The following is a 122,801-nucleotide window of genomic DNA, read 5'->3' as shown; positions in this document are numbered from 1 at the left end:
TAAAAAAGAATGTACATTCTTTTCAAGCCTACACAGAACATTTACAGAAATTGACCATATACTAAGACCTAGAGCAAGTTTAAACAAATTTAAAAGTATTCAAATTATATTAAATTTTTCTGACCGCTTTAACTTCTAAGCTAGCAGCAAATAACAAGAGGTGGGAAATCCTTACATATATATTTTTAAGTGTTCCTAAATAACCTGTGTGTCAACAAATCATAAGAAAAATTTTGACCTGAACTATAACAAAGTACCACATACCAAAACTTGTAAGATAAAGCTAAGTCAGTAGTTAGAAACATGTAGGCATGAGCGAGTGTGCACAGAAAGGAAAGGCTGGGAATGTACAGGGAGGTGCAGATAGGGTAGCAAAGGAAATCCCCCCCAAAGTTAAGGGCATGTAAAAGTAAGAGTAGGAGTTACTGAAATAGCACACACATAATAGATGTAATCACGAAAGCCAAAAATTGTGGTTCTAGCAAAATGAATGCAATTGACCAGCTTGTGGCGTGATTCCTCAATTAAAAAAGAAGGCAAGGCAACCAGTCTCAGGAATGAAGAAGGTGACATCACTGCAGATGCTGCCACAGACCACAGAAAGATTGAAAAGGTATTTTTCAAACTTTGCCAAAATTTGAAAACTCCAAATACACAACTACCACAAGAATGCAACATAGCAAAACAGACTCAAGAAGAAATAGAAAACCTGACTAGTCCCGTGCCATTGGGAAAATTGCATCAGCGACCAAACATCTTCCCACAAAGAAAACTGCAGACCCAGAAGGTTTCACTGGTAAGTTCTACCTCATTTAAGGAGAAAGTTATTTCGGTACTACACAAAGTATTCCAAAGAACGCGAAAATATAGACTACTCTGACTTATCTTGTGAGACTAGCAGAATCTTGAAACCAAAACTTGAGAAGAACAGTACAAGAGAAGAAAATCACAGGCTAATCTCAAAAAATGTTCATAGACACAAAATCCTAAACAGCATTACTGAACAATACAGCAATTTATAAAAAGAATGAAACGTCGCAACTGAGTTGGGTTTATTGCAGAGATTCAGAGGTGATTTTTTTTGGGGGGGGGTAGGAGGTAATTAGGTTTATTTATTTATTTAATGGAGGTACTGAGGATTGAACCCGGTACCTCATACATGCTGAGCACGTGCTCTACCACTGAGCTGTACCTTCCCCCGCACAGAGGGTTTTAACATGTGGAAATCACTCATGGTAAACCACTGTCATAATAAAGGAGAAAGATCATGTGAGCATTTCAATAGCTGCATAAAGATCATTTGATAAGGGCCAACACCTGTAAATATCTAAACTAGGATGAAAAAGAGACATTGTCAGTTGCTAAAGATTATCTAAAAAAAAACAACAAAAAAAAAAAACGCTTTTAGCAAGTATAGTTAATGGTGACACACTGAGGTGTTTCCACAGATCAGGAGCAAGAAAAGGAGGCCGACTTTGACAGTATAATACAGCACAGCAGTGGATGTTCTAGCCAGGGCCGTAAGCAGGGGAGATGAAGGTATGAGGAGCGGAAAAGGAACACAGGAGTTATTACTCACCCGTGCTTTGTCTATATACATAGACAATTGAAAGGAATTTATAAATAAACTATTAAGTTACTGAGAGTTTATAAGGCAACTGGGTAAAAGCCAATATATCAAAGTAAGTTGTATTTGCATATACCAACATGTGGCAGTTAGAAAAAAATTAAAATTTTCATTTCTGGTTACCAAAACTTTCAAATATCTAGGAATGAATCTACCAAAGATTTATATGGAGAAAACCATTGAGCACTTTTTATGATTTCCTTTATTTCTTATTCCTCACAACAGTGTACGCAGATGTAAATACTATTATTATCATTCTTATTTTAGAAATGAGAAACCTGAAGTACAGAGAGGTTAATGAACTTGCTCAAGGTCACACAGCCATGAAGGGATTGAGCTGCGCTTGTAGCTTGGGAAATCTGGCTTCAGAGCAAAGTGAGGCCCTAAAACATGCAGAACAGGAGTGCACTAAAAGCTAGCCCTTCGAGCTAAATTTGGAGGTGCCTGAGGCAATTCAAGGAGGAAGGAAATAAAGCTTATTTTTAAAACTACTAATCTGAAACATCTACTTGTACATTATTTGTTGAATGTCTTCTCCCCACCCCCAACTGTGAGCTCTATTAAAGAGGGCAGATATATGTGGTATCTCTGCACCAACACTGGGTCAGGGACAGAGTAGGGGCTCAACAAACCTGGACTGAATATCAGAAGAACACTTATTTGGCTTTGAGACACCAGAGAGCGAGGGTGTTGGAATGAAGTCACCAAAATTTTCCAAGAGTTTATAGAACCCTAGGATTCTGATTGAAACTATGAATTGATACCATCAACACCTGGGCTCGGTACTGTGTTTTCGTTTCTCCCCTGTTAACAGGCTGGTCACTCATGATCACTGGAAGTTAGAAACGGGTTCTTTCCTCATCCTGGAGCATCTGTGTCCACCCGGCATGGACCAGACCCTCCATCCTCTCCACTTAAGATGTTCTAAATGCTTCTTGCTTGGTGGCAATCTGGGCTTTAAGGCGATGAAGGACAAGACCCTAGAGCAGCAGACCTCATCCCTGGGTGCTCCTTGAGGTCTGGTTGGAGCCCACTTACACAGATTCTTTTGCACCGCTCTGGGAAACCTACATGAACAGAGTGCTTTGCAGAAGAGCCGCAGGCAGCCTCTAGGATCTAGGGGCCTCCACCCAACACCTTGCAGGGAACCGCAGGCCCCAGTGTGTAGCCGCGGGAAAGGCACCTGCCAACCTGGGTGAGTTCAGAGCAGATCCTTCCTGGCTGAGCCTTGGATGGGAATGCAGCTGCCTAATTCAGCCTGCGGATCCTGAACAGACAGCCCAGACTCCAGACCCACAGAAACTGTCAGATAACTGTGTTAATTGAAGCCACTTGGTGTATGGTTATCTGTCATGTAGCAGTTGATAACCAATGCATCTGCACAGCCAGCTTCATCTTCTTCTAGTATATTTACCTTCATTCCGATCATTTTTAAAAAGCCATAGAAAATATGGAAAAGGCAAAGGTGTAAAGAAGGAAATGAGGGGAGGAGGGTAGAGCTCAGTGGAAGAGTGCGTGCTTAGCATGCACGAGGTCCTGGGTTCAATCCCCGGTACCTCCATTAAGTAAACAAACAAACAAACAAATCTAATTATTTCCCCTCCCCTCCAAAGAAAAATTAAAAGAAAAACACCCCACAATATCTCACATTGTGAAGTGCTTACTCAGAGCCACACGCTCCAATGCCCTTTACCTAATTTAACCCTCCATCCACCCCCGAAGGTAACTGAAGCTTGGAGAGAGTAAAAGGCTTGACAGCAGCCACACAGCTAGTAAAAGTGGTGGATTCACAATAAAAACCACATTCTGCCAGGTTTATAGCCAGAGCATCTCACCGGCTTGATCTGGACTGTCCAAGTTTTTGTGTTCAAGGCACACTTTCAGACAGACTTTTGTCATCCACTGGAAAGGATTTTAAGATTTGAAACAACATTACACAAGTCTGGGGGGAAAAAAAACAACAGGTAATCACCATAACATTTTAACAATGTCTCCAAGAGGCCATAAAATCCTCCAGCTGTCACGCGATTTACTTAGTGGACTTGTCTCTCTGTGTTGCTGCTTCAATATAATGATTTCTAGCTGAGACCGTTTTCTAATTTAGACTGTATTTTCTGGGAACGTGTCTCTGGCGTTCACTTGATCTTTGGCTGCAGCAGTTACTTGTCACTCGCCGTGAACCGCCCCTGCTCTTTTCCATCACGGCGACAATGCTGGCCCCACTCAGCAGACACCTGCTCTATGCTGCTCAGTCAGGATGCTTGGGGAGGACCTAGGTTGGAAAGACTGGAGAATAGTTCTGCCCTGGATGCATTTTATAAAATAAGATATAATGTGCTTTTTCAATTAGTGTTAGCTAATTTTATACTCAGAATGTACCAGGCCCTGTGCTCTGTCATGTCTTTAGTCTGTACTATGTCCTTTCATCCAGTGAAGTGTCACTGGGTCCTCATTTTGCAGAGAGGAAATAGAAGCTTAGAACAGTGAGTCCCTTGCTCACCCAAGTGAGCAGAAGGACCACGTCGGTGCCAGGTGAGCTCCCCCGAAGGTGCCGTCTGACCCCCCTGCCAGACCCTAATTCCCAACCCCTCCCTTTTCCTTACAGTCTCAGATATCCTTCCCACATCTGAGTTGGTGCAGTATGCAACTTTATGTCACAATAAATGCAGGTCTAGAGTCCAGGCAGTGAAAACATTTATCATGTGTTTATCATGACCCACGAACTTTTCATCAAGAGACCCTTTCAGGCATCTCATTGTTCAGCATCGCCGCCCCAAATGTACTGCGTAGAGAATCACAGGCGTGCTCCTGGGCTGGCTCCCAGGCGCGCAGTCAGCCGGGACCTCTGGGCTATTTACAGAGCGCTGAGCCAGTGGAGGGGCAGGCCTGAGACCTCCCTGGGCTCCTCAAGCCTCCGGCCAAGGTCTCTGTCACTGTGAATCTCCCCGCAGAGCGAGGCCTCTCAGCAGGCACACCAGAGGGCCCACACTGTGGCTTCCGGTGTATCCATGTCCCCCTCCCACCCGAATTCAGCTCGACTCCAGCTACAAGAGAACTTTTACCAGGGTTTTTTCCTGCAGGAAGGATGACATGGAAACGGGGAGGTGGAACCGTCAGAGGGATGTTGTCCAGCACATCTCTGTCTGAGCACCTACAGCCAAGGCGTCTTAAACCAGGAACCTCGGATCTGGAAGAAACCAAACCCTGCAGGTCCTCCCCTCTCATGAGACCTAGAAGCACAGTGCAGAAGCAAATCAAAGCCTCTGCCACCCGTCCCCTTGCGGCAGCCCTTACATAATGGCCTAAGAAGATCAGTTTCCATTAAAGGATAATTTAGAGAGAATATGCACTATTTGCAAGGTTCACTCTCAGGGAGCCCAGTGGGTGAGAGACTCTGAGCTCCTCTGTCCTGTTCGCCTTTGCTTTGTTGTTTCTGTCTCTGGTTCCTGGCAGGGAGGGAGGAGAAATCGGAGCCTCTCAAAGAGCCCACTGGGAGCACAGACCAAGGACCTGCCTGCTGCTTGCCAGGTCCAGGGCTGCTCAGGTGTGACTGCCCACCTGGGCACAACCAGGAAAGGTGATGCTAAGAGGAGCAGACCAAAGCCTTGGCTGCTGTCTCACAGAGGACCACCCCGTCCCTCCAGTGCTCTGAGTTGTGAGCAGTGAGCCCAGCGAGAGGAGGCCAGGCCCCCACAGCAGTTCGGGGGTTGAGCAGACCCCAGCTGCTGTATCCTGGTCCTCCTCCTGACCATGCAAGCTCCTGTCCCCAGGGTCTTAATGAAAGTCTGCCTTATCATGTCCAGAACCTGACCTTCTGTTAGAGACAAAGTAGCTTCAAGGAGGAAACCGGGGTGGTTGTGTTCAGTCACTCAGTGTTGGAGTGACGGTTGCATGTCAGTGGAAATCTGGTCCAGTGGAGAAGGCGGATCTGACAGTGGGTTTGAATGTGATGATGGAAGAAAAAAGAAAATAAAGCTGCTTCTTGCTTGCCACCTAACCAGTTCAGCTCATTTAATGAACCAGTTCCATTTGCGAAAGGCAGGTCCCCATGGTGGCACTGGATGGGTCCTTGATTTTTCCCAGGTAGTCTCAAGTGTCTAAGGACCTCCTGGACTTCAAATAGACAATCCGAGTCTCTGGGCATCTCCCCTGTCCCGCTCAGCAGTGGTTCCCCAAACAGCCGCTTTCACGGAGCTATTGAAGGCTCAGAAGACTGTTCTCTAAACCCTGATGGGTGGTGACTAGCACGGGCCCCCGGAGGAGAGGGGAAGCCTGTGACCTTGACTGAGAATAGAAGGCGCGGGGTGAGCTGTCGCTGCTTTGTTTCCTCCCTGAAACGAAGCACAACAAAGCCAGATGAGACAGAGCAGTGTGCCTGCGGGGCCGGAGCTGAGAAATGAAAAGCCCCATAAGACGGTTCACGTGGACAGGAGGTGATTCATGGCCGCCATGGTACAGAGGCCCTGGGCTTTCTGGTTCCAACCCAGGGAGGCTCACGCAGGGGTGCACTCCGGCCTCCAGGACCAGTGAAGTGGGTGGGCTTCAGTCAGGACTCCGAGGCGGAGTTAGTCCTCTGGCCAATTTGGCTAATGACTCCTGATCTGGTCCCAGGCCCTTAGCTCACTGAGTCATGGGTCTGAACACCAGCCCCAAGCCTGCTGAACAGGAAGGGAGTTGCAGAGCTGGGGTGTTTCCTCTGGTCCCACAGCGGTTCCCAGATTGCCTTTAGGCACCTCCTGTGGCGGGTGCAGCCCAGGCCCAGGGTCACAAGGAGAACCAGACACCTGCCAGCAGGGCCTACCCTGGCGAAACCATGGATTCCAGCTTCCCTTCCCGCCTACCCTCAGTCCTGTGAGGATCTCTCTCCTTTTCCAGACCTCTGTTCTCTCATGTGCAGGATGAGAGGTTAATGTTTCAGAGAGCAGAGGTCTTTAGCCAGCTTCAGGGACCATGGAATCCATGGGTGGGCTCGGGGTTGGGGGACGAGGGCTCCAGGTACCTTCTGAAATGACATGCAAACTGTTGTTTCTGTGCACATTTTTCTGGGGGTGAATTTCAAATGTCTTAACAACGTGCTCTGTGGTCCACAGAAAGTTAGGATCCACTGGTCTAGAAAACTCCCAGGCCCCTCCAACACTGATAATCTTGCTTTCCCTTTCCGTACACTCTCCCAGGTGAGGCGTTGTCCTCCTCCAGGTCTGTGTGGCTGACTTCTCATCCCGTCTGTACAGAGGCTCTGGAGGAACCACAAATAAAGGCCACAGGTGACAAAGCGGCTGTTACCATGGGGGAGACGTAAATATGTCAGGTACACCAGACTTCCAACTCGGAGAGTTGCACCTGAGCAGTAAATTTAGCCTTAAGCATTCTGGCAGCTAAGGGGGAAAACGGATTGCTGAATATTTACTCTCTCTCTAGGATTTTTGGCTGCTACTGTGACTTAACCCAGACTCTGAAAAGGTGGATTCTAGGCACTAGGCTTCTAGCAGGGGGAGATGGGTGAGCCTTGCCAAGGCTCCTCTTCCAGCTGCCCAGTTCAGCGAGCACCCAGTGAGCATATGCAGGTGCGGGTCCGAGGAATCCAGACAGTAAACACAACACCCGCCCTGGAGCGGCCTCCCATCCCCCATTAGCCTGGGGAGATGAGGCCCTCACACCCATAACAGCTCAACCTCAGTTTCCTTCCTTGAGAAATGAGGATAATCAAAAGGGATCTCGGAGAATTAACTAAGAGCCTAGGTCACAACCTGCACTCAGTAAGTTCTTAGGTGTTTGGAAGCAGTGCAGGATGCCATCTGATGTGTCCTTGGGTACCTAAAAGAGGAGATCCCTGAGGCTGAGCCCTCAGGAAAGACCACCCTGAAGAGCGGGCCTCCAGCTGGTCTTGAAGAAGAGGTAGGAGTTAAAAGGGAAGTCAGAGTGGGTGGGCACTTCATGATGGGGAAACCAAGGGAAGGAAAGGGGGGAGGTAGGAAAGACTCAATAGGTTAGGGGGACAAAAGAAAGGTCACTTGGGGTCGGGGAGGGTTTGTACCCAGGATGTTTGGGAAATAAGTTAAACAGGTTTGTTGGAGCCAACTGTGAGGGCTTGGAATTAGGCCCCCAAACATTTACTGCATGCTGGCTGGGCCACGGGTGTCAGGCTGGATGCCAGGGAAGCTCTCGACCCCTGTGCTGATTAAAGATGCTTAAATTGTAGGAAATGAATGAAAGTTTCTAGGCTGGGGCATAACAAGCTAAAAGAAAGACCATCCTATCAGCTGGAGGATAAACTGGAAAGCGGGAGAAGCTGGAGCCCAGACTTGATAGGAGGCGGTATCAGGCTGGGTGATCCGCAGACCTGGGCTTGGGTGAACATGCAGTGAGGACCGCACGCTGTGGATGCGAAGGCCAGCATCCCGGAGGAAACGGAAACGACTCAAGGATCAGCTACTGGGAGACAGTTAGCCTCGCCCACCAAAATACAGCCCTTCTGGGAGCAAGCTGGGGCACGGGGTGGAGTTCCGGGGGCCCTGAAAGCACTCCAGGGAGATCTTGAGAGAGGAAAGCTCAGCAACGCCTCATCGTGAGGACTCCAGTGCCCTCTTCCTCTGAGAGCCCTGCTTCTCCCATACTTGTGAGGCCCCAGGACAGCACCCTGCAGTCTTTCCCTAAATAATTGCTCCCACGGAAGGACAGGATGTCACCCATTTGCAACAGACTGAACACCTATGACTGTGAAATATAGACTTGTCTCTGGTTAACAAAGTATCCATAAGGTAGAGTGGTCTGTTTCCCCAACCCAGGGGTGGGCACGGGTCTCCACCAGGCCCCTGGAATCACTTTCCTCCAGGAAGGCATCTGCCATGCTGTGACCACAGGCCATGTCCTACCACAACTCTGAGGAGGGTTCTTGAGTCTCATGGAGCAGAAAAAGATTTAACTCTTAGAGAATAATCCATCTTGCTTCAGTCTGCCTATCCTCTTTCTCCCAAATTGCTGTCCAGAAGCCCCCCCACCCAAGCTCAGCCCATCTCGCTGAACCCCCCTGCCCTTCAAACCCATTTACCCCTCAAGGCAGTGTCACCCACATGTGACTCCTCTATCTCTTGTCTCTCCACAAATAAATTCTAGAACAGGTGTACACACACACACACACACACACACACACACACACACACACACACACACACACAGAGTTTATGGAAACACTAAACAAAACAGTCACATTTGATGGAAGATAGCTCAGTTCTCAGCTGCTCCTACAGTCCTCAAAGTCAACTGTGCTTTTTCTTTATTTACAATCACGTCAAAGCTATTTTACTGTTATTGAAGTAAGAAAATAGACATTTAAAAAATCACTTGTAAAATAAAGGAACAGAAAAACAACATTTCTGTTAGTATCGTTAAGCGTTTTTGAATGCTCTGGTGCACCTCCAAAGCTAGTTTCTCAGCCTTCCACGTGGAAGGCCAGAGCTCTGGGGAACGCAAGTCCAGTCTGGTCAAAACCACACTGCCTGCGCCCCCTTCCCTCCTCAGTGAAGCCAGTCCACCCCTCCTCCCAACACCAGGAGCTTGCATTTCAGTCTCTCCTCCTCCAGCTTTGGCACAGTATCTCAGTGAATTTCCTTGCGATGGGTTTGACATGTGTCCCCAAAAGTGATGCTGGAGTCCTCACCCCAGTAACTGTGAATGTGACCTTATCTGGAAATCGGGTCTTTGCAGATGCAGTCGAGATGAGGTCACTGGGGAGGCCCTAATCCAACATGACTGCGTCCTTATAAGAAAAGAGGAGACAGAGACAGACAGACGCGCACACAGAGAGAGCAGGCCGGGGGCGGGAGGTGGGGCGCAGAGGCAGTGGTTAGACTGAAGAGGCTGTAGGTCAAGGAACAGCAAGGATTGCCCGCATCGCCAGACGGTGGGGGCGAGGCCTGGAACACATCCACCCCAGAACATTTGGAGGGAATGTGGCCCTGCCCACACCTTGATTTTGGACTTTTGACCTCCAGAACTGTGAGAAGGTAAATGTTGGCTGTTTTCTGCCCCTCAGTTTGTAGTGCTTTGTTCCAGGAGCCCTGAGAAATGAACACGGTGCATTTGGTGAAGGAGTCTGGGAGCACAGACCCGGCTTTTCAGCACCCTGAATCACCCTACCCGCCCCACCCCAGTCCAGCTCTGTGTGCGCAGCAGGGAGGCCAGCAGGGCAGGCGAGATAGACAGGCAAATTTCCAGACCCAGGGCCCTGGAGATGGGCTGGGCTGGGCAGTGTCACTAAAGCCTGTGCTGCAGGCTCTTACCCAGATTACAAGCCAGTCACAGCTGACAGCCACCCTTCCACACAGACCCCCATGCCCCCACCTCAGGGTTCTCCACAGCTCACAACCACTTCTGGAAAGGGCACATTTTACAACTGATACGTGAACTCGCTTTCAGTTGCTTCATGCTTTCTCTCAAGTGTCCGTTACCCAGAAATGTGGCTGGCTGCCTCAGGCACTAGGGCGGGAAGCCCCGTTCCTCTCCCAGGAGAGGTGAACGCAGTGGGTGAATGTAACCGCGGTGCCCGGCTGGCCAGGAGCCCAGTCTGAGCAGGTGTGGCCTCAGCAAGTCACCCCACCTCCTCGGAGACCACCCCCACCCTCAGGTGTACCTCATTGCTCCCAAAGCCTGTATCCTGAAGAACAGAATCTAACACCTGGGCCCATACCACCACGTGTGATGGTCTAAGGTGTTTTGTGAAACTCAAGCCTCACTCCCATCTATGATTTAGGCTTGTGAGTGTCTCAGAGCACCCAGCATTCCGGGCGCCAAAGTGACCAGCTGCTTTTCTTCTATTTGGACCGTAAATGCCATGAGGCCAACTCTTCTGTTTAGTTCCCTACAACGTTTGCTCCAGGCTGTGTCGACTTTAAAGCTCACCAGTCTTTATGTGCAGAGGGATCCAGTGCCAGTCTCCCTGCCTGCTGAGTTAGCCCAGCCTTGGGAACATCTGGAATCTTTCTGACTACAGATTTGTAAGGATGTCCAGCAGGTCACTCTGACCAACACTTCTCATCCAACCCTGCAGATGGAGAGGAAGGAGGCCACACGGAAAGTTCTTCGTCTTACTACTTCTGTGACAGGCAGACTTTATGAAAGCCTGGATCGTGTATCAGTCTCCCTACTCTGATTCCATCGCTGCCAAACACCCTCTTTATCGCTAACTTAGTTTCCCAAGCCTAGCGCTACCCAGATGGGAAATAGGAGCACTGGGAGCATCTGAATATTTTCTAACACAAAGCACACCGGCTATGGGGTCTGCACATACCCCCTGCCATCCGAAAGTTCTCTTTACATCACTTCGTTTTTATGAAGGACCTCCATGAGGACCTGCTTTCGCTACCTGAAAGGAATCTGAAGGAGACTTTTTGCTCTAGCACCCAGCATTTGTTTTGCCCTTATAGTGGCAGTGCACCCCCAAGCAGTGAGAGTGACACTGCAAAGCTCCTTCCTGGGAACCACACTCAGCATCTCAGCACCCAACCACCACAGCTTTGTACTCTGTGAGCGTCTGTCCTTCATCTCCATTTATTCTGTGCATCCATGAGCAAGCTGGGTCCTGAGGTGATTGCATCTTCATTTCCCGTCACTTTGGCTCATGAAAGGTTTCCTAGGAATGCTCTACTTTCAGATAGTGGGGAGAACCTGTATTTAAAGTACACCATGCTGGTTCCTTCACTGACCATTTCCCTTCCTCCTCAAAGTAGAAAGACAACAACAACTTAGGAATGGAGCGTGTGTGAGCTCTGGGTGCCAGTTTATTGGTGTTGGTGCTCGAAGGAGCCAGGTGAGTTGCGGGGATGGTCTTGAAGCCCCAAGCAGGCAAGAGGTGCTGTCCTCTGTTCACTGCTGTGCTCTGACTCAGGAGGGCAGCCTGGTTCTTCATCTTTCTCCACCTCCCCCAACACAATGGTCATCACCAGAATGGCTGTGGGACTGGGTTCCATCTAAGATTTCCCAGGTCTTGCACATTTAGACCAGTTGCAATTAGAAGACTGGGATAGAAGGGAGATGGGAGCCCAGGAAAAGGACCAGGAGGAGGGACTACTCACTTGGTATTTTCCCCCATCCTTCAGGGCTCACTTTGGAGGTGTCCTCATCCCACGAACCTCCTTTGACTTTCCCTGGATTTTGGATGCCACTCCAAGAGCCCCCTGTGCTCACCGTACCCTGCACTCCTCACGTTTCCTTCAAGCTCTGTGACAGTCCTGTCTGTCTTGCTTACAATTGTTGCCCAGTGCCCACTGCAGTGCTTGGCAATAGTAGGCACCCAAATAAGTATTTGCTAGGGTTATTTTTGGTGATAGTGACATTAGAATTGGAAAGGCCCTCAGCCATCATCAACATCAACAATCATATTGTAATGAGAAAGCAGAGGCCCAGGAACATGAGTGCTCTGCGCCAAGTCCTCCAAGAGGCCAAGGAAGGGTCAAATGTCAGACTTCTTACTTCAAGTCCAACATGTTCCCCATAATCTTATCCCTCCCTGTCCCTGCCAGCCTGCCTGCCTGCCTAGGCTGGGGAAGTACAGCTGCAGACATGTTTGGATCAAGCATCCATCATGCAGAGAGAACTTATCAGAAAGTGTGATGGGAGAACAACCTTCATCTGCCACTAACGTCCTTCCTCAGGCTGCCAGGCAGAGTGGTAGATGGGGCTGCTGTTCTGAGATCCCCTGGGGAGAGTACAAACAGAGACAGAGCATGAGAGCTCCAGAGCCCAGGGTGGCATGATGTCTCCATGGAAATGGCCAGGGGCACGCTCTCCCCTCTCTGCATCTCCTATAGTTCTAGCCTTCCACACCCGGCATGAGAAATGTATACTAATGTTTCCTCCTCATCAAGGCTGAGCTAGAAGCAGGGAGCAGGGTAGTGAGTTAGCAATTCGCTGTATTATATTTTGGTTTGGTAGAGCCCATTACCAGCTAAATTAAACTCATCCAGGATAGAAGGGAAGGGGGGTATCTGTGTGTGGGTTAAGGTGGGGAAATGGATGAGAAAAGTCAGGGGGTTCCATCCCTCAACTCCTTTAATAGCCCCAAGGCCTTCAGTTTTTAATTTTAATGAAACTTAAGTACACAGACTTTCCCTCCCCCTGTAGAGGTTCCTGACTTAGTCAGTCCTTGGCCGGGGTGGTCCAGGAAATGTCTGTCTTCTGATGGGGTCTCTTGGTGGTAGTTTTCCAAGGACTCAGGCTTGAACTGTTCCCACCAAGGGTTCACTTAGCATTTTTGTCACAGAATGTCCAAGCTGGTTATCCTTTCCAGAATTCTCCGCAGTAAGATGGAGAGGGAAAGATAATGGCCAGCAGGAGTCCAGACCATCTGCTCCCCCGCCCAGGAGATGTCGCCTATGGGATTGGGGAACCAGTGAGCTAAAGAAAGCAAAGGCAGGGTCCGGCGGAGAACGAGGCTCAGAAGAAGAGCGCGGGTGCTGCCACCTCGGTGGGAGTGGGCCAGGCTGGGGCCGAGAGGTCAGCATGAGAGGCCGGAAGGGCGGCTACGTCGTGGATGCGCTGGTGTCGCACCAGGTGGGTCTTGCGGCTGAAGCTCTTGCCGCAATGCGGGCAGGAGAAGGGGCGGGAGCCCGTGTGGATGGCCTGGTGGCGGACCAGGTTGGTTTTGGAGCTGAAGCTGCGGGCGCACACGGCGCAGGCGTGGGGGCGACTGCCGGTGTGCACCGCCTGGTGGCGGCCCAGGTGCGACTTGCGGCTGAAGCGGCGGCCGCACTGCGCACAGGCGAAAGGCCTGGCGCCACTGTGGGCCCGGGAGTGGGCCACCAAGTTGGGCCGCGAGCCGAAGCGGCGGCCACACTGCGCGCAGGCGAAGGGCCGATCACCTGTGTGCACCTGCCGGTGCCGCGCCAGGTGCTGCCCGTGGGCGAAGCCGCGCCCGCAGTCCGGGCAGAAGAAGGACCGCTCGCCTGCGGGAGCGCCCTGGGGCGCCGCTGTGCTTCGGGCCGCGCATGCCAAGGGCTCGGCGGCGGCGGGGTCCACGGTGGCGCCCAGCCTGCACTCATCGTACCCGAAAGGGCTCCCCTCGCTGCGGTGCAGACGCTGGTGCGTGGCGAGGTTCTTCTTCCAGCCGAAGCTCTGGCCGCAGTCAGAGCAGGCGAAAGGCTTGGGCCCGGGAGGGGACGGGGTAGGGGACGGGGCAGGGGAAGCGGGAGAGGCGGGCGGGTCGGGAGAGGCCGGGGCGCGTCCAGCCGCCTCGTGCACCCTCTGGTGCCGCACCAAGTGCTGCTTGTGCGTGAAGCTGCGTGCGCACTGCGCGCACTGGTAGGGCCTCTCGCCCGTGTGGATGCGCTGGTGGCGAATCAAGTGCGTCTTTTTACGAAAGCGCTTCTCGCACTCGGGGCAGGGGAAGGGCCGCTCGCCGGTGTGTGTCTTCTGGTGCGAGCCCAGGTGGATCTTCTGGCTGAAGCGCTTGCCGCACTCTGCGCACGGGTAGGGCCGCTCGCCCGTGTGCGTGCGCAGGTGGCGGGTCAGGTGGGCCTTCTTGCTGAAGCGCTTGTCGCACTCGGAGCACGGGAAAGGCCGCTCGCCGCGGTGGCTGCGCTGGTGCAGCAGCATGTGCGCGCGCTGCGTGAAGCTACGGCCGCAGTCCGGGCAGGCGCACGGGCCCTCGCCGCGGTGCAGTCTCTGGTGCAGCCGCAAGGTCAGCTGGTCCCGGAACCGCCGCTCGCACTCCCCGCAGCCATAGGGCTTCTCCGAAGCCGGGATCCACCCAGTCAGAGCGAGCCCGCCCAGAGCCCCTGGGGCCCCCGGCTCCAGCTTATATGCGGCGGCCAGGGGCCCCAGTTCAGGCGAGGGAAAAGGGCTGGGGAGTAATGATAGATGCTTGGGCCATTCCACCTCCTCTCCTGCCTCCTGCTCCTCCTCCTCCACCTTCACCTTCCGAATCATCCACTCGTCCCCTGAAATGTCAAAACAAGATGAGTCTGTTAGGCCCCACGTTTATTTATGCAACATTTATTTGCCAATACGACCACCACTTCCTGGAGTCTAGCTTATGCTTTTCCACTCTCCTGTAAAGTTTCTGGGAATGACCAGATTCACAGATCACTGCAAGTCCTCCTCCTTAGCTCTCTGCAGCTTTCTCCCGGGCTTGCCTGCCTGCTTAGCGCCATCCCTTTCTCTGTGGTAGGCACCCGCTTACTCTAGCTCAAGGTTCAATCCTCAGGTTTCACCCGGGGCTTCTATGCCTACATGGCAGCCCCAGATCTTACTGTCCAGCTTGCTCCTTCCTGGAACCACAGTCTCTCATCTCTAGTTGAGCAACTCCCCTTGGCGTCTTGCAAACAGGCTGCAGCTCATCAAGCTTATCACCAGACGCCTGACCTTCCAGATCTACCCTGCTGGCTTCAACATCAGGACTACAGACAGCCTCCTTCTCCCTGTGAGCTGGCCTTGGAACCTTGACGCTCACCTTTCCTGCCTCCCTTGCTCTCTCACTCCCCTCTAGTGGCCACAGAGAACCTTTGTATTCCTTTCTGTCATCTCTCAAAGGCTCCCCCTGCTCCTCTTCCCTTCATTGGTGCTTCTACAGCCATCTGGGATGGATGGCACCAGCCCCTGGAGAAGCAGGGAGGACCCTCTGGGGGAGTACGTTTGAGATGAGTTCCCCCCAGAGCTTTGCCCATCTTGGGGACCTTGATGGCTCAGACCGGGAGTGTCCACTTGGGTTCTCTTTTAGCACCAAGCAGCAGTGTGACCATCATGGTTGAGTCATTTACTCTCTTTGAACTAAGTTTGTTAGGTGTAAGGGTTGGACTAGTTCATTGTTCCTAAATCTGATGCCATATCATAATCTTCTGGGGAACTTGCACAAAATGCACCTATGGGAGTGGGGCCCATGAGTCTGTTCTCTTTCTTTCAAACTCCGAAAGTGATTCTTGTTTGAGAACCTTTGAACCAGATGACTGGAGTTCCTGTCTGGCTCTAAAAGCCTGTAATAGCCTGAGCCTTGGTTACATTACACATGGACTATCACAGCTAAGATTTACTCCCAGTTACTTTTATTGATACATCAGCTCCAAACAACCATTTATCATACTGTGGTATCACTTTTTTTCATTATGCCACCCTCCTGAAGAACCATCAATAGCTCCCTCTTATTTATAGCACAAAGTAAGTATTAGCTACACCTGAGGCTCACGCCAACCTAGTCCAACTGTCTGAATACTCCCAGGCATAAACCCTTCACTTCACGCAAACTGGTCTCCTTTAACCCGTGTCACATGTCAACTTCCCTACTTCAAAGTCTCTTCTTAGTCTAGGATGTTTTCCCATCCTCCTCCCCACCCTCATCAGAGCTGAAGTCTACACCTCACTCAATATGGGGCACAAATCAACAAAATGACTGACAAATCCAATGCATGAGGATTTCATAAAAACACTTAACTGTTGACACTTTCACACTTCCTTGTGACGTAGTTTTATTGTTATTTGTTCTTTTAATTCTTTATTCTAGCTCCTATAGGTGTCACCTCAACTAGATTTTAGCTTTTGGAGGGCAGGCATCTTGTGTTCTCTTTCTTTACGTGTCAAATAAAAATGAGAACCGCCAGGGGGCAAGGCATAGGGAGGGTATATCTCAGTGGTAGTGCTCATGCTTAGCATGCACAAGGGCCTGTGTTCAATCCCCAGTCCCTCCATATAAACAAACAAACAAACAAACAAACCTAATTATCTCCCCCCACCAAATAAACAGAAAACTGAGGATTGCTGCCATGTATTGTCAACTGGAGATGAAGTACTGGATATACACTCTGACAAACTCTCACAAACCTTCACAAAAACCCCTGCAAAGAACTTACTCTTATCCCTGTTGAACAAACTGAGTGAACAAATGGAGGCTCCTGGAGGCGAGGTAGCCTATCCAAGATCACTCAGCTAAAAAACATGGAGCAAGGATTCAAACCAGGACTGGGTCACTCCAGAGCTCATCTCTTGTGCTCTACCTACCATAGCCTAGACGTACTGGGCGCTAAATAAACCTGGTTGTAGTGGAAGGAGTGATGGGCTGGGTTGTGGAGAGATAATCAACTGTTCAGTCTCTTGGGTGTGTGGGAGATGAGTCAAATACAACAGATTTGGAACATCTGGGTAGTACTGAGGTCAGTGGAGATTTGGAGGAGGGAGCATGTCTGGGGAGAGACAATGAAAAGGTTGATTAATGCCATATGTCTTCATGGGAATCATAGTTCAAGTCATCAACAGCTATGTCCTTCAACTGGGGGAGACAGATATCTAGAGGATGCTGAGGTGAGAGTATGTTTCTCTTTGGTGACCAGCCTCTCTGATTCCCATTGTCTGTGGATGTAGAATTCCCTATGGGTACTGAAGCTCTACAGCAGAAGGGAGCCAGGGCCTCATTCATCTTGGGTTGGAAGGGCCTGGAGCGGCTGCCTCATCCCATAGCTGGCAGGCCCCTGCTCCCTCTGCCTGGCCCCTCTAGGAGGGTAGGAGATGGACAGAGAGATAGGAAGACTCACCTGGGCAGGAGCCCACGGGCTCAGGCTTCCAGGGTGTGCACACCCGGCCTCTGCAGGGAGCTTCGGCTTGCTCAGTGGGGACACCTTCCTCCGGGCTGGGGACCTCGTGCCCTGGCAGAGAATAGGCTACTTCAAGGATGCCACAGACATCAGAGACGGACAGAGGTCCACACTGGTGCTGGGAAACAGGGGCTTTTGAGATCCCAGTCCCAGCCCCACCGGCAGGATTTCATCCCCCATCATACCTGCAGGGGCTGATTTCCCAGTTGCCCCCAGGGCAGCAGCCTCAGGCTCCTTCAAGCAGGGCAGCTGCTAAGGCTGTGCGGGTTGCAAGAGCCACAACTGTGAGGAGTTTCTGGAATATGTGTGTGTAAGAGAGTGGAAGCAAGGAAAGGTCCCTGCCCAGAGGCTTATGTGAGGCTCCTTAAGAGGAGGGATGGGGACCTCCCAGCCACCAGATGGGCCCCAGTTCCAGGGCAAATCATTGGAGAAGATCCGGATGTCAGGAAGCCAGGTACACACCTTCTCCCCGTAAATGCTACGCCACCTCCCTCACCTCTTTCACGTCTTTCTTTCCCAATGAGGCCCACTCTTACCACCGTATTTAATCCTATGGCGAGCTCTACCCCTACCTACAGTGGTCTCAGGCCCGCTCACCAGGCTTTATCCCCTACGACGCACGTATCCTCTTCTAACATAGGTTATAAGTACACTTATTTTTACATCTGTTGTTTGTTGACTCTCTGCCTTCACTAGGATGAAACTCCTGGAAGGTCGGGATCTTTGTCTACTTGGTCAATGAAGTTTCCCAAATATCTAGAATAGCATGTGGTACTCAGCAGGTGCTCAAAAAATACTTGATGAACAAAGGAAGGAAGACTCCGTCCTGAGCCACTTTCCATGGTCCCCGCTTATTTACCTGAGCATGTGCCCAGCACTCTCTCTTCCTGGGGAGCCGACATCTGCTCCTGGGCATTATGAGACCCTTCCCCAGGCTCACTTTGGGGGGCCATCTCCGGCTGCCCCACAGAGAGTCCTGTTACAGGCAAAAGGATCAAAAGGATGGGTCCAAGTAAAGCATGCGGTACAGAGGAGATGATCAAAGGTGGCTTTTCTTGTCCAGCCCACCCAATGGGTTTTCCCCATGTGCTCAGGAAGGAAGGGTCTCTAACTAGCACGGACAAGGGATGGACAGGCTCCCCAGCAGCCTGGCCCGATATCAACCTCAGCCCCTTTTTGTTGAGTCAAGGACAGACGATGGAAGAAAGAGAGAAAATAGATTTAAACATCCCTGCTGCTCTGTTGAGTACGCATGTGCACCTGCAGTACAGGCCAGCACAACCTCCAACGTGGGCCAGGCATTCTTTCTGATGAAACCAGAAAGGATGCTGCTCTAAAGTCTCCCGGGTTCTCTGGGGTCTCACGGTTGCAGTCTCCTGAGGATGCTCTGCTGTCTGAATCAGGGAAGCAGCAGGCCTAGTATGCCCCTGAATCCTCCTACTCCACCCCCAAGTTCCTTTAGTCCAGCTGGCTCACCCAGGGAGCTGAGGGCCTCGAAGGTCTCTCTCATGGCAACCCAGGCTCCTCCTGGGATCGGGCCACAGACCCTAAGGAGAAAATACATTCTTGTTCAGATTCTTCTCAGATAGCTTCCACCTGGGCCTTGGCTCTGTCCAACCTCTCCCCATCAGCTCTCCCCAGGAGCTCCAAAGGGGATGTCCTCCCATACAGGTAAAGGAAATGAGGGAAAGGGGATTTTAGAAAGCAGAGACCTTTAAAGGTGGCTCAAGGAGAAGGCCTTGAAGCCATTTCTGCAAGATAAGCTCAGGTCAGCTCAGGATATCAGCCGCCCACCCTCTCCTGGCAGGTCTCTCAGAGCCAGCCCCAGCCCATCCACTTTCCCCAACCCCCAGTGCTCTTGCCTGGGGGTGTCAGGAATCAGCTGATCCTCTGGGGAGAGGGTGGAGGGTAGGGGGCCAGGATGGGGAGCGGGGAACTTCGTCCCCTAGGTTCTCCAGCTGTCACTTCAGGAGCTGGTGAAATAGGAGCCAGCTTAGGGGCGGAGATATCACTACTGGGTAACTGGTGGGGAGGCCCTCAGAGGAGAGTCCTCACTGAAGGCAGGAAATAGCTCTGGCTTCCTCTCCCCAAAACCCTACCTCAAAGCCATCGCCTCTCCCCCACGGGGCTTTCCCAGGCTTGGATACCCCGCCCTCGAGCCCCCTTCCAGGCTCCTCCCCCAGCGGGTTCGCTGCCCCTCCCCTAGTAGACTCCCCTCCCCCCCCCCCGCCTCTCTGGCAGCCTTCCCGCTCCCCCTCCCTTCTCCCGCTCCCTCTGCCTTCCGCCCTCTCTCCCCACAGAAGCTGGCTGGCTCCCCAGCTCCGCCCCCTGCCCCGCCCCTCAGGCTCCTCCCCCTGCCCACAGCCTGCAGGCCTACCCTCTCCGTCCCCTCCGGTCTGCCCTCCGCAGCCACCGCCCCCCGGACCCTCCGCTGGGGCAACCTTCGTGGCAGTGCTCCCCTCCTCCTCCCTAGTCTCTGGGCCGCCTATCCCTTCCCTCCTGGTTCTCCCCCGGCTCCTTCCCCCTCCACGGCTGCACACCCTCTCCCTTCCTTTCCCCCTCCTCTTTTCCTTCCTCTCCTACACCGCCCTCCTCCTCCCGGCTCTCCCCTCCCCCACCCTCTCCTCCCCCACTCTGGTTTCCCTTCCTTCTCCTTTCCTCTCTTCACCTCAATTCCCTCCTCCTCCCCTCTCCCCGGGCCTCCTCCCCCTCTCCCCACACCATTTTTCCTTCCCTCTCTCCCTCCCTCCTGCAGCTCTCCTTCCCCTCCGAGGCCCCGTCTCCCTTCCCCCTCTGCCTCCCCAGCAGGCTCTCGCTTCCCTTCCTTCCCGGTCCCCACTCCCCACAACTGCTCTTCCCCTCCCCCTTCCAGTCCTCTCCGCGAGCTCCCCCCAACCCCCCCGGCCCCGCAGGTCTCGGGGTCTGAGGCTTACCGCTCACTCCAGACCGTCTCACCGGCCCTGCCCCTCCCCACCTCTGCCTCCCAACACACCTCCGCGTCTCCTCCCCTCCCTCTCAGTGTCTCCTTCCCCATTTCTGCTCCCCGCTGACTTCTCACCCCTCCCAAGTTTTCCTGCCGGCCCACCTCCCCGCTTCGGTCTGTCCCCCGAGAGCCCCTCCGCCAGCACTTCACTCCACGTCCCGTCCCCTCCCGGCTCCGGGGCTCTCACCTGTCAGCGCCCTTCTCTCCGCCCCTCCCAAACGCCCGATCCCCGCGCCTCGGTTTCCTCCCCTTTCCCTCGGCCTCCTCCCACACTCCGTCTCACCTCTCCTAAGACGCCCCAGTCCCACCCCTCGGGAGCCTCCCACCGTTTCCCACCCGACTCCCACCCGGCCCCCTCTCTCCAGCCCCCTCCCATCCCTCCGGATCCCATCTCCCTGCTCTTCCCGAAGCCCTGACCCCCGCCCCCACCCCAAAAGCCAGGTCCTCCCTCAGCAGTCCCACCCCCTCCCTCCTCCAGCCCTAGGCCCTCCCCTGCCCTCTTCCCCCTCCAACCCCACCCCACCCCCTCCGTTGCTCTAGGCGCCGGCACCCCCGAGGCTGTCACCTGTGCGGCGCGGGCGGTGGCTGCAAGTGCGGGTGTGGCGGGGAAGCGGCGGAGCGCCGGCCCTGGGAATCTCTGCGGCCGGTACCCAGCGGACGGCCGGCCGGGTCTCCCCGCTGCTGCCCGGACCCGGGCGCCCGGGCCTCCCGCCCCAGCGGGCTCCGCTCTCGATGGCGCCCGCTGTCTGCAGCTCGGGTGCTGACTGCCCGAAGACTGACAGACTGACAGCCCCGAAACTTCGCGGGGAGGGGAAAGGAAAAGACGCGGAGGAAGCGGGAGCCGGGAAGCGGCACCCGGGAGGGGGAGGGGAGCAAGGAAGCGGGAGGAGAGCAGCGGGGCACCCGGTAGGGGAGGTCTGGGTCAGGGTGCCCTGGAGTGATGAGTGTGCCCAGCGGGGTTAGGCGGGCTGGTGACCGTCGGGAGGCACGACTGGACTGTAGTAGGTGATGGAAAGTGAGAGCTAAGGAACGGGGAGAGGGAAGAGGGGAAGAGAGGAGTGTGTGGGGGGGAAGGGGTGGGGGAGGGAGAGGAGGTAAGGAGGAAGGGCACTCGGGCTGCGAGGGAGGGTGCTGGCAGGAGCCGAGGGAGGAGCCAGGCGAAAGGTGGAGCGCGGGGCGTTGGGGGGCGGTGAGGACTTGGGGGGAAGGGGAGAGGGCGTGTTCAGGGGAGGGGAGCCAGTGTCTGCCCTGCTGTCTTTGAAACGCGAGTGCCCGCCAAGAGTGTGTCTGCGCCGCGCTCCCGCGGTGGCATGCGGATCAAGTCTCCCGACTGTCGGTCGGTGGGTTCGGTCTGAGAAATTGCGGCCCCGGCTCTCCATCCCGAACCCACCTGGATCCACCCAGACCCGCATCCGCCCCTGATTTGAGACCCGCCGCGGAAGCCAAGTCCCTTGGGGCCATAAGGAGAGCCCGAAGGAGACAAGGCTGGGCCCCAGTGCCTGCCAAGAACGTGTCCTTCGAAGGAGAAATTGGGATGGGGGGATTGAACCAGATCACCTGGAAGAAGGCAGGTCTGGAGAGGAGGCGTCGGGGACTGAGGCAGGAGTCGGGCCGAGTGAAGACTCCGAGGGCGGGTCGGGGAAGCCCGCAGCCGAGAGGGGAGAGTTCCCTGGGCGTGGTGGGGGCGGATCCTCCTACTGGGCTGGAAACCTCTGTTAGTCGGGTGTGGAGGGATGCCCTCAGCCCTCAGGTGTCCCTGCTCCGAGTTGTGATGTTTTTCTTCAGCTTTGCCACTTGGGCACCTCAATTCCTGAAGGCTCCCCATATCCTGTCCTCCTTCAGCTAAAATATGGGCGGGTTATTCCAGGTTCCCTGTCCCTAATTTCTTTCTCCAATCTCCCCTGGGTTCCAGCTTCCTCCCTCCTGTCCTCTTTAGAGGAAAGGACGGTTCTGACTTGTGTTTCTCTCCAATCCAAGTGCTGCTTTTTCAGCAGCGGCTGGAATCCAGAGCGGGGACATGTGGGAATGGCCTTTGGAGTGCAAGGCAAGCTCCCCTAGCTTCCACATACCATCACGAGGGGTCACGGGGACACAGAGAAGCGCGTCACACAGCAGGTGCCCATCAACATTTGCTGATGTTTAGGATGAGAGGCATGGGAACAGGTGGTCCTCGGAATCAGCTGCGAAGGGTGCTTCTACCTTCCAGATGGGCTGCTTCAGCCTCTCAGTGCTTGGCCTGCTCACTAGACTGCAGGGCAGCCCTCGGGGCAGAACGTGTCACTGTGTGCCCAGGTGGGGCGAAAGCACCTGTGTCTGGCCTTATAAGTTCTCCAGTGGGAGTGTAAGCATGTGAGGTGCTGTAGGGAGAGTGTCCAGGCGGGCATATGTGAGACTGGGAACAGCAGAGAGCCCATGGTGTAACCCTGGGCCTTTCCGAGGACCCCATCGGAGAGCTCCCTGAGGGACTCACTGCACCCTCACTTGGCTCAGGACCAATGGTGGGCCCAGAGAATGCCTGGCACAGCTCTGGTTCCTGGCGGCCTCCCCACCTCCCACACTTGGGGTGACCATGTGGGATGCTTGGAGGGACATCAGGTTTAGGGACTGGAGAGTTATGGGATCTGAGGCCCAGGCCACATTCCAGCCTGGGCGTCCTTGGAGCTGGTAACCAGGATGTAACCAGGATTCCCCTGGGGAGCCTACTGCTGCCCTCTTCCAACCGGATGCTCAGATTATCCCATCCGGCTGCCTTGCTCCCAGGTCTGGGGGAGCTAGCTCCAAGGCCCCTCTGTCTCCTGCCCCCAACACTTCCTCCCCCAGGCACTCCTCTCAGATGCTGGCTCTCACTCCCCTGCTTGGGCTTCCTGGTTCTGGGCCCCAAGGACCGTAGGAGACTCAGAAGGAGACCAAGGTGCACCCAGCCAGCCACACAATCACCCTCAGTGAGAAATGAGGCACACAGAGGGAAGGTTACATCATCCCTCTGTCCCTACACAGTCCAACCACCTGGGAACTCAGCTCCTTCTGCTCACTGACCCTCGTTTCTGGAGTGCCTGGTGGGAGAGGAGGCGGGAGGGGCAGGAAAGGGACAGGGGAGAGAATCATACAGTCAGGATTTTAGGGCTGGAAGTCTGCATCCATTATGTGGCCTTGTGACTCAACCATTTTGTGGGGTCATGGTCTCCCTTGCAAATCTAATAAAAGTTATGGAACTGTCCTCTGAAAAACACGCACACACACAATTTCAAAGTAGTTTCATGGAGCCCCTGTCCCACCTATGATTCCCTGGGAGGCCCCTGGGGTTTTTACTGGTAAGGAAGTTGAGGTCTAGAAAGAAAGTGTGACTTGCCCAGAGTCCACGTTAATTGGTGGTAGGGCCTGTTTGTGAAAATATCAGAGGCCCAGAGTGTCTTACTGTGGCTTGGGACACGTGCACCCCTTCCCATTTTATACACACACACACACACACACACAAACTCGTGCGCACACACAGGAAGGGGGCTGTTTCCAGGGAGAACTGGCCTCTGAGGGGATTGTACAGGCAGGTCCAATCCAGTTCCAGGCAGCTGGTGCTCCAGGGCACGGGGCTGAGATAAAGCCCCCGCAGCCCCATGGGCCTCGCTCTCGCTCTCGCTGTCGCAGGCTGCCTCGGACACAGGGACACCAGGCTGCAGCGGATAGCACTGTGGGGTGGGGGAGGCCAGCACTGGCCTCTCTGCTCACCTGCCACAGCACTGACTCCCCCAAAACCTCACAGTCCCCTAAAGGTGACCTGGGGGCGTCACCATGCTGCTCCCTGTCCTCCTCTTTAGGATGGCATGGGCACTAACTAATGGGTAAGCAGCCCACCCTGGGGCCCCTCCCACTGAGCTCCTTCTCCTGCCCCAGGACCAGGACCACCCTCTGAGGCAGCCAGACTCCCCTATCCCCCTTCTCTCTTCCAATCTCAGCCTCCTCCTCAGTTAATTAACTCTTTGCTGGGAGTGGGGTCACAGGATAGGGCCTCTCAGATGGAGGGGACAGTGGCCTTAGCTGTTAGTCCCCATCTGTGGCAGGCGGTGGTGCGAACGGACAGAGACCATCCTGGGGGAGGAGGAAGTAACCCCCCGTCAGGAGGACCTGGTGCCCTGCACCAGTCTCTACCATTATCAGCGCCAGGGCTGGCAGCTGGACCTGACCTGGAGTGGCCGTGCGGGGCTCTGTCCCATCTACAAGTGAGTGAGGTCGGAGCCTTGACTGGCTACTGAGCAGGAGAGAGCAGCGGGGTGACCTCCTAAGAGTGAGGGAGGATTGAGTGGTGACCTGGAGAAGCGGGCATTTGGGAAGCAGGTCCTAGGTGAGCTCAAGAAGGGCAGAGGGTGGGGGTAGGGGTGATGGATGAGTGGGCACTTCGGTGGGCAGCACAGGGAAAGTCACAATGCTCTACACTTCAGTCTGCCACCCCAAGACCACTCTCGCTTTGCACATGGGGAAATTAAGACCAAGAAGGGAAAATTGCACGATAAAGCCACTCAGAGTAGGTGACCAGATTGAATGTTCCAGGCCATTCCCAGGGGTAGGGCTGAACACTAACATCTTCTCCTTTCCCCCTGCTCGGTGGACCCAGGCCCCCAGAAACCCAGCCTGCTGCCTGGAACCGGACGGTGAGGGCATGCTGCCCAGGCTGGGGGGGCCCCCACTGCAACCTGGGTAAGCACCTGGGATTAGCCCAGATCCAGGGTTTCCTGGAGGTGGCAGGCTGCCCGGGGAGGGAAGCTGCCGGGTCCAGGCTGACTGTCCGGGTTTGCCCCATTCTCTCTCTCCCCACCACAGCCCTTGCAGAAGCCAGCCCTGAGGGCCACTGCTTTGCTACATGGCTGTGTCAACCACAGGCAGGCTCAGCTAATGCTTCTGCTGGAAGCCTGAAGGAGTGCTGTGCTCAGCCTTGGGGACACAGCTGGCGGGATGGCCACTCCCAGGCATGCCACAGCTGCTCCAGCCAACAACTCCCAGGTGGGTCCACAGACCCAGCCTGAGGGACAGGTGCAGCTCCGGCCATCACCTGTTACCCGCACAGGCGCTCCCACTTAGAATTGTTGAGCTCTGGGCCTCTCTGTGGGGCCCATGCCCACTCCCCTCTCCTCTCAGGTGAGTCCCCTCCCACCCCCACCCCCCCACCAGACTGGCCGTGCACTCTCTGCTAGCCTGGCATCCTCACCCTCCGCCCTCCTTCCCACATTCAGAAGCTCATGGTTGGTGTATCTCCCCCAGGAAACACACCCTCTCCAGCCCTCCTGCAGCCCCTGGCAGGGGCCGTGGCCCAGCTCTTGAGCCAGCGCCAGCGTCTCTCGGCCACCTGCTCCACCTGGTCTGGCTTCCACTATCGCACCTTTGACGGACGCCACTACCACTTCCTGGGCCGCTGCACCTACCTGCTGGCTGGCGCAGCTGATTCCACCTGGGCTGTCTACCTAGAGCCCAGGGGGCATTGCCCCCCGCATGGGCACTGTCAGTTGGTGAGGAGGGAGATGGGGACAAACCCAGGGAGGGAGCTGGATGCAGGAGGAGGAGAGCCGCTGATCACTCTGTGTCTCCCCCAAGGCCCGGGTGGTGATGGGACCAGAGGAGGTGCTGATCCAGGGTGGAAATGTCTCTGTGAATGGGCAGCTGGTACCTGAGGGCAAGTCTTGGCTGCTCCCCGGTAAGGGAACTGTGGGCAGCAGGAGATGGTCCAGGGCCCCATTTGCTCCTCTGGGAAAGTCCGCCTGCCCCCAGGAAGGGAGCCAGAGGTCAGCAGAAGTTGGGCAGTTGAGTGGAAGCCTGCAGCCTCCCCTACCCCTACTGCTGTTGGGAGGCAGCATTTGGAAATGAGGGAGTCCACTGAGGCACCAGGAGGTCATGAACCTTATCCTCCACCCCTGTAACCCACCCCCACTAACCTCCTCACAGTGTGACTTGGGGCAAGTCCCTCTGGTCAAACTCTCTGAGCCTCAGTTTCCCCACCTGCCTGCCTCCTGGAGTGCTGGGAGGAAAGTCTTTTGTGCTACTAGACAGGACACTCATATCAGAATTTTGTCTTGCTTGGGGTCCTTGGAGTGAGGTAGGGGTCGGGTTTCATGGGCACATGCATGTGGACGCATGCGTGCGCGCGCGTGCGGTGCACTGTGTTTTATGGTTTATCCTCAAGAGAGCGTCCAAAGCATTCACGAACTTCTCAAAGAGGTTCTGTGATGGGAAACCAATCACTTTGAAGGGCATAAAGTGCAGAGCTCTCTAGAATAGTGAAAAATCCTTTCCTTCTTTCCCCAGGCAGTCTAAACTCTGGTGTGACACTGGGAAGGGAGGGGAGTGTGACTCTGTCTTCCTTGCCCAGGGCTGAGCCTGCAGTGGCAAGGGGACTGGCTGGTGCTGTCGGGGGGCCTGGGGGTCGTTGTGAGGCTGGACAGGTCCAGTTCTGTCTCTATTTCCGTGGACCATGAGCTCCAGGGACAGACTCAAGGCCTCTGTGGAGTCTACAACGACCGGCCTGAGGGTAAGTGGAGTGAGACTTGGTTGGTGCTGTAGGAGGGGAGACAGGGGACCCCCGACACAGCACTTCTTCCTTGCCCTTGCCCTTCCCCAGATGACTTCTTGGAGCCGGGGAGGGGACTGGCTGGGTTAGCTGCCACCTTTGGGAATTCCTGGAGGCTCCCAGACTCAGAGGTGAGACTACAGTGCTGGGTTCCCTCACTCCCTGCCTGCCCACCTTGCTTCTCTGACACCTCTAAGCCTCTGTTCTGTCTCTGTCATCAACTGATGGAGAGGGGGCAGGCTCAGGGTCCCAGAGGAGCACAGTGTGAGGTGCTGCCCACAGACCCTACTGCCTACATGAAGTAACCATCCAGGAGATGCACTCACGGACCTGGTCACTAACAAGCTTTGGTAAACTAGCTAGTTATCTAACTTCCTGCCTGTGGGTAGAGTTACTCTGGCTCCCCTCTCCCCCACCACACCCACCTGGGCTTGTCTCTTCGCTGCCTCCTGCAGTCCCAGGATGCCTGGGCTTGTGGCCCTGACAGCTGGGCCTTGAAGAAGGTATGAGGGCAATAGCCAATTTCCTGATGTCCTGGTTAACGTCCCTCATCCTGGCCCCTTGGCTTTACTCCAACTATTCCCAGCCTGGGTGTCCAGATGCAGTGGAGGCAGCCCAGGGCTGTGAGGACCCCCTGAGGAGCCCAGAGGCAGGCATGGAGCCTGGCCAGCTTCGGGCTGAAGCCCAGGATGTGTGCCACCAGCTGCTGGACGGTCCATTCAGGGAATGCCATGCCCAGGTATGGGTCGGAATGGAGGTGGCATCAGACACTGCAGGGATGGGAAGGGGGAGTGCTGGGGAGGTGTCAGTGGGGCACCTGGTCCTGCCACTAAATTGCTCAGGGCTATCGGTCAAGGCACCCCCTCTCTGTCCTCGATTTTATCTCTGGGAAATGAGATGGCTCCTGTATATGCTCTCTAAGGTCCCTTTCAGAGTTCATCCCTTTGATTATAAACCAGGGTGTTTCCGAAGCTAGGGAAAGGAGGCGCTGGTGAGTATTGGAGAAGGCTGGCTGGCTGAGGGGCTGTCCTGTCTCCGCAGGTCCCCCCAGCTGAGTACCACGAGGCCTGCCTCTTTGCCTACTGTGCTGGGGCCCCAGCGGGCAGTGGGCGAGAGGAGCGGCTGGAGGCCGTGTGCGCCACCTTGGCCAGCTACGCCCAGGACTGTGCGGCGCGGCGCGTCCGCGTTCGCTGGAGGAAGCCCGGCTTCTGCGGTAGGGCTCCTGCCTGTCCCTCTCTGCACAGCTTCTAGCCTCCCCTCCCCGTGGAACTGGGAACTGATGGAGGCCCTCGTGTGGCTCCTGTTTCCACAGGGGTCCGCCACCCGCTGAGAGCCCTCTCTAGCGGGGGAGGGGAGGGGTGCCCCGGCCTCCCGGCTCTTCAGGGGCCGCGGGGTCTGGCTAGAGGAGAAAGCTTCTCGGGCCTCACAGCCACCCCTGTGCCCGCAGAGCGCCTGTGCCCGGGCGGCCAGCTGTACTCGGACTGCGCCTCGGCCTGCCCGCCCAGCTGTTCGGCAGTGGGCGAGGGAGGCGAGGTGTACTGCGGGGAACAGTGCGTGAGCGGCTGTGAGTGCCCGCCGGGCCTCTTCTGGGACGGCGCCCTGTGTGTGCCGGCCGCGCGCTGCCCCTGCTACCACCGACGCCGGCGCTATGACCCCGGCGACACCGTGCGCCAGCTGTGCAACCCGTGGTGGGTCTGCTGGCCTTGCTGGCCCTTTCGCTGGGGTTGGGGGCCACCTGGTCCCCTCTGATCCCTCCTTTATGCTATGTCCTCAACCTGCCTCCCTTCTAGGGCCTCCCTCACGAGTGACCTGTGGCCTCTTGTGGCATAATTGACGGCCCCTCTTAAAAACCGACTCGGTGACCTCCATTAGCTGACCTCCAGCCCTAACGGGGAGAAGGGAGCCGGGGGAGGGAGGGACCAGAGTGTTGCGGGGTGGGAGGGCGTGTCCAGCTCGGTCCCCGCCATGGGGCCGATCCAGAGCGCGACCTCACACCCCTTGCACCCACAGCGTGTGCCAGAACGGCCGCTGGCTCTGCGCGCAGGCGCCGTGCCCCGCCGAGTGCGCGGTGGGCGGGGACGGGCATTACCTCACCTTCGATGGGCGGAGCTTCTCCTTCCGCGGAAGCCCAGGTTGCCGCTCCAGCCTGGTGCAGGTGTGCAGAAGACCAACTCCGGGAGCGGGGCGCGTCTTGCCAGAGCAGGGGCCCTCGTAAGGATGCTGTGGGGGCAGAGGTGACTGTGAGGAAACCACTAAATGAATAAACAAAACAGACACATTCGTCCAAGGAAAAGCTGAGAGAGAACGGATTCTGGAGGAAAGATGGCAGCCGCAGACCTCCAAGCCTCCCTTTGGGTTCTCGCTTCCTCCTTAGCTTCCTGTGAAAGTCCCAATGTCATCGCCACCCCAGCTCAGGGCACAAAACAAAACCCATCCTTTCTCACAGACGGGACAGCTGGGCTTGTCACACGCTACTTCCTGATAAACAATCCCAGGGGAAATAAGGATTCTGCTTCCTCCCCAGCTCTCCTTCCCCCAATAAAGTTAGGTGGCTTCCCAAGTTCAGGCCACCTTCTTACACACATAGACACAAACAGGCGCTCAGATACGACACACTCATACGTGTGCTGATAGATTTAGCGCGTGCGTGTGCACGCACACAAACACACACACAGGAACATACATACCCACAGGGAGGAGAGAGAGGAGACATGTTGCCCGAACATGCACACACACACCTCCACATGCACACATTCACACATGCCAGCGTTTGGCAAGGGTTAAGTTCCTTACCTCACAAAGTCTGGCTGGCTGGGAGGTGGTCAGCACACATGCTGGATGGGAGCCGCTTCCAGGTGTGTGCTGTAGGTGTTCAGTAGGACAGGAGAAGGGGCAGAACAGTCCCTGTTCTTGGGGGTCTGCCCCACCCCCACCACATTTCTCACACTCTGCCCCAGGACTTTGCGAAGAAGCAGCTGTTGATCATCCTGGAGCACGGGGACTGCGAGTCTGGGAGCTGCCTCCATGCCATCTCTGTCTCCCTGGGGGACACCCGCATCCAGCTCAGAGACTCAGGTAGCCTCAGCTCTCAGAGTACCTACCTACCAGGCCTTCTGCTCCTGGCAACGCTCAAAAGTGTGGCTCAGGCCCCAGTGGCCTCCTGTCACCCCTCCTCTCCTTGCAGACTTGGACTCTGTCCAGCATCTTCCATCCACACTGCCCTATTTCTGAGCCCAAAATCTCCTCCCAGACTCCCATAACCAAACTCACTGCCTCAACTTCCCCTGAACTCTCTCATCTCTGAAACAGACATACAGTCCTGTGGAAATTTTCCAAGACATCTTCTGCCCTGTCCGTGGTGGGTTGGGTTGGGGGGAGTACAGTTCATATTGTTCTGAGGGATCCGAAAGGCCTTATGGCATAACCAGGCCAGGCAGGTCCCTCCCAGCTCTGGATCACCGGGGCCCCGTCCCTCCATCTCTCTTCCCCTGCGTCTGCTCCTGGCTGTGTCTGCCCAGCTCCTCCAGCATACTGACCCCAAAGACAAAGGCAAAGTGGGTGCTAAAAGTCTGATGGGGGGTGCTCAAGTGGGATGAGTGACCTCCTGGGGGTCACTCCAGTTCCCTTGGCTCAGGGTGGGCAGCCAACGGTGACCCAGGCCCTCCCACCTCCCACCCCAGGTCCTTCCTCTTCTCACAGCTCCATCCTGCAATGTGCCCTCCCTCCCCCTCATCAGCCCAGCCCAGCCCTTTAGGGGTGGCCCCCTCACTGGCCCCCGATTCCAGGAGCAGTACTGGTTGACGGGCAGGATGTGGTTTTGCCCTGGAGTGGTGCCCAGGGCCTCAGCATCTCCCGGGCCTCTTCCACCTTCCTGCTGCTGCGCTGGCCTGGGGCCCGTGTCCTCTGGGGAGTGTTCGATCCTGCAGCCTACATCACCCTGGACCCCCGCTATGCCCACCAGGTGTGTGGGGGATTTGGGTGAGTTGCTGGGTGAGGCCACAGTGGTCCTGGATTTGACTGTTTCATGTCCTGTGGCCCAGGTGCAGGGTCTGTGCGGCACCTTCACCTGGAACCAGCAGGATGACTTTCTGACAGCTGCTGGTGACGTGGAGACCAGTATTGCTGCCTTTGCTAGCAAGTTCCAGGTGGCAGGCAAGGGAAGGTGCCCCTTGGAGGACAGCACCCCACTCTCCCCCTGCAGCACCCACTCTCAGCGCCACATTTTTGCAGAGGCTACTTGTGCCATCCTGCACGGCCCAGACTTCCAGGTAGCTGGGTTGGGGGCGCTCCTCCTGTTTGCACCTGTAGGATGCAATACCTGTCCTGCCCTCCTCCTAGGCTGCTGGGAGGGCCCTTCTCCCTGCCATGGTGGGGCTGCTGAGCACCGGGATGTGGCAGTGGGGACCAGAGAAGATAGGGAACCCATGGGGGAGGAGCTGACCCATTTCCTCATCTCCCTCCAAGGAGTGCCACGGGCTGGTGGAGAGGGAGCCGTTCCACTTGCGCTGCCTAGCGGCTGTGTGTGGCTGTGCCCCCGGCAGGGACTGCCTGTGTCCCGTGCTCGCTGCCTATGCTCGGCACTGTGCCCAGGAGGGTGCCCTGCTTTCCTGGAGAAACCAGATGCTCTGCCGTGAGTCTGCTCAGCTGGCAAGCCCCACCCCCAGGCTCCTTCTCCCAGCACTTTCTAGGAGCAGTTTAGTGAGATCCCAGATCTTTACAGCAGAGGAGGGTCCCCAGAAGGACCTTGGCAGTTTGCTGGGTTTGCCTCCTTTCAGAGACATGAGGGGCATGGCGTCCAGAGGGGTTGGCAGAGCAGCAGTGGCTATGCCTCTGACCTGCATGCATCTCTGTGCCCAGCTGTCCTGTGTCCTGGTGGCCAGGAGTACCAGGAGTGTGCCCCAGCGTGTGGTCAGAACTGCGGGGAGCCGGAACACTGTGCGGAGCTAGGTGGCTGTGTGGCCGGTTGTAACTGCCCCTTGGGACTGCTATGGGACCCTGAGGGCCAGTGTGTGCCCCCCAGCTTGTGCTCTTGCCAACATGGGGCCCAACGCTATGCCCCTGGCAGTGCCACCCTGAAAGACTGCAACCGCTGGTGAGAGCAGAAACCTCTAGGGGGAGGCAAAGAGCTTGGGGCTGGGGAGATGAAGCTTAGAGGAAAGGGATGGGGAACGTAGCCCCGTGGGTTCCAGGCAGACAGTATGTACGTGGGATTACAGATCACTGATAACTTCCCCTCTGTGGTGGAGCACATTAGGACCTATAAAGCACTTTTTATGTTATTACCTCATTTAATCTTACTGAATTCTTAAAATAACTTGGTTAAGTAGGAAGTGGAAGAATTGTTCCCACTTTGAAAATGAGGAAACTGAGGCTCGAATAAGCTAAACGGCTTGCAGAATCAAGCAGCTTGTTAATGGTGAAGGACTAGAACCTAGATCTCTGAATTCCAGTTGAGGGTGGTCCAGAGGCATTTCCAAGGGTTAGGAAGTAAAGGCAAGTGAAGACCTATGGAGGCTGCGCCAGGGTCCAGGGCTTGGTGTGGGTGAGACTTCAGTGAAATCGCGTGCTGGGTATGGGGTTATTCAATATCTCTGCCCCTCCCTAGAGCCCAGACAATGGCCTCATTGGAGCTGGGGCAGGAAAGGGTGGTAGTGTCTACCCCAGGTATGGCTGGGTGCTGGGAGCAGCTCCACTTCCTGTGCTTGTAACACCCGGGGTTGGGAGTGAGATGCTCAGGTCTCCAGCATCAGAGCTGGGTTTTCCCTCAATGTTGGGGGCTCTGCACCCTTGGGATACTGAGGCTTTCCCAGGTCAGATCAGGGGCTTGGAAGTGAGTCCCCGTTTGGACCTGGCCCTTACCTCCCTCCCAACCTCCGGCAGTGTCTGCCAGGAGAGGGGCCTCTGGAATTGCACTGCTCATGGCTGTGCCCCTCCACGGGCATTCTGCCCTGGTGAGCTTGTCTATGCCCCCGGTGCCTGCCTCCTCACCTGTGACAGCGCTGGTGCCAACCGCTCCTGCCCCCCAGGCAGCGTGGGAGAATGTGTCTGTCCCCCAGGCACCGTGCTGCTGGTAAGTCCAGGAGGGGGCTGCGTGGGGCACTGAGGGGCCTGCCCTAACCAGCACACTGCCCTGCTCCCGGCTGTCTGAAACTGTTGGGAGGGGGTGGGCATCAGGCAGTCCTCCAAGGAGCCTCTCTGTTCCCGGCCTCTGCCCAGGACAAGCACTGTGTGCCTCCTGAGCTGTGTCCCTGCCGTCACAGTGGGCAGTGGTACCCACCCAATGCCACAATCCAGGAGGACTGCAACACTTGGTATGCCCAGCTCTGTGACTTAGTGACCCCTGGCGTGGGCTGGGGTGATGGATGGGGGTGTGACATCCAGACTGGCCTGCACAATGGGAGCCCCCAGTATCCCTCCAAGCTGAGGGTCTATCTAGAATTGCTTGGAATCTGGATCAGCTGGCACCCCCAGATACAGCTCCAAGTCCCTGTCTTTGTGACTCTGTTTCCCTCTTCCCACTGCCCACAGCGTGTGCCAGGGCCAGCAGTGGCACTGCACGGGCCAGCGGTGTGATGGACGGTGCCAGGCATCAGGTGCCCCTCACTATGTGACATTTGATGGGCTGGCCCTCACCTTCCCTGGGGCCTGCGAGTATCTGCTGGTGCAGGAGGCCAGTGGTCGGTTCACAGTCTCGGCCCAGAACCTGCCCTGCGGGGCCAGCGGCCTCACCTGCACCAAGGCGCTGACCGTGCGACTGCAGGGCACCGTTGTGCACATGCTCAGAGGTGGCTGCGACACTGAAGGGTGACATTGCCAGGGCAGGGCACCGTAGGTGGCAACACAGCTCCACATGGGTAGCAGAGGTCCTGGGCCCCCTGTGTCTCCCCACTGCTAGCCGTCAGTGCAGCGGGGCTGGTGCCCCTTCTCCTTGATTGAGAAACATAATTCTGGAAGGCTCCATGAAATTAAGGCCCAGAGATGTCTAATGACTTGCCCCAGGTCAGAGAGCTAGAGAAGCAAAGGAAGGGATGGAGGGGAGGCCGGGGGACCTCATGCGAATCTTGGAGCCCCTTTACCCCAGGGCTGAGCCTGAATGTCTCTCGTCCTCCACAGGCCGGGCAGTGACAGTGAATGGGGTGAGTGTAACGCCCCCCAGGGTCTACACGGGCCCCGGGCTGAGCCTGCGCCGAGCTGGCCTCTTCCTGCTGCTCACCACCCGCCTGGGCCTCACCCTGCTCTGGGATGGAGGTCAGCCCCCCACCCTTAGCCCTCTGACCCATGCCCCAAAGCTCCCCTTGAACTCTTCCTCCTCTGAACATGTGGTCGGAGTCTCCACATTATGTTTTCATAATTATGTTTTTCTTCATTATAAAAGTAATACCTCCTCAGCAAAGAAACATTTTAAAAATACCAAGTTTTAGAGAGAAAATATAAAAATAAATCTAACATCTCACTACTGGAACCCAAGCAGTTGGCGATTTAGAAGTAACTGTTACTGAGAAATTGAAGGAAATCAAAATAACCCCCCACACCCCTTGCGTGGGAGAAAGTCACCTGGTCAGCACAGCAGGGCTGCCCTCGGAGCCGCCAGCCACTGAGGCTTCTGAGGCTGGCGGTTGTCACAGTCCGTCCTGGAGTCTGGAGTCCAGCCTGCTGGGGAATTTCCCTACCCACTGACCTGGGTTTGGTTAGGAAAGTGGGCTCCCATTTCTTGCCCTTAGCCCCTAGACATAGGTCTTTTCTAGCACTGCCAATCATCCTCCCCAAAAGAGGGCGCCAGCGCCCCTAATGGGAGGAGGTGCCTCCGCAGGGTGGTCCTGCAAGCCCACATAATAGATGTCTTGGTCTTCTCTCCCCCAACCTCCCATCCCCCACCACTCACCCGCCACGGAAGTCCTGTAGGGTCATTTCTCCACAATTCTGCCCCTTGCTGCCCTCCCTGTCCAGGCACTCGGGTCCTGGTGCAGCTGTCCCCCCAGTTCCGTGGCCAGGTGGCTGGGCTGTGTGGAGACTTTGATGGAGATGCCAGTAATGACCTCCGGAGCCGCCAGGGAGTCCTGGAGCCCACAGCTGAACTGGCTGCCCACTCCTGGCGCCTCAATCCTCTCTGCCCGGAGCCAGGGGACCTGCTGCACCCCTGCACCGTGAGGACGGGGAGGAAAGGGGGAAGGGAGGAGGAGGCAGCTGCAGAAACCTGGGAGGCTGGGTGCTGCGGAGGGGTCTGGCTGGTCCATGGTGCTCTGCCTGCAGGTGAACGCCCACCGGGCTGGCTGGGCCCGTGCCCGCTGCGGGGTGATGCTGCAGCCACTCTTTGCCCGGTGCCATGCGGAGGTGCCCCCACAGCGGCACTACGAGTGGTGTGTGTATGACACCTGCGGGTGAGAGGGGCAGGCCTGGGGACAGGGGTGGGCGTGGGTGCGTGGGGGTGGAGGGGGTGCTGGGGCTGAATGCTCCCTCCTGCAGCTGTGATTCAGGGGGTGACTGTGAGTGTCTCTGCTCGGCCATCGCCACCTACGCAGATGAGTGTGCCCGGCATGGAGTTCACGTGCGCTGGCGCAGCCAGGAACTCTGCCGTAAGTGTGCCCTGCCCTTGGTCCTTGATACCCAATCCTGCCACTCGCTTGGCTCCTTCGAGGATACTTCCCCTGGCCCAAGAGCCAGCCATTCATCCATTCAAGGGCAGATATGTATGGAGTGCTTACCGTGTGCCACTGTCCTAGATGAACCAAACACCCTGGCGTTGCTGCCCTGTGTGACTTGCATGTTGCAGATAGCCTTAGGAGGGGCTCAGCAAGCGTCTACAACCTCCCACCCCTGCCCCGGGCCCTCCATGGGTGTTACCTTGGGCTGGCTCACTTGCTACAGTTGCTTCCTGGTGCCCTTCATCTCAGTGACTCAAGCCTCTCATCTCTCCACCCAGCTCTGCAGTGTGAAGGGGGCCAGGTGTACGAGGCCTGTGGGCCCACGTGTCCCCCCTCCTGCCACGACCACAGTTCTGAGCCTGGGTGGCACTGCCAGGCCATTGCCTGTGTGGAGGGATGTTTCTGCCCTGAGGGGACTCTGCTGCACGGTGCGTAGGTTCAGAGTGGGCAGAGGGATGGGGCACTGGGATGGGGAAGGGGACACAAGGCCAGTGTGGCAGGGCTTTTGCCAGAGCCCTGCCTTCTGTGATCTCAGGTGGAGTCTGCTTGGAGCCGGCTTCCTGCCCCTGTGAGTTGGGGGACAGCTTCTTCCCACCAGGGACTGTGCTGCAGAAGGACTGTGGGAACTGGTGAGTGGGGACTCGGAAAAAGCCCGGCGCCCTGGGCTGGCTGAGCCCGGTGTTGCGGCTGACCTCAGAACCCTGTGTCCTCAGCACCTGCCAGGAAAGTCAGTGGCTCTGTGGGGATGATGGTGCCCACTGCGAGGCGCTGGTGCCTGGCTGTGCGGACGGAGAGGCCCCGTGCCAGGAGAGCGGGCACTGTGTGCCCTCGGGGTGGCTTTGTGACAACCAGGATGACTGTGGCGACGGCTCAGATGAGGAGGGTGAGTGTCCTGGCCGGCGTGCGGCCATGGCTGAGTGGTGGGTCAGTCCTCATACATGTAACTGAAGCCCATGTCTGAGGGCGGTTTCCTAAACTGCTGTTCCCCTTGCCAGCAAGTCAAGGGTGTTCTGGTCTTTCTGGGGACGGGGGCTTCTCTGGGAATCTTTGTCAGCGTCCTGAGCCCACCTGCTCTCCCCACACCAGGCTGTGCCACCCCAGGCTGCACGGAGGGACAGATGTCTTGTGGCTCTGGCCACTGCCTGCCCCTGGCCCTGCGCTGCGATGGGCAGGACGACTGTGAAGACGGGACGGATGAGCAGGGCTGCCCCTGCCCCCAGGGCTCGCTGGCCTGTGCTAATGGGCACTGCCTTACCCCCGCCCTGCTCTGTGATGGGCACCCCGATTGTCCAGATGCTGCCGATGAGGAGTCCTGTCTGGGTAGGTGTTCCCCGCCCTGGACTCCAGCCCACCAGGCACCCCTTCTCTGCTGGCCTCCCCTCCTTCACCAATTCAGGTTCCTGCTGAGAGGCAGATGCCTGCGGGTGTGTGAGTGAGGGCACCCTGCACAGTGAGGATGAGGGGCGGTGCCCCAGCAGCAGTGCCTTTCTCTGGCTCCAGGGCAAGTGAACTGTACCCCTCTGGAGGTGTCCTGTGTCGACGGTACCTGCGTGGGGGCCATCCAGCTGTGTGATGGAGTCTGGGACTGCCCTGATGGAGCGGACGAGGGGCCTGGGCACTGCCCCCTCCCCTCTCTGCCCACTCCCCCTGCTGGTACCTTGCCCGGCCTTTCTGTGTCCCAGGAGACTCTACCGACTTCCCTGGCCAGTGCCACCCCTGGTGAGTCTCCTGGACGAAAAGGGGCAAGAAAGCTGGTGTCTGGAGGCCTGGGAGGGAGGGGACAGCGTCTCAGAGGGAAGCCTTGGGGCAGGTGCTGGGGGTGGTGGCGGGAAGGACCAGAGCATAGACCCAGCCTCGTGGAGACACCGAAATAAAGGAAGTGAAGAACATTTTAGGGAGACTGAAAAAGCCCCAGCCTTATTCCCTGAAGTTCAAGTCCCCCTCTAAACTGAGAGGCGTCTAATAGGAATTCTTGGATGAGGGGAAAGCTTCTGGAAAACCAACAGGGCAGCCGAACGCGGGAGCGAGCTGGACTTGGGGAGGGGCGGAAGGTGGGGAGAGAGCAGGGCTCGGGAAGGGGGCGGGAAGGGTCTGGGAGAGGGGCGGACTCGGGGGCGGTGGAAGGGCCCGGCCACCCAGTCCGCCCCACCGGGGCTCTAGCGTGGGTGCCCCCGCAGCGCCGCCCTGCGGCCCCTTGGACTTCGCGTGCGGCAGCGGCGAGTGCGCCCCGCGGGGCTGGCGCTGCGACCGCGAGGAGGACTGCGCCGACGGCAGCGACGAGCGCGGCTGCGGCTGGCCCTGCGCGCCGCACCTCGCGCCCTGCGCCCGCGGCCCGCACTGCGTGGCCCCCGCGCAGCTGTGCGACGGCGTTCCGCACTGCCCCGACGGCTCGGACGAGGACCCCGGCGCCTGCGGTGAGAGCCGGGTTCCCTCTCTTCCCACCCCGACCCGGCGGGCCTTCACCCCGGCGGCTCTGGCTGGCGCGCCGGCTGGAGTGACTTAGGTCTGGGGGCATCCGAGTCTGAGCGAGTTTTGTGCTCCTTGGATCTTTTCCATGAAACTCTTTTTGAAAACTTTTGCCCGCCCACCCAGCCCTGGGGAGAGAAGAAAGGGCTTTTGTCTTTGCCCACATTTGGGTAGGAGGGCTAGGAGGATGGGCAGTGAGCGACTCTGCGGTTTGGGGATGGGGGGAGTGGCTGTTTGGAGCCCCCCCCCCCCAGCTTCACCCCACCAGACCTGGGTGAAGTCAGCCCTTCGAGTCCTGGCCAAACGGGGTGGAGGGTAGGGAGGATGTCCACAGGCCCCAGTGGCCTGCCCCTCGGGGACCCCTCCCAGAGGGGTCTTGGAGACAGACTGGGTCCCTCTGGGCTCTGCCTCCTCTCCTGCTCCCCCCATGCCTTTGGCTGCGCTGCTCTCCTCTGCAGGGAGGGGGCGGGAGGGGCAGGAGGGGCAGGAGCCCAGCAGGACACTCTGCCCACTTCTGCGGGCTCCACCCAGCTGCCCACATGCGGCAGCCCCTTCCCTTGTGGTTTGGCTCCCCAGCTGTGCCTGAACCCTGAGCGGCTCTGCAACGGGATCTCCGACTGTCCCCAGGGCGAGGATGAGCTGGGCTGTGGTGGGCACATCATTCCCCCGATGGAGGCCAAGGCTGGCAGGGGCCCGGAAGATGGCAGTCCCTCCCACCTAGTTGTTTTCTCTCCTCTTCCCCTCAGAGGGGCTGCCAGCCCCAGGAGGCCCCAACAGGACAGGAGCTCCCTGCCCAGAATACACCTGCCCAGATGGCCTCTGCATCGATTTCCAGCTGGTGAGGGTGGGGAGCGGGGGTGGGGGGTTCTGGACGCAGAGCCATTGTGCCCGAAAAGTGAAAGGAACCCTGACCTCACCCCGTCCCCAGGTGTGCGACGGGCAGCCCCACTGTGAATTGGCGGGGGAGGCAGGGCCCTCCCCGGAAGAGCAGGGCTGTGGAACCTGGGGCCCTTGGAGCCCATGGGAGCCATGCAGCCAGACGTGTGGGCCTGGGGTTCAGGGCAGGAGCCGCCACTGCTCCCCTCCCAGTCTCCCGGTGCTGCAGCACTGCCCTGGCCCCGAGCACCAGACTCAGGCCTGCTTCCCTGCCGCCTGCCCAGGTGAGGGGCCTGGGGCACCCAGGAGGGCCAGTGGGGTGGGTGGAGCCTGGAGAGAGCAGGGGAGAGGGAGGCACTGGGTCCCAGCCCAGTCTCATGGTCCCCAGCACCGCCTGCCTGGCCCTTCCTCCTCACAGTGGATGGTGAATGGACCTCCTGGTCTCCCTGGTCCCCATGCTCGGAGCCATGCAGGGGCACCACGACCCGGCAGCGGCGGTGCCACCCACCCCAGAACGGGGGCCGGGCCTGCGCCATACTGCCCAGGGACCCTCACGGCACTCACCAGACCAGTGAGTGGAAGGGAGGAGGACATGGTGGAGGGAGCATGGAGGGGCTGCCTGCAGGGGACCCACCCTCCAGGACCTCCAGTTGGACTTTCTTTCAGGGCCCTGCTCTCAGGATGGCTGCCCCAATGTCACTTGCTCCGGGGAACTGGTGTTCCATCCTTGTGCCCCCTGCCCTTTGACTTGCGATGACATTTCTGGTCAGGCCGTGTGCCCCCGTGACCTGCCCTGCAGCAGCCCGGGTAAGGGGGCTCTGGACGTGGGGTATGGCGGGCCTGAGTGCTGCGGCCTGGCTTTCTGCAGAGAAGCCTCACCCTGGGCCTTCCCTAGGCTGCTGGTGCCCCACAGGCCAGGTGCTGAACCACGAGGGGCAGTGTGTGTGGCCCCGGCAGTGCCCCTGCCTGGTGGACGGCACGCGCTACTGGCCTGGACAGCGCATCAAGGCCGACTGCCAGCTCTGTATCTGCCAAGATGGGCAGCCCCGGCGCTGCCGGCCCCATCCAGACTGTGCAGGTGAGGCCTTGCCCTGGGCCTTTCCTGAGGGGGTCTCTGGTCTCCTCCCAGACCTCCCAGCTGGGCACCCACCCCTCCTCCACCCCTGACTCTTGGCCCTCTCTCAGTGAACTGTGGCTGGTCCTCCTGGTCCCCCTGGGCTGAGTGCCTGGGCCCCTGTGGGAGCCAGAGCATCCAGTGGTCCTTCCGGAGCCCCAATAACCCCCGCCTCTCTGGCAGAGGTCGCCAATGCCGGGGCATCCACCGCAAGGCCCGCAGGTACGTGCACCAACTGTCCCTCCCCACTAACATCCAGGGACCTACAGGGACCTTTGACCTCCCCTCCAGCTCCCACTCGGGAAGCCGGCTGTATGCCCTTATTCAAGGTGCTTCCATGAGCACCACGGACCCCAAATGAGGACTCCCCACTCTGTGCCCCTGTTAGTCTAAACAGCAGGACTCACTCCCAGAACATCGTTGGGGACCCCTGGCCTTCTCCTGCATCAGTTCTGTGTCCTGTAGGTCCAAAAGGAGGATGTAGGGAGCCCACAAATCCAGGGGTGGGTGTGGGTCCTCTGGTTTGTACCCTGTGCCTCTAGAGGTACCTGGGGTGCAGCTCGTAGGAGGAGTAGCCATATCTGCCTGCCCAGCCCTGTGTGGGACCTGCTCCACTGGCCAGGGGTCCTGGCACAAATTGATTCCACATCCCTCTTTTGGGCCACTTGCAGTTTCTCGGGTTCAGGGGTGGAGTCAGGGTGACAGGGTAACCAAGTGTCCCCGTTGGCCCAAGACTTTGCAGGTTTTATCGCTGAAAGTCCCAAGTCCTGGGGAACCCCTCACTCCAGGGAAACTGGGATGGGTTGGTCGCCTAGGTGAGCCCACTCACTAGGCGAGGGGCGGACCTCCATCCCCAGGTGCCAGACAGCGCCGTGTGAGGGCTGTGAGCAGCATGGCCGGGTCCACAGTGCGGGGGAGCGCTGGCGCGGGGGCCCCTGCAGGGTCTGCCAGTGTCTGCACAACGGCACGGCACGATGCTCCCCCTACTGCCCACTGGGCAGCTGCCCCCAGGTGAGGGGGCGTGGGCGCCTGGGGGCAGGGCAGCAGGACTCGGTGTGTAGAGGCCAGGATTGTGGGTGGCTGGTGGAGTGGGTCAGAGGCAGACAGGTGGCCAGTTCAGCGTGTCTAGCCTGACTTTTGTGCCCGCAGGACTGGGTTCTGATGGAGGGGATGGGAGAGCCCTGTTGTGGCTGTGTCCTGCCTGGTGAGTGGGTCTGGGGCTGGCGGGGTAGCTCCAAGAGGAGGAGGGTGGGGAGGACTCAGAGCCAGAGGTGGCAGCACCGAGTCAGGGGGCATTGGCTACCCCAGCCTCAGGTCCTGGATGCCGGGAAGGAAGGGTAGAGGGCGGTGTGGGGGGCTTGTCTCTGCTCTCCTAAGGCTGGGCCTCAATCTCTGCCCGCCTCCTCTGTCCTTTTCGGGTTTTTGCCTCCCCCACGAGGTCACCTTTGAGGGCACTTTCTTCTCTTTCATTCTTCTGGGCTGGATCTGCTTCCTTCCCTGTTCCTCTAAGAGCAAACAAAACAAAGCTGGATTTTTCAAGAGCATCTTTGCTTGAAAACTCAGTTATAAATAAAACAGGAAATTAGAAAGGCTCAAAAATGGATACACTTTTGGGTCCAAACTCCATATCCTGAAAGGGCACTGACAGGTTGCTAAGGTTAGGAGAGGCCAGCACACACGGTTGTGCAGGTGGTTCACTGCACGAGTTATGTGGTGGCAAGTGTAGACCGTCTAGGCTGGAGGGCCGCTTGCATCAGAGGTGCCCTTTCCTAGTGCCCACCAAGGTGCCCTATTAGTGACAGCAGCCCGGGATTGGGAACTGCAGCTGCTTGGTCCTGGCCCTGAAGTGGCCTTGGACTGGCAGTTTTATTCTATGTTCTCGAAATATTCAGTGGAAGTGAAAACTCCCAACTCACACCAGGGGAAGGAGGATGGGCCTTTCTCAGCTTGGTGGGGAGGGGGCTGTGCCCAGAGCTCCTAGGAATCACGGGAGAAAAAAAGGTGCTCCAAGAAGCAGAGAGAGGTCTGTGTGCTGGGCCAGGGGCTGGTGGGAGCCCGAGTCACTTCACACAGGAGAGAACAAGACGGTCCACCCCACGGCCACTCCTGCCCCCGCTCCAGCCCTCAGTCCCCAGATCGGACTCCCTCTGATCACCTACATTCTACCTCCCCCTGGAGGTAAGGGCCACGTGCTGTTGGCGGGCGGAGGGGGGTTACTGCCCAGGGGTTGTCCAACCAGGGAGGGGAAACCATATGCTTGGGATAGACCTCTTGCCTTCCACCGGGAAGGTGGTTATCCTAAAGATCTGGAAGTCACCCCAGCCTAAGTTTCCTCTCCAGCCCTGTCGTCCCTGGACTGGCCTTCCATCCCTGTTGACCCCGCAAGGTCAATTGTGTGAACTCTCTAGCGTGGGCCTTTCAAACCCCCAGCTCCCCTTGTGGCTTCCTAACTATGCCCTTAGCAGGCTCCTGCCACCCTCTGCCCTCCCCCCACTCCAGCCCCCTCTCTTCTGCACCCAGACCCCTGCTATTCTCCCCTGGAACTGACCCGACTCCCCGAGGGGAGCCTGCATGCTTCACCGCCGCAGCCGGATCACCCTGCCTGGGCTGCCCCGCCAAGGCCTCCCAGCGGGGGGCCCGGCCAGTGGATCCAGGGCCCTGTAGACGACGCTTACACTCAACAGCATACCCGGCCCCCCTACCTGCAGCTGGACCTGCTGCAGCCCCGGAACCTCACTGGTCAGTGGGGTGGGGGCAGGGCCTGGAGGAGGGGGCGGTGGTGGTGGGCTGGGGTGGTACTCCCTCCTTCAGTTCTGACCCCTGCCTCTCCCCCAGGCATCGTAGTGCAGGGGCCTGGGTCCTCAGACCTGCTCCAGTTCAGCAGTGATGGTCTACACTGGCACAACTATCGTGACCTCCTGCCTGGAACTCAGCCCCCACCCAAGGTATCGCCCACCTGGATTCCCTGGGCCATGAGCCATCATGCCATTTTGTGAGGCTCATAGTCTTTGTCCCTAAGGGGGCTGCTAGTTCCCTGATGGACATTCCTTGCATTAGAGGCTTATCCAACACCTGTTAGTAGCAGGGACAGTGCTCTGTGGAGCAGAGGGACCACTGTCCAAGTGGCATCAGAAGCAACAGAAGTGGCTCAGATGCTGGGCAGGGCGGGTGTGCGCTCTGTTATGTAGGGAGGGGGTTGGGGTGACGTCAAGTTCACTGAGGACCTCGGTGCCTGTGGGGAGCAGCCTGGGCACAGCCCTGCGCTGGTGGAATTTGCTTCCTCCCCAGGGAGACCAGCTTCCTGGAGCAGGGGCAATCAGTCCACACCAGGTGTTTACTCTTAAATACTGAGGGAGTGGGGGAGGTGGGGTATAGCTCAAGTGGTAGAGCGCACGCTAGCATGCAGGGGTTCAATCCCCAGTACCTCCTCTAAAAAATAAATAAATAAACCTAATGACCTTCCCCTCCAAAAATAAATACTTGGGGAGCCCCTGCTGTGTCTGGACACTGGCCTGGCCCTGGGGACACATCAGTGGGCACCCTGCCCTTGGGGAACTGGGACCAGAGCCCCTCAGCCAGATGGCTTATGCCAGGAGAGCATGCGCTCTGGAAAGGCTGGGGGATGGGCAGGCGGGGCACTGGGCAGGGTCAGGTGGCAGCCTGAGCAGAAGGCTGGCTCGAGTCTCCGTGAGCAGCTCTCCCCCCAACCCTGTGCCCACAGCTTTTCCCTGGAAACTGGGATGAAATGGCTCCCACAGTGTGGACGTTTGGCCAGATGGTGCAAGCTCAGCACATCCGGGTGTGGCCCCCAGAGGTCCATCATGGTGCTGCCCCTCTTCGTGATACCAACCACAGCGTCCCCCTGAGGGTGGTGCTGCTGGGCTGCGAGTCAGGTACAGGCTGGGCTGGGGAACGGAGGGGCGGGGGCGGGAAGGAGGGGCAGGCAGGAGCCCTCAGCCATAACTCCCACATGTATTCCCACTGGCAGCGCCCCCGTGTCCAGGGGTTGGGCACCGCTGTGCCAGTGGTGAGTGTACCCCAAAGGGGGCCCCATGTGATGGGGTGGAAGACTGCGAGGATGGCTCCGACGAGGAGGGCTGTGTGCCCCAGCCTGGCACTGGCAGGTATGGGGTGCCCTGAGGCCCAGCTTGGCCTTGAGGGAGGCGCCGTGTACCGCCTTCACCCCTAGAGTGCCCCGGGGCCCTGTGTGCTGAGTTGCTGCAGCTGGGCGCCTTCAGAGGCCCCTTTCCACCATAGGATGCTAGGATTCTATGCCGTTTTCCTAGAGTCTGGAGATGAGTGGTTCTCAAAGTGTGTTCCCTGGGCCAGGAGTATGAGCATCACCTGGAACTTGGTGACAGTGCAGATTCTCAGGCCCCAGCCCAGACAGAGGCAGACGCTCTGGGGGTGGGGCCCAGCTTTCTGGTTTACAAAGCTTCCAGGGGATTCTAAGTTTTAAAACCACTATGGAGGGCATCCCTGCAGGCAGTGGCCTCTTAAGAACCCCGTCCCAGCCCTGCCTCAGGCCCACCCAAGAGCACACTGAGCCCCTGCTGGGCTGGGGGCTCTGCAGCTGCGAGAGCCCCTGGAGCCCCCGGGTTATTTTTCTTCTCAGAGTCCAGTCCACAGCCAGGACCCTGGTCCCCTCCTCCACCCAGCCTGCACAGCTGCCCCCCCAGCCCAGGGAGGTGAGTGGGGAAAAGCGGGCCCAGCAGGAGGGGTGCGGGGCCCCTGCTCCCCGTGGTCCTCCTCCCTCTCTCCATGTGACGGGCCAGCGCTGCCTCCCTGTGTGTGGGGCTGCTTTCTCCATCAGGCCTTCAGCCCTGAGCCTCCTGGGGACCAGCCTGGTGCTGGGCTGGGGCTGGGGGCCAAAGGGATGGCCAGAGGTGCGGGGAAGCACAAGGCAGATGCCTGGCCTGGGGGTATTTGGGAGACAGGAGGGGCCTGCACCCCCAGAAGAGAGGTTTTGGCTGCAGATCAGGCCCCAGTGCTCAGAGCCACCCTAAGCCTGGGGTCCCCAGAGGCTTCCTGGATGAGACTTGAAGGACGGGGGAGAAGGAGCATCTGTAACACAGAGATGAGGGGTGGGCACTCCCCCACCGGAGAACAGCCTGGTCAGGAACCCAGAGGGGAGGGTGACCACACACTTAGGCACAGGGGTGGGTGTTGGGCGAGGGAGGCCACAGGGGTTTGGGGTACAAGAGCCAAAGTGGATCCCCTTGGGGAGCAGTGAGAACAGCCCCTGAGCCCCCGGCACCCAGGGTGCTGAGTCCCAGGGTGCTGCAGAGGAGTCAGGCTTCTCACCCCAGCTCTGCCCTGCACTGCGGGAACGAGAGGGAGTGAGAGGGCGATGCCTGGACCCCAGGCGGAGCTGCCCTCAGGGTCCCGGCTGCACAGCTGAGCCCTCTCCCTCTGCAGGGTCTGGCAGAGCCCGAGGCTGAGCGCTGGCGTCCCGGGCTGGGGTTGCCCACGCCCTCTACAGGTACGTGCCCAAACTCCAGGCCTCGTTCCCAGACCCCCAGCCCTCCTGGTCTTTCAGAGCAAGGGGCTGTTACATCTCCAGAGTTCAGTCTTCCGACTCTCCTCGTCCACTGACTGAGCAGGGTCAACTTGCCTCCCCCAGACCCCTGGCCAGGAGGGGGCTCCCCTGGGCTGTGGGATGCTGCCTGGCCCCACCTGCACTCCCTCTCTCACCCATTCACAGAACCAAGCACCCCTTTATGAAGTGCTTCCTGGCAGCAAATGTCTCTAAATTGGCACAGGGAAGCCAAAGTCACCGAGTTAGCATGTCCCTAAATAGGACGAGGAAAGGGGCTCCCTGTGGCTGTGTGCCAGCTGCCCCCTCCTGCCTGGTCCTTCACCCACACATAAGCCCCAGGAGAGCTGTCTTCAGAGAGAGGCGGCCGGCAAGGGCTGTCAGGGCAGCCACATGTGTCCTGGGTCTGGCCTTCTCCCTTGGGACGTGTTGGGCCTGTCCACCACCTGCCCAGCCACGGTTTCCCCTCTGTGAGACTAAGAGTGCTTATAGACGACCCGTATGGTCCCTTCCCACGAGTACTCAGGAGCCTGGTTAGCCTGGGTTTCTGTGTCTTTTGTGAAAAGCAGATGAAGCAACTTGTATCAAGCAGTTTGTAACATGCAGACTCACTTGACGAATCCTAATGTCGTTCTAAGGCTGATTCTAGAGAAAAGACTGTCTTTTCAATATGAGTCTCTCGTCAGAAAATGAGAAGCTCAACCCCCTTTTCACTGTGGTTGCCAGGAAGCTCACAACCGATTTCTCTGTGCAGCTGTAGCAATAGGCTTCTCCTGCATCTCTGGTAGTGCTCCCTCCTTCTGCTGCTGTTTAAATGTCCTCTGTTCTTTTTCTCCCTTAATGGTTTAGTTTTTGGTGAGTTTCACTTGGAAGGTGCCGTGTGTGTCTTCGTGAGAGTAGAGTACAAATCTCACTCAAAACTAAGCGTTTTTTCCACTTTCAGTTAAAACCCTTCTTGTGCTCCTGAGACGACTGGGTCCCATTTCCTTTTTGATCTGAAGCCCCTTGGAAGGTGGGGTGTAGGCTGTCTTCACCCTGCACCACCCCAAAGCCTGGGAAGCCCTCCTGAGGTTCCATACTGACCTTATTTCAGGGAAGGGGAGCTGATGGGGCTCACCCCTCTCCCTCCTGCACCTGCAGGGAAGGGGCCACTGAGTCCTGTGTCCACACCTCGCCCAAGTCCTGGGGAATCCGTGGAGACCGTGATCGCCACCCCCACGTCCCAGCCTGAGGCCAAGGCCCTGAGACCAGAGATGGCAGCCGTGACAGTGCTCCCCCAACACCCAACGACGCCTGTGGCCCCTGCTGGTAAGATTCCATGGCCTTCTGCCTGTGTGCCCCGACAACTTCCTTACAGGGGGACAGAGTCCCTGGGAGGTTGCCTGGAGGTCAGGGACTTGGTAGGACCAGGCGTAGGACCCAAGTCTCCTGAACAGAGTTCACTACTTTTCCTATTATCCCAAGAGAGGCAGGAAGCACACCACACATCAGGAGGGATGTTGGGGGCTGCTGGGAGGTGACTGAAGGAAGGAGGACGGGGGCGCTGGTGACCATCAGCTGGCTGCGGTGGTGCCCACAGGACAGAACATCACCCTGGGGCCCTTCCCACCCGTGCGGTGCAGCCCAGGCCAGGTCCCCTGCGAGGTGCTGGGCTGCATGGAGCAGGAGCAGCTGTGTGATGGGAAAGAGGACTGTCTGGATGGCTCCGATGAGAGGCTCTGCGGTGAGCCTGGGGCTCTGCAGGGCACCCTGCAGGGTCTGGTGTCACATAAGTGGTAATGGCAAGTGGGCTTTAGGTTTGGGGAAGGCCCTGTCCCCCATTTCTAGCATCTATGAGAAGAGCGGCTTGAGGCAGCAGGGAGTGGAAAGACACCGAGTGCATAAAAACCACCAGGAATGTGTGTGTCTTTGGGGATGATGGAGGGTGGGGGGAATAGGTCTTGGGCCCCAACCTATTTTATAAAACCTCTCTGACCTTTGAGGATGCTCATCTCTCTATCCATTAATCCATCCATCCATTATCCATCCAGCATCCATCCACCCCCTCTGCCCATCTACCCATCATCCATCCATCCATCAAAAGTAGATCGCGATGCTCAAAGCCTAGTTTCCAATCAAGAGAAGAGAGGTCAAGTGTTAGCCAGTCACAGGAAGGGGCACCCCTGGGGTACCCCTTCAGGAAGGGATACTTGGGGGAGTGAACTGTTCTTCTAGATCCTCTGGCCTCTGGACACTCCAAGAGCTGTTTGCAGAGAGACTATGTGAGACCGTGTGTAGACCAAAGACCCCTTGATCTCATCCACACATAGCAGAGGGAAGCCTGCACTGGGTGTGGGTGGCATCAAGCAGGGCAGGGAGGCCGGAGCCATGGTCAGCTTGGCCTGAGACTAAAGGGGCTCAGTTAATCATCCAGCCAGAATCACTTGAGTGGCTCCCTTCCCCCGACTCCTGCCCCCAGCACGGGCAGCGAGCACTGCGCCCTTCGCGGTGCCCACCACGGCCCTGCCTGGGCTGCCGGCCTCCAGAGCGCTCTGCTCCCCGAGCCAGCTTAGCTGCGGCAGTGGCGAGTGCCTGCCGGCCGAGCAGCGCTGTGACCTGCAGCACGACTGCCAGGACGGCTCCGATGAGGATGGCTGTGGTATGTGCTGGTACGGGGCGGGGGCACCCCGAGCGCCGGCTCCCACGTGAGCCACCTCTGAGCCCGGCCCACCCGTCCCTGCAGTGGACTGTGGGCTGGCACCCTGGTCTGGCTGGAGCGGCTGCAGCCATACCTGTGGCCTCGGCCTCGCCTTCCAGCGCCGGGAGCTGCTGCGGCCTCCCCTGCCCGGGGGCAGCTGCCCGCCTGACCGGCTCCGCAGCCAGCCCTGCTTTGTGCAGGCCTGTCCAGGTAACAGGCACCCCCTCCCAGGTCTCCCAGCCTCCCAGGCGCGACACCCTCACTGGAAAATGCCCTTGCTCTCCTTTGGGACCTCTATCCAAGCTCCGGGACTCTAGTAGGACAGCCCCCTTCTGATGTCACAGCCTCGCGCCTCCAGGGGACTTGTCTGAAGCCTGCTCCCCCCGACCCCCACGTCCCCGTCCTGCCCTCTTCCTGCCTGAGTGTGGGGCTGGAGCAGCGGCCAGCCCCGCCTCAGAGTGAGGGTATAAACACGCTGTGCCACTGGTCCCGGGCTCCGAGCCCAAGGCCCTGTGGATCCAAGGGGGTGGCCCCCACCTGCCACTGCCTTCCGTCCACGGTTTCCCACCTGGAGTTGGTTTCTTCAGCCCCACATCTGGCCTTCTAATGCCGCTTCTATCTGCTGCCACCAGGGGGCGCCCTGCCCTGGGATTCCTGCCGTCCCAGACCCTTTCCAGGGACCAGAGCCTTTATCCCTAGAGACCTTTCCTCAAGTCACCCCCACCTAGGGGAGATTTACTAGGACAGGAGGGGAAGCTATGGAGTCCCCAGGGCGCTGCTCTAAGCCACCCCGCTGGCTGCTGCCGAGGCTCCTCTCTGCCCCTCAGCCCTGCTCTCTCAAGCACGGTCGGCCCCTCCTTGGGCTCACCTGGTCCCCCTCCGTTCCTCCTTCTCCTGCAGTGGCTGGGGCGTGGGCTGTGTGGGAGGCCTGGGGTCCCTGTAGCGTCTCTTGTGGGGGTGGCCATCGGAGTCGCCGGAGGAGCTGTGTGGACCCTCCGCCCAAGAATGGTGGTGCGCCCTGCCCTGGGGCCTCCCAAGAGAGGGCACCTTGCGGCTTGCAGCCCTGCGCAGGTGGTACAGGTAAGGAGGGCTGGGCTGGGGCAGGGGCATCTGAGGGGGGAGCCCCATGGGGGTGGGGCCATTAGGAGGGTCACTGTGCCTCCTGGTGCCCACCCTACCTGGTGCCCATCTCCCACCAGACTGTGGGCTGGGCCGCGTGCATGTTAGTGCTGAGCTGTGCCAGAAGGGGCTGGTGCCCCCGTGCCCACCCTCCTGCCTGGATCCCGAGGCCAACAGAAGCTGCAGCGGACACTGTCTGGAGGGTGAGGCAGACCCAGCCAGCAGGGGTGCCGCAGGCAGAGCCCTCAGGGGAATGTGGGGCATCCCCACAGGCCCACCAGCCCTCAGTCTCCACCTCCCCTCCTCGCTGCCCCCCACACTTGGGACTGAGTGCCCTCCCCCTACTCCAGGATGCCGCTGCCCTCCTGGGCTCGTCCTCCAGGACGCCCGCTGCCTGCCCCTCTCCGAGTGCCCCTGCCTCGTGGGTGAAGAGCTGCAGCAGCCGGGGGTGCCCTTCACCCTGGACAACTGCAGCCGATGGTGAGGGCGTCTGCCGGGTGGGGAGGGCCTGGGTCAGGGCACGGCCCCCTCCACTCCCCAGTCCTGACCTCCTCGGCCCCTTTCCCCTCTGCAGCGTGTGTGAGAAGGGGGCTCTTCTGTGTGAACCAGGCGGCTGCCCCGTGCCCTGCGGCTGGTCAGCCTGGTCCTCCTGGGGTCCCTGCGACCGCTCCTGTGGCTCTGGCATGAGGGCCAGGTTCAGGTGTGCAGGACAGAGCCGGCAAGGGAGAGAAAGGGAAACGGGAGAAGGAAGGGAAGGGGTGTGGAGGGGCGAGAGCCCAGGGGCCTGCAGGGGGGAGGGTGGTGGTTGGAGGAGGCAGAAGGCAGGGGCGAGGGGCAGGGAGGGAAGGGCAGGTCCCAGGCTGCCTCTATCCTCAGGTCTCCCTCCAACCCTCCGGCCGCTTTCGGGGGTGCCCCTTGTGAAGGTGAAAGGCAGGAGCTGCAGACCTGCCACTCGGAGTGCAGGGCAGGTACGAACGTCAGGCGTAGGGATGTAGGAACCCACCGTCTCTCCTGGGGCCCGTCTCCAGCCTCCAGATCCCGGCCCTCAGAACACGGAGGGACCCAGCCTGAGGGACACTCTGCCTGGGGGTCAGGGAAGCCGCCCCATCCAAAAGGCAGCCCTGGAGCTGACCTTGATCGGTGGCACTTTGGCGGGGAGGAGGTGAAGGCCGGGGCCCAGGGGCAGGCTGGTGTGGGGGGTGCAGGGAGTCTGAGAGCTGGTCGTGGGCATGAGGCTGGCCCCGCTGGCCTCTTGGAGGCCAGGACTGTTGCCCTCTTTCCACTGCTGGGGGCCCCAGGGCAACAGGGCAGGGGGAGAAGGAGATTTGGGGTGCAGGTGTGGGTCCAGGGGGCCTGGGTCAGGCTCTGGCAGCAGGAGAAGTGGGGGGGGCTGGTGGAGAATGACAGCCACGTGTCTGAGGGGACTCAGGGTTTCTGCATCGAAGCTGAATGAAGGACAATTGTTTAGAAGGTTCTGGAAGTTTTGATCTGGGAGAAAATATGCATATGGGTAGTGGACATGTGGAGACGCCAGCCGGGCCACATGTCGAGGAGCCAGGTTCAGCGGGAGGTTCCACTCTGACAGTGAGACCGGGGCCAACAGTGGGGGTCCTCGAGGGGCAGAGTCCGCGCCTGTCCTTGTGAGCCCTTCCCTCACCCCAGAGCCTCTCAGCCCTGCCCCAGGTCCCCTGAGCCTCCCCAGCTCTGCAGGGTCCCTGTGCAGTGTCCTGCCCTTTTCCCTGCAGAGGCCCTGGGCTGGACGCCCTGGGAACCCTGGTCTGCCTGCTCCCAAAGCTGCCTGGTCCCTGGAGGGGGCCCGGGCTGGCGCAGCCGTTCCCGGCTCTGCCCCAGCCCCAGGGACACATCCTGCCCAGGGGAGTCCACCCAGGAGGAGCCCTGCAGCCTCCCCGTGTGCCCAGGTACGGTCCCCTCCGCCCCTGCTGTGGCCTGGGCCCCGGGGTGGGGTGAGGAGTGGATGCCGAGGCTCTCAATACCTGGGTCAGGGTGGCCAGCCTGAGATTAACAGGGTGGGCCTGGCCTGAAGGAGTGTCGGGGCAGCCCTGGAGGTGTGGATGTCAGTGGGGCTGAAGCTACAGTTAAGACCCTGATCCCTCCCACACTCAGCCTGGCTGGCTTTGCTGTGTCCCTGACGGTTGGCTCTCCTGGACAGTGCCGAGCCTCTGGGCTCCATGGGCCGCCTGGTCCTCCTGCTCAGCCCCCTGTGATGGAGGCATCCAGACACGTGGGCGCAGCTGTTCTGCCTCGGCTCCTGGGGACCCTGGGTGCCAAGGACCCCACAGCCAGACCAGGGACTGCAACACACAGCCCTGCACAGGTGCCAAGTCCCCGCACATTCTCCCACTGGCCACGTCCAGCCAACACTTGGGGGTTAACCTTTTCCTGCTTACCTTAGCATGGCACTGACTGACCTCTGCCTCCATGCCTTGAACTAAGAGAGAGTTTTCTGGATTCCCTGTGTCTCCTCCAGCTGCCACCCGCTGGGGACTGGGCACCAGTTGTGCCCTGAGGGAGGGGGCTTCCTCTGGCTTCTCAGTGCTGATGACCTCCCAGCTGCCACCCTGTCACCTGCATGCAGGTTCCCTCCCACCCCTCCATCTCCCTGCCCTTCCCGCCTGTCCCTGCTGAGACTGGCTCTGTCTTCCTGTCCAGCCCAGTGCCCAGGGGACATGGTGTTCCGCTCAGCAGAGCAGTGCCACCAGGAGGGGGGCCCGTGCCCTCAGCTGTGTCTGGCACAGGGCCCTGGGGTGGAGTGCACCGGCTTCTGCACCCCTGGCTGCTCCTGCCCCCCTGGCCTCTTCCTGCACAACACCAGCTGCCTGCCCCTCAGTCAGTGCCCCTGCCAGCTGCATGGGCAGCTCTATGCACCAGGAGCAGTGACCCAGCTGGACTCCTGCAACAACTGGTAGGCACCAGCATTGGGAAGCCGGGGGGAGCATAGGCGAGGAGCTCCAGAGGTGGGCAGGCGTGGCCTCTCATGCACCGGGAGGTTCGTCATGCCTCCGTGGTGCGGGGCCCGGGCCCTGAGAATGTTGAAGTGGACAAGGTTCTGCCCAGCCTGGAGGGGTGGGCGACTGTAAGGACTCTTTGTCAAAAGAGTCATGGGGAGACTGAGGCTCAGCTGGGTGAGGCGATTTATGATGGAACTAGAACCTGGTGGGAGGCTTCTATGTTGACCTTCCAGTTACTTCTGTTTCTCTTCCTGAGAGAAATTCACTTGAAATCTGCTCAGAAACCTTGAAGCATCCAACACTCAAAGCTGAAACCAGACCTGACCGCCAGAGAGCGCACTAACCCCGTTCCTTTTTTTTTCCCCCTTTCATTATGTTTCCTTTCAGTTCATTTTCTTTTTCCTTTTTATTTTCTGTTCCCTGGCCCTCCCTCAATTCCCTCCTTCATTCTTCCTCTCCCCTCACCTCTTTTTCTTTTGCTTTTTCCCTTAGATTCTTTTTCTGGGACACCCACGTATTTGACAAATGGGCTTTAAAATATTGGAGAAAAGCAAAAGGGAGGAGAAGGTTTAAAATACCCAGCTAGTGTCAGCTCCTTCAGAATACACCGTATCTGGCCCTGAAGAGTCACTCAGAGTTATTTCTACACAGTGTTGAATACATACAAATGGAATAAAAAATATAAAAAGGCAACTCCTTGATAAAAACCACAGGGCAAAGGGCAGTGCAGTGCCTGGGGGTGTCAGGGAGCCCACGGCGGGTGGAATTGTGAGGAACGGACTGGAGGAGAACCCTTGGTTACTCTTGAACTTCATATGGGACACAAGGCAACTTGCTTTGCTTCCCAGACCCTCGGGTTTCCCTTCTGTGTGGTGGACACGGTGGTCCTGGCCGCTTCTCCCTGGGGACAGGTACCCAGTGCTCCAAGGGGCAGGGGCTGGTCCTGGCCTCACTGGGCCCTCTCTCTGCAGCACCTGTACCTCTGGTGAGATGGTGTGCACCTCGGAGCCCTGCCCAGGTACCCCCACGCTCAGGGCCCAGGAGTCGGCAGTGGTGGGTTCTCAGAGGCCAGAGGGGATGCTGGCCCCTTCAGTAATCAAGCCTGGTGGTGTCGGGGTGCCCCAGGGATGACCTGACCTGGTTTCACACATCCTGTGCCTCTCTCCTGGCGCCCGCCCTGGCAGTGGCCTGCGGCTGGAGCCCATGGACCCCGTGGAGTCTCTGCAGCCGCAGCTGCAACGTGGGTGTTCGGCGGCGCTTCCGGGCGGGCACTGCGCCCCCTGCTGCCTTCGGGGGCGCTGCGTGCCAGGGCCCCAGCATGGAGGCTGAATTCTGCAGTCTGAGGCCGTGTCGAGGTGAGAGTTGGGACCGAGGTCCTCAAACCCTCCAGAGAGGAGCCAGGAACACTCCTCGTCACTCCCATCCAGACCCAGGAGAGGTGCAAGGGCCTTCCCCGGGGGATGCCATGAAGCTGTGGTCCCCAGAGAGCCCTAAGACGGGTCCTCCCTGGGGTCAGCCCTGTTCCAGGTCCTCCCGAGGAGGTGCGATGTGATGCCGTAGGTGTCTGGGGTCCAGGAGGAAGAGTGACTGGGTGTCTGGGTGTGGGAGACAGGGCCTGGGTGTCACCCACAGGTCCTGGGGAGGAGTGGGGCCCCTGGTCTCTGTGCTCTGTGCCCTGTGGCGGTGGCTACCGGAATCGCACCCGAGGGAGTGGCCGGAACAGCCCCGTGGACTTCTCCACCTGTGGCCTGCAGCCCTGTGCAGGTGAGGGCATCCATTTTCTCCTCCACGCCCCGCCCTCACTTCTCATCCCCACACCACCCAGGGCTCCATCACCCCCTCCCTGTCACCCCAGGGACCCCTCTCCCTGAGCTCCTGTGCAGCCCCTGACCTCCCTGGCCACACCCAGAGCCGATATCTCTCCCAGGGTGGGAGTCCGGGGGAGAGCTGAGTGTGTCTGGACTGAGCTGTTAATCTCTGTGTCCCCAGGGCCAGTGCCTGGTGTGTGTCCCCCAGGCAAGCAGTGGCTGGACTGTGCCCAGGGCCCTGCCTCCTGTGCAGAGCTTAGCACCCCGAGAGGGACTGACCAGCCCTGCCACCCTGGCTGCTACTGCCCGTCTGGGACACTTCTGCTGGTGAGTGTTCTCCCTGCCTGACCTCGTTGGGGACTGGGCAGAGGCAGAGCCAAGAGTGTGGAGCTGGAGACAGGGCAACCCTGCAGAGTTGAAGATGGAGCACTGAACTCAGGGGGCATGGCTCTGCTCAGCCAGCAACCGGCAGGTGACCATGGGCGAGTGGCATTCCGGTCTTGGCCTCTGTTTTCCTGTTTGTAAAATGGTGATTCGTTTAGAAGGTCTTTATGATTTGTGCCTGCTTGAGTGCTCTCTCCTCTTATGTTATCACCCTAGCACCTCCTGCAAGCTCAGTCCTGGGCTGGGCTACTCTGTGGGGAAGAGCAGGCTCTGCCCTCCAGGAGCCGCCAGTCTGGGGAAGGCAGACCCAGAGCCCTGGCAATGAAGACAGACCCGTGTGATACTCAGGATGTGAGCTCTGCACATTGCAGAGCACGTGATACAGATTGAGGGGGGGCGGGGTCTGTGATGGTGGGCTTCCTGGAGGAGGTGGTTCCCCAACGTGACCACCAGAGATTGGAGGATGTGGATGGAGAGCAGGGAGGCAGCCATTCCAGTTGGAAGGTGGTGGGGACCAGGTCTGGCAAATGCAGTGGGGGTGGTGGAGTTTGGACAAAAGCCCGTGGGGCAGTGGGGTGGGCTTATAGAGACGCTGCTGAACCATGGGCCCTGGTTAAGGGACAGACTCCAGTGGGGAGTCAGGCTGTTAGACTAGCAGCTCTGTGACCTTGGGCTGAGTAGCTTGTGCTTCGGTTTCTCCACTTGTAAAATTGGGGTAACAGTGTCCCTAGTCATCAGAGCCTGTGGGACGGTTAAGTGCTTCCCAGGGCACTTCAGGACATCTGACTTTGAATCGTGTGCTGCTGGATGGCTATGTTTTTCAATTTGAAACACTAGCAACTTCTGTCCAAACGCCCAGACATAGTTTTGTTGGTTTCGTTTTGTTTATTTTTACATAGTTTTGTATGAATCACACTTTTCGTATTTTGTTAGTTGTTTCCATGGATTTGACAGTTCAGTCCTGTGTCCTGCAGTTGGAGATTGGTCTTTCCTCCTAGAAGTCGGGGGTCCATGCCCCTCTCCGTGGCCCTGCACCTGATGGTGCTTTCGCCTGGCTTTGGGGAGCGGGCAGAGATGCAATGTTCGGAGGACGCATCCGCGGCATTGGAGGGGGAACGCCTGTGGAAGTGGTTGCTGAGCTCTGACTTGGGGGACAGACCAGGCAGGAAACTGGAAAGTGATGGAGGGTTTTTGGTTCCAGAACAATGTGTGTGTGCCCACCCAGGACTGCCCCTGTGCCCACGGGGGGCGCCTCCACCCCCCGGGCAGTGCTGTGCTTCATTCCTGTGAGAACTGGTGAGCTCCCTCCCCCTGCAATGGCCCCGTGACACTGAGAATGCCTCTGTCTCTCCTCAGTGCCAGAGGCTGTTGGCCTTCGAAGGGCCACAGAGACACCCCTTCCCACAGGCCCAGCGGCCAGCTCTCTGGGGCCAAGCCTGCTGGCGCCCCTCACCCACGCCCTCCCCACGCAGCTCCCTCTTCCCACGCAGCTCGGGCTGCTGGGGCAGCTGCAGCTACACCGCAGGCAGGGTGGCTTGAACCCAGAGTTTATCCTTTCACAGTTCTGGAGACCAGAAATCTAAGACCCCAGTGTTGGCAGGGCTGGTTCCTCCTGAGGGCTGTGAGGGAGCGTCTGTTCCAGGCCTGCCTCTGCCAGAGTTCGTGGGCAACCCTCGGCCTTCCCCGCTTGCAGCCCCCCAGTCCAGCTTCACGTGGCTGTGTCCTCCCTGTGTCTTCATGTCGTCTTCCTCTGTACAAGGACACTGGTCGTGTCAGATTAAGGTCACCCTAATGACCTCATTTTAACTAGATCACTCTTGTAAAGATCCTCTCTCCAAATGAAGTCACGTTCTGCAGTCACAGTCACGTGTTAGGACTCCAACATGTGATTCGGAGGGGACCCATTCAGCCTATAACAGCACCCGACCCTCTGCTGCCCCTTCTCCAGCTCCTGTGTCTCTGGGCTCATTACCAACTGCACCTCCTGGCCCTGTGAGGAGGGTGAGAAGGGGGCCTCCCTGCAGAGGCCCGCGCTGGGGCTGGGGAGGGAAGCCCTGGGGAGAGGTGGGCACAGGGAGGAGGGGCGCTCTTGCCTGTGGCCCGCACTTTGCCCCCAGCCCTTTGGGCGCCTCCAGCCTCTGCTTGCTCTGTCCTCTCTCTGCCTCTCCCTCCTGTCCACCCCCAGGTCAGCCCACGTGGTCACCCTGGACCCCATGGAGCGAGTGCTCGGCCTCCTGTGGCCCTGCCCGACGCCACCGACACCGCTTCTGCACCAGGCCCCCCAGTGTGGCACCATCCAGTGGGGCACTGCTGCCCCCACCGGCCTCGGCGCCACCTCTTTGCCCAGGCCCTGAGGCAGAGGAGGAGCCCTGCCTCCTGCCGGGGTGTGACCGTGAGTCCCTCACGCCCTGTGGAGCCCCACCACCTAGCACCGGCTGCCCTGGCCCCAGCCAAGGCCCTCACCACTCCTTCCTCTGCTGCCTCCCAGGAGCTGGGGACTGGGGCCCTTGGGGGCCCTGGTCTAGCTGTAGCCGGAGCTGTGGGGGAGGCCTGCGGAGCCGGACCCGGGCCTGTGACCAGCCCCCACCCCAGGGCCTGGGGGATTACTGCGAGGGGCCTCAGGCCCAGGGGGCGGCCTGCCAGGCTCTGCCCTGCCCAGGTACCTGCCAGGGATGGGGGTAGGGGTCAAGGAGCGGAGGTGGGAGAGCTCCAGGGAGCATTACGGGGAGATAGGCCAGGGTAGGTGACCGCACAGCTCTCAGCCCATCCTGTCCTCCCCACCACGCCAGTGACCAACTGCACTGCCATCCAAGGGGCCGAATACAGCACCTGTGGCCCTCCCTGTCCTCGCTCCTGTGATGACCTTGTGGTAAGTCTGGGCTCCTGAGGGTCAATTTGCCTGACGGCAGGGTGTGGCTTTGGGGTGTGGTGCCTCTGACATGGGGCCGCCCCACAGTTTAGGGGGTCAGCGCCCACCAGGCTGGCTCCCCCTTGTTCCAGAGAAGCAGAGAGTGAGCCTCACCCAGCAGCCCTTGTCTTCTTTGCAGCAAACAGTTTCTCATTTTAAACATTTTATTACAAAAACAGCAAAAACACATAGGAAGGGGCAGTCATCCCACTGTATCATCTTAAACCTCAGGGCGTGTCCATGCACAGACCTTGACTCTGTGCACTCGTGCGTGCGTGTGTGTGCTGGGGTGTGGGGCTATTCACCGAGCGCCGGCCCAGGACCATGGAGAGGGACACAGGCAGGCAGATGGTGTCGCGGTCCCATGGCGCCTGCGCTATGGTGAAGAAGCAGCCCCGAATCAAAGGTGCTGAGAGAAGAGCTGGGGAGAACGGACAGTGCCTTGAGGCCCCACTGGGGCTTGTCCAAGGAGGGCAAGAGGCTCCCACACTGAGGCAGGAGGACGAGGAGTGGTGCCTGGTCCTGGCTTCCCCCAGGGAGCCCCAGCTCCTTCCCAGCTTTCCGGTTCCCTGCTCCCCACATTCTAGTAGATCTGGGAGATGCCTGGGTCCCCACCCAGCGCTACATGGGGTTCACGTTTGGAGGACACCCCACCCAGGGAAGCCCGTCTCAGGCTCTCCTCTCTCCCTGCTCCTCCCCGGGAGGGGAAATTCCTGTGGAAACGCGGCATAAACTATATACTATATACGGAACACAGCAGCTGCGGACTGGAGTGTCCCCTTCTCCCCTCGGCCCCCGCAGCCTCCTGCTTCACTTCTTCTTCCCACCTGGGCACCCCCACCCCGCCCCCTTCCATCTGTCCAGTTTTCGGGATGACCAGAGCCCTCCCTTGCTGTCCCTCAGCACTGCGTTTGGCACTGCCAGCCCGGCTGTTACTGCCCCCCGGGCCAGGTGCTGAGTGCCGATGGCGCCGTCTGCGTGCAGCCCAGCCACTGCACCTGCCTGGACCTGCTCACTGGGGAGCGGCACCGTCCGGGTGCTCAGCTGGCGAGGCCCGACGGCTGCAACTACTGGTGAGGCGGGCAGGTGGGCAGGATGCAGGTGCAGGGGTGAGGGCACACCAGGTGGGCAGGATGCAGGTGCAGGGGTGAGGGCACACCAGGTGGGCAGGATGCAGGTGCAGGGGCAGGGGTGAGGGCACACCAGGTGGGCAGAATGCAGGTGCAGGGGTGAGAGCACACCAGGTGGGCAGGATGCAGGTGCAGGTGCAGGTGCAGGGGTGAGGACAGGACTTCATGTCTCCTGGACCTGAGCTCTCCTGGTCTCAGCTGACGCACGTTGCACTCCCACAAGCCCTGAGAGGATTCGGCAGGCCCCCTGACCCCTGTCTAATAGGTGGGGAAACTGCAGCCGGCTCTGGGGGTCTGTGCTCTGGGAGACTTCGGAGGGCTGGGCGTGCGCAGTGCTGGGGGAGGGGTGGCCGTGTGCTGTTTCTCCTGCAGTCTGGCCCCCATCAGCAGCAGATGACCTGTGACCATTTCCCCGTAGGACACCTGAGAGGGCCTTGAGTGGGACAGGGAGCAGGATCCGGAGGTGCTAGAGAATGAGGAGGGGGCCCTGAGACCTCAGAGGGAAAGGGGGAGGAAATGGGGGAAGACGCAGGTGAGGAGGGGTGTGTGTGGAGGGCAGGACTGAGCTGTTCTCTCCCTCCTGTGCCTGCATGCCCCATCCAGCACCTGCTCGGAGGGGAGGCTGACCTGCACAGAGCTGCCTTGCCCAGGTATGTACTCCACTCAGAGGGAGGTGAGGAGAAGCAGCCCAGGGGTGCAGGGAGGGCTGGGACCAGGGAAAGGATGTCCGCCCTTCTCCCCGACAGTGCCTGGCAGCTGGTGCCCGTGGTCAGAGTGGACAGCGTGCTCCCTGCCCTGCCGGGGCCAGACGAGGACCCGCGCCAGAGCCTGCACCTGCCCGGCTCCTCAACACGGAGGGGCCCCGTGCCCCGGGGAGGCAGGGGAGGCGGGGGCTCAGCATCAGAGGGAGACCTGTGCCAGCCCTCCTGAGTGCCCAGGTGAGATGCCCCCACTGGTTTGCTCCAATCCCAGTAGGCTGGGACCTCCTCAGACAGAGAGATGATTCTGTTTTCCTGCCACAGTGGATGGAGCCTGGAGCCCATGGGGACCATGGTCTCCCTGTGACGTGTGCCTGGGGCAGTCCCATCGGAGTCGAGAGTGTAGCTGGCCCCCCACCCCTGAGGGAGGCCGGCCCTGCCCTGGGGGCCACAGGCAGACTCGGCCCTGCCAGGGAAATTCCTCTCAATGCACGGGTGAGGGCTTCCGCAGAGGCCTGGGAGGGTCCCTGGTAAGGCTAGGGAGATGCTGTCTCGACCTTTGACCACCTCCCCTAACATACATGCATGTTACTTGCTTTGAGGAACAGCCCTTAGGTCACTCACCCCATGGAGCTGGGGCAAGGTGCGAGGTCTGAGCCGGTGATGGGGATGGGCGGAGGGCTTGTCACCCAACTGCCGGGATTCCCCAGGATGGACCCCCACTCAGCACTCACTCTCTCTACTTCCCTCCTGCTGTAGACTGTGTAGGTGGCCAGGGCCTTCTCCCCTGTGGGTGGCCCTGTCTCCGCTCCTGCCAGGACCTGTCCCTCGGGGTCGTGTGCCAGCCAGGCTCAATGGGCTGCCAGCCCAGCTGTGGGTGCCCCCCCGGCCAGCTGTCCCAGGACGGCCTTTGTGTGTCCCCTGCACAATGCCGCTGCCAGTTCCAGCCTGGAGCCATGGGTCAGTGCCTTTCCTCGCCCTTGCCCACAGGCCCCCGGAGCACGGCAGCATCCGCCTGCCTGGCCCCTGCCGCTCTGCCTGTGGGGGCCAATCTGGGGCTGCAGCACTGGAGTAGGCAAGTCCTGGCCTTTCCAATGCTCTAGGCCTCGGTCCCTCCTCATCCTCCTACATCCCTGGGCTAGTCCATCTTGGGGCTTCCATCTACTATGTCCAGAATCCGGATCGTCATGGGGTGGAGTCTGATAGGAGGGAGGGAGGAGGCTGTAGACTCAGAAGAGGGACCGAGCTCTCTGAAGGGCCCTCCTCGACTCCTGTGCCCTCAGGGATCCCTGAGAACCAGAGCCGGTCAGCAGGGTCTAGGCTCAGCTCCTGGGAGAGCCTGGAACCCGGGGAGGTGGTGACGGGGCCATGTGACAACTGGTGAGCCAAGGGGGCCTGGGAGGGGGTGGGCTGCCAGCCAGGCAATAGGCCCTCAGGTGAGTGGGCAGGGCCCTGTCTCCTAAAGCCCGCTTCCTTGTCCCCAGCACCTGTGTGGCGGGCATCCTGCAGTGCCAGGAGGTGCCCGACTGCCCAGGCCCCGGGGCGTGGAGCTCCTGGGGCCCCTGGGAGGACTGCAGCGTCTCCTGTGGGGGAGGGGAGCAGCTGCGCTCCCGGCGCTGTGCCCGGCCCCCCTGCCCCGGGCCTGCCCGCCAGAGCCGCACCTGCCACACCCAGGTCTGCCGAGGTGAGCCCCAGAGCAGGCTCTGCCCCGGACGCTCTGACTTAGGTTTGAGGCCCATCTTGGCCTTTGACCCTGACTCACAGGTGCCGTTTGAACTCTCCCACTCCGTCTCCCCATGCTGCCCCTTACCCAGGCCAGTGACAGGCAGGTGGAGGAGGGAGTGGGCAGATTCGGGCTGTGTCGGGGTGAGAGAGACTGTAGGGGTGGGTGTGACATGGGCCCTGAGGGATACGGCCCAGGGAGGGCATTGGCAGAGCGACTTGGGGGCCGTGGGGGGATGGGTATTGGGGTAAGGAGAGGCGGGTCGTGGGGCGGGCACAGAAGTAGGCAGCGAGGGCGGCGTGGGCCGGAGCTGGGCCCTCAGACGTGACTGTTGCCTCAGAGGCAGGCTGCCCGGCCGGGCGTCTGTACCGGGAGTGCTGGCCCGGCGAGGAGTGCCCCTTCTCCTGCACCCACGTCACTCGGCAGGTGGGCTGCTTCTCCGAGGGCTGCGAGGAAGGCTGTCACTGCCCTGAGGGCACCTTCCAGCACCGCTTGGCCTGTGTCCAGGTTAGACCTCATTCTGCCAGGAGCCCAGGGCCCTCCTCTCCCCTCCCCCCGCCATCAACTCTCCCCTTTGCAGACCCGATGGCCTCTGGACAGCCTCTAAGTCTCCTGACTTAGAGCTGGTGACACTGACCCCAGCGAGGGGAAGGGACACACCACGTCAGGAGACAGTTACCTGCAAAGCTAGACACAAACTCAGGTGTTCCGATTCCTGCCTGAGGCCCTTCCTCCTCGTCACTCCCTCCATGTCCCATCCTGTAAGGGCCTCTGTTGACCCTGCCGGGTCCCAGCTAAGTGCTCCGCACGGGAGAGCCTCCTCGCCATCTCACCCTCGCACGTCTCACATTCACACCCCTGACTCAGGTGAACGCCCCACTTGCTCCTGGACGTGCTCTCCTGGGGTGCAGAGCCCTCCCCCAGGGCCTTCCCCCACCCCCTTTCTTCTCTGCCCCTTCTCCCTCTCACACCCTTCCTCACTGCCCCTTCTGAGGATGTGCACAGGTGCAGAGGGCTGGCCCCAGCGGGTGGCTCCAGCCTGAGCCCCTGCACTTTCTCCTCTGCTCCCACCCCCAGGAGTGCCCCTGTGTGCTGACAGCCGCGCTGCTACAGGAGCTGGGAGCTGCCAGCACTGACCCTGGGGCCCACCCACCCATTCTGGGAGAGGGTGGTCAGCTCCTTGGGCCTGGAGATGAGTTGGGCTCAGGTCAGAGCCTCCATACAGGCTGCAGCAACTGGTGAGGGGGACGATGAGGGTGCGGGAGATTTGAGGTGGAGGGAGGGGGTTAGAGGATGAAAGGACAGGGGGGCCCTGTGCTGCCTGCCCCACCTTCCCCCTCACCCCCACCCCCCGCTTGATGTGGACCAACCCTGGCTTCATCTCCTCGCCCCTTGGGGCTAAAATATTTGCCACACTCCTTTCTCCCTGGGTCTGTCCTGCCAGGCCCCTCGTTCCCACACTTTCTCCCCAGCTCCTGTGTGCATGGGAAGCTGTCCTGTTTCGTCGGGAACTGCTCCCAGGCTGATGGTGGCTTTGGTCCCTGGGGTCCCTGGGGCCCCTGGGGCCCATGCTCCCGCTCCTGTGGCGGGCTGGGCACCCGCACCCGCCACCGCCAGTGTGCGCACCCCACGCTCACTCCCGGTGGCCAGGGCTGCCACGGGCCCCACCAGGACCTCGAGTACTGCCCCAGCCCGGACTGCCCAGGTGAGGGAGGAGGGAGGGGGCCGGGCAGAGTCTGGCTGGCCCAACCCACTTCAGCTGGCCCTTTGTCCTTTCCTGTCTCTGTCCATCCGTGCTGCCAGCTCTGGTCTCTCTTCCTCTCACCTTCTAACTCTCTGTTTCTCTTCTGTTCAGGCCCATTCGATCAAATTTCTGGAGCTCTTGTCAAACACACTGTACTATGTGTGTGTTGGTGGGGTGGGAAAGTGAGGACTCTGACCCTGGAATCGAGGGGCTCAGAGAACCCATTTCAGCACGTGGTGAGCCCTATAGGAGGGCGCATGTGCTGGGGAATTTGGAGGAAGTTGAGAATTCTCCCAGAGGGACAGTTTAGGAGGGCTTCCTGGAGGATGCAGCATTTGAGGGGGTTTGAAGGATGGAGAGGATTTTGACAAGCATTGGAGGGGAAGGATGCCAGGTAGCAGGAATGGCTTGAGCAAAGGCCTTGGCACCGTGAGCAAGTGCTGTGCTTGGTTGGGGCCTGGAGTGTCTGTCTGAACCAGACAGAGACAGGTTTGGAACTTGGCCACCAGCCTTGGGCTTGGTCCTGGTGGACTGCAGCCTGGGAAACACTTCTGAGCAGGGTTTTCTTTTGGCACAGGAGCTGCAGGGTCCACGGTGGAGCCAGTGACAGGCCTTCCAGGTATCCCCGATTCCTCGGGCTCTGGCCCCGGGTTCCCTGCATCCCTCCATTTGGGAAGAGCAAGCACGGGACTCCTCCCTCCCCAGCCGTGCTGTGGGACTGACTCATCAGGAGATTCCTCTCCCCCCAAGGCGGCTGGGGCCTGTGGTCCCCGTGGTCCCCCTGCTCCGGCAGCTGCACAGACCCTGCTCACCCTGCTTGGCGCAGCCGCACCCGCCTCTGCCTGGCGAACTGCACCAGGGGGCTCACTTCCCAGGAGCGCCCCTGCAACCTGCCCTCTTGCACAGGTGCGCCTTCCAGTCTCTACCTCTGGCTCCCAACAATCCGCTCTAACCCCAACATCCACCCTGAGACAACTCATTCCAACCCCCAACCCCTACATCTGATACCCCTCAAGTGAATACCGAGTTCTCACCCTGACTTCTGATCATGGATCTGTGCCTGACTCTGGCCCCTGGGTCCTCTTTGTCAACCCCAAGAGCTATCAGGGAGCCTTGTCAGCTTCCAGCAAATCCTCACTCGTGTGTAGCAGACATCCCCACAAGGTCCCATCCAAATCCCTTAGCTGTCCTGGGATCCTGGGACTACTGTCCCCTATGAGAGAGGGATAAACTGAGGCCCAGCTGCCAAAGCCACACAACGGTAGATATCTGATCTGAAAAGGGAACCAAAAGTTCTGGATGGGGTCCTAGTTGGCCCTGGCAGAGGAGGCCAGCACTTAAGTCACTGGGGAAGGAGGGGCTGGCTCCAGCTCAGCTTCGTCCTGTCCTGCAGAGCTGCCCCTGTGCCCTGGCTGCGTGGCTGGGAACTGCTCCTGGACCCCCTGGGCCCCGTGGGAACCTTGCTCCCGCAGCTGCGGGGTGGGCCAGCAGCGCCGCCTGCGGGCATACCACCCCCCAGGGCCCGGCGGCCACTGGTGCCCCGACATCCTTACCGCCTACCAGGAGCACCGCTTCTGCAACCTGCGTGCTTGCCCAGGTGAGGTGGGCTGGTGAGGACCAGGGTATGCCCTCCCTTGGCATCTGTGGCCCCTGTGCCCCTTTCACCTCTAGCGCAGGACTCGGCCCCAGGCTCCCGGGACATGTGGGAGCCCCTGTCTGAGCCAGGCCCCTCGTGTGGCTCTTCTCTTTCCCGCACAGTGCCCGGAGGCTGGTCACGCTGGAGCCCCTGGTCCTGGTGTGACCGGAGCTGTGGAGGAGGGCGATCGCTGAGGAGCCGCAGCTGCTCGAGCCCCCCACCCAAGAACGGGGGTGCCCCCTGTGTCGGGGAGAGGCACCATGCTCGGCTCTGCAATCCCATGCCCTGTGGTATGGCAGTGAGGACAGTGGGCCCCTCCTGCCTGTGCACTCTGCAAAGCTTCCCCACCCCCAGTTTCATCCCCCACATCACTGTGTGACGTAGACGGGGGACAGGCTGTTACCTCATTGTCCAGCCTTGCGGGTGGATGGTGGGATCTGGGCATCGGGCAAGGCCTCCCAGTGGCCAGGAATGAGCTGCTACTGGCCCGTACCCCGGGATTAGACCTCATTTTCTCTGCTTTGCCCCACCCTCAGTTCCTGGAACCACCCCTTCAAGATTTTCAGGGGGTTTGAGGGTGACATCATGAGCATACCTGGTGCCTGGGGTGTGGCCTGAGCCAGGCAGGCGGTAAGCCCCCAAGGCTTCAGCTCCTTCTGTGATTGATCCGTCCAAGCTCATTGACCCCGTGGGCCCTGCTTACTGTAAGGCCCACCACCTCTGTTAGGACACCCTTACACTCTGACATTGTCTTCCATCCATCTCAAGACGAACACAAAGGAGCCACATCGGTGAAAATGTTGTTTTTAGGTGCCTAAATTCAGCTCAGCTCAACAAACATTATTGGGTGCAGGTTGGTGCTGGGAACTCGGGTGAGAGGACTGACTCTCACTCAGAATGTCCCAATCCCAGGGTCTCCCCAGGGCCCCGTGTTTCCATGGGCACCAACATGCAGCAAGGGTGGCCCCTGATCAGGCAGGGGGAGGGTTTCTGAGCCCCAGGGCTTAGGGCCCGCTTGACTCTGGTCCTCCCCATCTGCCCAGAGGAGGGCTGTCCAGCAGGCATGGAGGTGGTCAGCTGCGCCAACCGCTGCCCCCGCCGCTGCTCAGACCTCCAGGAGGGGATCGTGTGTCAGGACGGCCAGGCCTGCCAGCTGGGCTGCCGCTGCTCGGAGGGTAGGTGCTGCCCAGACCCTTCAGGCATGGCAGGATGGCTCAGCGGGAAGGCAGGGGGGGCCCCAGGGCACTGGCCTCAGCTCTGGAGGGCCTCCTCCCTGCAGGCTTCCTGGAGCAGGACGGCGGCTGTGTGCGAAAGGGTCACTGCGAGTGCACAGACGCCCAGGGCCGCACCTGGGCCCCGGGGAGCCAGCACCAGGAGGCCTGCAACAACTGCACGTGCCGGGCCGGGCGGCTCTCCTGCACGGCTCAGCCCTGCCCGCCTCCTGCCCACTGCGCCTGGAGCCGCTGGTCAGCCTGGAGTCGCTGCAGCCACTCGTGTGGGCCCGCGGGGCAGCAGAGCCGCTTCCGGTATGGGGCTGCGCCAGGCTAATGTCACCTCTCCCCACCCGGATCTCCCTCCCTGACACTCAGTCCCTGGATCCTGCCTCATCGGTGACTTTGCACGCACCCGTGCCCTGGCCTCAGCCCTGGTCCTTGGTCATCTTTGCCTTTCCTTAGCCACCTCCAAGCCCATCCTGGGTTTTCCTGTCAAGGTCTCACCAGGAGCCCGAAGGTGACAAAGGGCCCTGGGCCATCTCTCACCTTCTCTGCCCCGGGCCCCGTCCAGGTCTTCCACGTCGGGCTCGTGGGCCCCCGAGTGTCGGGAAGAGCAGTCCCAGAGCCAGCCCTGCCCTCAGCCTCCGTGCCCACCCCTGTGCCTTCACGGTTCCCGCTCCCGACTCCTGGGGGACAGCTGGCAGCAGGGCGAGTGCCAGCAGTGGTAAGCCCAGGGCAGAGGCAGGGGCAGGGTGGCCAGGGCTGTCCTGCTGGACAGGAGTGTCCCTGAATCTGGGCTCCTCTCCTCAGCTCCTGCACCCCGGAGGGCGTCGCCTGTGAAGACACCGAGTGTGCAGGTCTGGTGTCTCATCTCAGTCCTCACCTCCTACCCCACTGGCTTCATGCCTTGCCGTCCACCTGCTTGTTCCGTGTCCACATTCCCCTCCTGCCTGTGTCTCCACCAGCCGGCCCCTGTGCCATGATGCTCCCTCTGACTTTAACCTCCCTGTGCCCTCCCACAGTGCCTGGGGCCTGGACCCCGTGGTCCCCCTGGTCCGACTGCCCTGTCTCCTGTGGAGGTGGAAACCAGGTCCGCACGCGGGTCTGCGTGGCTTCAGTCCCTCGCCCAGAGGGGCCCTCCTGCCTGGGCCCGGACACCCAGACCCAGCCCTGCGGGCAGCAGCCTTGCCTGAAGCTGCTGGATGCCTGCTCCTGGGGCTCATGGGGGCCCTGCTCCCGCAGCTGTGGCCCAGGCCTGGCCTCCCGCTCTGGGTCCTGCCCCTGCCCACTGGCCGACCCCACCTGCAATGGTACCTTCCTTCACCTGGACACCCAGGCCTGCTACCCAGGAGCCTGCCTGGGTGAGTGTGCACCAGAAGTGACACCCCCTCCAGCTTCTGACCTTGGGAAGATTCGGGAATAATGTTTTCCCAACTCCCAGATTGTCCCCTCAAAATGTACTTATATCTATCCTGTCCCAATATTCTATTTTAGTTCCTTTTCTCTTCCCACCATCTGTTCCTTTAGAGCCCTTTGAGATGTGACCTTTCTCACAGAGAAGCCAGCCAGCTGGGGCCTTTTGGAATTCTGGGCTTCCTTTTGCCCTTTTCCTGTTCAGGGTGCTGGCTCAGGCTGGGGTGAAGAGGAGGGCAGGTAGGAGAGAGACTGGGGAGCCCAGAGAGGCCCCTGGCTGACCACCCCCCACAACTTGGTCCCTAGAGGAGTGTGTGTGGAGCAGCTGGAGCAGCTGGACACAATGCTCATGCCAGGTGCCGGTCCAGCAGCGCTACCGACACCAGGGACCAGTGCCCAGAGGGGCCAGGGAGAGCGCCCCCTGCACACGACTGGACGGCCACTTCCGGCCTTGCCTCACCGGCAACTGCTCTGGTGAGGCCCCAAGGAGCGAGAAGGCAGGGGGCCGAACCCTGGCAGGGGACTTTCAGGGTCCCCACTGGGCCCCCCAGCTCCACTCGGAGTGAGCCTCAGTGTCCCCAGGACCTGAGTCGCCTGCACCTGCGCTGACCTTGCCCTCAGCAGACACTTACTCCCTGCCTTGCCCTCAGCTACTCTCCTCACAGCTGCTCCCCGCCTTCCCCACCCTCCAAGCCCTCACCATGGCTTTCCCACTTTGCCGCTGCAGACCATCTGTGGCTTGTCCGCTGTAGCTGTCCCCAGGCACAGTGGGTCTTGTCCGCTTCCTGCCGTAGCTGCCCTCCATCTCTGCCCCTCTGTCTCCCATCTGCCAGTCCCCTGAGCGCCTGCCAGTACCAGGCCCCGAGCTCCATGCAGCTTCCTGGCTTTTCAAGGTCCAAATGGTCCTGACCCTTCCCTGGGGCACCCACTGGGGCCAAGTGGGTGCATCCTGGGGTGTCTGTCACTGGTCAGTCCTTACATGCAGCGGGGGGGCAGACTTGCACACTTCCTGAGTGACCACAGGGACATAATGGGACTGTGCACTATGCACTCTGGGCTTGAGAAGCAGAGGGTGTCTCTGGGTTGCCCCCCGCGCCCCCACCAGCCTGCCTGCCTCTCTCCTCCAGAGGACAGCTGCACACCTCCCTTTGAGTTCCAGGCCTGTGGCTCCCCCTGCACTGGGCTCTGTGCCACACACCTGAGCCATCAGCTCTGCCAGGACCTGCCACCCTGCCAGCCTGGCTGCTACTGCCCCAAGGTGAGGCGTGGAGCCAGGGGAGATGGCCCTGGAGGAGGAGTCCTTGGTCCACCCTCCCGCACCACCTCCCCGCCACGATGCCCATGGCGACCCCTCTCCTGCAAACCTTTCCTCTGGACAGCTCTTCACGTTCTGCTTCATGGCCATGTGCCTGTTCACTCAGCAGTACGCACGTGCACCTGCTGTGGGCCAGCGTGGTGATGACTGCCACGCAGCCCTGTCTGTGTCCCCTTCTGCACAGGGGCTGCTGGAGCAGGCTGGTAGCTGTGTTCCTCCAGAGCAGTGTAACTGCCAGCACATCTCAGGAGAAGAGGCTGGGGTGACCCTGGCCCCTGGGGACCACTTGCAGCTGGGCTGCAAAGAGTGGTGAGTGTTGGGGGTGGGGAAGGTGGCACCAGAGGGCTGGGGCCGAGTAGTGGGGCAAGGAGCAGGGAAGGGTTCCCCAGGGCAGCCTGACCCCTGCAGAGAAGGCCAAACCATCCCACGGGCCCAGTCCCAGCCTCATCCTGCTCCAAATGAGCCCAGAGCCCTGCATGGTACCCTGCATGAGCTCCCCACCCACCGTTCTGGACTGGGTCCTGCCTCCCAGAGCCCACCCTGACCGCCCCCTCCCACAGTGAATGCCAGCGTGGGGAGCTGCAATGCACCAGCCAGGGATGTCGAGGTAACACTGGACTAGGGAGACCAGCTGTCCCTGTTTGCCCAAGACTTGGGTGGGGGCAGGGGAGTTTGGGGAACTTTCATTTCTAGGACCAGGACATTCCCAGACAAACCAGGATGGTGGGTCAACTTAACCTGGCCCCCGCTCCACATCCCTCAGCCTTTCCTGTTTCCTGACCTTCCTGGTCATAACCCGAGCCCCTCCTTCCCCATCCACTGTGGTCTCTGGGTCTGGAGGAGGGTCCCTGGGAAGGATGCTCACATGCCACTCTCCTAGGTCTTCTGCCTCTGAGCGGCTGGTCAGAGTGGTCACCCTGTGGGCCCTGCCTGCCCCCCGGCATGCTGGCACCTGCCTCCAGGACTGCCCTAGAGGAGCGCTGGCCCCAGGACCCAGCGGGCCTCCTCCCGACCTCGGCCCCCACGCTGGCTTCGGAGCAGCACCGCCACCGCCTCTGCTTGGACCCTGAGACGGGGAGGCCATGGGCTGGGGATCCAGACCTCTGCACTGTGCCACTCAGCCAGCAACGCCTGTGCCCAGACCCTGGAGCCTGCCTAGGTGATGGGGAGGGACAGAGGCCACAGGGGGAGGGGCCTGGAATCAGGTTGAGGGGGCTGGCCAGGTAGAGCTGCGCTGCATTGTTCTGGTTAGTGTCCCGGCAGTTAGCTGACCTGCTAACCTTTCTGCTAGCCTCCAGGGCCTGCTGGATTTGAGGCTGGATGGGGCAGCAGCTGGAAGAGAAAGGGATCCTGGGACTCAGGGCAGCAGAGTGTGTACAGAGCTGCAGCAGGAGGTAGGGAGGAGGGAGGTGGGCCTGGGAACTGACTTCCATTCTATCTCCCCAGACTTATGCCGGTGGAGTTCTTGGGGGCCCTGGAGCCGCTGCCAGATGCCCTGCAGTGGGGGGTTCCGACTGCGCTGGAGAGAAGCTGGGGGTCCTCCTGGAGGGGGCTGCCGGGGGCCATGGGCTCAGACAGAGAGTTGCAACATGGGGCCTTGCCCAGGTAACCGGGTCCCGGCATCCGGAGGAGGGACCAGGGACTGCAGGGTCTGACAGGCACCTGGCGGGGGTGCTGCCTCAGTCCCTGGAGGTGCACAGTGGAAGGCTGGGACTCAAGAATGTCCCAACAGACTCCTACCTTCTGGTCCTCAGGAGAAAGCTGTGAGGCCCGGAACACCGTGCCCACCCCTGACTGTGCCAACCAGTGTCCTAGAAGCTGTGTCGACCTCTGGGACCACGTGCAGTGTCTGCAGGGACCGTGCCACCCAGGTGGCCAGGCCACGCCCACACCGGCCGGGGAGCTCCGGGGAAGCTCACTCCTGCTTTGCCGCCTGCTGCTCCCAGAGAGCACGTGACCCAGGGCGGGCAGACCGCTGGGTCAGGAGTTATAGGGCGGCAGTGGATACGTGGGTCACTTTAGCAGCCAGCTCAGGGTCCTGCCCCTAGTCAAGCAGCCTATGTCCTGAGGATGCTCTCTGGCAGCCTCAGGGGTTCCCAGGGGGGTGCCCACTCCCAGGGCAGGCTAAAGAGGCCCCTTCCTGTCCTCAGGTGGTGGGAGATATTGTGGAGACCAGGTGATGTGCAGGGAGAGGGTGGGAAGAAGGGTGCCCCAGGGCTTCCTGAGGCTTTGGACTCCATCTGGCTGGCTGAGGGGTCTATCGAGTGCAGCCTCCCCAGCATCCAATCTTGCTTGTCCGCCCCACCCCCACTCCCAGGCTGCCGCTGTCCCCCTGGCCAACTGATACAGGACGGGCACTGTGTGCCAATGTCTTCTTGCCGCTGTGGCCTCCCCAGCCCCAACGCTTCATGGGTGCTGGCTCCGGCCGAGATGGTGCAGCTGGACTGCAGAAACTGGTACGGCTGCCACTGGTGGCCAAGCTAGAGGACAGGGAGCTTTGGGTGGGAAGCTTGGGGCAGGCCAAGGTGATGGGCATTGCTGGAGAGCAAAGGCTCCGTTCACCTTGACTCAAGAGTGCCTTTCTGCACACCCTGATCCACAGCACCTGTGTCAATGGGTCCCTGGTGTGCCCCCGTCATGAGTGCCCAGCCCTCGGGCCTTGGTCAGCCTGGAGCAACTGCTCTGCTCCCTGTGGTGGGGGCACCACCAAGCGGCATCGGAGCTGCAAGGAGGGTCCCAGCAGTGCGTCGTGCCAGGCCCAGGACACGGAGCAGCAGCAGGAATGTAACCTGCGGCCCTGCCCTGGTGAGCACCCAGGACAGTGGGTGCCTGCCCTTCCCTCGATGGCTGCGGAGCACAGGGCCCATCCCAGCTGGCAATTGCCAAGGCAGACGGTGGGTCCTGAGGCAGCCCCCTCTCTGGGATTCCATCTCACAGTCTGTGCCCCCACCCCCCCAGAGTGCCCACCTGGCCAGTTGCTCAGCACCTGTGCCACCTCCTGCCCACGCCTCTGCTCGCACCTGCAGCCTGGCACCCTCTGCGCGCAGGAACCCTGCCAGCTGGGCTGTGACTGCCCTGGAGGGCAGGTGGGTGTGGACACTGTGCCCAGACCCCCGCGTGGGGGAGCAGGCTGGTCGGGGGAAGAGGCGGCGGTCGGTCCAAGTGTAACGGGAGCCTTCCTTGTCCCAGCTGCTTCACAATGGCACGTGTGTGCCCCCCGCCGCCTGCCCCTGCACCCAGCTCTCTCTGCCCTGGGGCCTCACCCTGACTCTCGAAGAGCAGGCCCGGGAGCTGCCCCCAGGGACTGTACTCACCCAAAACTGCAGCCGCTGGTGAGCGCCGGGGGGGGGGGGCAGGGAGGCGTGGAGGGAGGGGTGGCTGGGAATGGGTGTGGGGAGGAGGGCATGGCAGGTGTCTGAACCCAAGCTTCTGTCTTCCCAGTGTCTGCCAAGATGGGGCCTTCAGCTGCTCCCTCGCTGACTGTCAGGGTGAGATGTGGGCCACCCAGGTCTCTGCTGGTCCCTCCAAAGCCAAGACCAGGCTGGCACTCGTATGGGGAGTGGAGCCTGCCTGTCCTAGGCAATGCTACCTCCTTCGGGAAGCCCTGTCCCCTGCTCTGTCCACACAGACTCCCATCCCCTGGCTGAGAGCCAACACTCCCTGCCCTGTGCTCCCTGGACACTTAGTGTGGTCCCCACTGGGTGGTTGGGGGCATTTTTCAGGTACACTGTGTGCACACTGAGCCAGGCTGTGAGTGATGCAGGAAGTGGAGGGTTCTTTCCCTGCAGACGAGGAAACTGAGGTCTAGAGGCTGAGCCGAAACAGGACCCTTGCCTGGCAGTCTGCAGACTCATGGTGTCTGCTTTGTGCTGTGTCACTCCCAACTAATCAGGGTCCACAGGCCTTTGCTAAGGGCCCACATGTGCCACACTGGGCTCTGAGTGGATTCAGAGACTCACAGGCATTCAAGCCCCAGGCACCCCCAGCCTGGCTGCTGAGGGCAGACTTGGCCACCAGAACGGGTGGAGACAGGAGACAGTGTCTGGCTCACAGACACAAGCTGTATCCACAGGATGTGACTTTGGTGCTGAGAATGGAGAGGGTGGGGTGGACAGGACTGGTCAGGGGAGGCTTCCTGGAGGAGGCAAGATCCAAGCTGGGCCTCACTAGTGTTTGGAAGGGTGGATAAGAGCAGAGAGGTGTGTTTGAAGACCTAGAAGTCTGGAGGCTGCTGGAGCAGAGTGGGCAGCACTAGGGAGGGGAGAAGGGACCCAAGGGTGCCCAGCGTGGGAGGGGGAAGCATTGAGGCTGGACCCAGGGCTGACCTGAGTGGTGGGATGGCTGGTCTTCCCTGGCAGAGTGCCCCCCCGGGGAAATGTGGCAGCAGCAGTTGGCCCCCGGGGAGCTGGGGCTCTGCGAGCAGACGTGCCGGGAGCCCGACGCCACAGAGACTCAGGGCAACTGCAGTGCGGGGCAGGTCCCAGGCTGCGTGTGCCAGCGGGGGCACTTCCGCAGCCAGGCGGGTCCCTGCGTGCCCTGGGACCGTTGCGAGTGCTGGCATCACGGGCATGCCCACCCGGTGAGACACTTCAGTCCTCTGTGCCACCTAGTCCTTGACTCAGGCCTCCCATCCACTGCTTTGTCCCTTTACTGCACTGGCTCCTCCTCCTACTCTTGGCCCACAGCAGAGGGCAGCTGGGCCATCAGCCATCACCTGGGACAGTCTCTGGCCCCTAATGGCCCACCTCCTGCAACTCTTGTTGCCAACGCCAGTCCCAGGCCACTGCCCTGGCTAGGCCCCCAGGCTGGGTTCTGGGTTGGGGTAGTCTAAGAGGAAAATCTGCAAGAGGAGGGATGGAGAGGAGGCTCTCCCTACTCTCCCCAGCCTGGATCCGAGTGGCAGGAGGCCTGTGAGAGCTGCCGCTGCATCAGTGGGAGGAGTGTCTGCACCCAGCACTGCCCCCTCCTCACCTGTGCCCAGGTACCCGCCTGCAGCCCTGCCGCCCTCTCAGAGGGCTCCCCGGGCTCCTTTCTGGGTCCTTCCCCAGAGGCTGGTCTCAGGATCTCAAGCAGGCGGTGCCAGGGTTCTGAGCCGTCTTCCTGAGTGGACTGGGGACCACACCCTCTGCAGGGCGAGGTGGCTGTGCAGGAGCCAGGGAGCTGCTGTCTCACTTGTCGCCAGGAGACTCCGGGTAAGCAGGGGACCTGGGGCACCTCCTGCTGCACCTGTCCTTGCTCTGGGCCCTTCTCCTGAGCCACCCCTGCACCAGCCCCTCATCACGGCCTTCTCTCTGCTCTCCCCTCACCTCCTGCCACTTACCTGCCCTTTCCCCAGAGGAGCAGCCTGCCTCCTGCCGGCACCTCACCGAGCTTCGCAACCTCACCAAGGGCCCCTGCTACCTGGACCAGGTGGAAGTGACCTACTGCAGTGGGCACTGCCCGTCCAGCACCAACGTCCTGCTTGAGGTGAGCAAGGGGGCTGCAGGCCTGTGGGGTCAACCCGAGGCCCCCAAGGGCCTGCAGCTGCGAGCATAGAACCCAGGCAAAGCCCAGGGGACATGAGGGATGAGGTCCATCTTAGGGGCAAACAGCTGATCAGAGCCGGGGTGAGTTTTCACCAAGGTGGTGGTGCACCTGCTTCTTGGCCCAGTGACCTCAGCTGGGCTTGGGCTCTGAAGGCTGCTGCAGGCCTCCGCCCCCTCCCGGGGGCCTTGTCCCGCTTCTCCCTGGTCCCCCACCCCGCCCCGCACAGCCTGCCCCTCAGCCAACTGTGCCTCACAAGGCAAGCAAGCCAGGACAACAAAGAAAGACACGGAAGAGCTAAGTTAACCCATTACACAGTGAGTGAAAGCTTGAAGGACAGGCATTTCACGGGTAGCCTTGCTCCCGATGTTTCCCCAAAGACTGATGGAGCTGTGCTCCACCCTCATTCTCCTTGGACCCAGAAAGGCCAGACCTGCTCCTTTGGGCGGCCCTTCTCAGGGGCTCTGGGCTCCCCCTCACTCCCCCAGCCCTGAGCCTGGAAGGCTGTGGCTGCAGCTGGGTCCTGGCCAGGGTCCAGCCAGAACAGAACCTCGGCACCTGGCCTGGCCTCGGGTCACCTGTGGCTTGGCCATTCCCTCCCGCCTTGGCCCACCTGGCCAAGGTCATCTATTCCTGGAAGACAAAGGTGCTTTCCTACCTGGTCTTCAACCCTTGGCCCCTCTCCTGCTCCCCTGGGCACTCCTGCACCTCCTGGGAATGCCTCCCAAATCACTTTTGGATTTTTTAAAACAGAGTGAGGAGAAGAGAGTAGTTAAGAAATTTTTTCTGGGAGGAAAAATGATAGTGGGATAGAATCAGTTACTTTTTTTCTGAATCTTTTGTAGTTTTTTTAAACTTGGTATTGTGTAAATGTATTACCTATTTAAACATAAAGTTAAAATAGAATTATACATAAAATTAAAGCAAACGTTCAGTGGGACTTACAGAGTTACCACATAATCAGAGAGCAAGAGTGTCTGCTTTGGAGTGAGAACTCACTTTGCACTTCGATCCGACTGTGCAGTTTAGGACTTCATTATTTGTAGTTTCAGAAATTGTTAGCCTGTCTCTCCAACTAGGCTGGAAGCCTCTTGGCTTACAGTAGAGGCTGTGTCTTTTCCCTCTGCTGATGGGATGCAGTGATGATGGTGTTAAAAGCCTTCATTTACCCTGAAAGTTGTTGGTTGCCAGACAGGTGGGGGCTGGAGTGAAGGAGGTGGGCTTCTGGGAAAACTGGGACTTGGTGGTGACACATCCCTTCCCTGCCCGGCTGTCCTGCTTGGCGAGATGTGGGATCTGAGACCTTGGGAATCTGGCCGTCCCTCGGCCCAGCTCTGCGGGGATAGGACGGGCCAAGAGAGGAAAGGAAGGTGGTTTGGGCCGACTCCTCCGCTTGGTGCCTCCCTGGCTCAGCCACCCGCTTTCGCCCAGGAGCCGTACCTGCAGAGCCAGTGCGACTGTTGCAGCTACCGCCTGGACCCCGATAACCCCGTGCGGATCCTGAACCTTCACTGCCCCGGCGGCCGCACAGAGCTGGTGGTGCTGCCGGTCATCCACAGCTGCCAGTGCAGCGAGTGCCAGGGTGCGTCTGCACAAGGGTCCTGGAGGGGGCGGGGGCAGGGCGGGGGAGGGGCCGGGGTCCCCGGAGGCCTGGAGTGGGCTGACCTCTGGCTGGAGCGGGGCCAGGCTGGGCGTTACCCAACATCCCCTCGCTGGATCCTTCTTGAGTCCTTCTGCTCCACCCCATCCCCCTTCTTAGCATTCGTGTTGATTTCTTCCCCAATCAAGAGTAAGGTTGGGTGCTTGGAGTCAGGCATACTGGATTCAAATCCCAGCTTGTCTATTTCTTCCTTGCTGAGTCTCCATGACCTCATCTTTACAACCGGGCTGACAATCTGCACAGGCTTGTTGAGAGGACTCAGTGGGAAGTGTCTGGTTCTTGTTAAATACCTGGTATATGATACCCTGAGGCCACAATGTGTGGCAGGTGAGAGAGAAACCCAGGCGCTGATACCCCGTGGATGGAGCTTAGGGCAAGAGCCCACCTTTGTTCTGGGCTTCTTCCTGGAGCTTCTTCCTTCCTCTTCTGCCAGTTGGCTCAGACGGCCCTCTCTCCAGCCGCATCCCTTCCGGGCCTGACCACTCTGCCTTTTTTTGCTAGCACATCTGCCCTTCATTTGTCCTCCAGGAGGTGATTTCTCAAAGCGCTGATGGCTCCACTGGATGAGGCCCCGCTGCTCCTCACGTGATCACTTGTCTCAGCAGCACTGACCCCTCCTCCCATGCCCAGCCATCCTCTCCATGCCCTGGCTCCAGCATATTCCAAATAAAGTGACATTGGCAGCAAGCCTGTGTGCAGAGTCTGCATCCCTGGGCCCAGAGGGGAAGGGGAGGAAGGAGGGGTCTGAGCCCTGGCCTGGACCAGCACAAGGACTGTCTCCTAGGGAACCTCTATGAACCTGCCGTGCTAGTGAACTTGGGCAAGTCACTTCCCATATCTGAGCCTCAGTTACCCCATCTGTAGCCGGTGAATGTCAAGTCTGAAGAGCTCTGGTGTAAGTCATCTCTAGGGCTCCAGGTTGCATCCCACAACCCATCTGACGTCAGCTGCAGCTGTGGTGGGCATTTCCACACAAGATCCACTCATCTCATGCTGATGTGTGCTTCTCCTCCTCCTTTTATAAAGTTTTATTGAGGTATAATTTATATCCTATGAAATTCACCCATTTTAAGTTTACACTTCAGTGACTTTTACAGAAAATACCTAAAGTTGCACAAAATCATGACAATCCAGTTAGAGAACATTTCCATTATTTCAAGCCCATTTTACAATCCATCCTTCCCATCTCCAGCCCCAGGCAGCCACTAAACTGCTTTCTACCTCAACAGATTTGCCTTTTCTGGACATTTCATGTAAATGTCTAGCAGCTTTGGATTAGCACGATGATTTGGAGATTCATCTGTTAACCAAAATAAATACTGCAGGAGGCTGCAAATAAGTTTATTTGGGGTCTTAAGAATTGCAATTCAGGAGACACAGATTTGGGTAACCCTGAAGGAGTGGTCCAAGGAAGAGAAAGAGACAGCGGATGGGTTTACAAAGACAAAAAGCCACGAGGTCGTTAAAAGTTGCGTGGACAGAATTGTGATTGACATGAGTCAGAAAATATTTGTCCTTAAGGCATTCCTTTCTGCCCAGGACAGAGAAAACTCTGATTTTCAAAGACCCCATGTGCACATTGGGTTCACCCAGATCAGGATACTCTCCCCATTTTAAGGTCAGTTGTGCCACACAGTGTACCACAATCAAGGAAGTGATATCTCATCACATCCACAGGCCCCAGGAGTTAGGGTGGGACATCTCTCGGGGGAGGGCATTTAGAAATCCCTCCTCCCATAGTAGGGCTGCATGGCTAGTCAGGGTCTCAGTATGGCTTCAAGGCCAGGCTGGGGTCCCTACTTCCCACCAGGTTTCTAACAGGAAACCAATGATAATTATTCATTCTTAATCACATATATGGCCGCCTCTTTTTGCTCCTTTGTCTTCAGAGATGGCCCATGCCCTGTGTATCTACTTCTACTTTAACCTGAACACCCAACCCCCACACCTCGTGGCCTTTCTCTTGCCTCCTGAAACAGCCTACACTCTACGGAGTATGTATCTCTCTAAATAAACCTATCTTTACTCAAAAAAAAAAAAAAAATCACATACATCCCTCAATGGAGGACTATCAGAAATATTTGGGAAGGAAACTGTGTAAAAGGATTGGCATTCCTGATAGTAAAGCAGCCATTATAACCTGAATGTCCACTTGGTTTCTGTCCTTCAATACACATGCTATGCACTTGGATATACTGCTGACCAGAATATCAACCTGAATATCACTTATCATCTCTCCCTGAGTCTCCGCCCACCTGGAAGCTGGTATTTCTCCCAAATTCCAACTCAGGGCCAGGAAGAGAAACGCTCACCTTTTGTGATGCTCATTCTCCTGGTTTTGCTGGCCAGCTCTCCCTCTTCCTCCCACAAAGAGCCCTCTTCCTGCGTAGCTTGTGCCACCTAGCTACACCACCCTATCCTGCTCCCTGTAGTCCTTCCCCATCTCCAAAGACTTCACCTCTTTCCACACATTTTCAGTGTCCATGTGGATAATCCATTTAAAATTTCAGTCTCATATTCTTTGCTTCCTCACCTGTCATGACCTTCTCCTTCATTTCACCTTGGGAATCCACTCCTACGACTTGACCATTTTCAAACACGTGCAAATATTTACTCACTGATCATAACTTCCTCTCATCCCAGCTTACTTTCTCTCACCCCCACTGCTGTCATTCATCACTGTTTTTGTGATTTCAATTCCATTGACCCCTCCAAGTTCTCACTTCTCATTACCCCGCCTCCTGTCTTCCATCAGGATTCCTGGTCTGCATGGTGAGTCTCAACACCAACTGCAAATTAGAATCACCTGAGAAGCTTTTAATAAATAACAATCCCCAGGCTCCATCCTGAACCATCAGATCAGGTTCTTTGAAAGCCCCATGGGTAATTCCAATGCGCACCTAGCTGGAACTGAGAATCACCTTTCTATAATTATTATTGGCCACTCCACTGCAAATTCCATTCATTCCCTCACTTTTCTATCCCTTCATTCATATCCACCTGGCAATATTCCAACCAAAATATCTGCCCAAGTTTTTTGCTTCTAGACAGAGTAAATAGGTTGTTTTTACCTTAAATCTGTGATCACAAAACTCAAATTGGCTTTTAATTCAACTGGCCATCCGACTTGCTATGTTTCCCCATCAGCTGTTTCCCATTCTCTGAGATGACCAGGCACACCTCCACTTTTTCCCCCTCTGCATTTTCCTGAGATGATCTTGTCTCATTGAGATATCATCAGATGGGAATTCTCTCAGTAAACCTACAAACAAACCTACACCTACTCCATCTTCTCCTCCTTCCCCTCTGGTATCATCCAGAAGCACTCCTACCCCTCTAAAGGGCCCCTGTACTCTGGTCCTCGGTCCTCTTGCCTCCTCAAGGACTTGGGTCCTTGCATCACTCCATCTTTGCTGAACCATCAGTTCCCGTTCCACCAACATAGAAACAGGATTTTGTGTCTTCACATCTTGGCCCTTGGCCTCAATCCCACATTCCCCTCTAGATACTGCCCCATTTCTCTGTACACTTTCATTGAAAAACTTGTGGAAAGAATTATCTACCCTGGCCGTCTCAACCACCTCACCTCCAAATTTTTAATCTACAGATGAGAATTTGTTATACAGATACAGGGATAATGCATGAGCAGAAATATAGCTCTCCAAGGTCCTGATATAGCTGAGTCTGGGAGCTGGAGGCTGGAGGGCTATCTGGAGCCCTCTCTCTGCCTTCTCATTTGTTGTGCATCTCCCTCTTTGTACTTTCTCAGTAATGCAGACTCCGCTACTAGTGAGTGCACCTAGCAGAGGGTGACTGCTCAAAACAAGGTTGTGGACTGAATTGGGCCCCCTGCCAAATTCATATGCTGAGGCCCTAAATCCCAGTGTGCCTGTATGTGGAAACAGGACCTTTATGGAGGTAACTAAGGTTACATGAAGTCATAAGGGTGGGGCCCTGATAGATTAGCATCCTTATTAGAAGAGACTCCAGAGAGCTTGTCCCCTCCCCCTACTCTCCACCAGTACACAGAAAGAAGAGGTCAGATGAACACACAGCCACAAGCCAGCAGCAGAGGTCTTACCAGAAACCAACCACGTTGGCATGCTGATCTCAGACTTCTAGTCTCCAGAACTGTGAGAAAGTAAATGTCTCTTGTTTAAGCCACACAGTCTATGTTGTTATGGCAGCCTGAGCTGACTAATACAAAGTCTACTGCAGTTCCACCAACCTGATCGAACTCTCTCACATTTCTAGAGAAGATATTCTCATTGGCCCTGCTGAGTTTAAATCTGGTCAACCCTGGCCAGGAGAGCAGGATCATATAATGGAAAATGGTTACTTGGGACCTTTCAGGGGTGATAATCAAAATATTTAACAATAAGTATGGCAATATAAATTAATTAAAAATTTAAATATAAATTATATTTGCTTTATTTTTATTTAAAACTTTGAATTGCAGTTTAAAACACACATATGTAAAAGTGCATAAAACATAAATGAACAACTCAATAAATAATTGTAAAGCAGATATCGGGTAACCACCATCCAGGTCTAGAAATAGAACACTTCTCACCACAGAAGCCCTCAGGGGTCCCTTCCCACCCATATTGAATTCCCTCTCTCCTAAAGTTAGTATAAAATACTTTTATAATAATCATTTCCTTATTTTCTGTAGTTTTACCTTCACATACACATAATGAGAGGGTCACAGGGAAGCTTTCTAGAATGCTGCAAATTTTTTATATCTGATCTGGGTGGTGGCTATATGGTACACATGTAAAAATATGAGTTGTACACTTAAGATTTCTGCACTTTACTGTCCATTATTTGTACTATTATTATACATATTACATCCATATATAACAAGTGAAACAATGCATTGTTACAATTATTACTTTAATTTTACATCTTTTAAAGAAGATGAGAGGAGAAAGGAGAGCAAGTATATATTTATAGAGTGGTTTTTTTCTCTTCTATCCTTTGCTTTTTAAATTCACCCTCTACTCTGCAATAGTACTGAGCAACTGAAGTGTGAATCTGCCCATACCGTTTGCCAGCTAAAAACTTATTTCAAGTCCTTTAAGGCAGTACACAGTGCCTTCCACATCCAGCCCCAGTGTCTCTCCAGCATCACTTCCCACAACTTCCCGTCTTACACACTGTCCTTATAGACACCATTTGCTCATCTTTCTGGTTTTGCTGATGCTGTTTCTTATGCCCAATTGCCCTTCCTACACAACACCTCTCTTCCCCTCCTGTTTCAGTTGGCTCAGGCTACAAAAACAAAACATTATAGACTGGGTGACTTAAACAACTGACATTTATTTTCTCACTGTTATGGAGGCTGGAAGTCCAAGATCAAAGTGCCAGCATGGACAGGTTCTGGTAAGAACTCTCTTTCTGGCTGACAGCTGCCTTCTCACTGTTTCCTCACATGGCAGAGAGAAACAAAGTTCCCCGTGTCTCTTCTTATAAACACACCAAACCCATCGTGAGGATCCCACCCTCATGATCTCATCTAAACCTAATTACTTCCCAAAGGCCCCACATCTAAGTACCATCCTATAGGGGTTATATATGAATTCTGAGGGAACACAATAGAACCTCCTTCACATAACTAAATGCGAGGGAACAGACGCAAGAGAAAGCAACTTCATAGCCCAGTCGGAGCACTTTGCCCTTATTACAGGGCCTGAGAGGGCGTCGTGGGTACGTTACCTAGTAACCATAGCCGGGGAGGGAGGCTGAAAGGGCCGAGAGCAAGCTGCTTGGCGTCCAATCCGGACCCCGAATTCCCGGAGCCAATAGCAGCTTTGAGAGCCGCTTACCGAGCCTGGACTGAGCTTCCCATGATGCCCCGGCGCCTCGGGCTAGGCGGCTGCCGTAAAGCAGTTCACTCGACGCGACGCAAGTGACCGCGGCGCGCCTCTCCCGGCTCGGCGAGTGCCACTCCCCGCCCCACAAGAGAGAGTCGGCTCCAGGCCGCGCCCCCTCCTCACCGGGTCGCCCTCCCCTCCGGGGGCCCGGTCCTCACGGTGGTCGCGGCGGCAGCGCCCTCGGGCCAGGCCACGGGGGGAGGGGGCGGCCTGGCGGCAGTGGCGGGGTCAGCACGGGGCACCAAAGGCGGGGCCATGGAGCCCGGGGAGTCGGGGAAGGTAGGCCTGGAAGGGCCCTGGGGCCTCCCACTCCCTCGCCCCCGATCCGGGCGCCTGCGAGGCGGGCGGTACGGGCGGAGTCCCCGCAGATGAGCCAGCCTTGCAGGGAAGGGCTCGCCCGCTCGCCCGCCGCCTCTTCCTCTGCACTTGGGCGGCCGCCTCGGGCGAGTCCCGCGCTGCGTTTCTCTCGCTCCCTCCCTCCCTCCCCGGCCGCCGTCAGCCGAGTCGCCGCTGGGTTGATGCTGGGGGGTTGGGGGGGCGACCCGCCCAATGTAGAAACGCGAAAGTGCTTCCTGTTTTCCCACACCGCCGTTGGCGTTTTGAAGAGGCCCAGCGTATTTTAAGGCTTTGAGGCTGGATAAGACCCCAGTGGTAGCTAAGGGTAGGAATCCCGGGAGACAAGGTGAGGGCTTCGCCCTGCCTCGATTCCCCCTTCCCAAGAAACAACTGAGAAGAAAAAGACAAGGCATCTGGCATATTTCTTGCCGGTTTCTGTGTCTAGCTTATCTACTTCGAGGAGTATCTGAGTATTGCTTAGAAGCATATTCCTTCAGGCTTTGGGCAGGAGGCTGTAAGTTGGAAGAAATGGTAGGGGAAAAAATGCTTGAAGGTAGAGTTAAGTAGGTTTGACGAGATGGAGCTTGGAGGCAGTGTCCGCAGAGACCAGCCTGGTTGTAGGCGCTTGACTGAGACATTAGCAGCCTTTGGGACTAAGATCTTTCTGGATGTTCTTTGCTGCAAGTTCTTGACGATCGTTTCTTCTTTGGCACAGAGGGAATTTCCTCAACAAATATTTTCAAGTGCGTATTGAGTCTCTCTTTCAAAAAAATTGTTCATTTAATAAACAGTTTGATCTGTGATTTAAGTTGATGTAGATGCTGGAAGTACAAGAATAAATATGAAATGACCACTTTCCTCCAGGAACTCTCCTGCAATTGTCACTTCAGTAACTTGGGTAAGCCTGGAAGTGTTGTCCCACAGACAAGAGAGAAAGATAATGAGATTATTTTGATGCTCCAGTTTTTCCTGGAAAGACTGGGAAGGACTCTGCATTACAAAAAGTTACTCCTAGCTTAAGCAACTCTTCTGTACTCCTTCCTTTCCACAAGCTACAGTGATATATTTTCCAGATGAAACAACCCTCAAAGTAAAGAGTCCAAGACAATAAAGCTCAACAGAACCTAACTAAAGAAACTGAAGAAAGATTAAACTGTTTGCCAGCCTCGTGTTAAGCACTTTAGCAGATATCAAAAAAGTAAGGGAAGTGGCCCTTACTCTCAGGTTTATCCTCCGATTAGTTTAGACTGAATCTGATTTTGGACAGAGAGGGGGCAGAATGTAGTGAGGAGGAAGGTTATAAACAATTGGCATTGAAAATTGGAATTAGTGATTTGAGATTGATTTCAAGCTATTCTGTTCAGTTGTAGGCTTTCTTAGCCTTTAATGAGAGAATAGAAAAATACAAACATTTTGGGAGGTGGAGGAGAAATTTTATGTCCTTTTCAGGCTCAACCACTAATTGAAAACCTTGGAGTCTGAAAATTTCACTCATGATTCTAATCTTGTTTGCAGGGTGTCTCAAAAGGACACCTTTCCCAGGAACGTCTGTTTTCTAGCAGGGGGAATGAGGATGTTATCCAAAGATGAAATAAAGTGATTGCAAAACAAACCAGCAGTGTAAGATGTATTGCAGACGAGTGACGATACTAAGGCCTCGGTGGAATGGCTGTGCTATTCTAAAGTTCTATTCTGAATATCACTTTTTTGTCTCAAAGCTTGGAGACTAGGGGGTCCACTTGAGGTAGTAGTTTGGTCTGTTATTAGAATCTTCCTTTGATGCTATTTTGTGACATTTATTAACTAAAAGCAATCTTGGGCTATTGGATTGGGTGTGGAGTATCTTTCCTGTCATTGGCAGAATAGGATAGAAGTCAAAGACTTTGCCCCATCACTATCTCCTATTATCCTGTTTTATTTTCTTCCCAGCCATTATCACTATATCAGATGATCACGTTTATTTATTCATTTACATGTTTGCTGATTTTAGTCTCTGTTATATCCCCAGCTAGAATGGCGCAGCAGTATCTGGCATTTAATAGGTTCTCAGAAAGTATTTATTGAATGAATGACTCAAAATAGCATCTCTACAGGAGCTGTTTTGCTATAAGGTGGGTGCTGTGAGGAGCACTGCAGCCTGACACCTCGTGTGCCCTCTGAGAGACTGTTGTTCCTGCTGCCAAATGGGAGTATTTATTGTGTATGTACTTATTGCCTCCTTATTTTGGGTTCATGGTCCCTCTGTCCTTCCCATGGAAGTGATCATTCCCTTCTCAGTTTTCTCTGGTCTCAGTTTTATTATTGCACTTACATCATAGTTGTCTGTCACCTCCTGAATTTAATCTGCTTGATGAATATAGTATTTTGTTTTTGTTTTTTTAGGGGGAGGTAGTTAGGTTTATTTATTTGTTTAATGGAGGTACTGGAGAGTGGGCCCAGGACCTTGTGCATGCTAAGGACGCACTCTACCACAGAGCCATACCCTCTCCCCTGTAGTGTCTTTTATATCTTATGATCTGCTGGCACGTAGAAACAAATCAAATGCACATTGAATGAAAAAAGTAAGTGCCTATGAAATATTTTCTGTATAATGTGATGGGGAGAGGGGTGGTGATGGGGAAGGAGATAAAGGAAAATCAGCACAGGCTTCCTGAGGACCAGGCACCACTACGGATGTAAGCCTTCCTTGCTCAGGGGAAGGGGACGCACTGGGACCAGGTGGGTGGGAAGTCCCTTGTGACGGAGGTGGCATGTGAATAGGAACTGGGTGAGTGGGTGGGCCCTAAGTGGGTGGGAGGCAGTGGGCAGAGTCAGGGAACGTAAAGGCTGGGTGTGTAGAGGGAGGAAAGCTGCAAGATGTGTTGATCAATTACCCTTACGCTAATCTGGCTGCAGTAGAGATTCCAGGTAGGGCAGGACTTTGAGCGAAGGTTAGGGAGGAAGGTTAGGTTCAGATCGAGGGGACTTGGGGTGTGGCTGAGAAATCAGAGCTCTACCTTATAGACAGTGGGCACCACTAAAATAGAACATCCAGAGATACTCTTTGCTTTCTGTGTAGATAAGAAATTCCTCTTAGTCAAGTCTAAATTTTCTGCAGATTTGTGTTTTCTTTACATTGCAGTCAACTGGAATCAGAAGGCTCTTGCCATAGTATTGGTTAAAAGAGAGGAACCAGGGTTAAGGTAATCACTTTTGTTGGGAAGACACTTCTTTATTATCTAAACATTCGGTCCTGGCCATACTCTTCATCCTTGTGGTGCTCATAAACTAAAGCAGTGGGTCCATGGGCTTCATTATGCCCACCTGTTCCCTCAGGAAGACCGGCAGGTGGGAATGAATAGGGAACCCTGTTTACCCTTGATCACAAACTCTTTAGCCGGCCCTGGTGGGAGCAGCTTGCCCTCTCGTCCTGGTGTACCGTAGTCCTCCTGGGATCTGCCTGCTGTATAATCTCAAGGGTTTTCTTCCCCCTCGCCACGCTGGCTCTCCTTAGGCCTTATCTGTGAGTACCCCTTTCTTGTCTGCCTGCCTGCTTCTAGCAGAGCCCAGCCTCCAGCAGGTTTTTGGAATTATAATTGCATTTTGCTTTGGAAGATGCTCTGAGAGCAAGTAATTATTTAAAACATATGCATTTGGCAGTACAATTCCATTTTTGTTTTAAAACCTGTTCATTCATACATATTAACAGACAAAAGACTGGAAGGTTACCTACCAAATGTCAATAGTAATGATCAGTAAGGAGATTGTGGGTGAACTTAAAACGGTTTTTTTTCTGCTTATTGTCTAAATTTTCTGCAGTGAACGTGTATTTACTCAGAAAAATACTCAGATTATTTTTAAACATACAGTTCAACAGTGACTGATAAGCATTATCTGTATTGTTTTTCTCAAAAAGTTTCACTGTTGAAGTTAAAATAGATTCATGTGTTTGAAATCTGAGCGTAAAGTTACAGGCAATTTTAAACAAATATACTAGAACTTGTTATGAATGGAAATGAATGCGTCCCCTTCAGAGCTGTCACTTTGGGAGGACTTATACTTACTCCAAGGGTGCTGTTACCCGAAATGTTGTTTTTCTTTGGGGGTAGGAGATTTTTTGTTGTTGATAATTTTCTTTGACTAGGTGATAAATGGTGGCATAAAATTTAAAAGGCTAAACAGAAAGGTTTTCTGATTATTTCTTTTATAACTGCTTGTTTCATGGCTGCAGTATCTTACCTCTCTGAGGCTTTTGATGATAGTTTTGTTTTTTAAAGTTTTTTCCTCCATGCCTCACATCCATTTCTTCCCCTCCTCCCCTCACCCCACCATCTATTTTGGTCTCTATCAGACCTGTTACAGCCTTTCCCCAGATGTCTGCTAGTCCAGTTGTTTGCTGACACTTAATAGTGGAAACCAGCATTCTAACTGGAAGCACTGAGCTCACTAAAGGGAGGGGTTTATCAACTTGGATCCCGTGTAGGGGAACTGGGCTGGCATTTGTTAGCAAACAGCTTTCCCCCAGTTCTTATTATTTTAGCCTCACTATCTTCACTCCCAGGCCAGAGATTCCGCAGCTGCAGGATCCCAAGTCTTGAGGATGTAGCTGTGTAAACTGGATTGTTTCTGACTTTGCCCACTGCTGGGTGAGGATTCGATTTTCTTGGATCTGCTTAGTTATTACTTTTTCATCTGCTTTTCCTTTAACAAAATTGTATTGCTCTTGTCCCCTCGTTTTGTTCTCCATCCTAGTGGGTGTTTTGTTTGGAGGTTGGTGTTTTTGTTTGTTTTGGTGGGTGGGTGGGCAGGGAGGGTGTCTTTTGAATCACAGAAGGAAGCAAAATTGGGTGTACTTGTTCAATCTGCCATCTTAATCCAGAACTCTCCAAAACACTTTCTGAATTTCCTCATCCCTTTTTGGTGAGACAGAGCTACTTTACAAGTCCCATGGAATATAGTTCTCAGCTCTAAAGCTTTGCCTATCTTGATCATCAACTTCACTCACATAGTTCTGAGCGACTTTAGATTGTTTCTAGAAATCAGATACATCTTCCTAACTGAAGATTTACCATGTTCAAGATTTTGCCAAAGAATGTGCCATAAGCTGTTGCTGATGCCCTGGCTGAGAAGTAACGGGTCCTGGGGGAAGGCAGATGAAGAGCATGCCGGGAAAGGATGGTGCATTTCCTGAGTCGGCCTTCTTTATGACGCTTTGTTTCGGTGTATGGCCCTTCCTAGAACGAGTCTCATTGCCCTGTGACTTGTACCCAGGCTGTGAGAGCGATGCGGTGTAGGTCTTGTATGTAGGTTGACAGTGCCCCCTCCCCCAGTCGGAGCTGTTCCCAGAGAAGAGGGGCCCTCCGGTGGTTGTGATCCTAGGTGTAGAAGCTTAAGGAAGAAGTTGGTGCTTATCTGGTGTCATTTTTCCTTCCAGGCTCCTGTGACGTTTGATGACATCACGGTGTACTTGCTTCAGGAGGAATGGATGCTGCTGAGTCAGCAGCGGAAGGAGCTCTGTGGTTCTGACAAGCTGGAGGCACCACTGGGTATGGAATCCTGTTCATTTCCCCACTGCCTGACCCTAGGTCAGCATTCCCACCATGTCTGACTATGACATACTTGGGAATTTTCTGGAACTCTACCACTGTTTTCAGGCATCTTTACACTGTTTATCCACTCAGTCCCATATCTGACTCAGCTGCACATGGATTCACACATCACCCTTTCTCTTCTCCGTTTAAATTGTCCAGAAGAAGTGGAGAGATTGGGCACATCAAGGCTAGACCTGGATGTCTCAGGATATCGTGGGGTTCCAGGTGGGAAGCCCCACCTGTGGACTGCGGAGCTGCAAGGTGCATTTGTTTCAGGTGCCCATAGGACGCTGCAGGTGGTGGGCAGGGTTGAACAAGCATCAGATTCGCAGTGTGGAAACCTGGTCTCAGTCCCACCTCTACCACGTGATGTGGTGTGCGTTTGCCAAGCCCATTAGCCTTTTTAAGCCTTGGTTTCTTTCTTCACAGGGTTGTTGTAAAGGTTTAATGAGGCAAAACTTAAAACTTTGTGCCAATGTAGGTGTTCTTCATCTTTTTTATTTTGTGGATGTTCTTTCTCTGTACCATGGACAGAGGCGATTGTGTTTCAGTGTGTGTACGTGCATTTGTCCTCTTTCTGACTTCTGTTTGATGACCATCTGCCAGGCCTTTCTTTGCTTCTTTTCTTCTTGGCCCCTAAGGGTTGTGGGAGCAAGTCTGAGCTCTCTGTGGATGGAGGGACTGTGCTTTCCGTGCCTGCTAAAAACGGTTTGAAAACCAATTCTTTTAAACCGGAAGTGGCAAAGCAGCAGCTCACGGGCCAACTTTGGCCTCCCCCATTTTTTTTCTTTTCTTTAATCACTTTTGTTTGGCTTCTTTAAAATATTTAAATAAATCATCAATATTTAACCATTGGGAGTCTTCACACAGAAATATAATTTCTGTTTTCTCTTGAAAACTGGGGTGGTCTAGTGGTACTGGCCTGGTGTTTGGCTGGTGGCCCCCTCGTGGAGTCGAGCAGCTGTCTCTGCACACGGGTTCAAATCCACAGCCTCCCACCTCTGTCTGGTTTTCTCAGATTATCATCTGGTCCCTCTTAGCGTTTGAGTTTGAGCCTCTGCTCTGAACCAGTAGTTTTCTGACCTTTTTAGCCTGTGTGACCTGGATCCAGGACCTCACAGTGCTTTTCTCTGTTCCTGACTCAGGACCAACGATCGCCAACCCAGAGCTGTTCTATAAGTTTGAGCGAGGGCCAGAGCCATGGCTAGCCAGAGTCCAGGGCCAGAGGACTCTCCTGAGCCACCACCCAGGTGAGTGTGGACCTGCCCTGGGAGGAGGGGTGCTTAGCTGGAGAAGGAGCGGGAAGCTGGATGCCAGGGCTCTGGTCTCACCCTCTGCCTCTCCCTGTTCTCTGCCGACTACACACAATGTTCTTCTTCCCCAAGCTGTCACCTTATCTAAGATACACACACCTCCCCCAACATCGTTCTCCTCTCGTTTTATTTATTTTTTTCCTCCCTTTATTTACTTCTACCCAAGAGCAGATGTTTGTGTATCAGTATATATTCTAAGTCCCATGAAGGCACGACCTGGTCTTATTTACTACTCTATTCCCAGTGCCGAGAACCAAGCCTGGCACGTGGTTGCTCAGTAGACAACCATGGAACAAACGGGTAAATGAATAGATGTCTGCTAAGTCCTAGGAATTGATGTTTGCTTTCCTCCTTTGACAAGCCTGTCCTGTTCGGGGATTGGCTTGGCTGGAGCCAGGCCAGACGGCCTCTTGTCATCTGACCGTAAGGTGACAGTATGAACCCAGCCCCTCCTCCGGGAGAAAAGGGAGGTGGAACAAGTTCCTGCATAAATCAAATGACGAAAATTTGCTCTCCCTTGTGATCTGTCTCAGATGGACCACATAGAGCCCTAGATTCACAGATACTAATTTGGTTTGTTTTTCTTGTGCTTGGCTCTTAATTTCGAGCCTCTTTACTCTTTGTTAGCAGCTGTGTGCTTCTGGGGTTGGCCACAGTCTCGTAGACTGATCTATTGCCCTGGAACAGATACTGTTGGGTCCTTGGCCACGAGGCCTCTGAACTTGTTGATGCATAAGAAATGGCTCCAGAGGACTTAGAGTTGTCTAAGCTGCATTTCAATGAAGGAGTGAATAAAGAAACTTCTGGTTTAGCTTCAAGAAGGAAAATCGTAGTGAGGTCATGGGAGTTTTCACCTCTTTGAAGGGTGGCGTGAGACAGGAATTAGACTTGTGTTTTTCTTGAGGGCTGGAGTAGCACCCCTGGGTGGAAGTTACTCAAAGATGGATTGCAGCTTTAGGAAAATTCTCTGGGGACCAAAATTGCCTGCCCAGGAGGTAGGTCACTCTCTTGCCCTAAAGGTACCTGAGCAAAGTGCAGATGCCTGTCTGGCAGGGGTACCATGAAAGGGGATTCCCGTTGAGTGTGGAGTGGAAGTGTTTGCTTCAATTACCTTTTTTCACCCTGCATTCTCCTAGTTCAGTGTACTTACCCATAACTAAGTCTGCTCTCCTGAAGACTGTGCCACTGTCTTGGGTTGCAGAGATCAAATTACAAAGATCTCTTTTTGGCCAGGTGTATCTGTCCTTTAAATTAAAAAAAAAAAAAAGGTTTGCTTAAAGCCCATTTGGTTTCTTCTGGGTCAGGCAAGGTGGGCCTGGGGCTGGGAGACTGAGCGACAAGAACGTGAGGCAGGCTGTCACTTTGTGGGTGTGGTTCCCAGCTTCCTGTCCATGCATCTGAGTGCCTTTGTGAGTTGCAGTTACTCTGCCTATAAGATTTCAGAGCAAATTCCATCTGTCTCTTTTCTTCAAAGGAAAAAGCAAGGTGGGCTTCATGGAAGAAATGGATGTGCAAAGTCCAGCCAGAGAAGCTGGTCTGTACCTGCCACCTCAGAAGAAAGCCTGCCTTTCCCACTTCAGCTCAGAGAGTGGCAGCATCGAGGTAGACTGTATGGGAAAAAACAAAAAGCACTTAAAACCTCGGTCTATCCAGAAGTCATGGTTTGCACAGTTCCCATGGCTGGTCATGAACGAGGAGCAAACGGCTCTCTTTTGCTCTGCTTGCCGGGAGTACCCATCTGTCAGGGACAGACGGTCAAGATTAATAGAAGGTTACACAGGACCATTCAAGGTGGAGACTCTCAAATACCACGGCAAGAGCAAAGCCCACGTGTTCTGTGTCAAGGCCTTGGCAGCACGGGATCCCATCTGGGCAGCCCGTTTCCAGAGAATCCAAGATGCATCTGGAGATGTACTGGCCGGCCCGGAGCACCTCTTCACTGCAGATTATCCCATATTTTACCCCCCAGGGCCTCTGGGGACCTTTGATAACATGGCCCAGCTCCTGCCCAGCTCGAGAGCTGCCCTGGAGGACCCTGGGGGGAATGGAGCAATTCCTGCATTGTACCTAGACTACATTTCCGATTTCAAGCAAAAAGAAATTGCTGATGACATCCGTGGCTCCTCAAACGTTAACATTTTGTGTAATGACTCTGCTGAACCCCGTGGACAGGTAATATGTTTGTAATGATTGCTGTATCTCAAGGGCAAGGATTCCATACTGAGAACAACATATATTGCATGATGATGACGAAAAAATTCCATTAGCCATATCTGCTGCTAACATATAATGTTACCATGAGCTCACATGCTTTATAATGTGCTAGGCATTGTTTTAAGTGCTTTACATGTATTATCTCCTTTATTTATGACGACAGCCCCGTTATCATCGCCTCCTTTTGGCAGATAACAAAACGTAATTAGTGGGACGGGATATCCTGACTTCTGACATACAGGGAACACCTAAATTCAGAACGATAATCTTTATCTTGAATCCAAAATGACCACAGAACTCAAGAAGTAATCCATAACCACAAAACAACCTCAGAGCTCTTACGTAATTTTAAAAACATTTTCAACTTTAGCTTTGGAACCATGTAGCACTTTTAAACATTGTGAAATCTCTTCACACTTGTTCCTTTATGTCATGTTTTTAATGCTGCTCTGAGGCTTGTGGAGCAAGGCTGGTTAAACTCATCTCGTTGGGCGGCATCTAAGACTCAGGGGGTGGGACATAGCCAGAGTTGAAGGGCCGTCGTGGTGGTGGCCTCTCCCCACAGCCCTTGAGTGCCAGCTCAGTGCTCCCCTTCTGCTCCCTGCGGGGCTGGTGGAGCCTACAAGGCCCTAGTTCTCACCTCAGGTTTATTTTGTAATTGTCTAACTCTTTGGAAAATTGGCCTATATGGAAACTGCATTAATCAGAATCTTTGAGTAACTAGGTCCTTCCCCATTTCTCAGCTCTTCCATATCAGCAGGCTTTTACTACAAATCGTCTTGAGGAAGGCTTCTGGTATTCCAAAGAGAATAGCTCAGATGTTCCTCGTACCTAACATCATAGGTCAAGTCAGTAAACTCGGAGTTTTACAGAATCCAGAAAAGTGACAAAGCTCATTTCTCTTCTTGTTCTTGTTCTTTCTAGTCTTTAATAGTAGAAGCTAATAAACAGGTCTAACCTTTTAGGATCTGAATTCCTTTAGCAGCAGAGTGTGTGCTAACCTACTCACTGAATGTGAGCAGCTTTAGTTCTTTTTTACTACTTCTTCCTCCCTATCTGGGTGGGAAACCTTAGCAGGTGCTCTTAGAGGCAGCCGGCCACCTGTGCAGCCATGGATGAATAGAAGGCCCCCCCTGGGGCTGTAAAGGGCAGTGTGCAGTCACGAGTTTCCGCCAAGACCTCTAGTCCTCAGTGCTTTTTCCTTTCCTCCCAGGATACTCCACGGTCGCACTGAGGTTCATTTGATTTTGACTTAGTAACTCTGGGCCACACACATTTGCTTCTTTGACTTTCGATAGATAACTGAGTTCCTCAGAGTGCATCTGGGCCTGTTGGCAGGCTTTCCAGGAGAAACAGGTCTCGAGCAGGACCCTGGAAGTAACACGTGGGTGTCTGATGTGAGAGGAATATTGAGTGACTGCTGCTCTTTGTTGCAGGATCCTTCTGAAGAGGGGCTGTTTGAGGAGGTTCCCGTGGTGTTTGAGGAGCTCCCGGTGGTGTTTGAGGATGTGGCGGTGTATTTCACCCGGGAGGAGTGGGGCGTGCTAGACAAGCGGCAGAAGGAGCTGTACAGAGACGTGATGCGGATGAATTATGAGCTGTTGGCATCCCTGGGTAAAGATCCCTGTAGGCCCTTGTTTGCCACCATCACTTGACATGGGAAACCCACAAGGGCAGCTGTGGCTCGTAGTCATCACCCCATTTCTGCCCTCTCCCTGTCCGTAGGCAGAGAGTGAGTATATTTTTTGCATCTCAGAACTCTCCCTGCTTTGGGATACTGTGCTTTTTCTCCTCTTCATCCCCCCACCTGTCACCCATCTTCCACCAGACATTTGTTGAGTACTTACTACGTGCTGGGTGAACATGAGTGAGTCAAGATCTCTGCTTTCAAGGGGCTGGCAGGTTTGTGGGAGAGACAGACACTTTGATAAGAAACTGTAAGATCATACAAGTTCCATAAAAGAGGTTCAGGAAAGTGCCCAGGGGCTGCCAAGGAGAGTGATTTAATTGAGCTGGGCATCTGAGGGAGGGATAAGGACAGTCTGAACAGAAGTGTTTTAACTGACTTGAAAGCCAGGTGCAGAGGGAGGAGGACTGGCATCTAGCGACGGCAGAGGGAGGGGCCAGCAGGCGGGCGGTCTCGGCCTGGCGGCACTAGGTCCTAGGTCTGCACTGGAGCAGGAGCAGTGTGGTGTTTGTTGTCTTCCCGGCAGAGTCTTGTCTCCTGCACCTGCTTCTTGTTCTTCTCTTTGCTTCCTTTTTCCATCAGGCACCCAGGGTTCTCACGTGGCACTAAAATGGAATGACAGCTTTTCATCTTATCTGATTTTTGGGTTTTGTGGGTTTTTTTAACTAGCATATATTGTAACAGAAACCTTGCAGAACAGGCTTCTGTACATAACTTAGGAATTGCAGCAGCGACCTGCATCATTTCTACAGAAGAAGAAATGAGTATTTGTGGCTTAGTTGATGTCATAGCCCCTGGTTTACACCATCCTCTCACTGCAGCTAAGATAGAGATTATTTTCTCAACATACGTGACCCGTATACTACTTGTTTTTATCGATGTTCAGTTTTTAAATGCCTCCCCCAACATTTAGAAATGATGTGAAACACTTTGTTTCACGAGGACAGAGGTGCTGTAATCATGTCCTGGGCCGCGGGCCCTGGGATGAAGTGCACCTTCCCGAGCATGACTGCCACTGATGATGTTTGAAAGCAGGCGATTCATTTTGAAGAAAGACATCCCCACCCGCAAGAAGCTGATCTTCCCTTGGAAGGAATGGGCAGCAGGGATGTGCTTTGCCTTTTGGGCCCCTTTGGTGGGGACCCAGTAGTACCACAGTGCGTCTCCCACAGGGTGGGCCTGACTTGGCTTGTTCAGCCTGACAGCATCATCTGAGCATTTTATCATTTTCTTCTTAACTTCTATATATTAGGAAGTGGGGAAATCTTAACTGACTGAGGGAAATCAAGGGGCAGATCAGTCTTGGTTACATTTTGTTTGGATGAACAATAAGTATGATCAGAGGAAGAGTAATTCGTTTTGCTTGAGGGTTGAGGGCAGGAGTCAGGAAGGACTGTATGGAGGATGGGGCAGTTCTCTTCAGTTGTCTGTGAAATTAAGATGGGCACACGGGTCTAGAAATGGAATATTATTTGGCATTATCTTTTGTAAATGGAACACAAGTAGAACTTCTCTTTGGAGTGAACTCAATTTTGAAAAAGAAAACCTCATCATAATTTTTGCAGCCAAGAAAAGTTCTATACGTCTTTAAAAAAAATCTTCCATGCATATTTTTAATTGAAGTATAGTTGATTTGCAATGTTGTGTTAGTTCAGATGTAATCCCATCCATTTTTAATGTTTCTTATCTCTTATTTTAAAACACTATGACCTGCTTATATTGGGTGTTACAGGAAGCCTCTATGTTTTCTTTTATTCTCCTGTCTGGAAATAATAATAGTGGGTTTTGCTACTGACTGAGCACCTACCAAGCGCTGGTCCTTGTGTTGAGCGTCTTACATACAATCTCTCTAACCCTTACACAGAACCTGTAAGGCAAGTAGCAGTAGTATTTTCGGATGAGAAAACAGCCCTGAGAATTCAACCCATTTAGCTGCAAAATGGCTAAACTGAAATTCTTACTCTTCTGCCCGTTCCATATGCATCAGACTCAGATAAAATGCCTGCTCTATATATGTTTATTACCAATTGGACGCCATTTCTTTTCATTTCAAGATTGTGCTAAGCATGTTGTTAATTTTAAAATAACAATGGCACCAAGTGTAATATAAGATTATTTAAAAATTTTAACAGTATAAGAATTTTTTGGAAGTCCCCACTCCTATACCCTTCCCCCCTGCAAGAGGGTAGTGGTTTGGTCTGGTTCTCGCCGACCTTCTCTGCGGGTCACTGTTCATTCTCTCGCCTCGGCCTCTGTAAGGACTAGGGTGCAGAAGGGCTGATGCCCTGGGCTGATGGGATGTGGTCACGTCAGCAGCTCTGCTCGGGCCCTGGGTCTTGGTGGGTCTGATGGTCATCATGCTGCATCCCAGCACATTCGTGCTATGGATTTCCTTTTGCTCTTTTCACTTGAGGAAACCCAGCTAATTTTTCCATTGCTCTTATTAGGATTTACAACTAGCAGATTTGTTCTTTCAGATTTTGTAATTATTGGACCTGTTTTAAAAACAACAGTCTCAATTTAATGCAGTTGAATTCCATATTAATTTCTGTCAGTTGTTTGGCAGTTGAATTGCATTGACTAAAGCTTGTCAGCTGATGGTATGTTTCCAGGTCAGGTCCACTCACCTGTCACAGTCTCCTTGCCCTCACCAGCTGTCTCATCAATGGGGCTGAACTTATAGAGGACAGTCGTTTTGATTACGGAGAAAAGAGGTTTATGTTTTATTTTTAATGCTTTCCTCTGTCAAGTTTAACTTTGTGGACTTGCCCATTTAGAACTATTTATCACTCTGTAGAATTCTGACTATTCTTTTATTTCCATACTTTAAATTCTGGCTTCACCATATTTGGTGACGTCTCTTGCTTTTCTCCAAAAAGAAAACTCGGTTATATTTCACTGTTAAGATACTAATATTTGTCAGTAACAGAAGCAGACAAGCCAATATAGGGGCTATGTGGTAAGCCTTGTTTTTACTAGTAAAGGTGTCATCATATGCTGAGCGGCAGGTCACTCAACTTCAGGTGGGCAGTGCCTTTCCTACAGGTGAGGTCATTAACTCAGCTAGGCCTCACATAGCTAGGGGTCTGCAGGTGAAATTAAAGGACTCTGGGCAGTAACTTGAGATACGGATCTCAGTAAAAGTAAATACATGGGCAGTTATAAAAGCTGGTATTATTGTAACAATGGTTTGTAACTGCACCTTCAGTTCCAAATGATTTAAGAGACCAGTATGCTTAAAGGGAAAAAAATTATTAGTCTAAAAGCCAGTATTTTTCTAGCTTTTGTTGTAACTTCAAATCTTGTTTTCTATAAACTTTAAGGGGCTAATACATTAAAAAGAATTACTGGTTTATGTTTTGGGACACACATTTATAAAGATATAATTTTGTGACATCAGTGGTCAAAAGCGGTATGGAAAGCTGTAAAGGAGCAGAGTTTTTGTATACTGTTGAAGTTTAGCTGGTATAAATTGAAATTAGAATGTTGCAACAAAGCTGGAGGACTCATTTTAAAACTTACTACAAAGCGACAGTAATCAAAACAGTGCAGTACTGGCATAAAGGTAGACATATACCCCAGTGGAATAGAACAGAGAGCCCAGAAATAAGCCTTCACATATGCGGCCAAACGACAAGTGTGCCGATGGAGAAAAGACAGTCTTCAACAAATGGTCCTGGGAAAACTAGATATCCATATGTAAAATAATGAATTTAGATCCTTATCTGACACCATACACAAAAATTAACTAAAAATGGATCAAAGACATAAATGTAAGACTTAAAACAATAAAATTCTTAAAAGAAAACATAGGACATAAGTTCACAACATCGGATTTGGCAATGATTTCTTGGCTGTGACACAAAGGCACAGGCAACAAAAGAAAAAAAATAGACAAATAGGGCTTCATGAAAATTGTAACTTTGTGCATCAAAGACATATAAACATAGTAAAAAGGCAATGCAAAGAATGGGAGAAAATATCTGCAAATCATATATCAGGTAAGGGATTCATATCCAGAATCTACAGAGAACCCCTAAAACTTAACAAAAAAACAACCTGTTCAAAAAAATGGACAAAGGACTTGAATAAGCATTTCTCCAAAGAAGATGTACAAATGGCCAATGAGCACATGAAAATATGATCAATATCACTGATAATTAAAGAAACGCAAATCAATACCACAGTGAGATACCACCTCACACCCATTAGGATGGTTCATATCAAACAAGTGGAAAACAGCAAGTGTTTTTGAGGATGTGGAGAAATTGGAATCCTTGTGCCCCTTGGTAGGAATATGAAATGGCACAGTCACTGTGGAAAACACTATGGTGGCTCCTTAAAGAATTTAAAATACAATTATCATATGACGCAGCAATTCCACTTCTGAGTATATATCCAAAATAATTAAAAGCAGGTTCTCAAAGAGATATCTGTGCACCAATATTCACAGCAGCATTACTCACAATAGCTGAAGTCCAAGTGTCCATGGATGGATAAATGGATAAGCAAATGTGATACATACTATAATGGAATATTATTTAGCCTTTAAAAGGGAAGAAATTCTGACACATGTCAAAACATGGATGAATCTTGAGGGCATTATGCTCAGTGAAATAAGCCAATCACAAAAACATAAAAACTATGATTTCCCTTACGATGAATAATCTGAAAAGGTACTTAGAGCGGTCAAATTCATAGAGACAGAGAGAATGGCAGTTGCCAGGGGATGGGGGGTGGGTGATGGGGAGGTAGAATTTGTTTTATAAGGTGAAGAGTGCTGTAGATGGGTATTGGTGATGGCTGCATAACCTTATACACATTTAATATCTCTGAGCTATACACTTAAAAATGGTTAATTTTATGTTATGTGTATTTTACCACATTTTTTTTAATTGAGGGGAAAAATGTCCTGATTAGACAAAGAAGGGTTTACAAACTATTCCAAATTAACAGGGACTAGAGAAGCATGCTACCTAAGTGCAGTGCAAGATTGTGGATTAGATGCTGGACTAGGGGAAATAGTCGTATAGCTAGCTGTAAAGGACATTTCGGGGACAATTAAAGACATTTAGTTGTGGACTGAGGATTAAATAGTAGTATTATATCAATGTTAAATTTTCTGTTTTTGCTCATTATACTTTGGTTATATAAGACATATTAGTTTTTCAGTTGCCACACACAAATTATCACAAATTTAGTGGCTGAAAAACACCCATTTATTATCTCATAATCCTGGAGGTCAGAAGTCCAGGTGGACTCAGCGGGGTTCCCTGCTTAGGGTCTCACATGACTGAAATTAAGATGTCCACCAGACTGTGCACCAATATTCTTGTGCTTGTAATCAGGAGGCTCTGGGAAGAATCACTGGGTTATTTGGTTGTTGGCAGAATCAAGCTCCTTGTGGTTGTAGGACTAAGGTCCCTGTTTTCTTTCTGGGGCTGATCAGGGAGCATTCTCAGCTCTTAGAGGCTGTTCCCAGGTCCTTTCCACATGGCCATAAAATCCTCAGTCCAGCAACAAAATGTTGAATCCTCTTTGTGCTTTTGTGCTCTGACTTCCTCTGCTTTTAAGCTGCTGGTGTGATTACATTAAGCCACCCAGACAACATCTCTTTTGATCCATAACGTAATCATGGATGTGATGTCATTTCATAGATTCCACTCACACTCCAAGGGGCAGAGATTGGGGTCCCTGGAGCTCATGTTAGAATTCTGTCTACCCCATAAGATAATGTCTTTTTCTTGAGTAATACTCATGGAAGTATTTAGGGATAAAGGGAGGTATGAAAGCAATTTAGCCTCAAATAGTTCAGAAAAAAAAAATATATATATATGTATAATTTATATATTTAAAAGATCCCCAGGTAACTCCAGTGTGCAGCCTGCACATAGACATATATATGTTTTTATATATTATGCATATACATAGAGGAGAGGGAGGGAGGGCACATGAGCATGATAAAGCAAATGGGACAAAATGCAAATGATTAGAGTTCCTTGTTTTAATATTAAAACTTTTCTATAAGTTTTAAATGACCTAAAAATTGACTGAAAAATAGGAAACAAAAGTCCAATCCTTATGTAGTGAATTAAAAATCTGGACTTCATTTGAAGCTAAAGTTTCTTGCCTGTCCCATCTCAGCTGCTTGAGGTCTAGAATCTGGAATCTTGCGATAAGGAGAAAGACATTCTCCTCCTACCCCTAGCTTGTTCCAGGGCTTCTGCATCCTGGCTGGAAACAGGCGTGGGGAAGTGGGGAGGAGAAGTACAAGAAAGGTTTTACCTGGCATCTGGGTAATGAGATACCAGTTACTTGTAGCTGGGATAACTGAAAGCTGATTCTCCAAGTGTGTCAGTGGGTTCTCCACTCCCCCAGACCCCGGTCACTGGAGACCTCTCACTCCACTGCAGTGGGTAGTGTCAGCTGTAGCACTCCGCCCTGCATGGGCTCCCTGGGGGAGCATCATGCCAATAGACAGTCACGGGCAGTCCCTTTAAGTGGCTCCAGGCACTTCCCCTGTGGGGCTCATATCTGGATGATGGAAAACACTTATATATCTTTTGCTCTGACAAGCCCTGTGAATATAGACTCTTCCCAAATGGCCACAACAAAGAAGCCCATCAGTCAGTTACACCTTTAGTCTTTTCCAGGCCTGGATTTATGAGTAGGCCCACAGTTCCAGAAAATACAGGTCAGGATGCCATTCTCATTAGGCTTAAGGTCAGAGGAAAGTAGCTCACCCCACCCGTCCCCATGGTAATGTGGGGTCTCCCAGGAACTTGACAGATCTTTCCAGAAACATCTCTAATATCCAGCTTCCTGACCTCTTCACTCCCAGCGCTTTGACTCCCTCTTAGTGGTGAGGGCTTGCATCACAGCCGAGTATTTCAGCTCCTCTTTACAAATCAGGCCTCTGTGGTCTAGCTTTGGAATGGGGAAGAGTTGGCTTCTATTTTGGGGAGCCTTCAGCCAAAACAGGCAGACAGAATCACACTTTAATATCTGTTGCATATGTTTATTGCTATTCCTGATTTATTGATTTTAGATATTATCTATTGATTCCTACTGTGGAGGATGAAGATATGGCCCTCTTACTTCACCCCAGGCCCCCACCTCTCTTCCCTCCATCCTCTCAGAACAGGTATATCATACTTTTTTGGTTAATTCAATGTAAATTATTTACCTGATTATGATTATGTATTATTTACTTCTAATCAAAGTGGCATATTGTGATGATGTTTCCTTCATTGTACGATTTTCCCGCCCAGAATTGAAATTTTTTAATTTTTAATTTTCCTAGTTTTCTATACTATCACCAGTTGTCCTCAAACTCCCCCATGAAATTAAACAGCTCCTCTGAAGAGTCTTTTCCACATAATCAAACATCCTGTGACTTACTGGTTTTAGTATTTTTTTTTTTCTGGAAACTTCTGTCCTTGGGTTTTCCATTCCTCTGTTGTCTCTAAACTAGTTATTCTTTAGGCCTGCTGCATAGCTGTGGTCTCAGACTTTGCTTTGTCTCTTTCCTATTTCCTGGACCTATTGCTTCTTTTAGGTTTATGTCTTCATTTTGCTGGGCACATCCTTCAGTAACTTCCTAAGAAAGGTGCATGGGAGGAACTTTTTAAAAGACTGCATATCTAAAAATGCCCTTGTTCTGCTCTCACAATTGATAACTTGGTTGGGTATAGAATTCCAGGTTGGAAAGGATTTTCCTCAGCATTTTGAAAGCATTGCTTTTAGGTTTACAGGTGCTGTTGAGAAGTCTAAATGCCTTTTTATTCCTAAATCTTTGACACAGCCTGTTTTCCCACTCTGAAAGGTTTTAAGGTCTATTCCAGTGTTAGTGCTTAATGACAGGGCTTTCTTTACCTTTTGTTCTGGGTATCTGGTGCTTCCCTTCCATGTGGAAACTTACATTTTCCAGTTTGGGGAAACATTCTTGTATTACGTCTTCCTTTCTATTTTCTCTTTTCTTTCTTCTGAAAAGTCCTATTAGTTAGATATCAGACTTCCTAAATCGAGCCTCTGGTTTTGTTTTTCTTTTTTTCTCCTATTTTCTGCTTCTGTCTTTTTTTGTTTTACATTCCTGGAGATTTCCTCCAATTTTATTTTCTAATAATTCTATTTAATTTTCAGCAATTTCTTCTGTCATATTTTTAGTCTAAGAGCTCTGCTGCTCTTTTCATGGGTAACTGTCATGACTGTTCTCTCTGAGATTATTCTAGTTGGGAGAAGGGGGTGAAGTTTTGTTTTGCTCCCTTCAGTATCTCTAGTTCCTTCAATCCTTCTTCCTCCTTGTTTTATGTTAGCAGTTTGTCTTAAATAAAATCTTTAGATTCATTCATATTTAAGAGTAAAGACTTGAAAACTGGCTAGGAGCTCTGTGTGCATGGCTGGGACTTACTAAGGAGTGGGCAACCCTGCAGCGTGACCAGCTATGAACCTTGGAGATCTCATGGAAAGGCCCTCCAAAGAGTAAATCTGTAGGTCTTTGGGGGAAGAGGGTAGGGAGGGGCAATTCCATTTCTCCAAAGAAAACTTCCCATCTCCTGCTTGGCTGTACCCCGAGTCCATATTCTCAGAGCTTCTGGTCTGCAGACCATCTTCATCTGTTTGCATCGCAGCCTTTCTCTTTCATCTTTCACCAGCCCCACTGTCCCAGGGCCCAGAACCTTTCTGGTTAAGTTTTTCTGTAGGCGAATCTCCTCCTAAAGGGAGGGTGGTGGTGTTTCCTGGTTTCCTGGAATAAGTGAGAGGACCTGGGATCAAACTGGTCTCTGCAGACCTTAAGCCCTGTGTCCACGCCTCCTTACCCACCACCTTCTGCCACACCTGGTGCCTCCAGGTCCTGGCTTTTTGGAGATTCTGGGGTCAAGGTCACTTCCTTCTCCTTGTTACCCTCTCTGCTGGCATTTGGTGTTCAGCTCTGTAAGTTCTCTTTTATCTCCTTTCCTTCTTCTAAAAAGATACTAACATTTCTAATCCAGCATTTCTCTTGGGCTTATTATTATTATTTCTTTGCCCTCATTTTAGAGATATTTGAAGAAGGATATGGGTTCAATCTACCACAGTTTAATAATTTATTATATTGTTATTAGTAGTAAATATGTTTATTCATACACACACATGAAAATACAAACATATTCAAGTGATCCAAAGATGAATAGTGAAAAAAGTCTCCTTCTTACCTTGTTCTTCAGTCCCTCCACAGAAGCACCCACAGCTAGCAGTTGCTTGTATATATGCTTCCAAAGAAAGTTCCTACACACATTCACATAGATACATACAAAAGCATGTAAGTAGAGATGAATGGATTTTCTTTTAAATCGGGAAAGTGATTTCTTTGCATGCCCCTGAAAAATATTCGTATTTTCAGTAAAGGGCAGTGCTTAACCCAAAGACATGAAACTCTTTCAGTTGGGTTTCAGGCTCCACTGCAGGTGGTAGACATTGTTAAGAGGTCTTTCAAGGGCCCTGTGTAGTTAGCCGCTTGCACCAAGGCCAGCTGTGGGTGTCGCTGTGGGTGCTGCTGTTGGCACACGCAGGGGACAGTTGTTGGTGGCCCTCGCCCACCTCTTGTGTGGCTTTCTTTATCATCCCTGTCTTCTCTCCTTCTATTTTGTCCTCTGTATTTCTTCCCGTTGTCACACTTTCCCTCTGGATGTGTTTAGCTGACTCATGGCTCCTGTGGCTGACCGTGGGGTTAAGGAAGTTATTTATCCTAGCTAAGGGGTACACCCTCATCTGGATGTCTCTTTGGGTTTTAAGAATAAATTGGCACCCTAGATGGGTATGCTTTCATCGTGCCCCTGGCTGAATAGATGCTATTAAGAAATAGCCCCAGAGGCATCCCTGAATATTTCAGGTGGGCTGCTTGTCCAGAGCACTGACATCAGTGTGACTCTTCGTCCCTGCAACAGGCCCTGCTGCTGCCAAACCAGACTTGATCTCAAAACTGGAGCGGAGAGCTGCACCCTGGATCAAGGACCCAAACGGGCCAAAGTGGGGGAAAGGCCGTGTTCCAGGTGGGTCCTGACCTGCTGAATTCCGAAGGCTATGTCCAGGCGCCCAGGCAGCGAGGGCAAGTCACACAGTGTTAGTTCAGCCCTCATCACGCTGGACCTGTTGTACACCAGGCCCTGTATTGAGTAAGAAACTGAGTAAGAAATTGAGTAAGAAACTAACCCTGCCTCATAGTGTAGAGTAGCCTGAGAAACTGGGACAGTTTAGGAAAATAGGGAGCTTTGATGAGCGGAAGTGAAACTGGGGCTGTGGTAGAGCTGATGGGGGAGGAACATGGTAGATACTGGTCATGAGGGGCCATGTGACCCACAGGCCTGCGAGCCTGTCCTCCCTTCTCCCCGCTCCTCTGGTATTTAGTGACGACACCGTTGGTCTGTGAGAGTCGGCTGTTTTGCACATCTCAGTCAGTAACTGACTGGCTGCTGGCTACGGTGTATACTTTTGTGCCCCCTTGTTTCTAAGGCTCACAAGACTTATGAACATTTAACCTTATTTTTTGTGGTGCCTTGAAGGAGGATTAAAACCATCCAATAGCATGTATGGCCAAGGTAGTTAATTAAGCTTATTAGCATCTGATGTCACATGATCCCAGAGTAGCTGTGTGGCTAGAGATGGGGAGGCTGGCTGAAGAATCCACAGGAATTAGCAAACAACTCTTAGGGAGCCAGACTGCATTTCATAGAAAACAGCGGGGAAGGTTTTAAATAGAAGCCACTAGTGATTTCTAGAAAGGCAGATCACATTCATCTTCTCTGCTTTGCATAAGGAGTACTTACTGAATTGGGATGTCTTAGCTGATAGGAGGCTGCAGAGTTCTGGGCAGCAAAACCAAGCGCAATTTGATTTGCTCCCAAGGGAAAAAGAAGAAGATGGTGGCTGTAAGTGAGGCACACACACAGGCCCCGGCTGGAGAATCTGCATTGCTTCCAGCTCCTTCTGTGGAGATGTGCACCCGCTACTGTGGTCCCAGCCTTTGTGAAGTACAAGTAGACGGACAAAGGAAAATCAAGAGGACGTACAGACCCCGCTCAATTCAGAGGTCGTGGTTTGGGCAGTTCCCGTGGTTAGTAATTGACCCAAAAGAGAGCAAGCTCTTCTGCTCAGCTTGCAAAGAAAGACCCAGTCTCCACGACAAATCATCCCGGTTAGTCCGAGGTTACACGGGCCCTTTCAAAGTGGAGACTTTGAAGTACCATGAAGTTAGCAAAGCACACAAGCTCTGTGTCAACACTGTGGAAGTCAAGGAAGATTCCCCACAGGCTGCCCTAGTCCCTGAGATCTCCAGTGACCTGATGGCCAACATGGAACATTTTTTCAATGCCGCTTACTCCATCGCATACCACTCGAGGCCCCTGAACGACTTTGAGAAGATCCTGCAACTCCTTCAAAGCACCGGGACCATGATTTTGGGCAAGTACCGAAATCGCACCGCCTGCACTCAGTTCATCAAATACATCTCTGAGACTCTGAAGAAGGAGATCCTCCAGGATGTCCGGAACTCCCCGTGTGTGAGCGTGTTGCTGGACAGCTCCACAGACGCCTTCGACCAGTCCTGTGTGGGCATTTACGTCCGCTACTTTAAGGGGGTGGAGGTGAAAGAGTCTTACATCACCCTGGCCCCACTCTACAGCGAGACAGCGGATGGATACTTTGAGACCATCATCTCTGCCCTGGATGAACTGGACATCCCCTTCCGGAAGCCTGGCTGGGTGGTGGGCCTGGGAACCGATGGCTCAGCCATGCTGAGCTGCGGAGGAGGCCTGGTGGAGAAGTTCCAGGAGATCATACCCCAGCTGCTGCCGGTGCACTGTGTGGCCCACCGGCTACACCTGGCCGTGGTAGACGCCTGTGGGGGCATTGACCTGGTCAAGAAGTGTGACCGGCACATCCGGACCGTCTTCAAATTTTATCAGTCCTCGAACAAAAGACTGAATGAGCTGCAGGCGGGCGCGGCTCTGCTGGAGCAGGAAATCATCCGCCTGAAGGACCTGAACGCTGTCAGGTGGGTGGCCAGCAAGAGGCGCACCCTGCACGCACTCGTTGCAAGCTGGCCCACCCTGGCCGGGCACCTCCAGAGCGTGGCGGATGCAGGAGGCCAGGTCGGGCACCGGGCCAGGGGCATGCTGAAGCTGGTGAAGAGCTTCCACTTCATCAAGTTCTGCCACTTCCTCTTGGACTTCCTGAGCATCTATAGGCCCCTGTCCGAGGTGTGCCAGAAGGAGATGGTGCTGATTACGGAGGTGAACTCTGCGCTGGGGCGGGCCTATGGAGCACTGGAGACCCTCCGTCACCAGGCAGGACCCAAGGAGGAAGAGTTCAATGCCAGCTTCAGGGATGGGCGGCTTCACGGCATCTTCTTGGACCAAATGGAAATGGCAGAACAGCGGTTCCAGGCGGACAGGGAAAGAATGATCCTGACAGGGATTGAATACCTCCAGCAAAGGTTTGACAGGGACCGTCCCCTGCAGCTCAAGAACATGGAGGTGTTTGACACCATGGCCTGGCCAAGTGGCGTGGAACTTGCCAGTTTTGGAAATGATGATATTCTCACCCTAGCCAGGTATTTTGAGCTCTCGCTCCCCCCAGGATACAGTGAGGAAGCACTCCTGGAGGAGTGGCTGGGCCTGAAGGCCATTGCCAAGAACCTCCCTTTCTCCATGCTGTGCAAGAACGCCCTGGCCCAGCACTGCCACTTCCCCTTGCTGAGCAGGCTCATAGCTGTGGTGGTCTGCGTGCCCATCTCCACCTCCTGCTGTGAGCGGGGATTCAGTGCCATGAACCGGATCAGGACCGATGAGAGGACCAAGCTCTCCAACGAGGTGATCAACATGCTCATGATGACAGCGGTGAATGGCGTGGCAGTCACAGAGTATGACCCCCAGCCCGCCATCCAGCACTGGTACCTGACTTCCTCAGGCCGGCGTTTCAGCCATGTCTACACCTGTGCACAAGTGCCACCCCGCTCCCACACAAGTAAGTAACCCGTGGTGGAGCCCCTGGATGTGGGAAAGCAAAGGAAGAGATCCTACCTCCCCAATCCCATGCTGAGTGCGAAGCCTGGTAGCGTCTGATGAAGTCAGCCATCGCACTAGGCCTGGTCCAAGGTGTCCGCTGAGCTTCCACAGTGTACCCAGCCCTTTGCTAGACCAGTGGGTGCTTGAGACGGCACACCTATCCTCGAGGAGCTTATGACTGAGCTGGAGAGGCAGGACATACACACTGCAGGCAGCAGGGCAGAGCGCATAGAGCAGGAATTTCCAAGCAAGTTGGCCGAGGTTCAAGCTCCAGTCCTGCCGCTGACTAGCATGTGACCTCGGGCAGCTTCATCTCTTTGTGCTTTGGTTTTTCATCTGTAAAGTGAGTGAAGAGCTGTGAAGTGCTCAGAACAATGTCTGGCAGGTAGTGCCGATGGCACTCTTAAAAGGTGAAGGCCACCACCGGAAATGATGGGAGGACTGGACACATTAGGGCAGAGATACTACATTCCCGGTGGGGGTGTGTAGATTCTGTTGAGAGAAGAGGTCAGTGCAGGTCTGAGGGGCTGCGAGGAAGGTACCAGCGGAGGAGAAGTTCGGGGTGTTTCAGGCAGAGGAGGAGTCAGTGGGGAGAACCACCTCACTAGCTCGGAGGGCCGGGGCGGGGGGGGACTAGGCTTGAAGAGGAAGCAATATTATACTGGAGGGCAAGTCACTGAACGTCTTAAGCAAGAAAGGTTCCTCTTTTCAAGCAGTCACTGAACACCAAAGAAAATCAAAGAGCGTCTCCAGGCTATTCCTGTCTTACTGAACAGTGACCGAGCCAGGACTTTTCTCTCTGGATGTCTTCTGATAGCTGTTCCTATTGCTCTGCTCTCATTTTCCCTCGGAGTCTGTGGTCGTCAGCAGTGGACTGGCCTCAGGGTTGACAGAGGCTCTGTAGGAAGTAGGCTGGCCCCGGACCTGCTGCTGAGCGGTGGGTGGAGGGGGGTCCGTAGAAGTGGAGAGAAGAAGGGAGGGTGATTCCAAGACAAGGCTCCTTCACCCGTCCATTTGCTGAGTGAGTTGCTTTCTGTGCCCAGCCCATGGGGATGAAGGAGAAGATGCCACCGGGCGGGTCCTTTGGCGGGTTGTAATCACAGGGACAGTGGGACTAGTAAATCTGAAGCAAACAGAGAACACTACCAGATTTTAGACAATAAAGCCTTCCTTCGCAGGCAGTTTCTCATCCTCAGCTCTGTTGACATTCGGGGTCAGATAACTTCATTGTGGGGGCCCATCCTGTGCACTGCGGGAGCTTTAGCCTGGCCGTCCCTGGCCCTTCCCACTACATACTCACTGGATACCCGTAGCACCCTCCCAGTTGGAGCAAGCAAAGATGTCTCCGGACACTGCCGAATGTCCCCTGGTGGGCAGAATCACCCCCAGTGAGATCCGCTGTCCTGGGTGGAAGAGCCCGCAGAGTGGGAATAGGTCAGGCCTGCCAAGAGTAGCCGTTGTCCTGTCTCCGGCCTCTTCTGCCATGATGTTTTCACCAAACGTACCTTGGGGCACAGCTGGATGTGGGGAGTGGTTATCATCTAATCTGTTTCCTCTGTCTGATTGTGCGTTCCCTTTCCTCCTGCATGAGGGGCTGGGCTCAGGAAAGAGAAGATGGGAGCACTCTGTGTGGAGGAGGCCGTGACCCAGAAGCCGCCCATTCCGTCCTATAGGGGACCAGTGGAGATCCTGAAGGACTGCATCCTGGACCCTCCCAACAGACTCCTGGGTTCCCATCCCGGCCAAGAGGCCCCCACACTGTCCTGATCAAGAGCTCTGGTCGAAGCAGGCATCGTAGGGATCGCCTTGGAGACCCCCATGCTGCCCTGGCCCTTGTGATCACGATGACAGGCCCTCTGAGAGTCTTGGCTGCCACAGAATCTTCATTTGGTGGGGACTCTAAGCACCAGGAGGTGGGCAGTGAGAAGATAGTTAAGCCCACATCTCAGAGAGGCAGGAGGCATGCAGCCTGTTCGCCAAGGCCCTTCCCTTAGCAGAGCTGCAACCTCACAGCACTTAATACGCAGAAAGGTTCTTATCTCAAGCTCATTTTTAAGGTGCTTCAGGAAATAATCCCATCATGGAAGATTTTGCCCCATGTTCTGGTGGCCAGAGGACTTTTCTGAGGTGGGAGAGATGGTTAGGGGCAGGGCTTAAGCCCCTAGATAGTTAGGGAGCGTTCCAGGAGGCCGCTCGCCGCCCCAGAGGCATGGAGAAGGCATGTGGTAAGGGATAGAGGATGACCAGGTCCAGGGGGAGCTGGCCTGGATCTGTCACCATGGCTCCATGGCAGAAGCCAGGAAGCTTCAACTTCAAATGGGAGACATCAGAGAATTTCTCTACCTCCTCCCAGGGCCTTCCTGTAGGGTGAGGCAAGCAGAACCCCTTTGCACAGAGCACTCGAGAAAGATTATCCCCTTGCAGCTCCAGAATGGGAGGAGTGTTTCCCAGGAGGGAGCCTGCCACGTCCCTCCAGTCACAGCCTTGTAGCACGCTGAGCTCGGGTTTTGTACGGAGCAGAGCAGACAGGACAAGTGTGTACTGGGGAGGCTTGGGCTCCAGTCCCAACTCTGCTGCAGGCAGTGGTTCAACCATGATTTCTGTGCCTCCGTTTCCCTGTCCATGAAGTGGCAGCAGAGACTCCAAGTGCCCAGGCTGCTGTAGGGCTCAGGAAGGTCTCAAACACACCTCGGGCTGCAGAGGGCACTGGGCTGCCTTCAGCCCTTGTCCTTGTCCCTCGCCACCGACGTCCTTGTGGGAAGAAGTGCTCTCTAAACATGCCGTCAGCATCATGGTCTAGTTCATGCTTCCCAGGGTTGCTGTGGGGACCAGCTTGGAAGTCAGTAGAGGTGTTTGTTTAAATATGCTCCACCCAGACCTGCCTGATCGGATCCCAGGCACCAGGGCTCAGTGACTGGCTATTTTCAGCCAGGCCCCCCAGGAACTTCTTGGGCTCACTCAAGCTTGAGAATCACTACCCTGGAGGCACAGAAGGGTGTCCCACACTGTCTGGTTCCTGTTGCCCTCTCCCATTTCTCCTTCCTCCCTGAAGTAAAGCACTTTTCCCTCCAGGGAGGCTGCTTTGGGGTAGGCTCCTAGGCTGCTTACCTGGCTGGGGATGATGTAGTGTCTGGGTCCCGCCTTCCTAACCACAGGTGGGAAATGAAGTGGGGTTAGAGGGAAGGCCTTCTGTGCCGCTGCCTCCCTCTTGTGTTAGACAGGCTGGAAGTAGTGCTCTGTCCTGGCCTTGCCGTCCAGCTCCCTGCTCTACGCTGCAGGTCAACCAGTGGTCTGTCCACTTCCCATCTCTAGAAGTTGCTGAGAGCCCCTGAGATGCTGGTATCAGAGTGTCTCACTGTGGGGCAGAATCCCTGGTTCCCGGTGTTTTCTGACTCTCCCTCCCCTTCTCCCCCGGAGCACTTAGCCTTAGCGCCATTGCTTTCCTGTTTTCTTCAGCTTCAAGCCAGAATTCTGTTCTCACTTTCTGCCTTTTACCTTGTGGAACTATCTCCCTGCCAGCCCCTGGTCCTGGGGCCTGAGGGGTACCACGGGCCCTTGGAGCTGGAGCTCTGGTGGTCCATACAGCCAAGATGGAGTCCAGGCCTCTCTCCCCCATTCACATAGGTTTCTACGGGGAGTTTAGAACTCTGTACTACGCCAGGTGCTACAGGTGCAAATGGTGGGGTGGAAGAAAGAAGGACCCTTTAAAGTAGGGGTTATAACCTACACCCTATCCATAGGGATTCAAATTGAGGTGACTTTCTAGCTGGCCTCATTCCTGTGGCTTCTTCCCTCCTTTAAGAATCCTTAGATCAAGGTCACAAGCAATGCTGTGTGAGTTCTAGACACACACACACACACACACACACACACACACAATTCCTACCCAGGTCTAGGCATGGAGGTGGGGCCCATGTAGGGATGCACCCTGCCCCTCCACATCTGGGCCCTGAGGAAGCCTCTAATGCCAGCTTGTGAAAAAGTTGGGCCCCTTGGAGGGGGTGACTGAAAATACTATTTCATAAGGATTTGCACTACCCAGGTTTCTCCAGGGGCACAGGCATGCCCTGGATCCCCTCTGTTAGCTAATGGCAGAGAGGATGACTGATGATTTTGTGCAGGACCTCAAGGCTGAAGTGTGGTGAGACCTTTTGCCAGGGTTGGCCTCTTTGTTTTGTTTTAAGAGACTTGCTGTGTTTCAGACCCTACGGCCTGGAGAGCCTTCCTGTTTTGCCTCACAAAGAAAACAGGCTGAAGGGCACTGGGAATAGGAGCGAACTGCCTTTGGTGTCCACCCTCATCCTCTACCTGTAATCTCTAGACTGATGCCCACAGGGCCCAGCGTTCTGAATGACCAGCATTATAACTGACAGTTTGAGTTCAACAGCCAAAGACCAGGCTGGAGGGAGAGGCCTCAGCCCTGTCCTAGCCAGACATGTTTGAGTGTAGTTCTGCTCGTCCCTTTGCTTCTGGAGAAGACCAGGTTGAGTTCCTAGGGTGCTAAGTATTTAGCAGGACAGTGTGCAGATTAGCCATTCCCCTCATCCAGGTGTCTGTTAGCCAAGGTCACCCTAGGTGATGGGCCCAGGGATGTCCTCTCCTCCTCTGGTTTCAAAGATGTGCAAATGAGGTTTAAAAAACCATGTTGGATTCTCAGCCTTTTGCTATCTGAATAAAGCAGAGTTTATTTCGACACATGCCTCTGTCCTGTAAATCAGGAACTTGGAAACTGGAGGCGCTGATTGATCAAAGCTAATTATATTTGGCTCCTCTGAAAGCCCGGCCCCGCCTCTGAGTGACGGGCTGGCGCGCCTGCGCAAGTTGAGTTGGCTGAAAGCGCTCCTCTGGGAGGCCGGGTCCTGCTGCGCATGCTCGGCCTGCTTCCCTGCCCGGAGCTGCGCGCACAGGAGCACCTGCAGCTCTGACCTGCATCCCTCGCCCGGCCATGACCGCGCACTCCTTCGCCCTCCCGGTCATCATCTTCACCACGTTCTGGGGCCTCATCGGCATCGCCGGGCCCTGGTTCGTGCCGAAAGGACCTAACCGCGGGTAAGGATCGCGCGCGGCCTTGCCTCCCTGCGGACCCCTCCCCGGCCGGGCCCACCCCTTCCCCCGGGCGGCGGCGGCCCGCAGTGCAGCGAGCACTGGCCGAGGCACGCGCGGCGCCCCATTCCTCCTCCCAGGTCTGCAGTGGGCCGCGTTCAGCCGGGAGCTGGGAGCAGGCAGGCTGTCGGGGCCAAAGAGTAGAGACGGTCGTGCATTAGAAAGGTGGAGACAGCCGCGGGCACCTCCTCCCGCCAGTAAAGGTAAAGGCTATGGCTAGGCGCTGGTGCAGTTTGTCTACTCCTGCCCAGCTGTGACCTTGAGCATTTGTCACCCCTTCAAGCCTCGCTTTTGTCTTAGGTAATTGGGGGTTGTGATGATACCTGCCTTTTAAGGCTGCTGTGAAGATGACACGAAATATTGTATATAAAATTCTTAATGCATGGCACATATTATGTTAAATAATTTTTAGCCGGTATCATTGCTTTTTGAAGGTCCCCCAGCAGATTTCTGTACCTGTTGCACCATTCACCAGTTTCTGCTTTATATAATCTTCAGTTGTAAAGTGCTCTGTCTCCTGATTACAAGTTCCTTGAGGTGGAAAATTGTTTTGTTCACCACTGTATACCCAAGTGCCCAGCACAGGACAGATTCACCGTTCTTAGTTATGTTAAAAGAATGGATTCGATGCTAATTTCTCTGGCAGCAACTTCGCGTGCTTTATTTAGATCAGAGGTCATAGGGCCTGGTCTGGGTTAGGTTTAGCTTTGGCTGAAGGCTGCTTGGGCATATGGGTGTTGCCTCTGTTCTTCAAGATCTGAGGGGCTAAGGTTGCACGGCTTCACTTTGTAAACCAGTTTAGTTCCTCACCTCTCCTGCAAAACTTGGTGAGTTCTTCTGTCTAACTGAAGTCTCTCTTGCTGCATTTAAAGCCTCTGTCTCCAGTCTTTGAGTGAACTCAGTGTAGCTAGGCCCCGTTCTCATTGTAACTGCTCACTTAGTCTCAGAGATGGCTCACAGGCTCCGTGCTTCTTGCCCTGTCTTCTGTCTCCCTTCCCCTTGCCCAGTGAAATTTGAATTCCAGAGATCACTCCACGGTGGGTTGCTGCAGATGCAGCCCTGTATGGTATCTTTTCCCAACATGTCTACTCTACGATGGAGAAATAGTAGGTGATGGAGAAGGAAGACAGGTAAAGGGAAAGATTCATAATGTAACTTGGATATGGTCAAGGTTGACCTCCCCGTAAGGTGACGCTGGGAGTTTTTATTTTCCATCTTGCAATTCTCACCCCAAGTAGACCTCAGCCTCCTTGTGTTCAGGTGGCATCGGAAAGGCCAACGGAAAAAAGGCTGGCACCAGGAGCTCTTTCTCTGGCCCCGGCCAGTCCTCCTAAGGGCTCTGGTTCCACCTGCCCTGACCTGACGGCCTCTTCCATTGCAGAGTGATCATCACCATGCTGGTGGCCACCGCCGTCTGCTGTTACCTCTTGTAAGTACTGCTCTCCCCTGCTCAAAGTCAGTGGGTGCCTTTGTCCTCCCTTCTTTCCTCCTCTCCCAGCCCTGCTCTCCCCTCTGTCCTGGTCCTGACACTTTCAGGTCTTGAAAGGCCGAGTAAAACACAGAAGACGAGGTGGTGTGCAGTGGCAGAGTGATGAGCTGGAAGTCATGAACTCTGGGTTCTGGTTCCAAATGTATCACCTGACAAGCTTTGTAATGTCCAAGGCGCCAGTTTTCTCATCTGTGAAATGAGCCAGTGCTTTTTATGCCTGACTGGGCATCAGAATCACCCGGAGAGATTGTAAAACACAGCTTGCAGGGCTCCCCCTGCAGCCACTAAACCACAGTTCTCAAGATCTGCACTTGGGAATCTGTATTTTTAGTGCTTGCCCCTGGGTGATTGTGATGCAGCCAGTTTAGAACCACTGGATGAACAGAGGTCTTCAAACTTGGAAAAGGTCCCTGGGAGATAGGGAAACATTCCAAGAGATGTGAGTACGAGGACAGTGTGAGGGAATCCACTTCCAGGGTCCTCATGTCCAGATGTTCCCTTTCTAAAGCTGCCATTGTGATAGCCGCTCCTCTTTTACAAAAAAAGACACCCTGCCATCCGTCCCCAATCCTTCTGTGTTAGGTTTCTCCATGTTAAATCATCCTGGCTGCCAAACTGAGGAATAAGTCCAAGTTCTGGCTTTGAGGGTGGCCTCTCTCCTAATCGGTTCAGCCACATTAAGCCTTTTTGGCTTCTCACCTTCCTGGGTCTCATACACTACTTTTATGTGTTAAGCTTGGCATAGTTGGTATATTCTGAATCCAGAACAATCAGGACAGGTAACATGATGAGAAGCTGATTCTTTAAAAGGTAATATTATTTTAAAAGTAACTGGAATATTTCTCAGGACTGCCAAATTTGTCAAAATACGTAGAATAAAACCCACATTTAAAAAAATTTACATGACTAATTTCAGATTTGGTACATGTTATGTAGTTAAAACCTGTTTTATCTAATTAGATTATGAACTATTTATTCCTATTAGTGAATTCTCTCTTGTTTCACTTTATATAATATTTAATATTTTCTACCTATTAATGAAAAAATAAAACTTGTAAAAAATAATGATGACTGTTAGATGTTAGCTTAAATACATAGGGACATACAGTGTTTCAGAATTCTTCCTGACAGAGAGCATCTCTACGGTCCTGTCTCTGTGTTGCTTCTTGGTTCTTCGGACCTTGGCAGAATGTCTCCATCTGACCCAAGCAGGACCTCAGAGGGGCTCAGAGACCGGGACATAGAGGATGGTGCCTGGGAACATGGGGAGGCGGAGTGTACAAACATCAAGTCAACATGTGGGAAAGGGAGACTGGGCTGCAGATTGGATGCACACAGTCAGGTGGGACCACGTCTAGAAATTACATGCTCAGAATAGTACGATGATAAGTGGGCAGTGATTTCTGACAGCTTCCTGGGCATCAGGCACGTGCCCGGCTGCTGTGGGGGATTCACGGGTGAGAAGAGCTGACCCTTCCTGCAAAACCAGACCGAGCACCGCAGTACCATCACCTAAGGCATGTAAAGTCACCCACCTCCAGAGGCCTTGGGGGCCTGCCACTGTGGCAAGCGCAGTCACAGTGATGGGGCCCAGGCCCCCCCCCGAGATGTGATGTGCAGCCTGCTGATGGGCCCTGAGAGCTCACTGGCCTGAAGGACAGTCCCTGTCCTGTCCTCAGCAGGCCTGGGAGTGGGGCTCTTGGTGTTCAGTTCCACACATCGGGGTAGTTCCTTCATCTTGCTCCTAAAAGGCAGTGGTTCTGACATGCCTGCCATCAGCCCAGCCTTGTCCTGCTCCAAGTGCAGGTTGGAGGGGCCCGGACCAGAAACGTATTAGGGCACAGCTGCGAGTTGCTCCCTAGGTGCTGCTGGAGGCTGTCTTTCCTCTTGCCTAATCCCAGGTCCAGCCTGATTCAGTGATCCTATAAATCTACAAAATATCAAGTCATACCAAGCCTAAACCCAAACCCACACGCCCCAGACAGAGCCTCCGTGCTGGCTGCAGTGTGGATGGCTCGGCGGGACCCTTCACTCTGGAAGCCAGACCCTTCGTCTGTTGGGTTGGTCACTTGACCAGCGGCCTGATGTGAGGGGTGCATGGCAGTTCCTTGCATCCAGGCTCACCCTCGCTCTGCTGTCCCTGGCAGCTGGCTCATCGCCATCCTGGCTCAGCTCAACCCCCTGTTTGGGCCCCAGCTGAAGAATGAGACCATCTGGTATGTGCGCTTCCTGTGGGAGTGACCGCTGCCGCTTCGGCCCCAGGTACCATGGGGCGGCGGGCAGGGTGGGGAAGGGCCCCAGGAGGAAGAGCCCGGGCAGGGTTGTTATAAGAGTTTGTGCTGGATTCAGGCATTCATTTATTAAGAAAAAAAAGTGCTAAGCACCTGCTCCCTCCCCACCTGGTGCTGTGCTGGGATGGATGGAAGACTGGAGTCCCTGGGGAGCACAGCTGCCCAGCCCGCTTGTGGGTTTGCAGACCACAGAGAGGCGGCCGGGAACGCAGTCTGTTGTGAGTGGGGGGAGGGCTGGGGCACCGGAGCCCTGAGACGCTACCCAGGCAGAGGGATGTTTGAGGTAAGCTGGGTGACCAACTCAGGCTCTCCATGGAGGGGTTGGGGGAGGGGGTCTCCACGGCGAGGAGGTGACTCTTTCATGTGATGTGATTTTCAGGTGTCCCAGCGCTCTGGATCACCTTGGCTCCACCGCCCCTGATGACCCTTTTGTCACCCCCACAGCTGTGTCCTGGTTCCTCTGTGCACCCTCCTTCAAGGCCTCCCTGGTTCTGGAAAGTCCCACCTTCCCAGCCAGTCTGGGCCTCAGGAAGCCCTGAGCTCAGAGTCAAGCTGGCGCAGGAGATACCCAGCCCTCTGGTGCCACTGCCCCCTCCCATGTAGATACTGCCTGGGAGCCTACCTTTTACAAAAGGGGGCGGCCCAGGGAAGGCCATGTGCCCTGTGGAGAAGGGGCATCCAGCCCAGGTGCTCTGAGCCTGGGATGGGCCAGGCCGGAGAGGAAGCCCTGGGTGAGGAGTCAGGGGACCAGTTATGTCAGCCTGGCCACCATCCTGCTGTGTGACCCCAGGAAGCATCTGCCCGCGTGGGCCTCCTCACCCATGAGCTGGAGGGGCTCGATCGGGGTGTGTCAAAGGCCTTTATTGGAGTTCTTTAATTTTCTGACACATGTAGATGTGAAGTGTGTGAAAATGTTGAAATAATGGAAAAACATTCGCACACAAAAAAGCAACATAGTCTCTTGGGTCAGGATTGAAACCTGTATGTTTAGCATCTTTTATAGTTACAGTCACTTAAATTGGCTTGCTCAGAAAGTGGTATATCCTCAGAGTATTCTGTTCCGCCTTCCCTACCTGGGCCTCCTCGTCTGTGGACAAGCTGTCTCCCCGCCCAGAGGCTTCGTCTGAGCACTGCGTGAGCCGGGAGAAAGGGAAGGCAGCTCCTGCCCCAGGCCTGGCCTCTCCCTCATTTGGCTGCAGTGGGGGTAGATTCAGAGCCCCTCACGGCAGCACATACGTCACCTGGAGCTAGAGAGGGTGGGGAGACAGGTATAGGTGAGCTGTGGGTGGCACCGTGGGCCCCTGGGCCCACCCTGGCTCCTGAGGCCAGCACCAGACCTATCCTGCGGAGTGGCCGGGCTCTGTGCTGGGATGCTGAGGGGTGGAGGAGCACCTGCCTGGCGAGGGCGTCAGACCAGAGCAAACCTAGGACCCCTAGCTCATGGCCTCACTTCTCCCAGGAGAGGTGGAGCTGAGATCTCAGACACTTGCCTGCAGTCCCAGAGCTAACTGGAGTCCCCTGACTCTACTCTGCCGCCTTTCCTCCCAGGGGGAAGGAGCCAGTATCTGTATATATTGACTGTTTATTAGACTGGCATTCTATTTGGTGGGTGTCATTTTTGGGAACAGTGGTAGAAGGTGACACATCTCACCTGGATTTCTTGGCTCTGGGCTTGGCCTGTTGCTCAGATTGGGGCCTCCCTTTGACATCCCACCCAACCCCTTTCAAACTCCCTTCCTGTGCTGACCTCTGTGGGCCTCCTGGAGTGGGGGGTGTCGAGTCTGGATTGTACTGGAAACCTGACCCGTGTCTAGTGACTCACGCGTGGTGGGGGAATTACTGTTTGTTTGGTGGCAGAGTCCTGGCTGAGGCTGCTCTTCCTCTGCCCACCCGCTTCCCATTCCCTCAGTGTGTGGATCTGGGGGACAGGAAAGGGGACTGGCAGCTGCTTGGAGCTGCAGCTCTGGGACGTGGATACTGAGAACTGCATTTTCCTGAGACCAGAGGAGACTGGATGCTGCCCAGAACTAGGCCTGGCAGGAGGAGGAAGACAGAGGACTCATTCAAATGGAAACTTGACCACCATTGTCCGTGTCCCGGATTACAGAGCATGTGGTTCCTGGGGCTCTGCAATAAAGCAGGTCCCCAACATTCCGGAGTGTGGTCTGCCTCATTCCTAAATACCCAAGGGCTCTGCGCTGGGCTTGAGTGAGGATCAGCTTCCAGGCAGAGTGAGGAGAGGGAGCTGGCACTCTGAGGCCAGAGAGTGTAGCTCATGGGAGGCGCTACAGAGTGTGGGGGTAGGAGTTGCACAGGGGAGGAACCGGGAGAAATGAGGAAGGACCACTGAGGGCCTGAACACTGAGGAGTCTGGGTTGATCCAAGGGAATGTGGAGCCACAAAAAGGTTCGGAAGCAGGGTTGTCACATGACCCCACTTGGTTTCTAGGATCTCCACAGGGTGCGTGATGGGAGGCAGCCTGTTACCAGGGCTCCGGATGGGAGTGGTGGTGAAGATGGGCATGCATGGGCAGACTGAAGGTCTGGTTAGGAGCTGAAGGTGAGTAGGGAGTAGGTGGTGGGGAGAGAGAGGCGGCAAGGTGGACCCTGTGATGAGCAGTGGGCTAAAAGAGTGCCCAGTACCTGGCACCTGGACCCTCTCAGTGACAGGCTGTGAAGGAGGAGCAGGCTGGAGGGCGGTGATGACCTGGGGTCTCCTTTGTGTCCTGGTAAGCTGGGTGTGTCTGGGGCATCCACGCTTGGTGAGTTGGAAACACGAGTTTAAAGGTCAAGAGGAAGATGTAGCCTGCAGAGGTGGGATGTGTGTGTCTGTCCCTGAGTTCTCGTGGAACCACGACCGGGCAGCCTGTTCCCGGGGCCCTGGGGAGCACCCTGGGTCTGGTGTCCCGTCCCCTTCCCAGCATGGTGACTACCCACCCCTTCCTCTCTCGCTGCCTGTGCAGCCATTCAGGGTGAGAGGAGAGGCCGGGAGCTTGGGATGCTCCCCCCAGGGTCTGGGCCCGCCTGCTTTGTGAAGTTGGGGTTCCTCTCAAAGCTTTCATCCCACCTGCAGGACAGGGACTGCGGGGAGAGAAGGTTTTGTCAGAAATGAACACAGCCAGACGTGAGTCAAAGCCATGAAGTAGGTTTTATTCTGTAACCACTGACAGTAGGGAAATGTGAGCTCTGTAGTGCCTGTGCCTATGTGAGGTGACTGGGCACTTTAACAGGAGAACAAGGGAGGGTGGGGTGGGGTGAGCGGGGCCTGAGTAGAGTCAGGAAAGTGAAAAGTCACAGAGGATTGGGGGCTGTAAGTGCATCCAGGCACAGAGACTGGGGACAGAGGCCCGAGTCATCCCGACTTCACCTCCGAGGAGCAGTCCTGGAGAGGCACTCCTGGGTGGCAGGAGATCCATACATGGATGTCCCAGAGGCACAGAAGAAGTGTTCACAGTGGTAAATGCTCTAAGAAAGGTCAGGTATTGGCTAGACAGTCGGTTCTCACAGCCCAGAGTTTGGTCAGACAGGAACTCGATGGGGCCGGCTTGCCCAGGGATGCAGCCTTATGCGGCCAGAAGCCATGCCAGGTTGGGCGAGTCTTAGTTCAGGGTGTGGACCGACTTGTGCCGAGAGTTCTTTTGTAGTTTGTTTCAAGCAAGAAGCGCCCCTTCCCCTGCCAAGTGGGAAGCACATCTGTAAATGTCGGCCTCTGACGCAGACGCTCCCAGCACCTACAGGAAGCAAAAGATCCCTAAAGATGGGCAGTGGCCCAGGGTGGGTACCCCTGCACCACCCCTAATGGCAGAGCAGGAAGCAGCCTGGGAGACCACCCTGGGCCCGACAAGCCCCAGAGAAGACAAAGGCCGGCGAGATTAGCTAAGCTGCACACACACAGAGCGGCCGACAGAGGGCAGTGCTGCACAAGGGATGGAGACCTCCAGACAGAACTGGTTGGGCGGTCCCTGGGGCCACGCGCTCTCACACTGACTAAAAGCCCTTGAATGATAATGGAACCACAACAGCTAGGTGCCAGGCACTGCTCGGGGAACCCAAAAGGCAAAGAACTAAGGGGACTTGCTAGCTGGATGCTGCACCGATGCCCGGCTTCCCAACAATCCTCTGTGACTTTTCCCACCTCAGCATCCTGCCATCTGGCACATTCCAAGCCATAGCAGGGACGCCCATCAGCCCAGATTCTCAATGGAAAGAAGGAAATAATACAGAAGGTGGCTGTTACTGCATCCACAGGGTCACCCCTCCCTGATGAAGCCCCTAAACCAAGGCCCTTGGAGAATTTGGGATTTTTGAACAAAAGTGGGATCATTGATAATATTGGGAATTTGAGGAGTAGAGGTGAAATCAAGTGGGGGTAGTTGGCGTTGCTTCTGAGAATCTCCAAGTTCGAGTGCTGTAAGTGACCTTTGTTTATAAACCTTGGGGTTTCCGGGAATGAAGTCAGTTGGCAGCCACCACAGTTTGCTTGACTTGTAACACCAGAAGGTTGAGGGCAGGGGACCAAAGTCTACGCTAACTCAGCCCATGCTCCGTGTAATGAACTTGCTTGAGAACCGCTCAGAACAAACCAACCCACAGAATGCTGGAACCGAAGCCAGGTCTACAAGGACAGACTCCCAGGGATGGAGTGAGGATCCCAGACTTTGAACAAGTGCTCTGGGTTGTTCTTAGGCAGGCCCACTCAGGTCTAGGGAGCAGCGTTGTGGAATCATGCAACAGCATTTGTCAGGGTGGAACGTGGCCCACCTCTACTAGAATTGCCTGGAAATCTTGAAAATGCAGATTCCGGGGTCCCATTCCAAACCCCACTGGATTAGAATGTCACAGACAGGAGTCAAGACTCTGCATTTTAAACAATGCTAGCTGAAACCCCCAAAGACGGGGTTCCCCTACCTCGGCACTACTGGAGTTTGGGCTGGATAATTCTTTGTTGGGGGCGGGAGGGGGGTGCTGTCCTGTGCCTTGTAGGAATGTTAGCAGCCCCCTGACCTCTACCTAGCGGACGCCGGTGAAATTGTTCTCCCTGCTCCTGGTTGTGATCACCTTACATGTCTCCAGCCTTTGTGAAATGTTCCCTGGGGGGCCAAGTCCCTTCCCCCCTCCACGAGTAGGGAATCACGACTCTAGTATCTCGACCCCTCAGGTGACTGATAAGATTTCATCAGTTATCCACCCAGAGCCCCTGTGAAAAGATTGGGAAACCTCTACGGAAGGTGGTATCCGGAGCACCAGGGTGTCCCACGAGCATTTCCCCGCAGAACCTGGAGCTCCTGATCTGGAAACCACGCCCTGGGGAGAAGGAAGACCCAAGCTTTAGGGGATTATCGGGTGTCTGAGCGGATTCCAATCCCAGCGCATGCGGTGCAGCAGTGAGACGGTGCCTCGTCGGAGGCCAGGTGAGGGCGCGGGCGTCGCGGAACCTTAGCTCACCCAGCGGGCATCTTGCCTGAAAAGGGCTGGGATGGATATTCTCAGAAAGCCACAGAACCCCCACCTCAGCTCCTTCACCTCAGGAGGAAGGGCCGTGATGACAGCAAGGCTTTTCCCCGCTACTGCGAAGGTCAGCCTTCTGTCTCCTGACAGACGGAGGCCCCTGGGGGGGATGGGGGGGGGTTCCTGCGCATGCGCATTCTGGGTCTCACGGGGAGCTCGGGGCCGGAAGGATTGCTGCAGAGGCTGCGACCTTGACCCGTTATGATACCAGGCAAAGCGGCCGTGCCCTTGGTCTGCAGCCATCGATTCGCCAAACATTTCTCTCTTTTTTCTTTCTGCCCAGCCTCCCGGAAGCCGTTCACCTTGACTGAGCAGCTCAGCTCAGCTTCATCGTTGAGCTACAGAACTGGGCTGCCTGGGTTCAAATTCCAGCTCCTCCAATTATTAGCTGAGCAAAAGTTATTTAGTCTCCCCGAGCTTCAGTTTTATTGCGGAGCTGGTAGAATAATCCTACTGCCTGCCTCGTATAGGATGTGAGAGGAGCTGAGAGAATGGCCTAAAGTGCCTGCCTCATCAATAAATGACAGCTGCGAATCACATGATCTTTATATCATAACCCTGCCGCCACGCCCCCTTCGTTCTTCCAGGATCTCAGCTTCCTTCCCCGTTTCTTGTTCCCCGTCACAGACACCTTGGAAAACGAAGTGACAGTCCCGGGAGCTAGGACTTGAGAAATAAGCGCCACGAAGAATACCTGGGGCCTGTTTATGTGTCTGTATTTCTAGGTTTCGAGTCAAATGTCCTTAACGTAATCTGGAAATGTAGTGTCCTCGCAATAAAAATGCTAATACTCCTGGAGGTGGGGGGAGGAGGGGAGATTCAGACTGGACACGCTGAATCTAAAGTTCTCAAGGAAAATAAGAAGGTAAGAAATAACCAGGGAATTTCTGAAAAAAAGCAGAGTATTGGCAAGGACACCAGCCCTCCCAGATATTTAAAAGTAGTATAAATATAAAGTCACAATTTGAAAGGCAGAAATGAAAGCAATAGTGCTGGCACGTGATAAGACAGACAAATCAATGGAAGAAAACGAGGGTCCAGAAATAAATTGATAAACATGGCAAGTCAAGTCCACAAGGAAAAAATGAATAAAGGCAATGAACAGTGTTGAGACTCTCTCCTGGCAACCAAATAAATGCCAGATGGATCAGAGATTTAACAAATTTAAATGAAACTATAAATGTACCAGAAGAAAATATTAAAAAATTAAATTAAAAAAAACTGATCTTGTAACGGGGAAGGTCTAACTAAGGGGGTGGGGGAAGAAATCCAGCAGCGATGATGATAAAGTTTGACAAATTTGAATTTCCTGCAAGGCAAAAAAAAAAAAAAAAGTAAAGAAAAAAGATAAAGGAAAAACAGGGAAAGTGATTTGCAACTCATAGACACAGAGCTCAGCAACAAGGTGAGAACAACACACGTAGGTAAATGGCAAAGGAGGCAAGCAGGCAATTCATCAAAGAAGTAGAAGTGATTTTTCTGCATGAAAAGATGCTTCAGAACATTTATAATCAGAGAAAACAAATTGAAACAACAATGTAACTTCATCATTACCTATTATATTAGCAAAGATCAAAACTGATGAGACTGTAGTGGACACATCTCTTAGTAGACACAGCCAATGTCCATGCATTGCCCCTTGGTCTGAGTACTTCCATGCCCACCAGCCGACTTCCAACTGCCAACACCACCTTTAAGCCCTGTGCAAAGGCTGGAGGTGCTATCAGGAAATTATTGTCATCAGCACACTCTTCAACCAAAGACTGAAGGGGTTTTGTATGTAAATGTTCCCAGAGTTTCTCCAGCTCCAGTCACTCATAGAGTGGATGGCTTGCACTTCTGCCTTGATCATGAGAAATGCGTGCCCTGGGCAGCCTTCTGACCCCAGAGAAGAAACATGACCTGGAGCCAAGTTGGGCCATACCTCGACTAGTTTGGCCAAACCTCAGCGGAAGCAGTTATATGAGCAAAAAAAAAAAAAAGGTTCATTTTAAGTCAGGGTTTTCAGGTGTCTTATGCAGCATTAAGGTGGCATCACTGACTAATACAATGTTATTACAGACAGATCTAGTCCAGTGTGACATACAGGTTCTGTTTCTGCATTAGTGTTATTGATGACACTTGCATCACTGCCAGCTCTTCCTGTTGCAAACAGTAAGCATCCCTGTAATACGTCTTTGTGCAAATGCGCTGGAACTCCCCTGGCATGTACGTGTCTGTGTAGAGAGTGGAGCTGTGGGTGATGCTTACTTTCAGCATTACCAGATACTGCCAAATTCCCCTCCAAAGCAACTGTTTCCATTTACACTCCTACCAACCTTGTCTGAATTCCTGGACTTCATTTATTATTCAGCCTTTTAAATTTTTTCAATCAGATAATGTGTGTGAAATGGTATCTTGTTTTAAGTTGCATTTTCCTAATAACTGGTGATGCTGACTCTCTTTTTTCTGTTTGTTGTTTGTTCATTTGGATTTCAGCTTCTCTAATTTGCCTGTTCATATTGTTTGCTTGCTTTTCTATTAGGGTTTTTTTTTTTTTTTTGGTCTTTTTCTTATTGATCTATAGAATTTCTTTATCTATTTTAGCTACAAGTCCCCCTAATCCTTGGGAATCTAGTTCCAGGAAGAGAGAGGGAAGAAGATGGTGTGTGTGGGGTGGGGTTGGGGGCAGTGAGATCAGACAGCCCCATCTCTTCTACTGCTCTTCACAATCATTGTTAAGAAAATGAAAAGCTAACCACAAATTAGGAGAAAATATTTGTAATACATATAACTGTCAAAGGGCTTCCACCCTGAATATATAAAGGACTGAATAAAATACAAATCTATAAAGAATATAAAGAATTCAACAATAAGACAAGCCCAATTTTTAAAAGCAGGCAAGTAATGTGAACCCACACTTCACAAAAGAAGACATACAAATGGCAAGTAAGCACACAGAAGCATAATCAACATCATGTCATCTGGGAGTGCAAATTATAACCAGAATGAGATGTCACCACACCCATTTGAATGGCTAAGATGAAAAAGACTGACAATACAAAGTGTTGACAAAGATTTGGAGCAACTTGAACATTGCTGCCAG

General features: G+C 54.9%; 4 protein-coding genes across 24 annotated transcripts; 3 read left to right on the top strand and 1 right to left on the bottom strand.

Annotated features, from left to right (window-relative positions):
- Positions 1–12,655: 12,655 nt before the first annotated feature.
- ZNF467 (zinc finger protein 467) lies at positions 12,656–21,758 on the bottom strand. Of its 21 annotated transcripts, none has more exons than XM_074366815.1 (6): positions 21,740–21,757; positions 19,062–19,172; positions 18,676–18,746; positions 18,059–18,175; positions 17,140–17,250; positions 12,656–14,559 (listed from the first exon to the last, which is right to left on the bottom strand). In XM_074366815.1, exons 3-6 carry the CDS (start codon positions 18,707–18,709, stop codon positions 13,058–13,060), a joined length of 1,764 nt encoding a protein of 587 aa, XP_074222916.1. In that variant the 5' UTR covers positions 18,710–18,746; positions 19,062–19,172; positions 21,740–21,757; the 3' UTR covers positions 12,656–13,057. The 21 variants fall into 21 exon arrangements, 19 of the variants coding, with proteins under 19 accessions (XP_074222916.1, XP_074222911.1, XP_074222915.1 ...); XM_074366810.1 differs by lacking the exon at positions 21,740–21,757 and adding an exon at positions 20,748–21,710; XM_074366814.1 differs by lacking the exon at positions 21,740–21,757 and adding an exon at positions 20,370–20,386.
- Positions 21,759–24,263: 2,505 nt separating this feature from the next.
- SSPOP (SCO-spondin) lies at positions 24,264–81,049 on the top strand. Its single transcript, XM_074366803.1, has 102 exons — positions 24,264–24,396; positions 24,789–24,825; positions 25,054–25,174; positions 25,433–25,677; positions 25,763–25,862; positions 26,535–26,693; positions 26,784–26,863; positions 27,319–27,471; positions 27,774–27,945; positions 28,180–28,420; positions 28,743–28,887; positions 29,690–29,807; positions 30,518–30,693; positions 30,773–31,000; positions 31,197–31,362; positions 31,590–31,824; positions 32,613–32,802; positions 32,949–33,043; positions 33,261–33,517; positions 33,846–33,980; positions 34,680–34,876; positions 34,983–35,110; positions 35,196–35,305; positions 35,653–35,802; positions 35,910–36,003; positions 36,088–36,257; positions 36,461–36,694; positions 36,875–37,093; positions 37,552–37,788; positions 38,587–38,678; positions 38,769–39,000; positions 39,135–39,287; positions 39,383–39,523; positions 39,612–39,794; positions 39,902–40,052; positions 40,688–40,841; positions 40,980–41,034; positions 41,904–42,008; positions 42,351–42,569; positions 42,666–42,775; positions 43,552–43,723; positions 43,819–43,954; positions 44,446–44,518; positions 45,249–45,312; positions 46,507–46,674; positions 46,946–47,089; positions 47,825–48,004; positions 48,089–48,253; positions 48,944–49,123; positions 49,243–49,365; positions 49,513–49,642; positions 49,737–49,862; positions 50,039–50,130; positions 50,908–51,081; positions 51,333–51,497; positions 51,833–52,085; positions 53,103–53,149; positions 53,316–53,486; positions 53,764–53,895; positions 54,121–54,266; positions 55,525–55,619; positions 56,272–56,324; positions 56,509–56,715; positions 56,812–56,982; positions 57,113–57,192; positions 58,135–58,304; positions 58,965–59,011; positions 59,108–59,299; positions 59,384–59,554; positions 59,819–60,019; positions 60,343–60,439; positions 60,544–60,743; positions 61,123–61,289; positions 61,860–62,020; positions 62,255–62,487; positions 63,104–63,145; positions 63,277–63,432; positions 63,920–64,123; positions 64,285–64,452; positions 65,206–65,337; positions 65,442–65,688; positions 65,948–66,100; positions 66,187–66,233; positions 66,399–66,737; positions 67,096–67,263; positions 67,917–68,047; positions 68,289–68,413; positions 68,665–68,711; positions 68,985–69,263; positions 69,551–69,709; positions 69,859–69,975; positions 70,422–70,560; positions 70,707–70,909; positions 71,063–71,190; positions 71,294–71,436; positions 71,546–71,592; positions 72,463–72,683; positions 72,990–73,085; positions 73,236–73,296; positions 73,440–73,570; positions 75,059–75,209; positions 75,816–81,049. The coding sequence occupies exons 5-102, from the start codon at positions 25,775–25,777 to the stop codon at positions 75,836–75,838; spliced, it is 14,715 nt and encodes a 4,904-aa protein (XP_074222904.1). The 5' UTR covers positions 24,264–24,396; positions 24,789–24,825; positions 25,054–25,174; positions 25,433–25,677; positions 25,763–25,774; the 3' UTR covers positions 75,839–81,049.
- Positions 81,050–81,202: 153 nt separating this feature from the next.
- ZNF862 (zinc finger protein 862) lies at positions 81,203–110,019 on the top strand. Its single transcript, XM_074366804.1, has 8 exons — positions 81,203–81,442; positions 86,913–87,024; positions 88,215–88,319; positions 89,857–90,554; positions 92,033–92,210; positions 102,210–102,314; positions 103,168–105,285; positions 106,918–110,019. The coding sequence occupies exons 1-8, from the start codon at positions 81,419–81,421 to the stop codon at positions 107,091–107,093; spliced, it is 3,516 nt and encodes a 1,171-aa protein (XP_074222905.1). The 5' UTR covers positions 81,203–81,418; the 3' UTR covers positions 107,094–110,019.
- A 98-nt stretch (positions 110,020–110,117) lies between these two features.
- ATP6V0E2 (ATPase H+ transporting V0 subunit e2) lies at positions 110,118–116,360 on the top strand. Its single transcript, XM_010954840.3, has 4 exons — positions 110,118–110,375; positions 111,811–111,858; positions 114,066–114,180; positions 114,589–116,360. Exons 1-3 carry the CDS (start codon positions 110,272–110,274, stop codon positions 114,157–114,159), a joined length of 246 nt encoding a protein of 81 aa, XP_010953142.1. The 5' UTR covers positions 110,118–110,271; the 3' UTR covers positions 114,160–114,180; positions 114,589–116,360.
- Positions 116,361–122,801: the final 6,441 nt, after the last annotated feature.

The sequence above is a fragment of the Camelus bactrianus genome, chromosome 7 (genome assembly GCF_048773025.1).
Source record: "Camelus bactrianus isolate YW-2024 breed Bactrian camel chromosome 7, ASM4877302v1, whole genome shotgun sequence".
Taxonomy (NCBI): domain Eukaryota; kingdom Metazoa; phylum Chordata; class Mammalia; order Artiodactyla; family Camelidae; genus Camelus; species Camelus bactrianus.
The sequence above is the reverse complement of the archived record's forward strand: the minus strand, read 5'-3'. Positions and strand labels throughout refer to the sequence as shown.

Coding starts and splice junctions, on each gene's coding strand:
- ATP6V0E2 (XM_010954840.3), top strand. CDS start 110,272: ATGACCGCGCACTCCTTCGCCCTCCCGGTCATCATCTTCACCACGTTC. Junction 110,376..111,810: donor CCGAAAGGACCTAACCGCGG/GTAAGGATCGCG, acceptor CTTCCATTGCAG/AGTGATCATCACCATGCTGG. Junction 111,859..114,065: donor GCCGTCTGCTGTTACCTCTT/GTAAGTACTGCT, acceptor TGTCCCTGGCAG/CTGGCTCATCGCCATCCTGG.
- ZNF862 (XM_074366804.1), top strand. CDS start 81,419: ATGGAGCCCGGGGAGTCGGGGAAG. Junction 87,025..88,214: donor CAAGCTGGAGGCACCACTGG/GTATGGAATCCT, acceptor TTCCTGACTCAG/GACCAACGATCGCCAACCCA. Junction 88,320..89,856: donor TCTCCTGAGCCACCACCCAG/GTGAGTGTGGAC, acceptor TTTTCTTCAAAG/GAAAAAGCAAGGTGGGCTTC.
- SSPOP (XM_074366803.1), top strand. CDS start 25,775: ATGGGACCAGAGGAGGTGCTGATCCAGGGTGGAAATGTCTCTGTGAAT. Junction 39,001..39,134: donor CTTCCCTGCCGCCTGCCCAG/GTGAGGGGCCTG, acceptor TCCTCCTCACAG/TGGATGGTGAATGGACCTCC. Junction 53,896..54,120: donor TGGCCTGCAGCCCTGTGCAG/GTGAGGGCATCC, acceptor CTGTGTCCCCAG/GGCCAGTGCCTGGTGTGTGT.
- ZNF467 (XM_074366807.1), bottom strand. CDS start 18,763: ATGTATTTTCTCCTTAGGGTCTGTGGCCCGATCCCAGGAGGAGCCTGG. Junction 18,176..18,675: donor CGAGGCCCTCAGCTCCCTGG/GTGAGCCAGCTG, acceptor TGCCTGTAACAG/GACTCTCTGTGGGGCAGCCG. Junction 14,560..17,139: donor GCCCGTGGGCTCCTGCCCAG/GTGAGTCTTCCT, acceptor TTGACATTTCAG/GGGACGAGTGGATGATTCGG.